This window comes from Bombina bombina, chromosome 6 (genome assembly GCF_027579735.1).
Source record: "Bombina bombina isolate aBomBom1 chromosome 6, aBomBom1.pri, whole genome shotgun sequence".
NCBI lineage: Eukaryota > Metazoa > Chordata > Amphibia > Anura > Bombinatoridae > Bombina > Bombina bombina.
Genome location: NC_069504.1, coordinates 885,336,622 through 885,480,800, shown reverse-complemented (window position 1 = coordinate 885,480,800; position 144,179 = coordinate 885,336,622). Strand labels below are relative to the sequence as shown.

General features: G+C 40.8%; 1 protein-coding gene across 2 annotated transcripts; it reads right to left on the bottom strand.

Moving 5' to 3' along the window:
- Positions 1 to 25,650: 25,650 nt before the first annotated feature.
- Positions 25,651 to 97,871, bottom strand: LOC128663859 (thialysine N-epsilon-acetyltransferase). 2 transcript variants are annotated; one of them, XM_053718405.1, is made up of 6 exons: positions 97,701 to 97,871; positions 65,901 to 65,952; positions 65,743 to 65,826; positions 65,565 to 65,669; positions 29,139 to 29,179; positions 25,651 to 26,177 (listed from the first exon to the last, which is right to left on the bottom strand). In XM_053718405.1, exons 1-6 carry the CDS (start codon positions 97,761 to 97,763, stop codon positions 26,013 to 26,015), a joined length of 510 nt encoding a protein of 169 aa, XP_053574380.1. In that variant the 5' UTR covers positions 97,764 to 97,871; the 3' UTR covers positions 25,651 to 26,012. The 2 variants fall into 2 exon arrangements, with proteins under 2 accessions (XP_053574380.1, XP_053574381.1); XM_053718406.1 differs by having other exon boundaries at positions 65,565 to 65,666.
- Positions 97,872 to 144,179: the final 46,308 nt, after the last annotated feature.

Sequence of the window (144,179 nt, the reverse complement as noted above, 5' to 3'; positions counted from 1 at the left end):
TGCCTGCCTTACCGCTTGTATTGTTGCGCTCCTCTTGTAATCTGAGTTCCAGGGTGAGTAGTAAAAAAAATGTATGTGCTCTAACGAATTAGTCACAATCAGTAAACGTCCAGCACACTTAAACACCAACTGCTCGCTGCCAGGGTTCCTGCAAACCCCCAAACAGATACAAACAAGGACGGCAGCAGCATGAATTTTCACCAATTTTATTATGGCACAAAAAGACCACAACGTTTCAGGGTGTTACCCCTTAATCATGTGGATACAGAGTAGCACTAAATCATGTCCTTATATACATACACAGGTGTAATTGAAAAACAATTAGCAAACAGCTGATATGTTTAACCTTTTCACTTACATTACACCCTCTAGTGGTGATTACCTATTATTGCATCATTATATTTGTATTTCCTAATTCTTCAACAAATGACACAAAAAGAACAAAGTGCCCAAAAACCTCTTAAAAATAGTATTAAAAAACATGGAAAACAGCCTATCACTATAATAACATCTATTTCATAAGAAAATAGACCAATCCAGGTCTCTATTCATACTTTTAGGTTGTAAGGTCCCTAACTTGAAGATCCAAAAAGCTTTTCTTCTTTTTAATAGAATCTCCCTATTTCCACCTCTCCTAGGTCTATGTACTTGTTCAATGATTTGAAACCTAAGTTGTGAGATGTGATGTTTAGCCTTAATAAAATGAGACGCTACAGGGGCATCTAAATTCCCTCTCCCTCTAACGAATTAGACCATTCTCATGTTTTTTTTTTTCACTACAATGTCCCTTTAAAGGGGCATTCTCAAATTCGCTAGAGCATGTTATTTTTGCATTGGTGTGTATTTTATCCCCTGAAAGGGTTAAATACATAGGTAAAGTCTTACTTGGAAGCTGTATTGCAGCTATTGAGAAGAGCACAGCTGGTCAGCCAGTCAGAAGTTTCAGTTGCACCTAGTTGGCAATCACAAGCTGTTTCCTGCAGTAATGTTTGTGGCACCAAAGTAGCACTTTACCTATGTGTTTTCCACATTTCTGGGGTAATGTATAAACAGTAAGCTAGGATCAATATTGTAAAAATTACATGTTGTAACAATATTTCTTTTTTTATTAGAATGCCCTTTTAAGTTAAAAGGATAGGAAAGTCAAAATTAAACTTGGATTATTCAGTTGTGATTTCTAGACACTTAAATTCACTTCTATTTTCATATTTACTTTGTCCTTTTGGTTTCCTTTGTTGAAAAGCATATGTACATATCCTTAGCAGCAATGCACTATTGAGCTAGCTGATGATTGATGATCACACACATTTGTCCCTTGTCATTGGTTCACCTGATGCGCTCATTTAGCTCCTAGTAGTGACTTTAACTGTGCGTTTAACCCCTTTGTAAGGGTTGAATGGTCTGATTCAGATAGAGCATGTAATTTTAAGACACTTTTAAACTCACTTCTATTTTCAGATGTTCTTCGTTCTCTTGGTATCCCTTGTTGAAAAAGAATACACACATATCCTACACTAGTGGGAGCTAGCTGCTAATTGGTGCCCGCACATATTTATCTCTTGTGATTGGCTAACTAGATGTGTTTATCTTGCTGCCAGTAGTGCAGTGCTGTTCCTTCAGCAAAGGATAACAAGAGAATAAAGCAAAGTTGATTATAGAAGTTAGTTGGAAAGTTGTATAAAATTGTATGTTCTATCCAAATCATGAAAGAAAAGTTTAGAGTTTCCTGTCCCTTTAAATACATAGGTATATGCAAGTCAATGCAATAGTAAAATGCTCAAATACATTTTCTTTTAACTCTTCTCCGTCCTTTTATCTTCAGTATAAAATACATTTTATGACAAGAATAGAGGCTTCATATTTTGCATCAAATCTTTACTGATTCCAAACAGCAGCAAAGAAAACACACAGAAAAAATAATAATATAGTAACAAGGCTGCACCAATCAGCACACAGCAGCCTAATAAACTGTAATGAACAAGTCCAGCACTTCCTCTTTTCTTTGCTGCTTCCAGACAGCAGGTCATGTATTATTTCTCTCCTTGTATTTCTCAAAATCTAGAACTTAAGGTTTCAACCATTTACTCCGTCCTACGTAATGTAGTAACTCATAAGAAATAAGACACGACAACAACCTTGGGAAAAGACCGGTCACGGTCACGTTTATTAAATAAACGATTAACTAGTGCCTAAATATTCTTTATGAATATACTTAGGCACTCAGACATCTTAACTTTAAACTTGAGAACAAGTTCGTCATAACCAATTGGTGGCAGCATCTAACCCTAACCTAACCCCTACTAGCAGCTGGCCAGGGCCCCTTTTGATGCTTGAAGCATGACACCCGGCTGTCACACCCACTGGCACAAAGAGAGAGCTGTGTTATTTAGAGATCTTCTGCCCGCATTCGCAAGGGAGAGGACCCCTAGGCCGGCGCCTAGCGGGCCTACCCCCTCCCCTTTTTTAGACCGTCACTCTTCTCTCTCCATGCCCGCTCCCCAGGGCCCTAACCACCCGCCACAAGAGCCAGGCATACTCTTGCCGCCACATAAAGCCGACAGGCACTAAATAACTTTAACACATAAACACTTTTTTATTTTTATCTTTTTTTTTTCTTTACTGTCCAATAGACTCCCCTAGCCACACAACCCGTGTGACCCTTAAACTACCTTTAACAATGCCCCTCTGATGTCCTTCAAGAACAAATCCAACCCAACGTCCGTTAGGTGGACGCCATCAGGGCGAAACAATTCCTTTTTGTTGGCCGTAATTGTCTCATGTCTGATTACGAAGCCCCCCAGGGCCGTGACTGTCTTCCCCATCTCCCTGTTGAATTTCTTCCTTACATTGTATGCTGCCTTCTGGGTCACTATATACCACCACTGCAGCCGAGCAACCACATTTGACCATCCAATCCGCACATCCCTGAGCCATGTGTGCACCCACTTCAAATCTGCAGCCATCCTCTTAATGAGGTCCAATGCGGGTACCGACCCCATGTCGTTCCCCCCCCAAATGCAGCACTACCACATTAGGCTGACTCCACCTCCTGCGAGCCTCTTGCAAAAGAGCCGGCAAATCCGCCCATACAAGGCCCCTGCGCCCCAACCACCGGCCCTGGACGTTGAGAAGCCAAGCTGCTGACCTTCCGTAGACCGCAATGCCCTGATGGATGCCCAATGGATGTAGGAGTGTCCTACTATCCATACACAGAACCGGTGGGGACAACATTCCACAAAATTGTGCATAGCGAGCGGCAGCCAAGCCCCTCTGCCTTCCTGGTCTGTCTTAGACCTGGGAACCAGCAGCAGCAAAACCCCATCCACCGGCCTGACGTGGTCTGCCTGTATACCTCCTGTCCCATTCGCCTTTGCCGAAGATACCAACTCTCCCAAGCGGAGAGCTCCCGCAAAAGCTAAAGCAAAAGCCTCCCCGAAAAGTAGCTTCTCATACTCCGCCGAGCACATCGAGATCAGTTTGGTTGCCAACTGCCTCAGACGAGGTGGCGTGATAGGTTCCCTTCAATCTTTTGGAGGAGAGTCTGTCCTACCCCACCCCCTCAACACTTGCCGTATCAGAAACGTTCTTGAATGGTCAACGTACCCCAGCGCTTTGTTAAAGAAGGCTATCGCAGACAATCTTCCTCCCGCACCCATTCTACTAATCCCTTCCTGTCTCAAAGCCACTAGCCATGCAAGCACCTGCACCTGTGATGCCCTCTGTACCTGTACACCTTTCTGCTGACAGATTTCCCATTTCCTCCACTGACCTGTTAGCCAGCCGCCCTCCCCAAATCTCCATGGCAACCACTATTGGAAAGAATACCAACAAGGTAAGGTTTCTAGTATAGCCAGCCACTATCCATCCATTGGGCCACGGAGCCGCACTCCATTCCCGATCCAGGTATGCTCCATACCCGGAACTGCCCGCCGCTTCGGTAAATAGATGCAGCACCTGATTTGAAACTGGAGGTTGCCTCCATAGACAAACCCCATTAAAATGCGCAAGGAACCTTGCCCATATATCCAGGTCGTCTTTCACCTCGACTGCAACCATGGCCCACCTACGCTGCCCCAATGGACCCTTCAGCAGAACCTGCTCTCCCTACCAGCAGAAAATCATCCAGGTAGTGTGCCACTGACCCACCCCTGGACGCCTTCTGCACCACTCAATGGAGGAAGGAGCTAAAGCAATCGAATAGGACACAGGACAGGGAGCACCCCATGGGTAAGCACCTGTCCACGTAATATGCTCCCTCAAACTTCATCCCCATCAGCCGAAAAGCTGATGGATGCAAAGGCAGTAGCCAGGGCATAATCAAAAGACTGATAATGTACAGAGCTCAGATCTGAGTCAATGGCATCATTGACCGACCCCCTTTTGGGAACGACAGGTGATGTATCAACCTGAACTTTCCGGTCTCCTTCTTAGGCACGACCCCCAATGGAGAGACCACGAGGTTATCCAAGGGCGGTGCTAAAAACGGGCCAGCCACTCTTCCCATGGCTACATCCTTAGCCAATTTCTCCTTGACTACCTGTGGGAATTCATATGCAGACTTTAAATTCCTGTGTACTGGAGACCCCACAACCTTACCTAGCACTGGGATCCTAACCCCCCCCAACCCTGACCGAAGCAAACAAGCGGCTTCCCGGTCCGGGTAGTTCGTCAGCCATGTCTCCATGGTTGCCAATTTAAGCGGGGTTGGGGCCCTTAACCCCAGTTCCTTGCTTGGGAGCTGGTTTGACCTGACCTTGCTCCTTTCTTTTCCCACATACGGATCCTGGGTGAGGCCCACTGCAGAACTTGCATATGTGACGAAAGGAACAAGCACTCCCTTTATCACATTGCCTATCCTGGAATTTCCAGCACTCTCTACCCCGTCTATTTTGATGGGAACTTGATTGTGCCACCCCCTGCCGCCCAGATCCCGGAGACAGGGGGCCCCCTTCAAGCCCCAACTTCGACCAGAGATGCATGTCCTGTATGCCGAAGTGTAGTAAAGAGTTGCCCTTTATCTTTCTATGAAAGGCCATGTCGTACTCGCGCCATGCCCCTTCCTTAAATCTTGCATGGATATCCTCTATGGTATCCTGGTATTTGAATAGGTTGTGCCGCTGCAGGGGCCACCGCTCCACGAAGCACGCGGCAAAGACCCTAAAGCACTTCAACCATTCCTCATAGGTCTCTGGCCTGCGCACCTTCTTAGGGCCAGTGCCATCCCCAGCCCTCTCCTTAGATCTAAATGCATCCAGAGAGAGCTCGAACACGTTCACGTATCGACCCTCTTGGATTTTTTTAAATGACTTTCATCTTGAGATGGCCATATAGTGAGTGAACCAAGCAGAGGTATGTATCCCCTTGCGCCGCCACCTTGCGTGGCACCTGCCCCACGGAGTGAGCAGTGCCCCCCAGTCCCGGTGCCACCGTTGGCCCCCCCAGTCAAACCTGGAACCCTTGCCTTCACCTTTGCCTGCTCCGCCGCCATTTTCTTGATCCACCTAAACATTCTGCGCTGTCCCTTACCCACTAGCCCCAAGTCCTCCCTACTCTCTGAACCAGACCCGCTAGTGGAAGACACTGTGTTAGCGTGTGCAATGTCATGTGGAAAGTACTCACTGTTCACTGCTTGATCCTCCTGGGCTGCCTGTGGCGCTGCTCCAATCTCTGCTGACTGTTCTCTGCTGTGGCCTGCCACCACCAACGCACTTGCTGCTCCACTCGCCATTGCCGCTGACTCCGTATCACGAACCTGTGTAGACAAAACAACTTGGGGAGTACTCCGGTCCACAAATGAGGCCTCAAGAGAGGAACTGGCACTTGTCCCCCCTCTACCTCCCCCAACCTCGACTCCCAATGCTGCTGCTACAGCCCTCCTAATAATCTCCTCCTGACCAGCACCCTCCAGGGCGTTTGCACTGAACCCAGGAGTGGCCTGGGGCCTAGCTGCCTCCCACAGCGCAGCCTCCACCGCCCTTCTAATTGTCCCTTCAGAGACTATGCCTGCCTGTTCCTGAATGACAGCACCCATGGTTACCTGTTGCCTAAACAACTGTGCCTCATGCATACCAGCACCCTGGTTACCCTGTTGCCCAAACATTTGTGCCTCATGCATACAAGCACCCTGGTTTCCCTGGTGTCTAAACATCTGTGCATCATGCATACCAGCACCCTGATGCGCACTCGCACTTTGGTTTCCCTGTTGCTCAAGCCTCTGCACATCATACATACTAGCACCCTGTATGCCCTGCATCATGCTCTCCCCAATGTTGCACTGTGCCCCAGGCGCACCCACATGCGTTATTCCCGCATACCCTGCCCTCATTAACACAGACTCATCCCTGGACTGGAACCCAAAATCAGCCCCCAACACCACAGAAGGCCCCCTGCTGCCGCACGCTGCATCCGTGACCTGCACATCCTCTCCTGCACCCATCAAGCTCCTACCGCGTACAACAAATTCCCGGCGGACATCCGCCCCCCCTGCTCCACTTGTACCACCTGACCTGCCAGCCGGTAAGTGCCTCTGCGCCCCCGATGCCTGTCCCCTACCGCTCAAGACCCCATCCGCGACCCGGAGCCTCCCCAAGTTACCTGGGCTGCTCCGGTCGCGTGGGCCATGCTGCGTGTCAAAGCTCCTCCTCCCAAGATGGCGGCCGCGATCCTCCTCGCTTGAAGATCTCGAGGAGGAAGTCTTGCGGGATCCGCCATCTTGGTTAACATGCTCCTGCTCTGTGGCTGCTCCTGCCTGCACCCTAGGCCGCGATGCCTCGACTACACCACTGACGGCCCCTGCGCCCCCTGGCCCTGAATGGGGCCTGCTGGGCCCATCACAGCCGCCAAAGACTGGGCCAGGGCCAGAACAGCCGCCATGGCTGCCAGTGGTAACGTAGTTAAAGGGTTGTTAATGCCCCCCCAGCCTGGTCCCCCTGCACTGCTAGCCCAAATGTATTCCCTAGTGGGCCTGCCTGAATAGCAGATGGAGGTGCCCCTGCTGAGTTGGTACTCTGGCCTGTGCTGCGACCCCCCCCCCCTTCTCCCTCACCCCTTGCCTGACTCCCAGGGCCTGCTTCCCCAACCACTGCATTTTTTCCTTTATTAAAACGCCTGCTGGGGGGAGTTTTTTGGGGTGTGGGGGGTACCGCCTCATCTGACACATGTCCTTCTTCTCCTCTATCAGGACCCTTCTTCCTGGACGTCAGCTCCACCACCTCCTGGTATCTCTTTGGTGGCATCGCCTTCCTTCTTGATCTATCCATAATCCACACTCTGCACCGGACAAAAGAAACTTTCTCCTTGAAGTCTGGATCAGGAAGAGGCTGGATACACTGCTGCAGGACCCTATAAAGGTAAGCACAAACACCCGCCTCCACACCTGCAACATTGCAACAACACATGCTACCCTCCTCCAGACTTCAATCTGGTGATCCCTTAATGTTGTTCCAGTCCCACTAGAGGGCCCTCCACTGTCATAGTCTTTAAAGGGACACTGAACCCAATTTTTTTCTTTTGTAATTCAGTAAGAGCATGCAATTTTAAGCAACTTTCTAATTTACTCCTATTATCAATTTTTCTTCGTTCTCTTGCTATCATTATTTGAAAAAGAAAGCTTTTTTTTGTTTCAGTACTCTGGACAGCACTTTTTTATTGGTGGATGAATTTATCCACCAATCAGCAAGGACAACCCAGGTTGTTCACCAAAAATGGGCCGGCATCTAAACTTACATTCTTGCATTTCAAATAAAGATACCAAGAGAATGAAGAAAATTTGATAATAGGAGTAAATTAGAAAGTTGCTTAAAATGTCATGCTCAATCTGAATCACGAAATAAATATTTTGGGTACAGTGTCCCTTTAATAATAATATTTTATTTTCTTTCTAGCTTGTAGTACTATGTACTTAGTTAAGCTCTTATTCTAGTGATCTGTAATATTTATTTTAACTTTATTTTGTATTATTATTTTTACTTTCTACATTGGTGTCAGTGGATGTTTTGTCCACATGACCGCATCTCAGCGTACACTTTACCACTTCACAGCCTTCTTCCAGTCCGGTGCCGTTCGGAGCAATCGCGGACACACGCCTGACCAGGGATTTACACTCCGGTCGGGTGTGTGAACTGCTGCTCGGAACGGTACCGGGTTGCAGTGTGGCAGTAGATTTTTTCCAGATGCATGCGGCCCTCTGTTAGGCCTTGAGTTGCATACTTTTTTTTTGGATTTTCAGTTAGGCCTTATTTGAATCCCTATTATACACGCAGTCATTGGGCTGCACTGTATTTCCCTCTCTGACAGTTTTTTTTAAAAGGATAACAATATGTAGGCATTTCAGTCATTTCTAAATAATATCAATTTATATGCAATTGTGATATTTTACTTTATTAATAATTTTTTGACAGGTGTCATTTTCCAGGTTTTATAATTGTTTATAGCCCTCATCTTTTTTACTATATTTTTTTTCTGCCAATGCCTTCCCTTAGCATAAGGTTATAGTTTTTATCATTAGACCATTTATATTTTTTCAGAACTATATAGCATAACTAAATTAGACATGTGCGATTCATTTCGGATCGATTCGGAAATTCGGCCAAATTCGTAAAATTCGGGATTCGGATCGATCTGAATTTCTGAATTAAAATAGTGCCGAATCTACCGAATAAATCCGAATTAGTTCGGATTTATTCGGTAGATTCGGATGGCCATGGATTACACTAGTATTGTACAGTATATTAGGTTATATCACTCTGTTATGGGTTACACCTAATATACAGTACATAATACTAGTCTAATCCCACCTAACACTTACCGAATTTCCGAACCGAATCGAACCGAATCCAGACAAATTTATTCGAATCCGAAACGAATCCGAACCGAATTGATTCAAATTTTTCAGAATTCGAATTGATCCGAACCGAAATTAGAAAAAATCAGAATCGAACCGAACCGAATTTTTTAGCCATGCACATATCTAAAGTAAATTGGATTAAAAGGATTTTTATTAGACACATAGTGGAATGTTATAAAAAGGCCTCATTTTAAATGAACCTACCGGTTCTGAATTTCCCTATCCTCTCCCTCCTCCTTTAGATATCCCTAAATCTAGGGAAGAATTATATGCTTTTATTAAAGGGATAGTATTCACCAAAATGTTATTGTTTAATAGATAATCCCTTTATTTATTTCCCATCGCCCAGTTTGAATAACCTTCTCTGTTATAGAAATATACTTTTTCCCTCTGTTATTACCTTCTATCTAGCTTCTGCTGTCTGCCTCCCTATCTCAGATTATTTGACAGACTTGCTTTTCAGGCAGTTAGTGCTGACTCTTAAATATATTCTCGTGCAGGTGCACAATGCTATCTATATAGCAAAACTCTGTCAAATGCATTCAACTATAGGTGGCCTTTAAAGGGACACTGAACCCAATTTTTTTCTTTTGTGATTCAGATAGCGCATGTAATTTTATGCAATTTTCTAATTTATTCCTATTATTACATTTTCTTTATTCTCTTGGTATCTTTATTTGAAATGCAAGAATGTAAGTTTAGATGCCGGCCCATTCTTGGTGAACAACCTGGGTTGTCCTTGCTAATTGGTGGATAAATTCATCCACCAATAAAAAAGTGCTGTCCAGAGTCCTGAACAAAAAGACTTAGATGCCTTCTTTTTCAAATAAAGATAACAAGAGAACGAAGAAAAACTAATAATAGGAGTAAATTAGAAAGTTGCTTAAAATTGCATGCTCTATATGAAACACACAAAAAATGTTTTGGGTTCAGTGTCCCTTTAAGGTCTTAGAATTAGCATATGAACCTTCCTAGGTTTAGCTTTCTTCTAGTATAACTAGAGAACAAAGCATATTTGATGATAAAGCAAAATTACATGCCTCATGAATGTATTTTGTCTATCTCATCAGGTGCTGTGCTGAGGGTCCACATGGACGCGTGCTTGACCAGTGACTAGCTACGGTCAGTCACGCACGCTGCTGCTCAGCATGACACTGATTCTCTATGTGGCGTTATTATTTAACTTTAGCAGTTTCCTTTTTTATGGATCTCAGTGTTCTATAAGGAATTAAGTCACGTAACCCCCTTCCTTTCTGTGCTATTTTTCACTCTGGATTTGCTTTTAGGCCTTCTGTTAGGCCCTCCTAGATTTTGACATCTCCAATTTTGTAGCTTTATTTATTTTTCTGTGATTTTATTTCCTTATACTTTCTTAGTTATGCTTTCTTTCTTAATGGATCAGAAAGATTCAGCTACTTTTGAAATTTTTACTTCCTATTGTTTACTCTCTATTAACACTTACAGGGCCTGTTTTCTTCAGATTGTTATTGTTTTATAGATAGATATTCCTTTTGTTTCCCTTGTCCAGTTTTGCATATCCAACTCTGTTATTATTTCACTTTTTCTCTGTGATTTTCTTCTCTCTCATTCTCTGCAGGCTACCCTCTTGCCTCAGTGCTTTTGACAGAAGGACAAAATTATAGCATGTGAATTTAAGTAGGTCTCCTTTACCCTAGGTCCTGAGTTTGTTCCAGGATTCGATTTGAATCTGTCAAAATGCATTGAGATAAGAGTCGGTTCAATGTCTTAGAAATTAGCATTTTAGCCTTCCTCTAAGATTTCCTAGAGTAGCTAATTGGATGATTCTTATAAATTAGGAAGTTGTTCAAATTGCATTCCTGTATGAATCTTGAGGGTTTAGTTTTGACTAGTTGTCCCCTTGACATGACATCTGAGGATGAATCCTAGTGTCTCTCTCACTTTTCTATCCTCTTCCTACTTCTAGAAGATATTTTGCCTTCTCTGAATCAGCCATGTATTAAATCAATCCTTAAGCCCCTCTTCAAAGGCATCCCTTAATACCAAAGAGACTCGCTCTAACTCTGCCACTCTTTTATCCTCGCAATTGGCTTGGGTAAGCCCTATCTCACCCAGTCCCTCATAGAGGTATAACTCCAGCCTGATGGCTGCTAGCCCCTCCCCCAGGCTTTTCACATGGGGTGATATAACCTCCTCCCCATAGGTAAAATGGGGTTAAAGAACCCTCCTCCCCCAGGGTTTTCAAGAGGGTCATCAGAGCTCCAACTATGACATATTTTGAACTTGATTATTTTTGTTTTTGAAGTTCTTCTGTAGGTAAGTTAAAAATGCAAAATATGAAGCCTCCTTTCTTCTCATAAAATTCGGATTATTATAGCCTATGGTGACTAAATAATCTTGATTTCATTAAAGACAGGTGGTGAATATCCCCCCCCCCCTTCTGTCCCTCCCATGATGTGTTAATAAAGATTTAGTTTTCTTCAAATTTCATCCAAATGATGTTATGGCTTTTGATTTTCTTTCTCTGGGATTAGTTGTTATTTTTCTTTTTCTCTTTCAGTGACTCTGTGGATTTTGTTTCCTTATTTATCTACGGACAATGTCATCTGATGTTTTCCTTCCTGGGAGTCGCTGTTCCATTTTGTTCTATGATGGATATTCATTGGAGTTCGATTTCTTCCTGATTGGTTCCTCTGTCTTATGGTCAAAGAAAAGAGGAAATGCTGGACTTGCTCATTACAGTTTATTAGGATGCCATGTGCTGATTGGTACAGTCTTGTTACTATCTGATAGATTACGAGTTTTGCATTATGAGCGGTGCGGTGCTAACTTGCAAGTTATTGTCAACGCTCAACGCCCTACAGAGTTGATATTACAGGTTTTCATAAACCCGGCGTTAGCAGGCAATATTGCAGCATAAAGCAAAATTGTGCTCCATACCACACTCCAATACCAGCGCTGCGGTGAGCTGGTTTTATGTGCTTGTGCACGATTTCCCCATAGACGTCAATGGGGAGAGCCGGCTGAAAAAAAGCCTAACACCTGCAATAAAGCAGCGTAAAGCTCCGTAACGCAGCCCCAATGATTCCTATAGGGAAACAAAAAGTTATGTTTACACCTAACACTCTAACATAAACCCTGAGTCTAAACACCCTTAATCTGCTGCCCCTGACATCGCCGCCACCTACATTATACTTATTAACCCCTAATCTGCCGCCCCCAACTCCGCCGCCACCTACATTATACTTATTAACTCCTAATCTGCCGCACTCCGACATCGCCGACACCTACATTACAGTTATTAACCCCTAATCTGCAGCCCCCAATGTTGCCGCCACCTACCTACACTTATTAACCCTTAATCTGCTTCCCCCAACATCACCGCCACCTACCTACATTTATTAACCCCTAATCTTCCACCCCCAACGTCGCCACCACTATACTAAAGTTATTAACCCCTAACCCTAACACCCCCTAACTTTAATGTAATTTATATAAATCTAAATAAAACCCACTATTAATACCTATTTTAAACTAAATACTTACCTATAAAATAAACCCTAAGCTAGCTACACTATAACTAATAGTTACATTGTTCTATCTTAGGTTTTAATTTTTATTTCACAGCTAAGTTTGTATTTATTTTAACTAGGTAGAATAGTTAGTAAATAGTTAGTAACTATTTACTAACTACCTAGCTAAAATAAATACAAATTTACCTGTAAAAAAAATTAACTAAATTACAAAAACAAACAAACACTAAATTACACAAAATAAAAAATAAATTATCAGATATTTAAACTAATTACACCTAATCTAATAGCCCTATAAAAATAAAAAAGCCCCCCCCCCCAAAATAAAAAAACCCTTGCCTAAACTAAACTACCAATAGCCCTTAAAAGGGCCTTTTGCGGGGAATTGCCCCAAAGAAATCAGCTCTTTTACCTGTAAGAAAAAAATACAAACAACCCCCCCAACAGTAAAACCTACCACCCACACAACCAACCCCTCAAATAAAATTCTAACTAAAAAAAACCTAAGCTCCCCATTGCCCTGAAAAGGGCATTTGTATGGGCATTTAGCTATTTTTCTGCCCAAACCCTAATCTAAAAATAAAATCCACCCAATAAACACTAACCACCGAAGATCCACTTACAGTTTTTGAAGACCCGAAATACATCCTCAACGAAGCCAACAGAAGTACTCAACGCAGTGGCAGAAGTCTTCATCCAAGCTGGCAAAAGTCTTCATCCAGACGGCATCTTCTATCTTCATCCATCTGGCGCGGAGCGGCTCCATCTTCAAAACATCCGGCGCAGAGTATCCTCTTCAATCAACGTCTTCTTTCGAATGAAGTTTCCCTTTAAATGACGTCATCCATAGATTTCTATCAGCCAATCAGAATTAAGCTTGAAAAAATCCTATTGGCTGTTGCAATCAGCCAATAGGATTGAGCTTTCATCCCATTGGCTGATCCAATCAGCCAATAGGATGAAAGCTCAATCCTATTAGCTGATTGCAACAGCCAATAGCATTTTTTTCAACCTTAATTCAGATTGGCTGATAGAAATCTATCAGCCAATCAGAATCTAAGGGACGCCATCTTGGATGACATCATTTAAAGGGAAACTTCATTCGGAAGAAGATGTCGATTGAAGAGGATGCTCTGCGCCGGATGTTTTGAAGATAAAGCCGCTCTGCACTGGATGGATGAAGATAGAAGATGCCGTCTGGATGAAGACTTTTGCCGGCTTGGATGAAGACTTCTCCCGACTTCTTGCCACTTGGATGAAGACTTCTCCAGGCTTTGTTGAGGATAGATGTCCGGTCTTCAAAACTGTAAGTGGATCTTCGGGGGTTAGTGTTTTTTATGGGTTTATTGGGTGGGTTTTCATATTAGATTAGGGGTTTGGGCTGAAAAAGAGCTAAATGCCCTTTTAAGGACAATGCCCATCCAAATTCCCATTCAGGGCAATGGGGATCTTAGTTTTTTTAGATTAGGATTTTATTTTGGGGGTTGGTTGTGTGGGTGGTGGGTTTTACTGTTGGGGGGTTGTTTGTATTTTTTTTTACAGGTAAAAGAGCTGATTTCTCTGGGGCAATGCCCTGCAAAGGGCATTTTTAAGGGATATTGGTAGTTTAGCTTAGGCTAGGGTTTATTTTTTATTTCGGGGGGGCTTTTTTATTTTGATAGGGCTATTAGATTAGGTGTAATTAGTTTAAATATCTGACAATTTATTTTTTATTTTGTGTAATTTAGTGTTTGTTTTTTTTGTAATTTAGTTTATTGTATTTAATTAATTTAATTTATTTAATTTTAGTGTAAGGTTAGGTGTTAGTGTAAGACAGGTTAGGTTTTATTTTACAGGTAAATTTGTGTTTATTTTAACTAGGTAGTTATTAAATAGTTTTTAGTTTTTTTTCTATCTAGTTAAAATAAATACAAACTTCCCTGTGAAATAAAAATAAAACCTAAGATAGCTACAATGTAACTATTAGTTATATTGTAGCTAGCTTAGGTTTTATTTTATAGGTATTTAGTTTTAAATAGGAATTATTTAGTTAATGATAGGAATTTTTAATTAGATTTATTTTAATTATATTAAAGTAGGGGGTGTTAGGGTTAGGTTTAGCGGTTAATAACTTTAGTATAGTGGCGGCGACGTTGGGGGTGGCAGATTAGGGGTTTCTAACAGTAATGTAGGTTGCAGCGATGTTAGGGACAGCAGATTAGGGGTTAATAATATTTAACTAGTGTTTGCGATGCGGGAGTGCGGCGGTTTAGGGGTTATTAGCTAGTTTATGGGTATTAGTGTACTTTTTAGCACTTTAGTTATGAGTTTTATGTTACAGCTTTGTAGCGTAAAACCCATAACTACTGACTTTCAGTTTACGGTATGGATCTTGACGGTATAGGCTGTACCGCTCACTTTTTGGCCTCCCAGGCAAACTCATAATACCGGCGCAAAGGAAGTCCCATTGAAAAAGGACTTTTTGAAAGCTGCGGTAGTTACGCTGCGTTACGGCCAAAAAGGTGTGCGGTGCAGAAATACCTGCAAGACTCGTAATATCAGTGGTAGTGAAAAAGCAGCGTTATGAGGCTTTTTCAGCCATAATGCAAAACTCGTAATCTAGCTGCATGTTATTTATTTTTTCTCTGTATGTTTTCTTTGCTGCTGTTTGGAATTAGTAAAACTTTGATGCAAAATATTCACCTCCTGTCTTTAAAGGGACAGGCTAGTCAAAATTAAACTTTTATGATTCAGATAGGGTATGCATTTTTAAACAACTTTCCAATTTGCTTTTATTATCAAATTTGCTTTGTTCCATTGGTGGTATTTTTAAAAAGGTAAACCTAGCTAGGCTCAAACTGATTTCTAAACCGTTGAAAACGACCTCTTAGCTCAGAGCATTTTGAAGGTTTTTCACAGTTAGACAGTGCTAGTTCATGTGTGTCATATAGATAACAATGTGCTCACTCCCGTGGAGTTATTTTGGAGTCTGAACTGATTGGCTAAACTGTGTGTCTGTCAAAAGCACTGAGATAAGGGGCAGTCTGCAGAGACTTAGATGTAAGGTAATCACAGAGGTAAAAAGTATATTAATATAACTGTGTTGGTTATGCAAAACTGGGGAATGGGTAATAAAGGGATTATCTATCTTTTTAAACAATAAAAATTCTGGTGTAGACTGTCCCTTTAATAAAATCAAGATTATTTAGTCACCATAGGCTATAATAATCCAAATTTTATTTCTATTTTATATTGATTGAATATATACTTAAAAATAGATCCTGCGGTCGCTGTATTCTTTACGACTTGATAATGACAACACAAAGGAATATTTTTAAAATCTGTTGGTTACCTTTATAACTGCTATACAATATGAATGACAATTTTAAAATGTCTTAGTCTAACATCTACAGCACAAGAGAAATGCATCAAAACTAAGTGCTATTAAACTTGTATTCACTGCCTATTTATTATCTTTACAGTTTGCAAATTGCAATATGAAAACGCTAAAATCAATCCAGGCATCTGAACAGCCACAAAATAAGCAGCCGATTCAAAAGGAATAATGACCACCAATTAATGTATTGCTGATGATAACTGCTTGTTTGCATGCTGGATTTTATACATAACTAACCCCACAATTTTATTTTGTGATACAGACGGAGCATAACATTTTTAAAAAGTTTCCAATTTACTTTTATTATTAAATTTGCTTCGTTCCCATGATATTCTGTGTTGAAGAGATACCTAGGTAGGCATCTAGAGCACTACATGGCAGGGGATAGTGCTGCCATTTAGTGCTCTTGCAAACTTCTGCCATAAAGTGCTCCAGAAATGGGCCAGTGTTCTGGTAGATCAGCCAATTCCTCAGCTTAGCTAATCACTTCCAGTGACGTGGAATCAGCTGTCTGACCACAAATTCACTCACTGTGCTTGTGCTCTACCACATTCCAATCGCCACTGAGACATATATACGATGCACTGTAATTCCCCCATCTTCGCTATCTTTTTTTGCCTCTGCCTGGGGGGTTTAAGTGGGGCAACTTGGGGTGGGTGCCAGAGGATCGGAGGGGCGCCCCCCTTGAACCCCCCAGGCGAAGGCAAAAAAAAGATGAATATGCTACAGTGCAGCATATATATGTCTGGTTAGCAAGCAGTTCCGTTGTCGAGATTTGCTACCTGCGGTGGAGCGCATGCGCAGTGATTGAATTTGTGGTCAGACTTGGCTGATCTGACAGATCTGCGGCGATTGGAATGCGGAGACACGCTCGGGAAAGCCGTGACGCGGTGCACCACATGCATAGTGAATGAATTAGCTAATCTGAGGAATTGACTGATCCATCAGAAAACCGTCTCCTAAGTATACGTCCTTGCTTTTCAACAAAAGATACCAAGAGAACAAAGAAAAATTGATACTAGAAGTAAATTAGAAAGTTGTTTAAAAGCAAATGCTCTATTTTGGGTCTCATATCCCTTTAAAGTGAAGGTAAACTTTGATGAATGAAAGCCCAGTTTTTAAAAATACTATTAAAAACAGGGGAACTTTCATTCATCAAAGTTTAGAAAGCAGCCGTTTTGTCCGGCTGTGAAAAGAAGAGAGGTAAGTTTTTTTTTTTAAACAAAACGGCTGCTTTCTAAACTTTGATGTATGAAAGTGCCCCTGTTTTTAATAGTATTTTTAAAAACCGGGATTTCATTCATCAAAGTTTTCCTTCACTTTAATCATTTTATACTGTACTCTTTTTAGTTACATAATAAGGCCACTAGGTGGCAGCATTGAACAAGAATCACCACTGTATTAAAAATAAGTGAAGGTTTATAAAGTAAAATAAATAGGGAATATATTAGTATCATCTCGAAAAAAGGTTCCAAAGAAGGCTGAAACATTAGAATATATTTTGTGTGAAATGATATAACCAATTCAGAAAGCATTATGCAGTGATGGATCATTATTGATTGACTACAACTGAGCATGCACCTCTAAGTGCAAGTATGTTTAGTGCAGCAATACTAAGGCATTCACTATTAAGTACTGATTTTTGGAAAAGCTTTTAACTCCTCAATGGCTGAATGATTTTGGCAGATATTTTGGCAGCTGATATTAGACTTTCAATCACTACATACAGTACAAATTTGAAAAAAGTCCAATTTGAATATATAGGGTTGTGAAATATCAACATCTGTACAGATAGAAGCACTGCAAAGTTCCCATCCCCCTGTGTTTTACAGGTAAATCCCCAATTGGTCTCTCTCCACCTTTTCTTTCCCCCTGATATTTATGTCCTGATTTCACACAGTGAAGCTTGGGAACATTTAAACTGACATAGAAGTCAAGATTAAACTTCCGAACATACAACTCTAAGCAAATATCATCACATTCTATTTGTATCCTTGGAGTGTGTATGTCGAGCAATATATGGCAGCAGTGTTTACAACAATATTTGTTAAAATGTTATACATTGTTACAAACACTAAAGCCCTCTAGTGCTGAAGACACGCTCATGCTTTTGACTTAAGTGTGCTTTCAATAAAGGAATCCAAGAGAACAAAGTACATTTGATAAAATGGGAAAGTTGATTTAAATTAAATGCTCTGTCAGAATCTTTAATGTCGCTTTAAACCTTATCCAGATAAATTTAAAGGGCCATAATATTAAAAAATGACGTTTTAATTTGTTAGATTTTGCAACTACTGCACTATTTTAAATTTAAATACACAGTAGAAGTACCAATCGGGATATACAGAAACCACTGCTGGTCCAATCAGCTGTGCTAGTTACATATATGAGTCATGTGGCTATCAGTCTATGTGTTTCAGCCTTTACCAAAGCCTTTCTCAAGACAAAAGCTGGCTCAATACTGTTTGGTTTAAATAGGTGCTGTAGCCAATCAGAGATGTGACTAGCAGTGCTTCTACTGTGTGTTTAACGCCTTTGTTGGGAGCTAGCTGCTTATTGGTGTCTGCACATATTTGTCTCTTGTGATCAGTGTTAATTTCGTCGACTAAAACTAGACTAAAATGACTATAAAACTAAAGAAATTCTGATGACTAAAATACGACTAAAACTAAAATGACATTTTAGTCAAAAGACTATGACTAAAACTAAATCAAAATGACATTTTAGTCAAAAGACTATGACTAAAACTAAATCAAAATGACATTTTAGTCAAAAGACTATGACTAAAACTAAATCAAAATTTGCTGACAAAAACATGTTATGCAAGGTGTTAATCAATCCCTATCCAATTACTGCTCTTTTGTAAAATTTACTAAACTTAATTTTATTAAATTTTAAGATAAATAAAGACATGTTATATACCACAACAGTTAAATCTGTTAAATCTGTATTGCATGTTCAAACCTTAATACCATAAATCAAATCAGGTTAATAAACCTTTACTCCAGGACTATATAATTTGTTTCAAAGTTCTAGAGCAGTGATAATTTTGTTGCCGAAAATGTTTCGAATCTGTGAACAATAAATTGATTCTTCCTATAGAAATAAGCATAACCCATGAGTATGGATTTAAGTTATGCTGTGCCTGTGCTAGCTGCAGAAACTTTTTGTTATGTTGAGTTACTTGATACTTGTTTTAATTATTAACAGAGAACTGTTAAAGATTTTATATTGGGTAATATGTGCAATACAGCCAATACAGTTTACAGTTTTGTTTTTTTTATATTTTAAAGTTGCACTTCTGTATCTCCAGTAGATTTTAGTCGACTAAATCTCCAGTAGATACTAGAGATTTAGTCGACTAAAATCTACTGGAGATTCAGTCGACTAAAACTAGACTAAAACTAAAACAATTCAGATGACTAAAATACGACTAAAACTAAAATGGCATTTTAGTCAAAAGACTAAAACTAAGACTAAATTGAAATTTGTCGTCAAAATTAACACTGCTTGTGATTGACTAACTAGATGTGTTCAGCTAGCTGCCAGTTGTGCAATGATGTTCCTTCAGCAAAGGTTAACAAGAGAATGAAGCAAATTTGATAATAGAAGTAAATTGGAAAGTTGTTTTACTATGTATGTCCTATCCAAATGATAAAATAATATTTTGGGGTTTTCTGTCCCTTTAAGATGATTTTGAATGTTAGAATGATGTCATACAGCTAATTTGATTTTGCTCCACCCAGTCTGATTTGACTTATGCCTTGTTTAGAGAACTGGTCAGACAGATGAACAGGCTAAATGTGTGATATAAATTTTTTTTGAAAATCAGACTAGCTTTATTATATGGTTTCTAAAAGGTTAATTATTTATGTTAAAGAGAGAATATTGTTTTTAATGTTAATAAAACTGCGTATTTTAAGAAACAAGATGGAGTTTAAAGATTCACATTAATGCTCAATATATTAATGCTCAATATCTTCACATTCCTTTTTGCTACCTTTTGTCTCTATAACAAACTACTTTATTCCATTACTCCTTACCCCTCACAACCGGCACTGTTCATTAGCCCATCTCTCTTAGGGGTCAATTTATTAATGAGCGAGCGGACATGATACGATGTAGGGTATCCCATCCACTGCACATCGATAAATGCTGACTGCATACGCTGTCTGCATTTATCATTGCACCAGCAGTTCTTGATAAATATGCCCCTTAACCTCACCTTACTTTTGTATTCATGAACTTCACACATTCCTAAAGACTCTCTCTCCCCCTTGCACTTCAGCCCATAAACAGTCTCATTACTGCAAATCTGCATCTCATTTCATGTCACTCTCCCTCTTGCTCATACTAGCTGCTGGTGACATCTCCCCTAATCCTGTTCCCCCACATCTTCCTAGCCTTGCACATCCATGTGTGCCTTTTAATAGACTTCAAAAACAAAACTTTGGTAACCTTATTCTTATTCCTCTTGCATCTAAAGCCACCACCCCTTCACTTGTGCACTCTGGGATTCTCGATATGTTTGCAACAAGCTCACTTCTATCCATGACCTCTTTATCTCCCACTCCATCAGAAATGAAATCAGCTCTCAAGTTTTGGTTGATTGTGAGCTTTTGAGGGGGTAGTATGTTGAGAGTCTCAACATACTACCCCCTCAAAAGCTCACAATCATCCAAAACCCAAATAGCCATATATAATTGCCCTTGTTACTGAGGAAGAAGCCCTTATACTGTCCTCCCACCTCACTACCTGTCCCCTCTACCCCATCCCCTCACAGCTACTCCCCTCCCTCTCTTCTACCCTTACCCCTATACTCACACACATTTTCAACCTCTTCCTCAGCACTGGTATATTTCCCTTATCTCTAAAACATGCACTGGCCACCCCTATCCTCAAAAAAACCCTCGATCCAACCTCCCCATCCAACTACCGCCCTATTTCCCTACTCCCTCTTGCTCCAAAGCTCCTTGAAAAACGAGTATATGCACGTCTATCCAATTTCCTTACACTAAACTCTCTTCTTGACCCACTGCAATCTGGATTTCGTCCCCATCACTCAACAGAGACAGCAATTGTCAAGGTTACCAATGACCTACTTAGAGCAAAATCCAGAGGCCACTTCTCTCTGCTTATCCTCCTTGATCTGTCTGCATCCTTTGACACTGTTGACCACCCTCTTTTGCTCCAAACCCTCCAATCCTTCGGCATCTGTGACACAGCTCTCTCGTGGTTCTCTTCCTATCTGTCTAATTGTACCTTTAGTGTAGCCTTCTCTGGAGCATCCTCTGCCCCGTTACCACTTTCTGTTGGGGTATCTCAAGGCTCTGTCCTCGGTCGCCTTCCCTTTTCAATCTACACATCATCATTAGGTTTCTTAATAAAGTTCCACAGGATTCAATACCATTGGTATGCCGATGACACCCAAATCTACCTCTCTGCACCAGACCTACCTCCTTCCTTACTAACCTGTGTCACTAACTGTCTTTCTCATATCTCATCTTGGATGTCCTCTCACTATCTTAAGCTAAATCTCTCCAAAAATGTAACTCCTTATTTTTCGATCTCCTCCTCTCCTCCTCTCTTATTACTTCCTCACATTCCCGTTTACAGAACTTCTCCAGACTGGCTCCCATCTTGTGGAACTCCCTGCCTCGCTCCACAAGACTCTCCCCTAGTTTTAATAGCTTCAAGCGCTCCCTAAAGACTCTACTATTCCGGGATGCATACAACCTACACTAACCTTTCCTAACTCCATTGCTTTCCCCTTGAACTCCTTAGAATATAAGCCTATGAGCACAACTGTTTGTAGATCAAGTTCATAAGAGTCGACTACAGCAGTTCAACTCTCGGCAGAGCCCTCTATCCATTTGATCACTATAAATGTTATTTTGTATACCACCTATGTTTATAGTGCTGCAGAATCTGTTGGCGCTCTACAAATACCTGATGATAATAATAATAATAATAAAAAAATAATAATAATTGGGAGATTAAAATCATTTTTGTGTATATATTATTCATAAATAAATCTATGGGGAAGATTACTTGCACAAAGACCTTATCAGTGAACACATTTCGCAAACCTTAAAAAAATATCAAATGATGTATCTTCAAAAATTGCCTTAGACTTTAATGGAGGTTTCCTGTAGAAATAAAATGTTTTGTAAAGGATTGTAATTGACCCATGAGGGCCGATTTACCAAATGTCTGTCCGACAGACATCGCCGAATGCCGACAGCATATGCTGTCAGCATTTAACATTGCACAAACAGTTCTGGTTAACTGCTTGTGCAATGCCCCCCCCCCCCCCCCTGCAGATTCACAGCCCATCGGCCGCTAGCAGGGAGTGTCAATCAGCCTGATCGTATTTGATCAGGCGGATTGATGTCTGCAGCCTCAGAGGCAGCGGACGAGTTAAGGTGCAGCTTCTTAATTGCTGTTAAAATGGGAATCAGGGGCCATTCGGCCCTTGATAGATCTTCCCCAAGTGTTTAATTTTCTATGTGATGACAATGTATTCCAATGTGTCACAATAACATGTTTATTTTTCTATTGGTGTCATGTCAGGTTTGATTGCTCTTGTCACTCATGTGAGCCTTATGTCTGATTTATTATAAGCAAGTTTTTAGCTTCATGTATGCACAGTAGTTTGAGGCTATTGCCTTTGAATTATTGAGTATGAAATTGTATCTATTAAGGGTGCAAAATGGAATTATAGGTACATAAAAGTACAAAAATAAAATTATCTAATCTGTTAGAGCAAAGGGGTTAATATCAGCTCCACAGTAGCAATGCACCCTGGAACCTCAAGTGAGCCAATGAAAAGAGGCATATTTGTGTAGCCAAAAATCACCAGCTAGCTCCCAGAAGTGCATTGTTGCTCCAGAGCCTAACAAGGTTAGCTTTTCAACAAAGAATACCAACAAAGTACATTTGATAATAAAAGTACACTGAAAATAATCTTAAGGACCCTAACCACTAAATAAATGTCATGCACCTCCCTCTAATCATGTGCACTGCGATAATGTAACCTAGGTTACACTGCAGGTATCTGAAGGAGAGTTACTGCACATGTGCAAACAAGGTCAGCACTGGAATGTAGTAAAAATTTAAACATGGTGGCTTCCATGACTAGAAGGAGCCAGGGAATAACCTCAATACTATTCTTATAAAATATATTTAGTGTTTACTATCCCTTTAAAACCGCATGCTCTGTATGAAACATGACACTTTAATTTTGACTTTCACGTCCCTTTAAATAATATTGCACATTCGCATACAACATTTTCCTTTGACTATACCCACATTGCATTCTGTTTCTCAGGTCAGATTGTAGCTTCTTGCTGTTGCCCTCCAGAACTGAGACAACACATTCTCATTTTATATGCACCACATGTCGTTCATTCTTTTACTAAATGATCCTATATATTCCCCTCAGTTCTGACCTAATGAGTCCTCCAATATCCTATAATCCATTAAAGACATTTGATGCTAACTAAAGCTGATTAGGACATGATTTCTTCATTCCAAATATCCAGGGAGCAAAAATATGAGCTAATTTGGGAATCAGAAGAATGTGGTACTGAAGTGAAACTGGGGGATACCTATCATTTCATTTCTTAAAAGATTAATGTGGACTAAAATAAACTGACAGACTGAGGTCATTTTATAAAATGTGTGGACCTTGGAGGTTCTTTTTACAACATCTGACATAATATACAAGTGACCTCAAGGTACCAGTAGTCTGACCTTGCTCCTATATCAGGGACTGATCACTTTTAAAATAGATACAGTAAAAATAGTTATGTAAAATTAAGAATGGGGTTAGGTATCTCGGGACCAGTGAAAGCACAAATACCAATGACTATCACCAGAAACAGTAGGTCACATTTACTTACAGTTGTAGTTACAATAATTACGGAATAGGACGGAGTAGGACGATCACATATTGCATTATAAAATTGTGCACAAATTTGTTATTCATTTGTAAAATAAAGGAATGAATAATGAATGAATACAAAAAATGTTCATTCAGTTTCCCTTTTTGAATTAAATGGAGAAACTATTAAAGGGCCACTGTAAGTAAATATTTTCTATGCCTGTTACTAACTAACTACCCTAAAAATACGCTTTTTATCAATAGCATTTCATTAACATATCTCTACCGTATATCAGAAATCTTGTCTGCAAATTTAATTGTTTTCCAAACCCACTCCGTGGGTATCCTTTGCTCTGTACCAATCCGTTTAAAATACCTAGGTTTCAAAATGGCGCTTTAAACACAAAGTTATTGGTTTAAGTATTTTGAACACACAGTGCTGAAAATAGTGGGCAGGATAACGTGACATCATCGGCGAATAAAAGATATAACTTTTAGAACGTTATGAAACTTCGTTTTGGAGAAAATATAGGTCAGTAGGTTTTAATTAATGTTTATTAACTTTAATATGTTAGTTGTTTAGCTTAAAAATTATAACAGAAAGTAATCCTTTAAACAAATTTTGTATTTGTGCATAATTCATTTAATTAATTAATGAATTTCAAGCAAAATCACTTGCTGATTGGTGCCTACATTTAGCTACCCAGGTGCTGAACAAAAAATGGGCCGGCTCCTACGTTTACATTCCTGCTTTTTCAAATAAAGATAGAAAGAGAATGAAGAAAAATTGATGATAGGAGTATATTAAAAAGTTGTATAAAATTGCATGTTCTATCTGAATCATGAAAGAAAAAATTTGGATTTTGTGTCCCTTTAAGATGAAAAAGATCTGAAACATCTAAGGGAAAACAGCGCACCTCCGATTGACATAGTGATTTATTCAAATGGATATCCCTGCTAAAACATATGCACTTACATAAAAACAATGCATTGTGAGCTCATCAAATCCAAATCAGGAGACCTCAATGTTTGTACCATGTGTGCCGACCATAGTAAACATCCCTCTGGTAAATCCAGGGATCAGGTTGCACACAAGTGTGATAAACAGTCTTGTCACCTTAAAACTCCTGTGTAGGGTAGATGGGCTGGCAATTACCTTTTGTGGGTTGGGGCACCACAGTCATTGCTCGGGGGCCCAGTGAGATCAAGTTATATACCTGTTTGTTAGGGTCATTGAAATGACCTAAAACCATTATTAAACATGTTGCTACAGACTTGAAATTGAGGTATTTTTTGAAGCATGACATTTTTTAAAGGTGTTGCTCTGGGAATGCAATTAGTCCACATTCTTTTTTTTTTTTCTTTTAGAGCATGTAGTTTATTAAAACAAAAAAAGCTGACACTAAGTCCCTTAGGGCCTGGGGCATATAATATATTAAAGTGGTTGCTGAGGACATGCATTTGATATGAGCTCTCATTTTTTGTGCATGTAATTTGTCAAAGGGGCTGCTGGGAAACTTCTTTCGATATAAAGTCTTTTTCAGGTGTCTCATTTTTCACAAATTTAAAAGGGCCAAAGTGAATATAACAATTGGCTGAATCAATCACTCCCACAGAGTACTTTGTGAAGAGCTAAACTGAAAGGCTCACTGGTAATTTTACAATCTAGGCCTATGTCACAGGAAAATCAGCACATTTTCAAAAGCTATATTTTCTCTATTATGCTTTTTAATACACGATAGGACATTTCATTTTTCCGCATTAAACATGTATTAATAGAAAACTCTAGTAATGAGCTCACATTTAGATGAACATATGGTAAAGAAAATTCATAAATATTCAACATGATGGATTTAGACAGCTATTTATAAGTTATGTTGTGGGCCCTATTGAGACGATGAGCCCAGGGGATATATCTACATTAGTGACTCTGGCACTATGTTAACAGCAATTTGAACGGAGGCGATAGCTCACTGCTGGGAATTTTTTCACAAGAAAAATACAAATTACTTCAGACTATAAATGTCATATATATGCTGAAAAAGATTGTTTATTTATGAAATTCTGTTTAAAATGCAATGAGATCACCCACAGAACTCTCACTTTTAGGTTCCATCAATTTTAAGTGACTTCTTGTTTGCACATATATGAAATGACACAGCATGTGGTGTAAATACTTGATCTATTATCAGTTGTACAGTCATGCAGAGAAAGATCATTTTTATCTGGAACTCGAACTGTTCACTTGTGCAAAGATCCATCCTCATATAATATTGAATGTGGATTTATTTTCTTCTCTATCTCAAACGTTCCTCTGCAATTTTATTAATGTCCGTTATTTGTAAAGCATCACAAAGTTCCGTAGCAATGGTAAAAAAAAAGTTATTGTTATTCTTAACAACTCATGGTTTTGAGAGCATCTTCTTTAAAACACATTACTTGATAACCTGGTTGTTCTGTGAGGTTCTGGGCACCCAGCGACTTGTACAAGGTAATTGCAGGGGTGTTCCACTTCAGCACTGAAAGGTGAATCTGGGAACAACCAGATTTTAGGGCAACCTTAAAAATACAGAAGGGCTATGTTAGCTGGTAGCTGACAAACAGTTCTTACTAGACAGATAATTGAAATGCCATATGGTAGATTATAGAGCAGTTTATTAAATGATTATTTAAAGGGACACTGAACCCAAATTTTTTTCGTTTGTGATTCAGATAGAGCATGAAATTTTAAGCAACTTTCTAATTTATTCCTTTTATCAAATTGTCTTCATTCTCTTGGTATCTTTATTTGAAATGCAAGAATGTAAGTTTAGATGCCGGCCCATTTTTGGTGAACAACCTGGGTTGTCCTTGCTGATTGGTGGATAAATTCATCCGCCAATAAAAAAAAGTGCTGTCCAGAGGTCTGAACCAAAAAAAATAAGCTTAGAAGCCTTCTTTTTCAAATAAAGATAGCAAGAGAACGAAGAAAAATTGATAATTAGAGTAAATTAGAAAGTTGCTTAAAATTTCATGCTCTATCTGAATCACGAAAAATATTTGGGTTCAGTGTCCCTTTAAGTACAGGGCCAGGTATACACTGTAAGCATCATTATTATGTATAGGTTAAAGACACATGGAAGTCAGGAATATGCTGAATCTGTACAGGAAGTCACTTTATAAAGCAAATTGCCTTATTTAGCTTTTTTAAATACATCTAAAAGGGACATGAAACACAAGAACTATCTTTCATGATTCAGATACAGTATTCAATTTTAAACGACTTTCCAATTTACTTCTAGTATCTAATATGCTTCGTTCTCTTGGCATCCTTTGCTGAAAAGGATACCTAGGTAGGCTCGGGTGCTGGGAGCTAGCTGCTGATTGGTGGTTGCACATATAAACCTCTTGTTATTGGTTTACTGATGTGTTCAACTAGTTCCCAGTAGTGCATTGCTGCACCTTCATTAAAGAAAATCAAGAGAATGAAGCAAAATTAAAAAATAGAAGTAAATTGGAAAGTTATTTAAAATGACATGCCCTTTCTGAATCAGGAAGGACAACCTTTAATCAATGCCACATACACATTCCCTGTACATACATAGGTCCTGACTGGTAGGTATACTTATTACAGAGTGCAGGGTAAGCATAGAGATCGTCAATGCTGTTGTACATGTTGGGACACTGTTTTTTTAGTAGCAGCTACATAGTAGTATGATAGAGCTGTACAACATACTATAGTCATTTTATTCTCATTTAAAGGGACATTCCAGCCAAAATTGTAATCCACATGGATGCATTTCAGTTTTGATTAGAAGCATTTTTGTAATATACATGCATTAGCAAAAATGCTTCTAATAAAAGCTATAGTTATTTTAAAAGTGTATTTAAGTATGCACCGTGCACCAGTGCTTGTACCATCTAGTAATTGCTGACAGTATTTAAAATGATGGTGCAGTGAGAATATCTAGCCATGCTTCACGTGCACGTGCAGAGAAAATGTTAAACCTAAAACAGTGATAACTTTTACTAGAAGCATTTTGCCAATACGTGTATATTGCAAATATGTTTCTATTCAAAGATGTAATAAATATATGTGCATTTCCATTTTGACCGGAATGTCCCTTTAAGTAAAATAAACTATCCCTGATTTTTCAAACCACTTATGTCAGGTGATTTCTGCTTAAAAGGACAGTTAAGTAAAAAAAAAAAAATGTTCATGATTTAAATAGGGAATGTAATTTTAAACAACTTTTCAATTTATTTTTATCACCAATTTTGCTTTGTTCTCTTGGTATTCTTAGTTGAAAGCTAATTCTAGGAGGTTCATATGCTAATTTCTTAGACCTTGAAGACTGCCTCTAATCTGAATGCATTTTGACAGTTTTTCACCACTAGAGGGCGTTAGTTCATGTGTTTCATATAAATAACATTGAGCTCATGCACATGAAGTTACCCTGGAGTGAGCACTGAATGGCTAAAAAGCAAGTCTGTTAAAATAACTGAAATAAGGGGGCAGTTTGCAGAGGTTTAAATACAAGGTAATTACAGAGGTAAAAGTGTATTAATATAACAGTGTTGGTTATGCAAAACTGGGGAATGGGTAATAAAGGAATTATCTATCTTTTTAAACAACAAAAATTCTGGTGTTGACTGTCCCTTTAAGAAGACTATGTACAGTATATTTCCCAGAACTAGTTTTTGATTGGGAGTTCTAGCCAGCCAGAATAAAGAATGCAACATTTTATCAATGGACTAAGCAGGAAGGCTTTCTACTTAAAGGGATACTAAACCCAAATTTTGATTCAATTTTGATAGAGCATGCAATTTTAAGCAACTTTCTAATTTACTCCTTTTATCAAAGTTTCTTCATTCTTTTGCTATCTTTATTTGAAACAGCAGGAATCTAAGCTGAGAAACCGGTCCATTTTTTGGTTCAGAACCCTGGATTGCGCTTGCTGATTGGTGGGTACATTTAGCCACCAATCAGCAAGCACAACCCAGGTGCTGAAACAAAAATGAGCCAGCTCCTTAGCTTAGATTCCTGCTTTTTCAAATAAAGATAGCAAGAGAAGGAAGACAGAAAAATCTAATAGGAGAAAATAAGAAAGTTGCTTACAATTGCATGCTCTATCTGGATCATTAAGGAAAAAAATTGTGTTTAGTATCCCTTTAAAGTTGTCTGTATTGCCAAATTAAAAGTAACCCTTCACAAGTCAATGTAAAAAAATAGAATACTGTGTTACCATAAACAAACCACTCTTTGAGCCTCAAATAATTATACTTACACTGTAGAATTTTTTTTACAACAGTGCTTTGTCTTCAGTACGTTCTGATTGACAACACTAAACAATTTTGAGAAAATATTGCAGTAATAAATGTTAACAATTTTTTTTCTTTTCACATAACAAGCTACTTTTTTTAAGAAACGGTATTGACGAGAAATTGCTCTATAAGAATGATTTGAAGAAACTAATCCTTTCTTTCTTCCAACTTTAAAGACCCAACAATTATCCAGGTGCCATATTGCTTCTGAGTTACCTGGGCCACACTTTTCATAAGCTCCTTCCCAAGACCTTTTCCTACGGCATAAAAAAAAGAAAAGAAAATTAGGATACACTTGCAACGACTCTTTCAGGAGCAACCTTTAAGATGAAAATGTGCTTCACGTCTGTTAGAAGATCTGCTCATTAAAAAAAGATATTTTGGTTGTATCTGGGTACCAGGAAAGGTGTTTGCCCCTAGTCCCCAAAAGTCACTAAGAAATCCCAAAAACCTTTCTAGTTTCTATGGTATTGTTTGGACCTGATTCACTACATTTTGATGTAGCTCTCCAAATCGTAGTGAATCACAGGGTTTTGTACAGTTTTCTTACTCCCTGAAGAGATCCTCAAATACTTAGTGAATTTAATTATTATCTTATTGTTTTGCTGAGTGGGACACCACCAGCTATTGTATAGGTACCAGTATTTGAAGGAACTCACCATCCCTGTCCAATGTAAAGCAGTGTGTAGGTAAAAGCACCACTCAGACACCTTATACCATTAGTTGTGAAAGTATTAAAAGCTACATTAAAGGGACATGAAACCCAATTTTTTTCTTTCATGATTCAGAAAGAGCATGCAATTTTAAACAACTTTCCAATTTACTTCTACTATTTCATTTGCTTCATTCTCGTTATCCTTTGCTGAAAGGTTTATCTAGGTAAGCTCAGGAGCAGCAAAGGTTCTAGCTGCTGATTGGTGGCTGCATATATGCCGATTTTCATTGGCTCACCCATGTGTTCAGCTAGAAACCAGTTGTGCAGTCCTATTGACTCATACTCAAGCACCAGAAACATAATGCCCAGTTTATAATGTATGCAGTTTTATCGTAGCTTGCTCTATTATAGAGAACTAGCTAGAACTTTTATAATATATATTAATGATTAATTGTTTTGTAATAATTTGCAGTGTATGTTAAACTCTTAATTACATTGGCTTTTCCTGCCAAATACTCCATTTATTGTTTTGTTTGTTTTTAACATTTTATTTTAAGTGTTCTCTGCAATTACACTTGATTATCTGGTAAGGCAAAGTACAAATTACTTAACCTACCTTATGGATATAGAAGTAACTTACTGCAGTGTTTATGGTGCTAACAGATTAAAAAGACATTTGCTTAGCTGTAAACAAATAAAATAAAATAAAAAATTCCATTATACCTTACTAGGCAATAAAAAGCGAGATCTGATATTCATGATGTCCTAGTATCAAGTAAGCTTGGACTTTTATCCTTTATCATAGCTTTACACTTACCTCCCAACATTTTACAATACTAGCTAGAGATGATTTGGGGTACAACTTACTGCAGAAGCATAAAAAGATGAAAGCTATGACCTTAAGCTCTTTTTCTCTTGTAAGGTGTATCCAGTCCACGGATCATCCATTACTTGTGGGATATTTTCATTCCCAACAGGAAGTTGTCAGAGGACACCCACAGCAGAGCTGTTATATAGCTCCTCCCCTAACTGCCATATCCAGTCATTCTCTTGCAACTCTCAACACGCATGGAGGTAGTAAGAGAGAGTGGTGAAAAATAGTTAGTTTATTTTCTTCAATCAAAAGTTTGTTATTTTTAAATGGTACCGGAGTTGTACTATTTTATCTCAGGCAGAAATAGAAGAAGAATCTGCCTGAGTTTTCTATGATCTTAGCAGGTTGTAACTAAGATCCATTGCTGTTCTCACATATGTCTGAGGAGAGAGGTAACTTCAGCGGGAGAATAAGAGATGAAAAGGTTAATCCAAGCACAAGGTGTGTTACTTTGGATCCTGAATGTGATTGGTTGACACTGCCTTTAAATTAAGAGACAGGTGCATTACTGTGTATGCATGATTAAGAGACTGCGGTCTCGAAACGTCGCATACCTGTCTTGTATGCTTTTAAACATTTAATAGAGAAGATTCCTTTTATCACATTGGTGCTGTGGACAGTTTTGTTTGTTTGACATTGTGGAGCTGGAGGTCGCCAGCTTGACCAATTTGCACCAAAGCCTAGGAAGGCATTGCCCTGTGCCGGTCTCATCTCACAGTGCTGTATCTATATGAGCGACTGGGGACACGAGCAGAAGGGTTAAAGATTAAGGACATTTGAATACGAATAAAACTCTTAAAGATGGAAAAGCAACAAAAGACAGATGGTAATAAAGTATTCATGTAGACTGAAATGGAAGCAGCACGTATAACCACTTTAACCAGAGGATCTAGAGACTTTTTGAAAACCATACCCATCCAAGACCATGAGAAAAAATTTGAAAATCTAAAAAGCAAGAATGTAGCTTGGGATCTACATATCACAACGTTATCTGAATATCACAGGGTTAAAAGGATTCCGAGAGGCCTACGGATGAACACCCGCCCCACATTATTACGTGAGAATGAAGAATACTGTGATAAATTTGAGGCTATTTTGAACAAATGCAGTTATGATTTAATAACCCTGACCATTGAATATCTACTTAAAGATGTGGAACGACAAGAAAAAGATATAGAAACCTGCAGAAATGAATTGGCAAAATCGCTAACAGCTGAAGCTTTGGATGAATTCCTGAAAAAAACAGATGAAAAAATATCTGACCTGAAAAAGCAGATTCAGGAACGGAAGCGGTTAAAGTTCGTCCGTGATGAAGACGACTATATGAAAGGCAGAGTTTACAAGTGGAGGTCGGGGTACTTCGAGTCACAGAGGGGATTCCCCACTACGTCACAGCGACGCCAAGGACGGTATACCAATCAGCAGCAGAGACGTAAGGAAGGGGGCGGAGCTACATCAGATACGTCATCCGGGTCATCATCACCTTTTTTATCCAGCAGCGAAGACGGAGCCACAGAGGTGGGAGGAAACACCAGCGGAGAGCAGTTGAAGCGGATGAAGACGAGGGGACCAGGCAATCGGAAGCCCCGCAAACAGTAATTAACATTTCCAAAACCAAATTGGAGAGCAGTGAGTACGAACTTTTAGAAAAAGGGTTATCCTTTTGCCCCTATAAAGACCTGGACTTCTTTGAGCTAAACAAAGATTTGTTTAGATTTTTCAGAAGTATAAAATTGAAATTGTTTTTTGGTAATAAACATATTGGCATAAATGACAACACGTTAAGTAAATCTGACAAATGCTGTGCTATCACCCCAAAAAGGTATAATCTATACAAAAAGAGTACATTTACACCTCAGGTACATAACAGCAGTCTAGACACATTCATGAAATTGGTTATGTCTGACATTAAAGAATTAGAAACAAAAGTAACCAAGGATAGAAAAAGGAAAAACTTGAATTTATCTAAGGTTGAACGAGAGGCCATTAAAACTATTAAACAAAAAGATAATGAAATCATAATCAAAAGAGCGGACAAGGGCGGAGCCACCATAGTCCTAGATAAAGAGTATTACATAAATGAGGTTCTGACACAGCTACAAGATACTGACACCTGTCAGAAATTAGACACCAACCCTATTTTTAAGATCCAGAAAGAAATTAAACGTATTATAACCAATGCCACTAGAGCAGGTATCATTGATAAAACAATGGGAGAATATTTATATAGAGAACATCCAAGAACCCCCATTTTTTATACTGTACCTAAAGTACATAAAAATATGCAAAGTCCTCCGGGGCGTCCCATAGTCTCCAATGTTGAATCTGTATTCTCTAATATTGCTGTTTTTTTGGATAAATTGCTGCAACCGTATGTAGAAAAAATGTCCTCATACATTAAGGATACAAGTGATTTTATCAGTAAATTATCCACATTAGAATTAGACTGCTCTAAATGCATAATTTACACACTAGATGTAAAGAGTTTATACACCTCAATAAAGCATGAGAGTGGCATCGGTACAATAAGACAAATGTTAATAACATCAGGGGAATATAATTTGCAACAAATTGATTTTTTTGAAGAATTACTGAGAGTGGTATTATTTTACAATTATTTTATTTTCAGGGACTCTTGGTATATACAAAAGAAGGGAACGGCCATGGGGTCTAATGCTGCCCCATCATATGCCAACCTCTACATGAATTTTTTTGAAGAAAAATTTGTCTATAGTAACCAGCTCTTTCAGAAGTATGGCACCACCTGGTGGAGATTCATAGATGACATCTGTGGCATATGGTGGGGCAGCAGGGACTCCCTGGTCTGCTTTGTTGATATGATCAATCATGAGGTAACAGGCCTAGAGTTCACTTTAAATTTAAGTGAAGAAAGGATGGTGTTTCTAGACACTGAGGTATACAAAAAGGGTACTGAATTGAAAGTTGATATACATTGCAAATAAACAGATTGCAATACCCTTTTAAGGTATGATAGTTTTCATAACAATAGGTTAAAGGACTCATTACCTAGGAGTCAACTTATTAGGGTGGACAGAATTGTCAGTGAGCAAGAAATCAAAAAAATTAGGTTTAAGGAAATGGGCAAAAAGTTTCTAGATAGAGGGTATCCTGCAGTGCTTATTAATCAAGAGATACAAAATGTACATAGAGTAAGGGATAGAGATAAAGCAAGACAAGCTAAAGATGATAAATTAATCTTCATATCCCAACACAATGAGCACAGTAATAAGATATCTAAGATTATAAGAAGGCACTGGCATATCATCCAGGATTGTAATAAAGAAATAAAAGCATTGCAGAACAAACCCATTATGGCCCACAAGCGAGTTAAAAATCTTGGAGACTTTCTAGTAAAATCTGACTTAGGATCTGAACGACCAAATAAAGAAAGGTACATCACTGAGAGGAATGTTGGTTGTTATCCATGTTTAGGGTGTGGCAATTGTAATTCTGTTATCAAGGGCAAGGAATTTGTACACCCTATGAATGGTTATAAATAATAATTATACATGCAAATCCACATATGTGGTATATATAATTAAATGCCCATGTGCCCGTATCTATGTAGGTGAAACGACCCAAAGCATGAGAAATAGACTCAATCAACATAAGTCAAATATTAGAAAGAAAGATGATAATGCTCCAGTAGCTTGCCACTTTGTGGAATTTGGCCATCAGATTAGCCAACTACGTTGGCAAATCATAGATCAAGTGGGAGTGCTCAGAGGAGGATGTGACAGAGAAATGTTTCTGAAACAAAGAGAGGCATTTTGGATCCACAGGTTGGATTCTATGTACCCTAAGGGGTTAAATAGAGAATGGGATCTGTCGGTCTTCCTCTGAGCAAACTCACTTTTAAATCCTCTTCTGACAATATGATGTTAAAAATCTTATTTTATGTCTGAGTTCCCCTCTACTTATACTCGTGATTGTTCTATCATGAGTTTATTCCTAAGGTTTAGGGTTATAAATCAATTAATAGTTTATGCAGGATCATTTTTATATCTCGTTTTCTGTAGTATTAAAATAAAGAGTTTATACATTGTAAAAAATAACAGTGTTTTGCTTAAAGGCTGTAAATTAAAAGAGTTGCAAAATCGAGATGTAATTATATTTCTGTAAGTGTACATCTGCTTTTTACCTGTGTTTTGTAATTTACCTGTTCTTTGTGTAAATATATTGTTTTTATTTGTGTCTCTATCTATGGATGGCAGAATCTACATACTTAAATCACAATTGTATCAATATGTATAAATAAGAGATGAAAAGGTTAATCCAAGCACTAGGTGTGTTACTTTGGATCCTGAATGTGATTGGTTGACACTGCCTTTAAATTAAGAGACAGGTGCATTACTGTGTATGCATGATTAAGAGACTGCGGTTTCGAAACGTTGCATACCTGTCTTGTATGCTTTTAAACATTTAATAAAGAAGATTCCTTTTATCACATTGGTGCTGTGGACAGTTTTGTTTGTTCAGCGGGAGAATGGTGTGCAGTTTACTCTGCTATGAGGTATGTGCAGTTACAATTTTTTTTTTTATTGGAAATTCTAGAAAATGCTGCTGATACCGGATTAATGTAAGTTAAGCCTGAATACAGTGATTTAATAACGACTGGTATCATGCTTACTCTCAGGGGTAATACCCTTATAAAAATGCAATATAAAACGTTTGCTGGCATGTTGAATCGTTTTTATATATGCTTTGGTGATAAAACTTTATTGGGGCCTAGTTTTTTCCACATGGCTGGCTTTATTTTTGCCTAGAAACAGTTTCCTGAGGCTTTCCACTGTTGTAGTATGAGTGGGAGGGGCCTATTTTAGCGCTTTTTTGCGCAGTTAAAATTACAGACTGAGACATCCAGTTTTCCTCAGAAGTTCCCTGAATGCTACAGGACATATCAAAAGGGCCTAAAGTCATTTATTGGGGAAGGTAGGGCCACAGCAGAGCTGTGGCAGTTGATTGTGACTGTTAAAAAATGTCTATGTCATTTTTTTTATCCGTTTTTTGAACTAAGGGGTTAATCATCCATTTGCAAGTGGGTGCAATGCTCTGTTAGCTTATTACATACACTGTAAAAAAAATTGTTTGATTTACTGCCTTTTTTCACTGTTTTTCAAATTTTGACAAAATTTGTTTCTCTTAAAGGCACAGTACCGTTTTTTATATTTGCTTGTTAACTTGATTTAAAGTGTTTTCCAAGCTTGCTAGTCTCATTGCTAGTCTGTACAAACATGTCTGACATAGAGGAAACTCCTTGTTCATTATGTTTAAAAGCCATGGTGGAACCCCCTCTTAGAATGTGTACCAAATGTACTGATTTCACTTTAAGCAATAAAGATCATATTCTGTCTTTAAAAAATTTATCACCAGAGGAATCTGACGAGGGGGAAGTTATGCCGACTAACTCTCCCCACGTGTTAGATACTTTGACTCCCGCTCAAGGGACTCACGCCAAGTACATCTAGGGCGCCCATAGCGATTACTTTACAAGACATGGCGGCAGTCATGGATAATACACTGTCAGCGGTATTAGCCAGACTACCTGAATTTAGAGGTAAGCGAGATAGCTCTGGGGTTAGACGAAATGCAGAGCATACTGACGCTTTAAGAACCATGTCTGATACTGCCTCACAATATACAGAAGCTGAGGAAGGAGAGCTTCAGTCTGTGGGTGATGTTTCTGACTCAGGAAAGATACCTGATTCTGATATTTCTACATTTAAATTTAAGCTTGAACACCTCCGCGTATTGCTCAGGGAGGTTTTAGCTGCTCTGAATGACTGTGACACAATTGCAGTGCCAGAGAAATTGTGTAGACTGGATAAATACTTTGCAGTGCCGGTGTGTACTGATGTTTTTCCAATACCTAAAAGGTTTACAGAAATTATTACTAAGGAATGGGATAGACCAGGTGTGCCGTTCTCTCCCCCTCCTATTTTTAGAAAAATGTTTCCTATAGACGCCACCACACGGAACTTATGGCAGACAGTCCCTAAGGTGGAGGGAGCAGTTTCTACTCTAGCAAAGCGTACTACTATCCCTGTCGAGGACAGTTGTGCTTTTTCAGATCCAATGGATAAAAAATTAGAAGGTTACCTTAAGAAAATGTTTATTCAACAAGGTTTTATTCTACAGCCCCTTGCATGCATTGCTCCTGTCACTGCTGCTGCGGCGTTCTGGTTTGAGTCTCTGGAAGAGGCTTTACAGGTAGCGACTCCATTGGATGACATACTTGGCAAACTTAGAGCACTTAATCTAGCCAATTCTTTTGTTTCTGATGCCATTGTTCATTTGACTAAACTAACGGCTAAGAATTCTGGTTTTGCTATACTGGCGCGCAGGGCGCTATGGCTTAAATCATGGTCAGCTGACGTGACTTCAAAATCTAAGCTGCTTAACATTCCCTTCAAGGAGAAGACCCTATTCGGGCCTGGTTTGAAGGAGATTATTGCTGATATCACTGAAGGAAAAGGTCATGCCCTTCCTCAGGACAGGTCCAAATCAAGGGCCAAACAGTCTAATTTTCGTGCCTTTCGAAACTTCAAGGCAGGTGCGGCATCAACTTCCTCTAATGCAAAACAAGAGGGAACTTTTGCTCAGTCCAAGACGGTCTGGAGGCCAAACCAGACCTGGAACAAAGGTAAGCAGGCCAAAAAGCTGGCTGCTGCCTCTAAGACAGCATGAAGGAATGGCCCCCTATCCGGTAACGGATCTAGTAGGGGGCAGACTTTCACTCTTCGCCAAGGTGTGGGCAAGAGATGTTCAGGATCCCTGGGCGTTGGAAATTATATCCCAGGGATATCTTCTGGACTTCAAAGCTCCCCCCCAAAAGGGAGATTTCACCTTTCACAATTATCTGCAAACCAGATAAAGAGAGAGGCATTCTTACACTGTGTACGAGACCTCCTAGTTATGGGAGTGATCCATCCAGTTCCAAAGGAGGAACAGGGACAGGGTTTTTACTCAAATCTGTTTGTGGTTCCCAAAAAAGAGGGAACCTTCAGACCAATTTTGGATCTAAAGATCTTAAACAAATTCCTCAGAGTTCCATCATTCAAGATGGAAACTATTCGTACCATCCTACCGAAGATCCAGGAGGGTCAATATATGACTACAGTGGATCTAAAGGATGCTTATCTTCACATTCCGATACACAAAGATCATCATCGGTTTCTCAGGTTTGCCTTCCTGGACAGGCATTAACAGTTTGTAGCTCTTCCCTTTGGATTAGCTACAGCCCCAAGAATCTTCACAAAGATTCTAGGGTCGCTTCTGTCGGTCCTAAGGCTGCGGGGCATATCAGTGGCCCCTTATTTAGACGACATCCTGATACAGGCGTCAAACTTCCAAATTGCCAAGTCTCATACGGACATAGTACTGGCATTTCTGAGGTCACATGGGTGGAAAGTGAACGAGGAAAAGAGTTCTCTATTCCCACTCACAAGAGTTTCCTTCCTAGGGACTCTGATAGATTCTGTAGAAATGAAAATTTACCTTACGGAGTCCAGGTTATCAAAGCTTCTAAATTCCTGCCGTGTTCTTCATTCCATTCCGCGCCCTTCGGTGGCTCAGTGCATGGAAGTAATCGGCTTAATGGTAGCGGCAATGGACATAGTGCCGTTTGCATGCTTACATCTCAGACCGCTGCAACTATGCATGCTCAGTCAGTGGAACGGGGATTGCACAGATTTGTCCCCTCTACTAAATCTGGATCAAGAGACCAGGGATTCTCTTCTCTGGTGGCTATCTCGGGTCCATCTGTCCAAAGGTATGACCTTTCGCAGGCCAGATTGGACAATTGTAACAACAGATGCCAGCCTTCTAGGTTGCGGTGCAGTCTGGAACTCCCTGAAGGCTCAGGGATCGTGGACTCAGGAGGAGACACTCCTTCCAATAAATATTCTGGAACTGAGAGCAATATTCAATGCTCTTCAGGCTTGGCCTCAGTTAGCAACTCTGAGGTACATCAGATTTCAGTCGGACAACATCACGACTGTGGCTTACATCAACCATCAAGGGGGAACCAGAAGTTCCCTAGCGATGTTAGAAGTCTCGAAAATAATTCGCTGGGCAGAGATTCACTCTTGCCACCTATCAGCTATCCATATCCCAGGTGTAGAGAACTGGGAGGCGGATTTTCTAAGTCGTCAGACTTTTCATCCGGGGGAGTGGGAACTCCATCCGGAGGTGTTTGCACAATTGATTCATCGTTGGGGCAAACCAGAACTGGATCTCATGGCGTCTCAACAGAACGCCAAGCTTCCTTGTTACGGATCCAGGTCCAGGGATCCCAAAGCGATGCTGATAGATGCTCTAGCAGCGCCCTGGTCTTTCAACTTGGCTTATGTGTTTCCACCGTTTCCTCTGCTCCCTCGACTGATTGCCAAGATCAAGCAGGAGAGAGCATCTGTGATTTTAATAGCACCTGCGTGGCCACGCAGGACCTGGTATGCAGATCTAGTGGACATGTCATCCTTTCCACCATGGACTCTGCCTCTGAGACAGGACCTTCTACTTCAGGGTCCTTTCCACCATCCAAATCTAATTTCTCTGAGACTGACTGCATGGAGATTGAACGCTTGATTTTATCAAAGCGTGGCTTCTCCGAGTCAGTCATTGATACCTTAATACAGGCACGAAAGCCTGTCACCAGGAAAATTTATCATAAGATATGGCGTAAATATCTTTATTGGTGTGAATCCAAGGGTTACTCATGGAGTAAAGTCAAGATTCCCAGGATATTATCTTTTCTCCAAGAAGGTTTGCAAAAAGGATTGTCAGCTAGTTCCTTAAAGGGACAGATTTCTGCTCTGTCTATTCTTTTGCACAAGCGTCTGACAGATGTTCCAGACGTTCAGGCAAGAATCAAGCCTGTGTTTAAACCTGTTGCTCCGCCATGGAGCTTAAATTTGGTTCTTAAGGTTCTTCAAGGAGTTCCATTTGAACCTCTTCATTCCATAGATATCAAACTTTTATCTTGAAAAGTTCTTTTTTTGGTAGCTATTTCCTCGGCTCGCAGAGTCTCCGAGTTATCTGCCTTACAATGTGATTCTCCTTATCTGATTTTCCATACGGATAAGGTAGTCCTGCGTACCAAACCTGGGTTTTTACCTAAGGTGGTATCTAACAAGAATATCAATCAAGAGATTGTTGTTCCATCCTTGTGTCCTAATCCTTCTTCAAAGAAGGAACGTCTATTACACAATCTGGATGTGGTTCATGCTTTAAAGTTTTACTAACAAGCTACTAAAGATTTTCGACAAACATCTGCTTTGTTTGTTGTCTACTCTGGACAGAGGAGAGGTCAAAAGGCTTCGGCAACCTCTCTTTCTTTTTGTCTAAGAAGCATAATCCGCTTAGCTTATGAGACTGCTGGCCAGCAGCCTCCTAAAAGGATTACAGCTCATTCTACTAGAGCTGTGGCTTCCAATGGGCCTTTAAAAATGAGGCTTCTGTTGAACAGATTTGCAAGGCGGCGACTTGGTCTTCGCTTCATACTTTTTAAAAATTCTACAAATTTGATACTTTTGCTTCTTCGGAGGCTATTTTTGGGAGAAAGGTTTTACAGGCAGTGGTACCTTCCGTTTAAGTACCTGCCATGTCCCTCCCTTCATCCGTGTACTTTAGCTTTGGTATTGGTATCCCACAAGTAATGGATGATCCGTGGACTGGATACACCTTACAAGAGAAAACACAATTTATGCTTACCTGATAAATTTATTTCTCTTGTGGTGTATCCAGTCCACGGCCCGCCCTGTCATTTTAAGGCAGGTAATTTTTTCATTTAAACTACAGTCACCACTGCACCCTATGGTTTCTCCTTTCTCTGGTCGAATGACTAGATATGGCGGTTAGGGGAGGAGCTATATAGCAGCTCTGCTTTGGGTGTCCTCTTGCAACTTCCTGTTGGGAATGAGAATATCCCACAAGTAATGGATGATCCGTGGACTGGATACATCACAAGAGAAATAAATTTATCAGGTAAGCATAAATTGTGTTTTTTCTGAGTCTAATAAAGTTTTTTTATTTATTTTGAATTTTAACAAACCAAAAAAACAATTACACTATAATGTGACATTGATACATATAATAACAGAGCAAAAATTATGTGAAAAAAAAGAATACAAAGAAAAATACAGATAAATATCAAATGCCTATTCAAATTCAACACAAATTTTGGGGTAAATTTAAAAAGATGCATTTGCAGATTTAGATTTTGAAGATTAAGCAGCCACCAATGTAAGAAGCAGAAACTGCTTCTTCTGCCTCTGTCACCTAAGAAGTGGCGAAATCAATCACCATGACACTCGCTCATTGTAAGTGATTAACATGCCCTGCTGTCACGCAATTGGTTGGGCAAAAGCAGGGGACGGCACTGCACAAGAAAGCTTGTGTGCAATGTTGAATTTTGCCAATGTGATGCAGCATCGCAAGTAGTGATTGCAGGCAAATAGGTTCTCTTTTTGAAAACCGGTCTGCCTGCAATCATGATACATTTTGTCCTTTATATAGCCAATAATAGCTTAATTAGAGTAGTAAACTGTATTTTCACAAACAGAGGACGAGATGTCAATAAATCAATATGATATAATATGATAATGAAATTCATAAGCTTTTAGGTCTAGTAAGCTTTTGTCAACTGCAAAATTAGTGGTACAAAAAAGTAGAGCCATTATAATCAACCTAGATTCATTAAAAACAAAAAATTATGCTTACCTGATAATTTCATTTCCATTGAGGGGAGGAGAGTCCACGGCTTTATTCATTACTGTTGGGAATTAAGAACCTGGCCACCAGGAGGAGGCAAAGACACCCTAGCCAAAGGCTTAAATACCTCCCCCACTTCCCTCATTTCCCAGTCATTCTGCCAAGGGAACAAGGAACAGTAGGAGAAATATCAGGGTATAAATGGTGCCAGGAGATGAAAAAATTTAGGTCCACCCATCAGAGATACAGGCGGGAGCCGTGGACTCTCCTCCCCTCGATGGAAATGAAATTATCAGGTAAGCATAATTTTTGTTTTCCATCTAAAGGGGAGGAGAGTCTATGGCTTCATTCATTACTGTTGGGAACAAATACCCAAGCTCTAGAGGACACTGAATGAAACCAGGAGGGTAAAAAATGCGGACACTAACCTGAGGGCACCACAGAGTGCAAAACCTTTCTCCCAAAAACAGCTTCTGCAGAGGCAAAAACTTTGAATTTGTAAAACTTTGTAAAAGTGTGTAAGGAGGACCAAGTAGCCGCCTTACAAATTTGCTCCATAGAAGCCTCATTCTTGAAGGCCCAAGAAAAAGCCACAGCTCTAGCTGAATGAGCCGAATGTCCCGCTGTCTCGTAAGCCAAGCGAATCAAACTCCTCAACCAAAAGGACAAAGAGGTAGCAGAGGCCCTATGCCCCTTGCGCTTCCCAGAATACACAACAAAAAGAGATGTAGACTGCCTGAAATCCTTTGTACCCTGAGGATAGAACTTCAAGGCACGAACCACATTGTCAGGCTTTTGGGTGTACTGTTTCCTTAATTAGAATTCAACCAATCATATCTTACTTACTCTCATAAAACACCTGTTCACTGAACACACCTTGCTTAGTATTTTGTTATTTTCCTCAGAGTAACACTGAGCCTCTGATACCTCTGGAAGGTTAATTTTGTATCTAAACTTTTCAGCAACTCAAGTTACCTCATTCAAGATCTACCTACTACGGATTTAATATTTATTTCCAGCCTGTTGCAACATCTTACTTTGGCAAGTACTTTTCATTTATTCAAGACTGTCTTTATTTTGGGAAGTTACGTTACCTGTTTCAAATTATCAGCTCATATTATTTATCAACCAAGTCTGTGGCTGCCATAAAGAATAACCGGTTATTGAAGCTCTTATCTGTTAATCTTATTTGTTCTGTTATATTATCCTTATGTTGATTTCTGCTGCACCGGAGAATCGTGACGTCACACGCTGACTGTTAGCTGGCTTCAGCGTGTCTCTGCTGCTGCTGCAGCCGCAGCCCACAGAACCCGGAAGTGTTTGTCCTTACTTACCGCATTCACAGTTTTCAAGGTACATTACTACGTTTGCAACTATAATCATATCTGCAGAAGTTCTCCATTATAACAATCTATCAATACTACATTGGATAAGACTTACTTGCTGTGTGTTCAATATCTCATGTTACGCAATATATTATAATTATTCCTTACTTATTCTTAAGAAAGTTTCACCTATTCCTATATCCTTTTGTATTATTACAAGCCTGCTTATTTCTAAGATTGCATTTGATTTTGATTCCTATAATACAGATAATACTTTAGTGTGTACTTTTTGTAGGGAAACATTAATCTATATTAACTGCACATATATCCATATGGGTTTACCAAGTAATAGTACTCTCAATTGATATTGTGCTACATACCTATACTAGTAATCAAACTAAGCAGGATTGATTATTACATAATACTAAGCCATAAAAGAAAATGGAACCTGCTGAAATTCCCCAAGTAGTCTATAACCTGAGTCAAAAGGTAGACAAAATGGGACAGGCTATCTTGGACTTACAACTAGAAAATCAGGTTCTCAGAGAGCTTATAAAGGAGGTAAAAGAACAACAAACCCCCAGTTCTGAACCACAGATAAGCTTGCCAGAATTATATAATGGTAATAGGAAAACCTATAGGCAGTTTAAAAATGCCTGCTACCTGCTCTTCAATTTAAAACCAAAAACTTACCCCACTGACAGGGTAAGGGTTTTGTCTACAATATCTTTTCTAAGATCTGAACCCAGAATTTGGGCAGATCATTTGTGTGAAACAAATGACCCTCTACTAGATTCACTAACAAATTTTTTCCAAGCCATGGATGAGCTATATAGAGATACTGATATTCAACTAACGGCTGAACAAAAGATGAGGAGTTTAAAACAAGGAAAAAAGACAGTGGAGGAATATACCACTGAATTTAAGCTGTACGCATCAGACTCAGCATGGAGTTTGGTTTCGCTCAGAAACCAATTTAGATTGGGACTGTCTGATCCTGTCAAGGATGAGCTAGCACGTATAGAGCTTCCAAGTACCCTGGATGCATTAATAAAAGTCTCAACCCAAATTGACCGGAGGCTCAGGGAACGCAAAGCTGAACGTGGTTATTCAGATCCAACATTTAAAGCCACTATGTCCACCTCTGCACACATAAAATCACCTCCAATGGAGCATGTCACCCCCATGGAAATAGGAGTTATTCGTGGACCATTAACCCCTGAAGAAAGGATAAGAAGAAGAACTAATCACCTCTGTATGTATTGTGCAAATCCCAGTCATACAGTTATGTCCAACATTACAAAAAAATAAAAAGAGTAAGTTTGTTCATATTAACAATACTCAAAGTCTAGATAAACAAATTTCTTATTGCAAACTAACTCTCCTTTTGCAGTGGGACCTTAATAGATTGGCTACTTCTGCCATCGTTGACTCTGGAGCCTTTGGAAACTTTATAGACAAATCTACTGTATTGAAAAATAAAATACCTATTGTATTAAAGAAAACACCAGTTTCAATCAAAGTTATTGATGGCTCTGTAATTGCAAATAGTCCTATAACTCACAACACAGTACCTATATTAGTTATTACTGAAGATGGCCACACTGAATATATAACATTCGATGTAATTCCATCACCTCATTTCCCTATTGTATTAGGGTTATACTGGCTTCAGACACATAACCCCTATATTGATTGGTCTACTTTAACTGTTGCCTTCCAATCAAAATTCTGTGAAAATACATGCTTCCCACATCATAAAATACTACACACAGAATTAGAACAGATTCAAATACCGGAACCATACCAGGACTTCATAGAGGTCTTTAGTAAAGTTGAGGCAGAAACTCTTCCACCTCATCGGGTTTATGATTGCCCAATTGAATTAATTCCAGGTGCAACATTACCGGTTGGTCATTTGTATCCATTGAGTCACCCTGAGTTATTACATCTTAAACAATACTTACAAGATAATCTTAGAAAGGGTTTCATCAGACCCTCTTCTTCACCCACAGCAGCTGGAATGTTCTTTGTAACCAACAAAGACACTTCCCTCAGGCCGATAATAGATTACCGAGAGCTTAATAAACGGACGGTAAAAAACCAATATCCGTTACCTCTCATACCAGAATTAATTGAAAGATTAAGTAATGCTACCATCTTTACTAAGTTGGACTTGCGTGGGGCATACAATCTCATACGTATAAGAGAAGGAGACGAATGGCTCACAGCATTCAGAACTCGCTATGGACTCTATGAGTACCTAGTGATGCCATTCGGTCTCTGTAATGCCCCCGCAACGTTCCAACACTTTATTAATGATATCTTCCGGGATTTATTAGACATATGTCTAGTAGTATACTTAGACGACATCCTAATTTACTCCAACAATTTGCCAGAACATATAAAACATGTACGTTGGGTATTAGCTCGGTTACAAACACATAAACTATATGCCAAATTAGAAAAGTGTTCATTCCACAATACCACTATCTCATTCTTAGGTTACACTATATCTCCTGCTGGTATCCAAATGCAAACCGAGAAGGTTGATTCAGTAAAAAATTGGCCAACTCCTAAAGATAAGAAGTCTCTCCAAAGGTTTTTGGGGTTTGCCAATTATTACAGAAAATTTATAAAGAATTTTTCATCAATAGTGAGACCACTCACACAACTTACTGGTTCAACCCAACAATTCCATTGGAATCAAAGTCATTCCAAAGTATTTGACTTCTTGAAACAAACTTTCACAGAAGCACCCATACTCAAATTTCCTAATGTTGATTTACAATACGTATTGGAAGTTGATTCCTCAGACTTTGCGATTGGGGCAGTACTTTCACAACAGAAAACACCTAAAGATCCTCTACATCCAATCTCCTACTTTTCAAAAAGTATGACATCAGCAGAGAGGAATTACGCAATAGGAGACAAAGAATTACTCGCCATCCGTAAATCTTTAGAATTTTGGAGACACCTACTAGAAGGTGCAAAAATGCCCTTCATAATTTACACTGACCACAAAAACCTCCAATACCTGCAAAATAACAAGACTCTATCAGCTAGACAGGTACGGTGGAGTCTCTACTTTGCAAGATTCGACTTTCAAATCCAATACCGCCCAGCAAACAAAAATGGAAAAGCGGATGCACTCTCTCGACAACTATCCGAACCTATTCCTAACGAAAATCCTACTGCTAGAATTCCTCCTGAACGCTTCATCGGATTAACTTCAGACTTTCTAACTGATATAAAGAACTCTTCAAAAAATTCACCTACTGACACTAAGGTTCCTTTGGAATTGAAGGACGGATTATACTACTACAAGAATATGATTTATATTCCTAAAGAATTGAGACAACAAATTTTACAACATCACCATGATTCACCCTTAGCGGGACATCCAGGGGAATCACGCACCATCGAACTTATAACAAGGACATATTGGTGGCCTCATTTGAAGGAAACTGTTTCAGATTATATTAAGACTTGTGTTACTTGTCAAGTATGCAAAACTGAGCGGAAATTACCTTATGGACTTTTAATATCAATTCCAACATCTGACAGACCTTGGAAACAAGTAGGAGTTGACTTCATTGTGGATTTGCCTCCATCAAAGAATTATACCACCATCATGGTAGTTGTTGATAGTTTCACCAAAATGTCGCATTTTATTCCATTTCATAAGCTTCCCACTTCAGCAGAAACAGCTAACTTATTTATACAACATGTGATTCGGCTTCATGGGGTACCAACAGTTTTGATATCTGACAGGGGTTCCCAGTTCACATCTAAATTCTGGAAAAGTCTCTGTCAATCTCTTAACATAACCCATCAATACACCACTGCATTTCATCCACAAGCAAACGGACAGGTTGAGAGAATCAATCAATGGTTAGATGAGTACCTACGATGTTTTTGTTCCTACCAGCAAGACAATTGGATAACATACTTACCCTTCGCTGAATTTTCCTACAATAATCTAACCAATTCATCCACAAAATTATCTCCATTCTTCGCAAATTATGGGTACCATCCAACCATCACTTCAGTTAGTACTTCTCCTTCCAATTCTCCTCTTGTAGATGAATGGAATAATGCACTTCTAGACAATTTTCGGGTTATCAAGGAAAACATTTCAAAAGCTCAGACTTCCCAAAAGCACTATTATGATTTGAGACACAGACAACCACCTTCATATCAAATTGGAGACCAGGTATGGTTGTCAACTAAAAACCTAAAGCTACATCTTCCTAGTAGGAAAATGACACAAAAATTCTGTGGACCATTCCCTATCACTAGGGTAATAAATCAGAATGCAGTCACTCTGGATTTACCTTCATCTATGAGAATACATCCGACTTTCCATGTTTCCCTCCTCAAACCATACGTTCCTACTAGAAATAACACACCCCAATTACTACCAACCACTTCCATCCAAGACTCAGAAATCTATGAAGTTAAAGAAGTACTTGACTCAAGGTTTTCCAAGGGTATTCTGGAATATTTAATTAGGTGGAAGGGGTACTCGGAGGAAGATGACTCTTGGGAACCCGCATCTAATCTTAATGCTCCTCGACTTGTTTCCCAATTCCACAGGAGATATCCAGATCGCCCCAGACTTCAAGCTGAGGATCAGCTTGTTTGAGGGGGGAGTCATGTCAGGCTTTTGGGTGTACTGTTTCCTTAATTAGAATTCAACCAATCATATCTTACTTACTCTCATAAAACACCTGTTCACTGAACACACCTTGCTTAGTATTTTGTTATTTTCCTCAGAGTAACACTGAGCCTCTGATACCTCTGGAAGGTTAATTTTGTATCTAAACTTTTCAGCAACTCAAGTTACCTCATTCAAGATCTACCTACTACGGATTTAATATTTATTTCCAGCCTGTTGCAACATCTTACTTTGGCAAGTACTTTTCATTTATTCAAGACTGTCTTTATTTTGGGAAGTTACGTTACCTGTTTCAAATTATCAGCTCATATTATTTATCAACCAAGTCTGTGGCTGCCATAAAGAATAACCGGTTATTGAAGCTCTTATCTGTTAATCTTATTTGTTCTGTTATATTATCCTTATGTTGATTTCTGCTGCACCGGAGAATCGTGACGTCACACGCTGACTGTTAGCTGGCTTCAGCGTGTCTCTGCTGCTGCTGCAGCCGCAGCCCACAGAACCCGGAAGTGTTTGTCCTTACTTACCGCATTCACAGTTTTCAAGGTACATTACTACGTTTGCAACTATAATCATATCTGCAGAAGTTCTCCATTATAACAATCTATCAATACTACATTGGATAAGACTTACTTGCTGTGTGTTCAATATCTCATGTTACGCAATATATTATAATTATTCCTTACTTATTCTTAAGAAAGTTTCACCTATTCCTATATCCTTTTGTATTATTACAAGCCTGCTTATTTCTAAGATTGCATTTGATTTTGATTCCTATAATACAGATAATACTTTAGTGTGTACTTTTTGTAGGGAAACATTAATCTATATTAACTGCACATATATCCATATGGGTTTACCAAGTAATAGTACTCTCAATTGATATTGTGCTACATACCTATACTAGTAATCAAACTAAGCAGGATTGATTATTACACACATCCAGGTTGTGAAGTAACCACTCTTTAGAAGAGTTAGGACACAAAGAAAAAACAACTATTTCCTGATTGATGTTATGATTAAACACCACCTTGGGAAGAAACCCCAACCCAGTGCGAAACACAGCCTTATCCACATGAAACACCAGATAAGGAGGCTCACTTTGCAAGGCAGCCAGTTCAGATACTTGCCGATGCAATAGCCAACAAGAAAAGAACCTTCCAGGACAGAATCTTAATGTCAATGGAATGCATAGGTTCAAACGGAACCCTCTGCAAATCCTTAACGAGCAAGTTTAAAGGGACAGTCTAGGTCAAAATAAACTTTCATGATTCAGATAGAGCATGTCATTTTAAACAATTTTCCAATTTACTTTTATCACCAATTTTGCTTTGTTCTCTTGGTATTCTTAGTTGAAAGCTTAACCTAGGAGGTTCATATGCTAATTTCTTAGACCTTGAAGCCCACCTCTTTCAGATTGCATTTTAACAGTTTTTCACCACTAGAGGGTGTTAGTTCACGTATTTCATATAGATAACACTGTGCTCGTGCACAAGAAGTTATCTGGGAGCAGGCACTGATTGGCTAGACTGCAAGTCTGTCAAAAGAACTGAAAAAGGGGCAGTTTGCAGAGGCTTAGATACAAGATAATCACAGAGGTTAAAAGTATATTATTATAACTGTGTTGGTTATGCAAAACTGGGGAATTGGTAATAAAGGGATTATCTATCTTTTAAAACAATAACAATTCTGGTGTAGACTGTCCCTTTAAGCTCCATTGGGGAGCAGACTGTCTAAAGACAGACCTGATTCTGGACAGAGCCTGAACAAAAGATTGAATGTCAGGGAGCTCAGCGAGTCTCCTATGCAACAAGACTGATAATGCAGAAATCTGTCCCTTTAAGGAACTAGCGTTAAGACCCTTCTCCAAACCGTCTTGGAGAAAGGACAGAGTCCTGGATACCTTCACCTTATGCCAAGGATATCCCTGCTTCTCACACCAGGACAAGTAAGTCCTCCACACCTTATGGTAGATGCGATGAGTGACTGGCTTCCTTGCCTGAATTAGAGTATCAATCACATTTTCAGAAAAGCCTCTCTTGGCCAAGACTAGGCTTTCAATCTCCACACAGTCAGCCTCAGAGAATCTAGATTTTGATGTTGAAAAGGACCCTGTTCCAGCAAGATCTCTGCGACAGGGTAACCTCCACGGCGGAGAGGATGACGTCCCCACCAGATCCGCAAACCACATCCTCCACGGCCACGAAGGAGCAATCAGAATGGTCAAAGCCCTCTCCTGTTTGATGCATGCCACTACACGAAGTAGAAGTGGTAACGGTGGAAAAATGTAAGCTAGGCTGAATCCCCAAGGAACCACTAAGGCGTCTATCAGCTCTGCCTGGGGATCCCAGGACCTCGACCCCTATCGGGGTAGCTTACAATTGAGTCTGGGCGCCATGAGCTCTATCTCCGGCGTTTCCCATCTGTGACAAATCTCCGCAAACACCTCGAGGTGAAGAGACCATTCCCCCGGATGGAAGGATTACCTGCTAAGAAAGTCCGCTTCCCAGTTGTCCACACCTGGAATGTGAATCAGAGAGAGCGAGCAGTTGTGGGACTCCGCCCACTCCAAGATCCGAGACACCTCCCTCATTGCGAGGAAGCTCCTCGTACCCCCCTGATGGTTGATGTACAACACCGAGGTAATGTTGTTGGTCTGGAATCTGATGAAGCTGACCGACCCCAGAGAAGGCAATGCTTCAGAGCATTGTAAATTGCTCGGTGTTCCAGGATATTTATCGGAAGGAGAGACTCCCCCCGGGACCATTTTCCTTGTGCCGGACTGGTGTCCATGGTCACAATCCCCCAGGACAGTCTCAAGAAGGATGTCCCCATGGACAGTTGCTCTGGATGGATCTACCAAGAGAGGGAGTTCCGAGTCCAAGCATCCATGGAAATCAGCTGTGATAGATCTGAATGATCTCCGTTCCACTGTCTCAACATGCACAATTGAATAGGTCTGAGATGGAAGCTGGCGAGTGGGATGACTTCTATGCTTGAAACCATGAAACCTATTACCTCCATATATTGAGCACCAAGGGGCTTGTGGAAGACTGAAGGGCAAGACAGGTAGATACAAGCTTCCTGTGTCGCTGATCTGTGAGAAATATTTTCTTGGACATAGAGTCTATTATAGTGCCCAGGAACTCCACCCTGTTGCTGGGAACCAGAAAACTCTTTCCTGAGTTAATCTTCCAACCGTGAGATTGGAGCAAAAGGAGATCCCTCGAATGAACTTCTGCGAGGCTGAGCGACGGCGCCTGAACTAGGATGTCATCCAGATAAGGCACCACCGCAATGCCCCTGGATCTGGTCACTGCAAGCAGCACCCCCAGAACCTTCATGAAGACTCTCTGGGCCGTCACCAGATAAAAAGGAAGGGCCACAAACTGAAAGTGTTGGTCCAGAAACGCAAATCTCAGGAACCTGAAGTGGTCCCTGTGAATTGGCACATGAAGGAAAGCGTCCTTCAAGTCTATAGTCGTCATGAACTGTCAATCTTGAACTAGAGGCAGGATAGATCTGATTGTTTCCATTTTGAGTGATAGAACACTCAGAAACTTGTTCAAACACTTTAGGAACATGCCCTCCTTCTTTGGAACCACAAAAAGATTGGAATAGTACCCTAGACCCCTCTCTGTTAGGGGTACTGGTACGATAACCCAGAGAGAGGCAAAATCTCTCACACACTCTAGAAAGGCCTCTCTCTTTTCTGGTCTTGAAGGTTTGACAGGAGAAATCTGCCCCCGGGCAGATGGGATCTGAACCCTATCCTGCAGCGCAAACTATTTGCATCACTAAGCCGCCTTTAAAATAAACTAACTAAACGGGAACAATAAAACCTCTATAAAACATACTAAAATGTGCTAAAATGAAAATTTTAATGTACAGTAAAAGAAACATAAATAAAAATAAAAATGACAAACCTCATCGGCTCTGAAACAAAAAACCATAACTTTGAGACACTTCACAAAAGTAATAGACTCTTTATAAGTTGTACCTGGCTAAGGTTTAGATGAAAAATCGCAGTCAGCCTCAGAACACCTGTATGTCTGCGAAGTTTCCAATATGCCTCTCGTTCTATCCAAAACACACGCAAATATTCTACACTTACAGACATTAACAATTTCATTAACAAGCATGCTTACATACTTAATGTGGTTGCAATTTATTTTACTGCTTAGCAACAGGTTTTCAATTCATGTGTGAGATTTAATGTTTTCGGCAATCAGCCAATCCCAGATTCATATAGATATACACTGTAAACATGCTTAGGGGCCTATCTATCAAGCTCCGAATGGAGCTTGACACCCCGTGTTTCTGGCGAGTCTTCAGACTCGCCAGAAACAGCAGTTATGATGCAGTTATGATGCAGCAGTCATAAAGACCGCTGCTCCATAACCCTGTCCGACTGCTCTGAGCAGGCGGACAGGAATCGCCGGAATTCAAACCAATTGAGTACGATCGGGTTTATTGACACCCCCTGCTGGCGGTCACAAGTCTGCAGGGGGCAGCGTTGCACTAGCAGCTCACAAGAGCTGCTGGTGCAATGCTGAATACGGAGAGCATATTGCTCTCCGCATTCAGCGATGTCTGTTGGACCTGATCCGCACTGTCGGATCAGGTCCGACAGACATTTCATAAATAGGCCTCTTAGTAGTAACTGGTGCCTAAAATGTGTGTGTATAAAAAGACTTACAGCTAGATTACGGGTTTTGAGCGCTATAGGGATTTATTAACCCCTAATCTGCCGCTCCCGATGTCGCTGCCACTATACTAAAGTTATTAACCCCTAAACCTCTGGCCTCCCACATCACAAGAGCTGCTGGTGCAATGCTGAATATGGAGAGCGTATTGCTCTCCGCATTCAGCGATGTCTGTCGGACCTGATCCGCACTGTCAGATCAAGTCCGACAGACATTTCATAAATAGGCCTCTTAGTAGTAACTGGTGCCTAAAATGTGTGTGTATAAAAAGACTTACAGCTAGATTACGGGTTTTGAGCGCTATAGGGATTTAGTAACCCCTAATCTGCCGCTCCCGATGTCGCTGCCACTATACTAAAGTTATTAACCCCTAAACCTCTGGCCTCCCACATCACAAGAGCTGCTGGTGCAATGCTGAATACGGAGAGCGTATTGCTCTCCGCATTCAGCGATGTCTGTCGGACCTGATCCGCACTGTCGGATCAAGTCCGACAGATATTTTATAAATAGGCCTCTTAGTAGTAACTGGTGCCTAAAAATTGTGTATAAAAAGACTTACAGCTAATTTACGGGTTTTGAGCGCTTTATGGATTTTAACGACCGCCACAAAAGTAGCGTTATTTCACCACCCTATAGCGCTGGTATTACAGGTTTAAAAAAAGCAGGCTTGTGTGGGCGATATGGTGGCGTTGAGCTCCATACAGCACCGAAAACAAGCGCTGCTTTGACGTGCTCATGCATGATTTTCCCATAGACATCAATGGGGATAGCTGGCCAAAAAAAAGCCTAACACCTGCGATCGCGGAAACAAAAGCTCCGTAAGCAGCCCTATTGATGTCTATGGGGAAAAAGAAAATAATGTTTAAACCTAGCACCCTAACATAAACCCCGAGTCTAAACACCCCTAATCTGCTGCCACCTACATACAGTTATTAACCCCTAATCTGCCGCCCCCAACATTGCCGCCAACTACATAATGTTATTAATCCCTAATCTGCCGCCCCCAACATCGCCGCCACCTACATAAAACTATTAACCCCTAATCTGCCGCTCCCGATGTCGCCGCCACTATACTAAAGTTATTAACCCCTAAACCTCTGGCCTCCCACATTACTAAATAAATCCATTAACCCCTAACCCTAACATAACACTAAGCCTAACACCCACTAACTTTAACATAATAAAAACAAAATTTATGCTTACCTGATAAATGTATTTCTCTTGTGGTGTATCTAGTCCACGGATTCATCCATTACTTGTGGGATATTCTCCTTCCCAACAGGAAGCTGCAAGAGGATCACCCACAGCAGAGCTGTCTATATAGCTCCTCCCCTAACTGCCACCCCCAGTCATTCGACCGAAGACAAGCAAGAGAAAGGAGAAACTATAGGGTGCAGTGGTGACTGTAGTTTAAAAAATAAATAACACCTGCCTTAAAATGACAGGGCGGGCCGTGGACTGGATACACCACATGAGAAATAAATTTATCAGGTAAGCATAAATTTGGTTTTCTCTTGTAAGGTGTATCCAGTCCACGGATTCATCCATTACTTGTGGGATACCAATACCAAAGCTATAGGACAAGGATGAAGGGAGGGACAAGGCAGGCGCTTAAACGGAGGGCACCACTGCCTGTAAAACCTTTCTCCCAAAAACAGCCTCTGAAGAAGCAAATTTGTAGAATTTAGAAAAGGTATGAAGCGAAGACCAAGTCGCCGCCTTACAAATCTGTTCAACAGAAGCCTCATTTTTAAAAGCCCATGTGGAAACTACTGCTCTAGTGGAATGAGCTGTAATTCTCTCAGGAGGCTGCTGGCCAGCAGTCTCGTAAGCAAAGCGGATTATGCTTCTTAACCAAAAAGAAAGAGAAGTTGCCGAAGCCTTTTGGCCTCTCCTCTGTCCAGAGTAAGCCACAAACAAAGCAGATGTTTGACGAAAATCTTTAGTGGCTTGTAAATATAATTTTAAAGCACGGACCACATCAAGATTGTGTAATAGATGTTCTTTCTTTGAAGAAGGATTAGGACATAGTGAAGGAACAACAATCTCCTGATTGATATTCTTATTAGATACCACCTTAGGAAGAAACCCAGGTTTGGTACGCAACACTACCTTATCAGCATGGAAAATGAGATAAGGAGAATCACATTGTAAAGCCGATAACTCCAAAACTCGTTGAGCCGAGGAGATAGCTACCAAAAACAGAACTTTCCAAGACAACAACTTGATATCTATGGAATGCAAAGGTTCAAACGGAACCCCTTGAAGAACTTTAAGAACTAAATTTAGACTCCATGGCGGAGCAACAGGTTTAAACACAGGCTTGATTCGAACTAAAGCCTGACAAAACGCCTGAATGTCTGGAGTATTAGCCAGACGCTTGTGCAAAATAATAGACAGAGCAGAAATCTGTTCCTTTAAGGAACTAGCCGACAATCCCTTCTCCAATCCTTCTTGGAGAAAAGATAATATTCTAGGAATCCTGACCTTACTCCATGAGTAACCCTTGGATTCACACCAAAGAAGATATTTACACCATATCTTATGATAGATTTTCTTGGTAACCGGCTTTCGAGCCTGAATTAAGGTATCAATGACCGATTCAGAGAAACCACGCTTTGATAAAATCAAGCGTTCAATCTCCAAGCAGTCAGACGCAGAGAAATTAGGTTTGGATGGTTGAAAGGACCCTGAAGTAGAAGGTCCTGCCTCAGCGGCAGGGTCCATGGTGGAAAGGATGACATGTCCACCAGGTCTGCATACCAAGTCCTGCGTGGCCACGCAGGTGCTATCAAAATCACAGAAGCTCTCTCCTGCCTGATCTTGGCAATTAGACGAGGGAGCAGAGGAAACGGTGGAAACACATAAGCCAGGTTGAAGGACCAAGGCGCTGCTAGAGCATCTATCAGCGTTGCCTTGGGGTCCCTGGACCTGGTCCCGTAACAAGGAAGCTTGGCGTTCTGGCGAGACGCCATGAGATCCAGTTCTGGTTTGCCCCAAAGTTGAATCAAATGAGCAAATATCTCCGGATGGAGTTCCCATTCTCCCGGATGAAAAATCCGCCTCCCAATTCTCGACACCTGGGATATGGATAGCTGATAGATGGCAAGAGTGAACCTCTGCCCATAGAATTATCTTTGAAACCTCCAACATTGCTAGGGAACTCCTTGTTCCCCCCTAATGGTTGATGTAGGCTACAGTCGTAATATTGTCTGACTGAAATCTGATGAACCTGACCCCAGCTAGCTGAGGCCACGCCTGAAGAGCATTGAAAATCGCTCTTAGTTCCAGAATGTTTATCGGAAGGAGTGCCTCCTCCTGAGTCCACGAGCCCTGAGCCTTCAGGGAGTTCCAGACTGCACCCCAGCCCAGAAGGCTGGCATCTGTTGTTACTATAGTCCAATCTGGCTTGCGGAAGCTCATCCCCTTGGACAGATGGACCTGACATAGCCACCAGAGAAGAGAATCCCTGGTTTCTTGATCCAGATTTAGTAGAGGGGACAAATCTGTGTAATCCCCATTCCACTGACTGAGCATGCAAAATTGCAGCAGTCTGAGATGTAGGCGGGCAAACGGTACTATGTCCATTGCCGCTACCATTAAACCAATTACTTCCATACACTGAGCCACTGAAGGACGAGAAGTGGAATAAAGAACATGGCAAGAGTCTAGAAGTTTTGACAATCTGGCCTTCGCTAGGTAAATCTTCATTTCTACCGAATCTATCAGAGTCCCTAGGAATGAAACTCTTGTTAGAGGTGATAGAGAACTCTTTTCTTCATTCACCTTCCACCCATGGGACCTCAGAAATGCCAGAACAATGTCCGTATGGGACCTTGCGATTTGAAAAGTCGACGCCTGTATCAGAATGTCGTCTAAGTAAGGGGCTACTGCTATACCCCGCGGCCTTAGGACCGCTAGAAGGGACCCTAGAACCTTCGTAAAGATTCTTGGTGCCGTGGCCAACCCGAAGGGAAGAGCCACAAACTGGTAGTGCCTGTCTAGAAAGGCAAACCTGAGAAAACAATGATGATCTTTGTGTATCGGGATGTGAAGATAAGCATCCTTTAAGTCTACGGTAGTCATATATTGACCCTCCTGGATCATAGGAAGGATGGTTCGAATAGTCTCCATCTTGAAAGATGGGACTCTGAGAAATTTGTTTAAGATCTTGAGATCTAAGATTGGTCTGAATGTTCCCTCTTTCTTGGGAACCACAAACAGATTTGAATAGAAGCCCTGCCCCTGTTCCTCCTGCGGAACTGGGTGGATCACTCCCATAACTAGGAGGTCTTGAACACAATGTAAGAATGTCTCTCTCTTTATCTGGTTTACAGATAAATGTGAGAGATGAAATCTCCCTTTTGGGGGAGAGGTTTTGAATTCCAGAAGATAACCCTTGGACACAATTTCCAATGCCCAGGGATCCTGGACATCCCTTGCCCAAGCCTGGGCGAAGAGAGAGAGTCTTCCCCCTACTAGATCCGTTTCCGGATCGGGGGCTGCTCCTTCATGCTGTCTTAGAGGCAGCAGCAGGCTTTTTGGCCTGTTTCCCCTTGTTCCAAGCCTGGTTAGGTCTCCAGACCGGCTTAGACTGGGCAAAAGTTCCCTCTTGTTTTGTGTTAGAGGAAGTTGAAGCTGCGCCACTCTTGAAGTTTCGAAAGGGCCGAAAACTAGACTGTTTGGTCCTTAATTTGTTGGACCTGTCTTGAGGAAGGGCGTGATCTTTTCCTCCAGTGATGTCAGAAATTATCTCCTTCAGTCCAGGCCCGAATAGGGTCTGTCCTTTGAAGGGAATGTTAAGAAGTTTAGACTTTGAAGTCACGTCAGCTGACCAGGATTTAAGCCATAGCGCCCTATGCGCCTGAATAGCAAAACCTGAATTTTTAGCCGTTAGCTTGGTTAAATGAACAACGGCGTCAGAAATAAATGAATTGGCTATCTTAAGGGCCTTAAGCTTGTCAATAATATCTTTTCCAACGGGGTTTCAACCTGTAGAGCCTCCTCTAGAGACTCAAACCAGAAAGCCGCAGCAGCAGTGACTGGGGCAATGCATGCAAGAGGCTGGAGAATAAAAGCTTGTTGAATAAAAATTTTCTTAAGGTAACCCTCTAATTTTTTGTCCATTGGATCTAGAAAAGCACAACTGTCCTCGACAAGGATAGTGGTACGTTTAGCTAGAGTAGAAACTGCTCCCTCCACCTTAGAGACCGTCTGCCACAAGTCCCGTGTAGCGGCGTCTATAGGAAACATCTTTTTAAAACAGGAGGGGGAGAGAGCAGTACACCTGGTCTATCCCATTCCTTAGTAATAATTTTAGAAAACCTCTTAGGGATTGGAAAAACATCAGTGTAAGTAGGTACTGCATAGTATTTATCCAATCTACATAATTTCTCTGGGACTACAATAGCGTCACAGTCGTCCAGAGTTGCTAAGACCTCCCTCAAGCTCAAGCTTAAATTTAAATGTAGACATATCAGAATCAGGTTGAAGTATCTTCCCTGAATCAGAAAAATCACCCACAGATTGAAGCTCCCCTGCTTCAGCTTCAGTACATTGTGATGGTGTATCAGACATAGCCACTAAAGCGTCAGAGAGCTCTGTATTTATTCTAGTCCCAGAGCTGTCTCGCTTTCCTTGCAATCCTGGCAGTTTAGATAATACCTCTGTAAGGGTATGATTCATAACTGCCGCCATGTCTTATAAGGTATACGCAATGGGCGCGCTAGATGTACTTGGCGTCCCCTGAGCGGGAGTTATAGGTTCTGACACGTGGGGAGAGTTAGACGGCATAACTTCCTCCTTGTCAATTTCATCTGGTGATAAATTTTTTAAAGCCAGAATATGGTCTTTATAATCTATAGTAAAATCAGTGCATTTGGTACACATTCTAAGAAGGGGTTCCACAATGGCTTCTAAACATAATGAACAATGAGTTTCCTCTATGTCAGACATGTTTAAACAGACTAGTAATGAGACCAGCAAGCTTGGAAAACACTTTAATAACTGTGAACAAGCAAAAAATAAAAACGGTACTGTGCCTTTAAGAGAAAAAAACAATCACAGAAACTGCAAAACAGTGAAAAAAGCAGTAAATTCTACGTAATTTTTACAGTGTGTATAATAGACTGAAATTGCATTTCACCCACTTGCAAATGGATGATTAACCCCTTTGTTTCAAAACCGGATCAAAAAAACGATATAACCGTTTTTAAACAGTCACAAACAACTGCCACAGCTCTACTGTGGCTCCTACCTGCCCATACAACGACTTTGGAAGGCACAAAAACCCTTTAGAGGGGTCCTATATCTCAGGGGACTCCTTCAGGGAAGCTGGATGTCTCAAGCTGCAAAAACTACTGCGCAATTAAGGCGCAAAAATAGGCCTCCCAACATGTACTCACAGTGAGAGGGCCTTAAAAAACTATCCCTAGGCAAAATTTAGTCAGCCATGTGGAAAAACTGGGCCCCAGAATAAAGTTTTATTACCATTTGTAATAAACGTTTATATACATCAAGCAAACGTTATATCTATTAAGTAATGAGAGTAAATAACAAAAATATTACCCTTTACAGCAAGCATGATACCAGTCATTATTAAATCACTGTAATCAGTCTTATATTAAATAAATCAGGTACTGTCAGCATTTTCTAGCTTATCATCTCTCTAGAAAAATTTAAAACTGCACATACCTCAGAGCAGGTAATCCTACACGCTATTCCTCGAGCTGAAGATACCCATCTCTTCAGTTATGTGTGAGAACAGCAGTGGATCTTAGTTACAAACCGCTAAGATCATCAAAAACCTCAGGCAGACTCTTCTTCAACTTTCTGCCTGAGGCTAAAATAGTACAACTCCGGTACCATTTGAAAATAATAAACTTTTAATTGAAGATAAACTACATTAATTTACCACATCTCTCTAGCTACTTCCCTTGTTGAGAGCTGCAAGAGAATGACTGAGGGTGGTTAGGGGAGGAGCTATATAGACAGCTCTGCTGTGGGTGATCCTCTTGCAGCTTCCTTTTGGGAAGGAGAATATCCCACAAGTAATTGATGAATCCGTGGACTGGATACACCTTACAAGAGAAAATATAGCTAATTTAAATTTACAATTATTAACTAAATAAACCTATTAACCCATAAACCGCCACCCCACCCACATCGCAACAAGATAAATTAAACTATATTAACACCTAAACCTAACCCTAATCCTAACCCCCCTAACTTTAACATAATTAAAATAGAGCTAAACTAAAGTTAAAATTATTAACTAAATAATACCTATTTAAAACTAAATACATTCTTACCTGTGAAATAAAACCTAAGCTAGATACAATATAACTAATAGTTATATTGTAGCTAGCTTAGGTTTTATTTCACAGGTAAATGTGTATTTATTTTAACTAGGTAGACTAGTTAGTAAATAGTTATTAACTATTTACTAACTTCCTAGTTAAAATAAATACAAACTTAACTGTGAAATAAAACCTAACCTGCCTTACACTAAAACCTAACATTATAAAAAAAATAAACACTAACATTACTAAAAATAAAAATAACTAAATTACATAAAAAAACAAACACTAAATTACAAATAATAAGAAACAAATTATCAAAAATAAAAAAGAATTACACCTAATCTAATAGCCCTATCAAAATAAAAAAAGCCCCCCCCCCAAATAAAAAAAACCCCTAGCCTACAATAAACTACCAATTGCCCTTAAAAGGGCCTTTTGCGGGGCATTGCCCAAAAGAATTCAGCTCTTTTACCTGTAAAAAAAAATACAAACACCCCCCAACAGTAAAACCCATCACCCCCACAACCAACCCCCCCAAATAAAATAACTATCTAAAAAAAACTAAACTCCCCATTGCCCTGATAAGGGCATTTGTATGGGAATTTCCCTTAAAAGGGCATTTAGCTCTTTCACATGCCCAGACCCTAATCTAAAAATAAAACCCACCCAAAAAAACCTTAAATAAACCTAACACTAACCCCCAACGATCTACTTACAGTTATTGAAGTCCCGCTTGAAGGATCCATCCAGCCGGCAAGAAGTCTTTATCAAGGTGGCCTCTTTGATCTTCATCCATCCGGCATGGAGCGGGTCATCCCAAAGACATCCGGCGAAGAGCATCCTCTTCATATGGTCGCCGCTGTAAACTGGAACTTCAATGCAAGTGACATCATCCAAGATGGAGTCCCTTACATTCCTATTGGCTGAAAGATTTCAATCAGCCAATAGGATTAGAGCTGGTAAAATCCTATTGGCTGTTCCAATCAGCCAATAGGATTTGAGCAGCTCTCATCCTATTGGCTGTTCCAATCAGCCAATAGGATTGAGCTCTCATCCTATTGGCTGATTGGAACAGCCAATAAAATGAGAGCTGCTCAAATCCTATAGGCTAATTGGAACAGCCATAAGGATTTTACCAGCTCTAATCCTATTGGCTGATTGAAATCTTTCAGCCAATAGGAATGTAAGGGACGCCATTTATTGTAGGCTAGGGTTTTTTTTATTTTGGGAGGGCTTTTTTTTTTTTAACAAACTTTTTTTATTGAGGTTTTTTACTTGAACAGTAAACAGCATACATCATATGTCTACAAATAATAAAAGTTACTGAAATTAGCCTTTGCTATCCAGTTATGATGAGTGGAATATATGTACTTTTTCTCTGATAACCAGTATCCCTGCAACTCTAGCAAAAGATATAGTGTAATTAAGATAATAAAGTCAGTTACGTAACTTTTAACTTTAACACTCATAAGAAAAAAAATAGCTAGAATACAGATATTTTCAGCCTTAGCTATATAACAAGACATAATAATAGAGAACCTCATTTTATATAGAATTGTGTAATCTCATACGTAAAACCTGGGCCTTTGTATACCCTAGAGTATAAGGGGAATAACATGGGATAAGTAAGGGTCTTAAGTAAGGGTCTTAATCAATATATATCATCACTCTTAGGCCACGTATAAGGATCATATGATAAATGTGAGTTAGAAAAATAAGAGAAAGAAAAAGGGGAACAGCGGACGAGAGCCGCTCATGTAAGAAAGATTAGTGACAGCCAGAATCTATGTGATATTCAAGTATTGATGGAAGAGTTTAGGGAGTATTGATACAAGAGAAGGTCTAGTTATGGAGATACATTGTCTGAAAAGGGTTGTGGTATAAAATAGAAGGGTAGTGTATGATGATTTAACGAGGAGAAGTATAGTGAGTTTATGCAATCTGGCCCCTATAAGTCTGCTGTGAATTCACCCATCTCCAACTAGGTACACTGCAGTTAAATGGGCACAGTTAAGGGTTCTAGTATCAGCAATTCTAATGACCTGTGCATTGCTATGAGTGAATTCTTGTGACTGGAGCATAAAAGATGGGCTATTAGGAAGCCTTAGGGCTGGTAAATATGTGAGGGTTTGTTGGTCCTATTTACATTATTATTCCAGCTACTGTACTTATAATTCTATCTTACCCCTAATGATAGTCTAACAGGACTGAGAGGAAGCTCTGTATGTGGGGAGCTACGCTAAATGAGTATAAGAGAAATTTTTTTAAATGCAGGTGCAGACAAATTAAGAAGGTTTACGTAGTAAACAAAGAGAGAGCGGGGGGGGGGAGTATTGCTAAAGTGATAGGTACAGTATAATTTGAAATCCATTAATTAGATTCAACTTATACAGCAGTGTTACAGGCTATTAATTGTATAACATCGTTTACCACCAATAGATGTCAGGTTATCAACAGCTCAAAAGCCACTTAGAGCATAAACTATAAATACAAACAGTTACTGGAGCTTAACTCCTTAAATGATAAGGGGAGAGTCCACTGGATTGCAGAGAGATCCACTCTAACCAACTCCTGCCTTACATTTCATCTGTATGCCACAGTACATGTCTAAGTCTCCAGATGTAATGGGACCAGCGCTCAGCAGCCATAGTTCTTGCGGGTCTCTCAAATTATCAAGAGGCAGCAGCCAAATGAACCAGGCTCTACTTTCCGATGCCCCGTGCTTCTTATGAGGAGCTTTAAAAGATCCCTGTACGCACCCATGAGAGCTGGTCGTATCTCCCCATGGCGCATCCAGAAGTGAGTGAGTAAGCATCAGTTCAACTCGAGGATCCTTGTTAAGTGAGGGAGGACGTCGTTGGAGTTTCCTTTCAGCTAACGGAGCGATACTTTTCTGCGGCACAGTGTCCTTAGTAAAGTTTAGCGGGCCCTCAATAATAAAGGGAGGTGCGGTGTCATCTTCTGTCTCGTTAGTTGTGGCATAAACAGTGACCTCTCCAGTCCTCTCAGCTTGCGACAATACAGGGGACGTGCAGGTCAGCCGTTGGCTCGAAAAGTTCAGTGCTGTGTACTGCGGGTAGGCTGGCGCCATCTTGTAAGCGTGCATATTCAAAGGTGGTTAGAGGGTCACTGAGCTTTCTTTCAGCTTTGTGGCTCAATTCCTCCAGTAAGGCGGCTACGCTTATGTAAAACTCCTCCATCCTGTAATTCCAGATTCATGACTGTCACCCGGCCCAAAAGCAAGCCGGGGGGGGGGGGAATGATGGTGGTAGAACGAACTAGGCCGTTAAAAGCAGCCTCGGTCGGTGTAAATCTTTTGAGGTTGACTGAACGGCTTTATTTGCAGAATCTTACACACAGTCTGTTCCTTAGCTGATGCTTGAGAATTTTCCTGCAAAATGTAATGAATTAGCTTAGATAATCGTTGGGTTGTGAAAATTATCAAGAGAGCTTCTGCAAGATGCGTCCGACCGTGGCTGCGGCTTAGACCCGCCCCTTGGGGGGGCTTTTTTATTTTGATAGGGATATTAGATTAGGTGTAATTCTTTTTATTTTTGATAATTTGTTTCTTATTTTTCATAATTTAGAGTGTTTTTTGTTGTAATTTAGTTTTTTTGTAATTAGATACTTTTTTTAATTTTTAGAGAAGTGTTAGGATTTTTTTAATGTGTAGTTTAGTTTAATTTAATTGGTAGTTAGTTTAATTGTATTTTAAAAATTATCTTAGTTTAATTGTTAGTTTAAAATTTATTTATTTAATTTGACAGGTAAGTTTTAATTTAATATAGGGAAATTGTAATTTTAATATAAAGTTAGGGGGTTGTTAGGTTTAGGGGTTAATAGTTTATTTTAGTATATTTCGTTGTGGGGGGCTTTCGGTTTAGGGGTTAATAGTTTAAGTATATTTCGTTGTGGAGTGCTTGTGGTTTAGGGGTTAATAGGTTTATTATAGCGGCGGTGTGGGCAGATGGCAGATTAGGGGTTAATAATATTTAAATTGTGTTTGCGATGCAGGAGGGCGGCGGTTTAGGGGTTAATAGGTTTAGTATAGTGGTGGCGATGTCGGGGAGCGGAAGAAAAGGGGTTAATACATTTTAATAGTGGCGGCTATGTCCGGAGCGGCAGATTAGGGGTTAATACATTTATTATAGTGTTTGCGATGCGGGAGGGCCTCGGTTTAGGGGTTAATAGGTAGTTTATGGGTGTTAGCGTACTTTTTAACACTTTAGTTGTGAGTTTTATGCTACAGATTTGTAACGTAAAACTCATAACTACTGACTTTAGATGGCGTTACGGATCTTGTCAGTATAGGGTGTACCCCTCACTTTTTGGCCTCCCAGGCAAACTCATAATACCGGCGCTATGGGAGTCCCATTGAAAAAGGACTTTTTTAAAAGTGCAGTACTGACGTTGCGACAGGCTAAAAGGTGTGTGGTACACCTATACCTACAAGACTTGTAATACCAGCGTTAGGGACAAAGCAGCGTTATGGCCCATAACGCCAAACTCGTAATCTAGCTGATAATTATATAATGGAAATAAATTGAAAAGTGTCTTAAAACGGCATGCTCTATCTGAATCATGAAAGTTTAATTTTGGATGTAGTGTCCCTTTAATGTTAGTGTCTATGGGGTTATAATCAGCCTTTAAAGGGACACTGTAGTCAAAAGCAAAAATTTACTTTTTTTTTTTTTTTTTTAAAGCATTAGGTTTAGGTGAACTTTGTAATATACATGTATTAACATTTTTACAGCTAAACACCAAATAAATGAGCATAACCTTGCTGTGTTTTCATTGCTTGACAAAATGATAGTAATTTTCAAACCCCTCACCCGCTTTTCTGTGAAATATGATCCTGGATTCTAGGAGTTTCACACAGCAGTGTGTGAGGTGTTTGATTTTTAGCTCTCTAGAGCAGTGATTTTCAACCTTTTTTTTGCTGTGGCACACTTTGTAGCCTAATACAGCATATATATATATATATATATATATATATATATATATATATATATATATATATATATATATATATATATATATATATATATATATATATATACACACACACACACACACACACACATACAAACACACACACTGTACTGTGCTGTGCTGTCATGCCATGCCTCCTACAAACTATACATGACATATTAACATTCATTCACAAACAATCATGATGATTGTCTGTGAATGAATGTCAATATGTCATGGTTGTAAATTATGCCTGATTAGCCTGTCACATATATACAATAGTAAATAAGGTTCACTATTTCCTATCTTATTCTATGCAGCTGATCACTAAAGAATGGAGTGATAACATACCTCCCAACATTTGTGACTGAGAATGAAGGACACAGGAGGTTGATAGGAGGCTGTCACCCATTTGTGGGTGGAGCCGTGTTGGGAGGGATCATGAGTGGTTAGTGGGAGGGATTAGGGAGGTGTTTCTGGATGTTCCGTGGGTGTGGCTAATGGAAATTCTGTAAAGAGGGACATATGGTTGTCTCAGTGAAACAGAGCTCAGAATCATGGACTGACCCTCTCAAATAGGGACAGTAATGAGTGTGTTTCATTAAATCAGCTTCACCATTTCCTATTCAATGCAGCTGATTCACTAAAGAATGGAGTGATGAGTAAGCTTTAGTAAATAAGCTTTAGTAAATAAATTAAGTAAATAAGGAGCGGCGGTGTAGGTGTTAATAACTTTATTAGAGTGGTGGTGGGCTCCGGGAGCAGTGGTTTAGGGGTTAATAACTTTATTTAGTTGCGGTGGGCTCCAGGAGTGGCGGTTTAGGTTGGTGAACAGGTTAGTATAGTGGCGGTGTTTAGTGACAGCATACCAATAAAGTTCCGAAAAAGCTGAAGAGCAGCGAGATTGATGACTGTTAGTTAACAACAGTCCGCTGCTCATCGCCCCATACTTGGTGAGCAGATTTTTGACAGCTTTTTTGGTAACTTTGGAGAGCGTATTCAGGTCCGCGGCAGCGATGTTAGGTGATCTTAGGCGAGCGTATTGGTGCCGTCGAATGCAAGTAAGTTGACGGCTTGATAAGTAGATGCCAGAGCATGCAATTTTAAAAGAATTTTCAATTTACATCTATTATCAAATGCATGTCCTTCTCTTAGTATCTTTTATTAAAAAGAACACCCAGGCAGGCTGAGGAGCAGCAATGTGCTATGCGGAGCTAGCTGCTGATTGGTGGCTACGCACATATGCCTCTTCTCATTGGCAAATCAGATGTGCTAAGCTAGCTTCCAGTATTGTATTGCTGCTCTGGAGCAGATGTTTACTAAGCCTCTTTGCAGGTATTAAGCACATAGTAATATACAAGAAACAGTGTAATAATAAAATGCTGTTCAGCTACTGACCTCTGTATTGTGGGGAAACATAAAGATCTTCCAAGTGCAATGTACGGCCAGTCCAGCTGTTATAGCTGTTGGCAAATAGAGCGTAACCAGCAAATGGTCCCCCTGCTAAGACAAAAGCCATGTTTATTACAGTATCACAGACTGACCAATGGGGAAGGAAGGGCTGGATCATATTTACCTGTGTCCCCTCTTTCTTTTTCTGGCAGCTCTGCAACTAAAGAGTGAAACCAAGGACTTTCCCCAAATCCATCCCGGAGTAAAGCTAAAAGAATAAACAAGATAGTTATTTGTCTTCTCGTACATCCTCTCTGCCACAGCTCTTCCTCTCTTTCATACCTTCCTCGGTCAGTTTGATGAAGTGGGTTATTTTTTCATATTCAGCCAGTTCCTGCAATTATATAGTGCAACCTGTTCATTATCTGCGCACAGTTACTTTAAATGATATATTCTTACATTCAGCATCATTATGCACAGTAGGCATTTGCATATATTTGGAATTAGTTTCACAAATGAATGACGAATATGGCAGCAGCATTTGGCTTTTTTTGGCGCAGGATATATTAGTGTTTAAGTGCAATACACAAATATTTGTGCAAATCCATATATTTGTGTGTTGGAATTTAACACTAATTTATATTCTGCGCCGAAAATAGCCGAATGCCGCTTCCGAATTCTGGAACAGTGTTTTCGCTATGCATAAAAACAGTACAGTTTTTTCCTTTATATATTTTGAATCATTATACTGTACATAACAGTAGTCGCTATTCATCCCAGTCCATCAGTATTCCCATGGGAAAAAAAAACATTATTGGGCACATTGGCGCTTTTTTATTATTTGAAGCCATTATAATCCATTGTTCAAATTAATTTTCATAAAATGAAAATGTAGTTAAACATACAAAACACATAATAAATAAGGGTATCACAGGCTTTTCAATCAGGTTTTTTTTTATGTAAGCTAAAGACATGCAGCCAATAAAAGATTTAAACATGACAGATAAATAAATCAGTATGATGATTGCTTAAAGGGAAAATTAAAGTCAAATTAAATATTCATTGGTCAGATAGAACATATGATTTTAACCGTTTGCCTACGTGTGCCGAGAACAGGTTGTCATGCAAACTGCTGCCTGTGAGTGCATGGCAACTTGTTCTTGTCATGAATGGAAATTGCTGATCACGGCATAGGATTGGCAGTTCCCCTGCACTGCAGACCCAATCGTTGGTAGAGATACATGGGAGTGACATCACAGAGGGGGGCTTAAATATGGCAGGCAGATAAGGGAGTCTGTTCTTTCAAAAGGTGATGGTCTTGGAAAGCAAAGCAGATGTTTTTTTTTTATAGTATAAATACAATGGGGTAGATTTATAATGGGTCGAGCGGACATGATTTGCTGTAGCGAATCATGTCTGCTTGACCTTACTAAATGCCAACAGCATACGCTGTCAGCATTTATCACTGCACAAGCATTTCTAGTAAAATGCTTGCGCAATGCTCACCGGTGGCCAATCGGCCACTAGCAGGGGGTGTCAATCATCCCGATCGGATCAGGATGATTTCAGTAAATAAAAAACATAACATCATCAGAAACAATATTTTAAAACAGAACAGAAAACAGAGAAGTACAATATGAAACCAGGGTATAGGCTATCTTATAACACAAGTGACCAATCAGAGTAGGAATAGTGTCCATAAACTGACCAATACGCAGCCAAACCTCCTCTTTCTTGTCTGATGCTCATGATGGAGGAATTGTTAAGAAAAACAGAAAGTCCAAAAAGTCCCATAACACATATCAAAAAACATAAGAAGAAAAAACTGAAGACTTGTCCAGAAAACATCTTGGAATAGAAAAATGTGCTTGCAGAATTGAAGTTGAAATGTGGGGACCTATTTATCATGCTCCGTATGGAGCTTGATGCCTCTTGAAACAGAAGTTATGAAGAAGCGGTCTAAAGACTGCTGCTCCATAACTTGTCCACCTGCTCTAAGGCGGCAGACAGAAATCAAACTGATCGTATTTGGCTAGAGGCCGATTGACTGCGAATCTGCAGGGGGCGGCATTGCACCAGCAGTTCACCAGCATATGCTGTTGGCATTTATCGATGTTTATCTAAGTGCGACGGACATGATATGTTACTTCGTATCATGTCCACACGCACATTGATAAATATGCCCTGTGGTCTAGATGAAGAAGGACGATCTGCTTGAAGAAAAGGTTGAAATCCAGCAAGTATGAAGGGATTATGTTCAGATGGAAACTGTAAAAAAATTACATTATTAAAACATGCATCAATTTTGGGGGGGAATTACTCGTCTCTGTGTCTTTAATAAAATCAGCACCATTCAAAATTTGTTGAAGAGCAGCAGATTTCAAAAAGGCCTTAAAATCCGCAGAACCTCTTACGGAATGAGCCGAAAAATAAATATCGATCCCAGCTTCTTTCATGACCCATTTAACCCACCTTGCAATAGAGGTAGAAGTAATAGAAGCATAAGGAGGAATAAAAGAAATTAACAGTTGGTTATCAGAAGGAAGTCTAAGCGACAGAGTTCTGGATTCATATACTTTCAAACATTAAACTACACATAAAGAAGGTTCAGAATGAAGATAGGGATAGAAAATGGAAGTAGATAGGGTCTTAGTTCTACAAGAGAGAAAAAAGGTAACTCCCTCCGGAGAAAAACGTTTAGCATCCCAGTGTAAAGCTTTTGACGTTGGAGACTCGACAGAAAGAAATTAAACAAAGAAGAGTAGCCAATTTGGCAGAAAGTTGTTTGAGAGAAAGAGAAGAATTATCAGGCTAAGACTTGAAAAGGGAAAAAATAAGATCCACATCCCAGAAAAATGTATGTTTTGGAACAGGAGGGCGTTTAAATCTAATGGCTTTGAGAAGTCTACAAACTAAAGGATGTTTACCTATAGAAAGATTATTAATTAAATTATGTCTGGCAGAAATGGCAGAACAATGAACATTAATAGATCTATAAGCTAAAGAGATGAGATAAATAATTAATAATATCAGTTAAATCTGTAGAAAAGGGATCCAGGTCTCTCCGCAGGCAACAGCTAGACCATTTTGACCAAGCGGCAAAGTAGCATCTACGAGTACCTGGGGCCCAAGACTCTCACATGAGTGATCTAGCTTCTTCTAAAAGGCCTTGGAGAGTCCAGGGTCCCCTAAGATCGTCCATGCCACCAGCCTGAGAGATCCTTGAAGAACAAGCTTGTGGAAGTTGCTGTCTGGATCTGTTAGAAGATGAGGGAGAAGGGGAAACAGGATTGGAAAATTGATAGACATCTCCAGCAGAGATGGGTACCAAGTCTGAGAAGAGGGGTCACTATCGTTATAGATAAAAAATCCCTGCGAAAAATAAAAAACATAACATCATCAGAAACAATATTTTAAAACAGAACAGAAAACAATAAGAAACCAGGGTATAGATTATCTTATAACACCAAGAAAAAGTGACCAATCAGAGTAGGAATAGTGTCCATAAACTGACCAATACGCAGCCAAACTTCCTCTTTCTTGTCTGATGCTCACGATGGAGGAATTGTTAAGAAAAACAGAAAGTCCAAAAAGTCCCATAACACATATCAAAAAACATAAGAAGAAAAAACTGAAGACTTGTCCAGAAAACATCTTGGAATAGAAAAACTTGCTTGCAGAATTGAAGTTGAGATGTGGGGACATATTTATCAAGCTCCGTATGGAGCTTGATGCCTCTTGAAACAGAAGTTATGAAGAAGCGGTCTAAAGACTGCTGCTCCATAACTTGTCCACCTGCTCTAAGGCGGCGGACAGAAATCAAACCGATCGTATTTGGCTAGAGGCCGATTGACTACGAATCTGCAGGGGGCGGCATTGCACCAGCAGTTCACCAGCATATGCTGTCGGCATTTATCGATGTTTATCGATGTGCGACGGACATGATACGCTACTTCATATCATGTCCACATGCACATTGATAAATATGCCCCGTGGTCTAGATGAGGAAGGACGATCTGCTTGAAGAAAAGGTTGAAATCCAGCAAGTATGAAGGGATTATGTTCAGATGGAAACTGTCAAAAAATTACATTATTAAAACATGCATCAATTAAAGGGGGGGGGGTGGGGAAATACTCGTCTCTGTGTCTTTAATAAAATCTAGATTATACCTTCACAATCTAGATTATACCTTCACAAGATAGGATAATCTGAATTTTATTACAAGATCAGAGACTCCTATTTTGCAAGTTTAAAGCATTAAGAAATTAAATTAAGTGAGGTATGTTGAATGGGTCTGAAATAAAACTGTTTAAAAATGGAGTCTGAGCACCAATCGGCAGCATTCAAAATTTGTTGAAGAGGAGCAGATTTCAAAAAGACCTTAGAATCCGCAGAACCTCTTACGGAATGAGCCGAAAAAGAAATATCGATCCCAGCTTCTTTCATGACCCATTTAACCCACCTTGCAATAGAGGTAGAAGTAATAGAAGCATAAGGAGTAGTGGTGTTTTGCGAACATAAAAATTTGGGTTCGCGAACGGCGAACGCGAACTTCCGCAAAAGTTTGCAAACTGGCGAACCGGGCGAACTGCCATAGACTTCAATGGGCAGGCGAATTTTAAAACCCACAGGGACTCTTTCTGGCCACAATAGTGATGGAAAAGTTGTTTCAAGGGGACTAACACCTGGACTGTGGCATGCCGGAGGGGGATCCATGGCAAAACTCCCATGGAAAATTACATAGTTGATGCAGAGTCTGGTTTTAATCCATAAAGGGCATAAATCACCTAACATTCCTAAATTGTTTGGAATAACGTGCTTTAAAACATCAGGTATGATGTTGTATCGATCAGGTAGTGTAAGGGTTACGCCTGCTTCACAGTGACAGACCAAACTCCCGCAGCAGGTACAACATCATCATCATCACACCGTACGTCCATGTGTGTAATGCTGCCTGACTGAGACATATCCCTGTTAACTACATCCTCTGGCAATAATGATTGCGCATCACTCATTTCTTCCAACTGATGTGTAAATAACTCCTCTGACAGATCAAGTGAAGCGGCTGTGGTGCTAGTGTTGGTGGTGGCGGCAGGCGGGCGAGTGGTAACTTGAGAGGTGCCCGAAGCTAAGCTGGAGGAGGATGGTGTGTCAAGGTTCAGAGCGGAAGCTGTAGAAGATTGGGTGTCCTGTGTTAGCCAGTCAAATATGTCCTCAGAACTTTTCAAGTTCAGGGTACGTGGCCTCTGAACACTGGGCATTATTCTAGGACCAAAGGGAATCACAGCACCACCACCACGATGGCCCCTGCGGGGTGGCATGCCTCTGCCTGTCATTTTTTTTTCGATTAGTGGTACTATGCGTGCAAGCTACTGTGACAACAGATATGAGTGGCACTGTGCACTGGCAGAAGTTGGCAGAGTAGACGCTGTAGGCCTGACACACACTCTTGCAGACAACTAACTGCTATGCAATCTATTACAGTCAAAATTGTATTTATTTTTTTTAATGTACACTACTGTTACACCAGATATGAGTTGCACTGGTGTGACACTGTGCCCTGGCAGGCCCTGAAAAATCTGTTACACATCTACAACCACCAAAAAACAACCATGCTAAATAGTTTCTAAATTTTGTCCTGAGTTTAGAAATACCCAATGTTAACATGTTCTTTTTTTGCAAGTTATAGGGAAATAAATACAAGAAGCACTTTGCTATTTCAAAACCACTTTTTTTTCAAAATGAGCGCTAGTTAGTGTTACATTGGAACCCTGATATCTGTCAGGAATACCTGAATATCCCTTGACATGTATATATATTTTTTTTAGAAGACATCCCAAAGTATTGATCTAGGCCCATTTTGGTATATTTCATGCCACCATTTCACCGCCAAATTCGATCAAATAAAAAAAAATTGTTCACTTTTTCACAAACTTTAGGTTTCTCACAGAAATTATTTACAATCAACTTATGCAATTATGGCATAAAAGCAGACATATATGACTTTGGCATTGCTTTCTGGTAATTAGAAGGCCGCTAAATGCTGGTGCGCATCACATGTGTATTATGGCTAACAGTGAAGGGGTTAATTAGGTAGTTTGTAGGGAGCTTGCAGGGTTAATTTTAGCTTTAGTGTAGAGATCAGCCTCCCACCTGACACATCAGACCCCCTGATCCCTCCCAAACAGCTCCCTTCCCTCCCCCACCCCACAATTGTCCCCGCCATCTTAAGTACTGGCAGAATGTCTGCCAGTACTAAAATAAAAGGTTTTTAAATATTTTTTAATTTTTTATAGCATATTTACATATGCTGTGGTGTAGCATCCCCCTTAGCCCCCAACCTCCCTGATCCCCCCCAAAACAGCTCTCTAACCCTCACCATCTGCCTTATTGGCGGCTATCTTGGGTACTGGCAGCTGTTTGCCAGTACCCAGTTTGCAAAAAAAAGTAGTTTTTTCTGGGGGTTTTTTTTTTCTTCTGTAGTGTAGCTTCCCCCCCCCCCCCACAGACCAACCCCCACCACCTGCCTGATCTTTTTTTTTTTAATTTTTATTGCTTTTTTTTTTAATTTTACACCAACTTTTTCTGTAGTGTAGCGGTTCCCACCCGCTCCCTACCTGTACACGCGCCCGCCCCCGCCCTCCTAGCTGTAATTTTCCTCTTACTCATTTACTGTACCCACACATATTATATATATATTATATACCGTTTTTCTCGCCACTAAATGGACTTTCTAAAGATACCATTATTTTCATCATATCTTATAATTTATTATTAAAAATATTATAAAATATGAGGAAAAAATGGAAAAAAACACACTTTTTCTAACTTTGACCCCCAAAATCTGTTACACATCTACAACCACCAAAAAACAACCATGCTAAATAGTTTCTACATTTTGTCCTGAGTTTAGAAATAACCAATGTTAACATGTTCTTTGCTTTTTTTGCAAGTTATAGGGAAATAAATACAAGAAAGTAGGAACCCTGTATGAGAGAATGGAATGAAGGGTTATGTGACCCCACTAGGAAGAAGACAGGGGGTTAAAGAAAGGACAGGGGGCTGGGCTGAAGAAGGGGTTTATAAACACAGGACAGGAAGTAGCAACACACAAATTTGATCAGGAGCAGCACGGTGGGGATTAATTTTTGCTCACCTGAATGGAGGCCTTGTTAGCTGAGCTGATGGAGGTGGCGAAGCAGAAAGGAGCTGGCTGGATCAGGGAGAGGCTGGAGACTGCAGGGAGAGCAGGCACAAGGGATGCAGGAGAGGTCACTGTCACCAGAGGGACAACTACTGTGAGGAGCGTGCGGCCTGTGCGGAGATCCAGGCCTCCGGAACGTCTGAGCCCAGATGGGGGCATGGGAGGAAGAAGGAGGGGGAGCAGCAGGCCCTCTGGCAGTCCGGAAGAGGTTCAGCAGCCGGGATCAGGAGGAGCGTCAACGGCTGGGCCCAGGTCGGGCTTGAGGCCTAGAGAAGAAGCGGCTGCTGACGTCACGGCCCGGCGGTCGCAGCCGGGGCCGCAAGGTAGCCGAAGGAGAGGCAGGTCTGCAGGGGCCATTCAGGAGGCGGAGCGGCAGCAAGCTGGACCGGAGGAGACGGCTATGGAGGGCCCGCAGAGGAGACCGGCGGCTCCGGATGACGTCACGACCCGGCGGTCGCAGCCGGGGCCTAGGCAGGGAAGAGGCGGACGGCGGAGCGGCCAGGCGGTGACGAGGAGGACAGGTAAGCGTAGCGGGCAGAGGGGGAGCTGCGGACAAGCTGGGAGACTGAGCGGAAGGTGGCTGACGCCGGGTGGAGAGCATGACAGTCTGCAGTTATGCTGAGGTGCGGGGGGGGGGGGGCGGCAGGGTTGTGATAGCTCAAACGGCAATGTCAGTCGCAGGGGAGGTTTGTTTGCAGCAAGGGGAAAAAAGGGGAGAGTACAAGTGGGCCCACCACTATAGAGCAGTGGCTACTGGGCAGATGGAGGGCTGCAGCAAGGGAGGGTATGGAGAATACGGGCCCCATGTCAGTCTCAGGGAAGGTTTGATTGCAGCACGGGGAAGAAAGGGGGGAGAGTCCAAGTGGGCCCACCACTATAGTGCAGTGGCTGCTGGGCAGATGGAGGGCTGCAGCAAAGGATGGTATGGAGTATAAGGGCCCCAGGTGTAGATAAACCTGGGGCACTTTGCAGGATCAGGCATGGAGTAAAGGGGAAAAAAGGGGGGGGGGGACAGCGTGCTGGGATCGTTTAAGGGGTTTGTTTAAATTTGCTTGTAACGGTCTAAAGGGGGGGTATCTGTCACAGGGAGAGGTAGTTAGGGGGGTTGTGGCCCTGAGAGAAGGGGTGGGTAAAGATTGGGTTTAAGGGAAGGGAATAGCAGGGGATGACATAAAAAAAAAAAAAAAAAAAAAAAAGTAAAGGGAAGAGATAGGTGAGTAGGAGGTAAATGGGGGAGGTAAGTTAGAGGTTGGGAGGGCAGCTAGGTAGAGACGGGCGAGGGTAAGTGGGTGGGCAGGGGGAGGGTGGGTGGGGGTGCGGGGTTTGTGGAATGGCTTTGCTGATGGTTGTTTGTTTTACAGGGGACTGTGCCTCTACGGCAAGGGAGGGTGAGGCGGAAGAAGCCAGCAGGGAAACAGAGGCTTTGGAGGAACTGGAGCTGTGGACGGAGCCACCACTGGAGTTGGAGGCCAGTGGTGACTTTGATGAGGAAGAGGACCCTCTGGAAGGAACATCGGCAGGAGCAGGAGCAGCTGGCCAGGTAGGGGGGATGTCTGCCCTGGCGCAGCTTTTGAGGATATTGTCCCCGCAACGGGGAGGGGAAGGGGGGGGCAGGGAGGGGAATGTGAGGGGGGAAAGGGGGGATGATGTGATTGGTGCCTCTTCCTCACAGGCGTCTAGATCAGGACGTGATACGGGGAGGGAACATACCCCCTTGAGGAGGCGGGAATCACCCAGGGAGCGCAGGAGATCGCGGTCACCTCGGAGCAGGGGACCTGGAGGTCCAGAGAAAGGAGCAGGCACGGCAGGGGGAGGTCCCCTGCCAGGAGAGGGACGGTGAGACGCCTTCTCGAAGTGGGCAGTGAGGAGGTGGCCGGGAGACCGAGAGAATCCAGCCGGAGTGGGGCTAGCAGGCCTGGCACAGGAGGGGGAGCGAACAGGCGGGGAGAAGGACCGGCTACAGCGGCGCGGTCGGCAGGTGAGTCGACTGTGCTGCTTCCAGGAGTGAATGATAGCTTGACTGGTGAGAGAGAGGTGTTGTTGGCGGGCTTGAAGGGCCTCATAGCGACCCTGGAGAAACCATCAGGGGCGGGGGCGCCAGCGGCTGCATGGGTGCAGCCAGGTGGGGGGGCCCAAACAGGGGGGTCGCAGGCAGGAGGAAGCATGCTGCCGGCGGTGAGCGGGGCCACAGGCGGGGGAGAAACTTTGAAGGTGCCGGAGGATGCATTGCGGAGGCCGTGTCTGTGTTCAGTGGGACCGTTGGGGATCCATCTGACCAGTGAGTTGCGGGAGAAGATTTGGAAGAGGGAATACATAGAGATTCTGTCGCTTCTTCCGTTGGACCAGGTATTGGAGGTGAAAGAAGACGACAAGGAGAAAGGGAAAAAGGAGGAGGAGGAGAGGAAGAAGCGGTGGAGGAAGCTGCCCAAGACCTTCGGGAATTGGTCCAGGGCATTCCGTATTCTAGCAAGTGTGATGGGGGAAAAGTTCCCAGAACAAGGTTCATCTCTATTCTGTTATTATGATGAGATCGCGAATGCGTGCAGTACATATGGCGGATTGGCATGGTGGCGGTACGACGAGCGTTTCCGGCAGCGGATGGCGGTGAGGCCCGAGATGCGGTGGGATGATAGGGATATGGGGATCTGGTTGGAGATGATGACGCCCCTGAGGGGGGGGCAGTCCTTTCGGTCCGCAGGGCAAGGAGTGGGAGCCGGAGGGGGTACGGGGAGCACATCGTCGGTTATCCGGAAGGGACTGTGCTTTCAGTTCAACGAGGGTCAATGCCGCTTCGGAGCGTCATGCAAATACAAGCATGAGTGTTCAGGCTGTGGGGGAATTCACTCTTTTGCCAAGTGCTTTAAGAAAGCGAGGCAGGGAGGAAAGCCTGGAGAGGTGGGTAATGCGGGCGCGGACCCCGGTGAAGGTAGGAAGGATGGTGCCATGGCTAAAGGGGTACGCCAATAGACGGGGATGTGTGGCGGATGCCGACTTGCTGCTAACAGGGTTCAGTTCGGGGTTCTTTATTCCACATAAAGAGCAGGCACCGGGGGTTTTTGGGGGTAACTTGAAATCGGCACGGGAATTCCCGGGGGTGGTGAGGGAGAAGTTGCGCAAAGAGGTAGCGTTGGGGCGGATGGCGGGACCTTTCAAGGAACTGCCCTTGAAGGGTCTCCGAATCTCTCCGCTGGGGGTGGTCCCGAAGAAAGGGGCAGGCCAGTTCCGGATGATACATCATCTGTCGCACCCAAAGGGGCTGTCAGTCAACGATGGGATTGACCCAGAGCTGGTGTCAGTGAATTATGCTTCCTTTGACAGGGCAGTGGCGTTGGTGAGAAAGGCTGGAAAGGGGGCATTGCTGGCCAAAGCGGATGTGGAATCAGCGTTCAGGCTGCTGCCAGTGCACCCTAAGTGCCATCACTTGCTGGGGTGTTCGTTTGAGGGCGCTTTTTTCGTGGACATGTGCCTGCCAATGGGCTGCTCAATCTCCTGTGCGTACTTTGAAAAATGTAGTTCCTTTGTCGAATGGGTGGTCAGGCAGAAGGCAAAAAAACCCTCGGTGGTCCATTACCTGGACGATTTCTTGTTCGTGGGTGCAGCGGGTTCAGGGGATTGCGAACTCCTGGTGAAGGTGTTCGGGGAGGTAACCAGGGATTTTGGTATCCCGGTCGCGGCTGAAAAATCGGAGGGGCCGGTGTCATCTTTGAGCTTTCTGGGGATACAATTGGACACGATTCGGATGGAATGCAGGCTCCCAGAGGATAAATTGACAGACTTGAAGGGCGTGCTGGGGGAAGCACTGGCCGCCAGGAAAATGACGTTGAGGCAGCTCCAGTCGCTGCTGGGGAAGTTAAACTTCGCATGCCGGATCATCCCCATTGGCAGGGCATTCTGCCGCCGGTTGTCGTTGGCGACGGCGGGAGTGTCAGATCCAAGGCACCACGTCAGAGTGACGAGGGAAATGAAGGAGGACTTGAGAGTGTGGGTCACATTTCTGGACGAATTCAATGGCAGATTGATTATCCAGGAGGTAGGTTGGTCGGATAACGACTTGGGTCTATTCACGGATGCGTCGGGGGCCCAGGGGTTCGGGGCTTACCTTCAAGAAAAATGGTGCGCTGACAGGTGGCCGGACAGCTGGAGGGAGAGTGGTTTGACCAAGAACCTCACGTTCCTGGAGTTTTTCCCGGTAGTAGTCGCGTTGCGGGTGTGGCCCCATATCTTGAGGGATAAAAGGGTCACCTTCCATTCGGATAACCTGGGGGTGGTGTTGGCCATTAACAGGTTGACGGCGAGTTCCCCCCCGGTGGTCAAGTTGCTGAGAGCGTTTGTGTTGGAGTGTTTGAGGAATAACATAGCTTTCAGAGCTGTGCATGTGCCGGGTAAGCTGAATGTGATTGCTGACGCTTTGTCCCGTTTGCAGTGGGAGCGGTTCCGGGCAGCAGCACCGGAGGCAGAAGAGGAAGGCGTGCCTTGCCCGAGGGATCTGTGGAGCTTGGGCATGGGGTAATTGACTTGATACGAGGGTCATTGGCAGGCGCCACATGGAAGGCATACGCCCGGGTGTGGAAGCAATGGGGTGAGTTGCAAGGGGGGAGGCATTTACTGGAGGATGAGGACAACCAATTGAGGGTGCTTTTGGCCTGGATAAAAAGGTGGGGGGAGGAGAGGCTGTCGCCTTCAGAAATAAAGAAAAGGGTGGCGGCCTTAGCTTTTTGGTTCCAACTGGTGGGGGATGGAGACCTCACAAAGGTGTTTATGGTACGGATGGCGGTGAGAGGTTTGTGCAGGGGGAGAAGGAGGTGTGACGGCAGGAGGCCGGTGACGTTCGCTGTGTTGGAAAAGGTAGTGGGTTGTTTAAGGGGTTTGTGTAATTCTGAATTTGAGGTAGCGTTGTTCAAAGCGGCTTTTATCCTAGCGTTTTTCGGGGCCTTCCGGGTGTCAGAATTGGTGGGGCGGAACAGGAGAGACAAAGGGGGTCTCCAAGGTGGGGAGGTGATCGTGAGTGAAGGGGTGGTAGAAGTGTGGTTGAGACGGTCAAAAACGGACCAGTTGGGGAAAGGATGCGTGGTGAGATTAAGGGAGATAGGGGGCGAATGTTGCCCTGTTACTGCAACCCGTGTTTTCCTCAGTCTCCGCCCCAAGGGGGAGGGGCCATTATTTGTCCATGCGGACGGGTCTGTATTGTCAAAATACCAGTTTATTGCGGTTTTCCGGAAGGCTTTGGGGAGGATGGGAATGGGGGCCATGGAATTTGGATCCCATTCATTTAGGATTGGGGCGGCGACTGAGGCGGCAGGGTTGGGTTTGGATGTGGCTGCGATTAAGAGGATTGGGAGGTGGAGATCGGATAGGTATCGGGGATATGTGAGGCAAGGGCTAAGGGCCTGAGGGCAGGGTGGGAGCTGATACGGCTTTCTTTGTTTTGACAGGTCCGGCGAAGTGCTGGGTGATCGGGCACTCCTACATTTATTGGGCCAGGAAGGCTGCCGCGGTGAAGGACGATGGATTACAGTTGGGACTTGCTAGGGAGCAGGTGGAGATAAAATGGTTCGGGATCCGGGGTATGAAGTGGGATCAGCTGGTGAGGAAGGTGGTGGAGTTTTCTAGATTGTTTTCTAACCCGCAGGTTTTGGTCATACATGTTGGGGGAAATGATTTGGGATTCATGTCCCAGAAAGAGCTGGTGGAGGACATGAAGAGGGGTATTGACCGGTTGCGACAGCTCATTCCCGGGGTCATCATTGTATGGTCTGAGATTGAGAGTCGATTGGTGTGGAGGGCAGCATGGGATCTGGGGAGATTGGAGGCTTCCAGACGGAAGATCAATAGGATGATGAGCGGGTATGTGAGGCGGGTTGGGGGGATAGGCTTGAGGCATGTGGAGTTTGAAGGGGAATCGGGGAAGTGCTTTTATTTGAAAGACGGGGTCCACCTTAATGAGGTGGGGCTTCACCTATTTAACTTTACTTTGAAAGAGGGGATCGAAAAGGCCTTGGCTCTGGGTGGCGGTTCTCACCCGGAGGGTGAGAGGTGGCGGGGTGCTTGCCCTGGTAGGTAGAGGCTTACGCCTGTTAAGAGATGGTTGGGACTTCCTGTTTCAGCAACAGGGGGTTGGTTAATGGTGGTAGCCCCTCCCCTGATTTGGGCGGGGCTTGTAAGATGAATAAGTGGGGGCAAGCACTGGGTTTGTTTATAAAAGTTGATGTTATTTATGTTTATTTATTGTTAATAAATGAGCTGCGGCCTTTCAATCCCAACGATAAGTGTGTGGTGTGTTTTATTGGGTAAGGTACAGAGTCAACTTGACTATGGGGGGTCAAGTAGGAACCCTGTATGAGAGAATGGAAGGAAGGGTTATGTGACCCCACTAGGAAGAAGACAGGGGGTTAAAGAAAGGACAGGGGGCTGGGCTGAAGAAGGGGTTTATAAACACAGGACAGGAAGTAGCAACACACAAATTTGATCAGGAGCAGCACGGTGGGGATTAATTTCCCGCCCTCCCTCCCTGGAATCTGGTGGAGTAGGTTGTCGCAGCATTGGCGGGGTGCTTGCCCTGGTAGGTAGAGGCTTACGCCTGTTAAGAGATGGTTGGGACTTCCTGTTTCAGCAACAGGGGGTTGGTTAATGGTGGTAGCCCCTCCCCTGATTTGGACGGGGCTTGTAAGATGAATAAGTGGGGGCAAGCACTGGGTTTGTTTATAAAAGTTGATGTTATTTATGTTTATTTATTGTTAATAAATGAGCTGCGGCCTTTCAATCCCAATGATAAGTGTGTGGTGTGTTTTATTGGGTAAGGTACAGAGTCAACTTGACTATGGGGGGTCAGCACTTTGCTATTTCAAAACCACTTTTTTTCAAAATGAGCGCTAGTTACATTGGAACCCTGATATCTGTCAGGAATACCTGAATATCCCTTGACATGTATATATTTTTTTTAGAAAACATCCCAAAGTATTGATCTAGGCCCATTTTGGTATATTTCATGCCACCATTTCACCGCCAAATGCGATCAAATAAAAAAAAATTGTTCACTTTTTCACAAACTTTAGGTTTCTCACAGAAATTATTTACAAACAACTTATGCAATTATGGCATAAATGGCTGTAAATGCTTCTCTGGGATCCCCTTTGTTCAGAAATAGCAGACTTATATGGCTTTGGCGTTGCTTTTTCATAATTAGAAGGCTGCTAAATGCCACTGCGCACCACACGTGTTTTATGTCCAGCAGTGAAGGGGTTAATTAGGGAGCATGTAGGGAGCTTGTAGAGTTAATTTTAGCTTAAGTGTAGTGTAGTAGATAGAGAGTATTGATCTAGGCCCATTTTGGTATATTTCATGCCACCATTTCACCGCCAAATGCGATCAAATTAAAAAAAAAAAAGTGAAAATTTTCACAATTTTAGGTTTCTCACTGAAATCATTTACAAACAGCTTGTGCAATTATGGCACAAATGGTTGTAAATGCTTCTCTGGGATCCCCTTTGTTCAGAAATAGCAGACATATATGACTTTGGCGTTGCTTTCTGGTAATTAGAAGGCCGCTAAATGCTGCTGCGCATCACACGTGTATTATGGTTAGCAGTGAAGGGGTTAATTAGGTAGTTTGTAGGGAGCTTGCAGGGTTAATTTTAGCTTTAGTGTAGAGATCAGCCTCCCAGCTGACACATCAGACCCCCTGATCCCTCCCAAACAGCTCCCTTTCCTCCCCCACGTCACAATTGTCCTCGCCATCTTAAGTACTGGCAGAAAGTCTGCCAGTACTAAAATAAAAGGTTTTTATTTTTTTTAGCATATTTACATATGCTGTGGTGTAGCATCCCCCCCTTAGCCCCCAACCTCGCTGATCCCCCCCAAAACAGCTCTCTAACCCTCCCCATCTGCCTTATTGGCGGCCATCTTGGGTACTGGCAGCTGTCTGCTATTATTTCACAGTCAAAAAAGTGTTGTTTTTTTTAAATGTAAACTACTGTTACACCAGATATGAGTGATGGCACTGGGCAAGTGGGCACAGTATACGCTGTGAGCCTGACACACACGCTGGCAGGCAGGCAACTGCAATTAGATTACACAGCACTACACTACAGCCTTCAGGACTGTAGTGGACACTGAATACACTAGCCTAGCTATCAATTTCCCTATTAAATCAGCAGCAGCTACACTGTCCCTCCTCTCACTAAGAATGCAGCTTCCAAATGAATCTAAAATGGATGCTGTCCAGGAGGTGGGAGGGTCTGGGAGGGAGTGTCTGCCGCTGATTGGCTGTAATGTGTCTGCTGACTGTGAGGTAAAGGGTCAAAGTTTATTCAATGATGACGAATAGGGGGCGGATCGAACATCGCATATGTTCACCCGCCGCGGCGAACGCGAACATGCTATGTTCGCCGCGAACTATTCGCGACATCATTAATAAGAAGGAATAAAAGAAATTAACAGTTGGTTATCAGAAGGAAGTCTAAGCGACAGAGTTCTGGATTCATATACTTTCAAACATTCAACTACACATAAAGAAGGTTCAGAATGAAGATAGGGATAGAAAATGGAAGCAGATAGGGTCTTAGTTCTACAAGAGAGAAAAAAGGTAACTCCCTCCGGAGAAAAACGTTTAGCATCCCAGTCTAAAGCTTTTGACGTCGGAGACTCGACAGAAAGAAATTAAACAAAGAAGAGTAGCCAATTTGGCAGAAAGTTGTTTGACAGAAAGAGAAGAATTATCAGGCTAAGATTTGAAAAGGGAAAAAATAAGATTCACATCCCAGAAAAATGTATGTTTTGGAACAGGAGGGCGTTTTAACCTAATGGCTTTGAGAAGTCTACAAACTAAAGGATGTTTACCTATAGAAAGATTATTAATTAAATTATGTCTGGCAGAAATGTCAGAACGATGAACATTAATAGATCTATAAGCTAAAGAGATGAGATAAATAATAATATCAGTTAAATCTGTAGAAAAGGGATCCAGGTCTCTCCGCAGGCAACAGCTAGACCATTTTGACCAAGCGGCAAAGTAGCATCTACGAGTACCTGGGGCCCAAGACTCTCACATGAGTGATCTAGCTTCTTCTGAAAGGCCTTGGAGAGTCCAGGGTCCCCTGAGACCGTCCATGCCACCAGCCTGAGAGATCCTTGAAGAACAAGCTTGTGGAAGTTGCTGTCTGGATCTGTTAGAAGATGAGGGAGAAGGGGAAACAGGATTGGAAAATTGATAGACATCTCCAGCAGAGATGGGTACCAAGTCTGAGAAGGGGGGTCACTATCGTTATAGATAAAAGATTCCTGCGAACAATAGAAATTGTCCTCGGAATCATGGAAAAGGGGGGAAATGGGTACACTCCTTGAAGTGGCCATGTATGAAGAGAAGCATCTATTGCTGCTGCATTCAGGTCTGGCCTTCAACTGAAATAAGGCCGAATCTGAATGTTGATTCTGGATGCAAACAGATCTAAAAGAAAAGAACCTCTGAGGAATTGAAGAGAAAGAAAAAAAATCCTGTCTAATTTCCAATCGCTGGAATCTAATAAATGACGGGATCACCAATCTGCTGCAAGGTTAACTTGTCCTGGGATGCATTCTGCTTTGACTGAGATATTCCTGTCTAGGCAGAGCAGAGATGAATAAACTCTTTGGTGATGTTGGAGAGGTCTCTGGATCTTGTGCCTCCTAAACGATTGAGACATTGAACTTGAAATATTGTCCATACACAGGAGAATGGAAACTGGAGTAGAATATTTGACAAAACTCTTGACTGCAAAAGAACCAGCCAATAATTCTAAACAATTGATATGAAAATGTTTCTCTTCCAGAATCCACTTGCCACCTGTGATGGAAGGACTGCAACAAGCTCCCCAGTCTGAAAGACTGGCGTCGGATTCTATGACTAAACCTGGATTCTTGACAAAAATTGCTCTCCGATTCCAAGCCTCCAAATGAGAAAGTCACCAAGAGAGTTCTTCTTTGGCTTCTAGAGATAATCAAATAGGATGTGAATAAGAGAAACCTTTCCTCAGAAGATGAATCTTCAATCTCTGGAGTTTGCAATAATGGAGATGGGCAGGAAATATAGCCTAAATAGAGTATGATAGTAAACCTACTATTCACACTATAGTTCTGATAGGAACAGAATCTTAAGGTTTTGGAAATTTCTTTCTTGATATTCTTCACTTTGTCTGAAGGAAGATTCAAGGTTGAATGAACAGTATCTATTTGGAGAAAGGACAAATTTGTCTTTGTTGACTATAAAACCTAGGGATTCTAATAAGGTTATGGTGGAAAGCAAATGATTCTGAAGGTAGAGAAAATTCTGGTCCATAATTAAAATGTCGTCCAAATATATTATTAGGCGAATACCCCAAAGTCTCAGCCAAGCCACTACAGGTTTGAGTAATTTAGTTAAAATCCAAGGGGCAGAGGACAGGCCAAAAGGGAGGTAAGTGAAATTCCAAAGTTGATCTTCCCAACGGAATGTTAAAAAGGTCCAATGGTCTTGGGCAATGGAAACAGTTAAATAAGCGTCTGAAAGGTCTAGGCGGACTAACCAATCGTTTTCTCTTAAACACTCTCTTAAAAGATGAATACCTTCCATTTTGAAATGGTTGTATGCAAAATAAGCATTTAGGTATTTTAGATGTATAACTGGCATGAATTGATTATTTTACTTTGTTACAAGAAATAAGTTGCTTAAATAAATATTGTGAGGCTGAAGCAGGAATCGCAGGCAGACAGGACTGGTATTCCCCACAAAACAGAGAAGTTTTTGTATCCACTCTTAGACAATATAGAGGTCTAAAAGAGCATTCTCTGCAACAGCCTGTTCAGACATTTCACACAATTTGGTGATGGGGCCCACTGAATCCAATTATCGATGTTTATCGATGTGCGACGGACATGATACGCTACTTCATATCATGTCCACATGCACATTGATAAATATGCCCCGTGGTCTAGATGAGGAAGGACGATCTGCTTGAAGAAAAGGTTGAAATCCAGCAAGTATGAAGGGATTATGTTCAGATGGAAACTGTCAAAAAATTACATTATTAAAACATGCATCAATTAAAGGGGGGGGGGGGGGAAATACTCGTCTCTGTGTCTTTAATAAAATCTAGATTATACCTTCACAATCTAGATTATACCTTCACAAGATAGGATAATCTGAATTTTATTACAAGATCAGAGACTCCTATTTTGCAAGTTTAAAGCATTAAGAAATTAAATTAAGTGAGGTATGTTGAATGGGTCTGAAATAAAACTGTTTAAAAATGGAGTCTGAGCACCAATCGGCAGCATTCAAAATTTGTTGAAGAGGAGCAGATTTCAAAAAGGCCTTAGAATCCGCAGAACCTCTTACGGAATGAGCCGAAAAAGAAATATCGATCCCAGCTTCTTTCATGACCCATTTAACCCACCTTGCAATAGAGGTAGAAGTAATAGAAGCATAAGGAGTAGTGGTGTTTTGCGAACATAAAAATTTGGGTTCGCGAACGGCGAACGCGAACTTCCGCAAAAGTTTGCAAACTGGCGAACCGGGCGAACTGCCATAGACTTCAATGGGCAGGCGAATTTTAAAACCCACAGGGACTCTTTCTGGCCACAATAGTGATGGAAAAGTTGTTTCAAGGGGACTAACACCTGGACTGTGGCATGCCGGAGGGGGATCCATGGCAAAACTCCCATGGAAAATTACATAGTTGATGCAGAGTCTGGTTTTAATCCATAAAGGGCATAAATCACCTAACATTCCTAAATTGTTTGGAATAACGTGCTTTAAAACATCAGGTATGATGTTGTATCGATCAGGTAGTGTAAGGGTTACGCCTGCTTCACAGTGACAGACCAAACTCCCGCAGCAGGTACAACATCATCATCATCACACCGTACGTCCATGTGTGTAATGCTGCCTGACTGAGACATATCCCTGTTAACTACATCCTCTGGCAATAATGATTGCGCATCACTCATTTCTTCCAACTGATGTGTAAATAACTCCTCTGACAGATCAAGTGAAGCGGCTGTGGTGCTAGTGTTGGTGGTGGCGGCAGGCGGGCGAGTGGTAACTTGAGAGGTGCCCGAAGCTAAGCTGGAGGAGGATGGTGTGTCAAGGTTCAGAGCGGAAGCTGTAGAAGATTGGGTGTCCTGTGTTAGCCAGTCAAATATGTCCTCAGAACTTTTCAAGTTCAGGGTACGTGGCCTCTGAACACTGGGCATTATTCTAGGGCCAAAGGGAATCACAGCACCACCACCACGATGGCCCCTGCGGGGTGGCATGCCTCTGCCTGTCATTTTTTTTTCGATTAGTGGTACTATGCGTGCAAGCTACTGTGACAACAGATATGAGTGGCACTGTGCACTGGCAGAAGTTGGCAGAGTAGACGCTGTAGGCCTGACACACACTCTTGCAGACAACTAACTGCTATGCAATCTATTACAGTCAAAATTGTATTTTTTTTTTTTAATGTACACTACTGTTACACCAGATATGAGTTGCACTGGTGTGACACTGTGCCCTGGCAGGCCCTGAAAAATCTGTTACACATCTACAACCACCAAAAAACAACCATGCTAAATAGTTTCTAAATTTTGTCCTGAGTTTAGAAATACCCAATGTTAACATGTTCTTTTTTTGCAAGTTATAGGGAAATAAATACAAGAAGCACTTTGCTATTTCAAAACCACTTTTTTTTCAAAATGAGCGCTAGTTAGTGTTACATTGGAACCCTGATATCTGTCAGGAATACCTGAATATCCCTTGACATGTATATATATTTTTTTTAGAAGACATCCCAAAGTATTGATCTAGGCCCATTTTGGTATATTTCATGCCACCATTTCACCGCCAAATTCGATCAAATAAAAAAAAATTGTTCACTTTTTCACAAACTTTAGGTTTCTCACAGAAATTATTTACAATCAACTTATGCAATTATGGCATAAAAGCAGACATATATGACTTTGGCATTGCTTTCTGGTAATTAGAAGGCCGCTAAATGCTGGTGCGCATCACATGTGTATTATGGCTAACAGTGAAGGGGTTAATTAGGTAGTTTGTAGGGAGCTTGCAGGGTTAATTTTAGCTTTAGTGTAGAGATCAGCCTCCCACCTGACACATCAGACCCCCTGATCCCTCCCAAACAGCTCCCTTCCCTCCCCCACCCCACAATTGTCCCCGCCATCTTAAGTACTGGCAGAATGTCTGCCAGTACTAAAATAAAAGGTTTTTAAATATTTTTTAATTTTTTATAGCATATTTACATATGCTGTGGTGTAGCATCCCCCCTTAGCCCCCAACCTCCCTGATCCCCCCCAAAACAGCTCTCTAACCCTCACCATCTGCCTTATTGGCGGCTATCTTGGGTACTGGCAGCTGTTTGCCAGTACCCAGTTTGCAAAAAAAAGTAGTTTTTTCTGGGGTTTTTTTTTTTTCTTCTGTAGTGTAGCTTTCCCCCCCCCCCCCCACAGACCAACCCCCACCACCTGCCTGATCTTTTTTTTTTTAATTTTTATTCCTTTTTTTTTTAATTTTACACTAACTTTTTCTGTAGTGTAGCGGTTCCCACCCGCTCCCTACCTGTACACGCGACCGCCCCCGCCCTCCTAGCTGTAATTTTCCTCTTACTCATTTACTGTACCCACACATATTATATATATATTATATACCGTTTTTCTCGCCACTAAATGGACTTTCTAAAGATACCATTATTTTCATCATATCTTATAATTTATTATTAAAAATATTATAAAATATGAGGAAAAAATGGAAAAAAACACACTTTTTCTAACTTTGACCCCCAAAATCTGTTACACATCTACAACCACCAAAAAACAACCATGCTAAATAGTTTCTACATTTTGTCCTGAGTTTAGAAATAACCAATGTTAACATGTTCTTTGCTTTTTTTGCAAGTTATAGGGAAATAAATACAAGAAGCACTTTGCTATTTCAAAACCACTTTTTTTCAAAATGAGCGCTAGTTACATTGGAACCCTGATATCTGTCAGGAATACCTGAATATCCCTTGACATGTATATATTTTTTTTAGAAAACATCCCAAAGTATTGATCTAGGCCCATTTTGGTATATTTCATGCCACCATTTCACCGCCAAATGCGATCAAATAAAAAAAAAATTGTTCACTTTTTCACAAACTTTAGGTTTCTCACAGAAATTATTTACAAACAACTTATGCAATTATGACATAAATGGCTGTAAATGCTTCTCTGGGATCCCCTTTGTTCAGAAATAGCAGACTTATATGGCTTTGGCGTTGCTTTTTCATAATTAGAAGGCTGCTAAATGCCACTGCGCACCACACGTGTTTTATGTCCAGCAGTGAAGGGGTTAATTAGGGAGCATGTAGGGAGCTTGTAGAGTTAATTTTAGCTTAAGTGTAGTGTAGTAGATAGAGAGTATTGATCTAGGCCCATTTTGGTATATTTCATGCCACCATTTCACCGCAAAATGCGATCAAATTAAAAAAAAAAAAGTGAAAATTTTCACAATTTTAGGTTTCTCACTGAAATCATTTACAAACAGCTTGTGCAATTATGGCACAAATGGTTGTAAATGCTTCTCTGGGATCCCCTTTGTTCAGAAATAGCAGACATATATGACTTTGGCGTTGCTTTCTGGTATCACACGTGTATTATGGTTAGCAGTGAAGGGGTTAATTAGGTAGTTTGTAGGGAGTTTGTAGGGAGCTTGCAGGGTTAATTTTAGCTTTAGTGTAGAGATCAGCCTCCCACCTGACACATCAGACCCCCTGATCCCTCCCAAACAGCTCCCTTTCCTCCCCCACGTCACAATTGTCCTCGCCATCTTAAGTACTGGCAGAAAGTCTGCCAGTACTAAAATAAAAGGTTTTTATTTTTTTTTAGCATATTTACATATGCTGTGGTGTAGCATCCCCCCTTAGCCCCCAACCTCGCTGATCCCCCCCCAAAACAGCTCTCTAACCCTCCCCATCTGCCTTATTGGCGGCCATCTTGGGTACTGGCAGCTGTCTGCTATTATTTCACAGTCAAAAAAGTGTTGTTTTTTTTAAATGTAAACTACTGTTACACCAAATATGAGTGATGGCACTGGGCAAGTGGGCACAGTATACGCTGTGAGCCTGACACACACACTGGCAGGCAGGCAACTGCAATTAGATTACACAGGAAAAGAAAAAAAAAAGCAGACTGATGTTCTAGCCCTAAAAAGGGCTTTTTGGGGTGTTGTCCTTACAGCAGAGATCAGATGAGTCCTTCAGGACTGTAGTGGACACTGAATACACTAGCCTAGCTATCAATTTCCCTATTAAATCAGCAGCAGCTACACTGTCCCTCCTCTCACTAAGAATGCAGCTTCCAAATGAATCTAAAATGGATGCTGTCCAGGAGGTGGGAGGGTCTGGGAGGGAGTGTCTGCCGCTGATTGGCTGTAATGTGTCTGCTGACTGTGAGGTAAAGGGTCAAAGTTTATTCAATGATGACGAATAGGGGGCGGATCGAACATCGCATATGTTCACCCGCCGCGGCGAACGCGAACATGCTATGTTCGCCGCGAACTATTCGCGACATCATTAATAAGAAGGAATAAAAGAAATTAACAGTTGGTTATCAGAAGGAAGTCTAAGCGACAGAGTTCTGGATTCATATACTTTCAAACATTCAACTACACATAAAGAAGGTTCAGAATGAAGATAGGGATAGAAAATGGAAGCAGATAGGGTCTTAGTTCTACAAGAGAGAAAAAAGGTAACTCCCTCCGGAGAAAAACGTTTAGCATCCCAGTCTAAAGCTTTTGACGTCGGAGACTCGACAGAAAGAAATTAAACAAAGAAGAGTAGCCAATTTGGCAGAAAGTTGTTTGAGAGAAAGAGAAGAATTATCAGGCTAAGATTTGAAAAGGGAAAAAATAAGATTCACATCCCAGAAAAATGTATGTTTTGGAACAGGAGGGCGTTTTAACCTAATGGCTTAGAGAAGTCTACAAACTAAAGGATGTTTACCTATAGAAAGATTATTAATTAAATTATGTCTGGCAGAAATGTCAGAACGATGAACATTAATAGATCTATAAGCTAAAGAGATGAGATAAATAATAATATCAGTTAAATCTGTAGAAAAGGGATCCAGGTCTCTCCGCAGGCAACAGCTAGACCATTTTGACCAAGCGGCAAAGTAGCATCTACGAGTACCTGGGGCCCAAGACTCTCACATGAGTGATCTAGCTTCTTCTGAAAGGCCATGGAGAGTCCAGGGTCCCCTGAGACCGTCCATGCCACCAGCCTGAGAGATCCTTGAAGAACAAGCTTGTGGAAGTTGCTGTCTGGATCTGTTAGAAGATGAGGGAGAAGGGGAAACAGGATTGGAAAATTGATAGACATCTCCAGCAGAGATGGGTACCAAGTCTGAGAAGGGGGGTCACTATCGTTATAGATAAAAGATCCCTGCGAACAATAGAAATTGTCCTCGGAATCATGGAAAAGGGGGGAAATGGGTACACTCCTTGAAGTGGCCATGTATGAAGAGAAGCATCTATTGCTGCTGCATTCAGGTCTGGCCTTCAACTGAAATAAGGCCGAATCTGAATGTTGATTCTGGATGCAAACAGATCTAAAAGAAAAGAACCTCTGAGGAATTGAAGAGAAAGAAAAAAAATCCTGTCTAATTTCCAATCGCTGGAATCTAATAAATGACGGGATCACCAATCTGCTGCAAGGTTAACTTGTCCTGGGATGCATTCTGCTTTGACTGAGATATTCCTGTCTAGGCAGAGCAGAGATGAATAAACTCTTTGGTGATGTTGGAGAGGTCTCTGGATCTTGTGCCTCCTAAACGATTGAGACATTGAACTTGAAATATTGTCCATACACAGGAGAATGGAAACTGGAGTAGAATATTTGACAAAACTCTTGACTGCAAAAGAACCAGCCAATAATTCTAAACAATTGATATGAAAATGTTTCTCTTCCAGAATCCACTTGCCACCTGTGATGGAAGGACTGCAACAAGCTCCCCAGTCTGAAAGACTGGCGTCGGATTCTATGACTAAACCTGGATTCTTGACAAAAATTGCTCTCCGATTCCAAGCCTCCAAATGAGAAAGTCACCAAGAGAGTTCTTCTTTGGCTTCTAGAGATAATCAAATAGGATGTGAATAAGAGAAACCTTTCCTCAGAAGATGAATCTTCAATCTCTGGAGTTTGCAATAATGGAGATGGGCAGGAAATATAGCCTAAATAGAGTATGATAGTAAACCTACTATTCACACTATAGTTCTGATAGGAACAGAATCTTAAGGTTTTGGAAATTTCTTTCTTGATATTCTTCACTTTGTCTGAAGGAAGATTCAAGGTTGAATGAACAGTATCTATTTGGAGAAAGGACAAATTTGTCTTTGTTGACTATAAAACCTAGGGATTCTAATAAGGTTATGGTGGAAAGCAAATGATTCTGAAGGTAGAGAAAATTCTGGTCCATAATTAAAATGTCGTCCAAATATATTATTAGGCGAATACCCCAAAGTCTCAGCCAAGCCACTACAGGTTTGAGTAATTTAGTTAAAATCCAAGGGGCAGAGGACAGGCCAAAAGGGAGGTAAGTGAAATTCCAAAGTTGATCTTCCCAACGGAATGTTAAAAAGGTCCAATGGTCTTGGGCAATGGAAACAGTTAAATAAGCGTCTGAAAGGTCTAGGCGGACTAACCAATCGTTTTCTCTTAAACACTCTCTTAAAAGATGAATACCTTCCATTTTGAAATGGTTGTATGCAAAATAAGCATTTAGGTATTTTAGATGTATAACTGGCATGAATTGATTATTTTACTTTTTTACAAGAAATAAGTTGCTTAAATAAATATTGTGAGGCTGAAGCAGGAATCGCAGGCAGACAGGACTGGTATTCCCCACAAAACAGAGAAGTTTTTGTATCCACTCTTAGACAATATAGAGGTCTAAAAGAGCATTCTCTGCAACAGCCTGTTCAGACATTTCACACAATTTGGTGATGGGGCCCACTGAATCCAGTAATTTATCTTGACAGGTTTTCCATGATCTGTCTAGGCCTTTTTTAATTTTATAGCCTGGTGCGCCAATTAATTTTAAAATCTTGGGGTCTTCCTGAGGAATAATAGAAGCATTTTTGGGACTAATGAACGGGGACACTCAGCTCTCATTTATTTGCGAGTTTGCTTTTTAAGTGGTTTTCTAAGCTGAAAGTCAATAAACTTAGCAATATCAATAGTAGGACACCATTCTGCAAAATGTGGGTGATGTAACTCGTCAGGATTGAACCTGGGGTTACCTAAGCAATCAGTAAACTCAACTTCTTCCTCATTTTTATCTTTAGATTTTTAAACATTTTCTTATGCTTCTTAGCAGCTGGAGAATAATCATCAGAATCATTATTAAAAAATTAAGTCATCAGAATCATTATTAAAAAATCTGAGTTAAAGGGACATTAAACCCAAAATATTTCTTTCATTATTCAGATAGAGAATACAATTTAAAACAAGTTTCCAATTAACTTCTATTATCATATTTGCTTCCGTCTCATATTCTTTGTTGAAGAAATACCTAAAAGCACTACATGACATAAAATAGTGCTGCCATCTAGTGCTCCTATAAAATGTATAACATTGTTGCAAAACTGCTGCTATATAGTTCTGCAGACATGTGCACACTTCTGAGATAACATCCTCACTTTTCAACAAAGGATAACAAGAAAACTAAGAACATTTGATAACATAAGTAAATTGGAAAGTTGTTTAAAACTGTGTGCTCTATCTGTATCATGAAAGAAAAAAATTGGGTTTTATGTCCCTTTAATGTCAGTATAATCATTTTCATCAGAGCTGGTAGATTCTGAGGAAGTTTGTTGCACAAAAGGTTTAAAAATAATTTGAAATTTTGTTTTAGACATAACTTTAGAATCTCCCATTTGGGTACACTTGGGATGCAGGGTTCTTTTTACAACGGTTTTAGTTCCTTTGCTGTGAGGAATAGATGTGTCAGAAAGCAACTGACGAGACTTTGACACCAGCTTTTTACTTGCTTTAACAGCAATAGAAGGATTTTTCCTTTTTAAAGATTTTTTAGACTCTTTAAAAGCTATTAATGATGATAAATTATTCATTGATGAATCAATCATGGATTGAACAGTTTGGGCAGTCAAAGGGGTAGAACATTCTTCAGGTTCAGACATTTTTGTAAAATAAATATAAAATTAAATGTAAAAATATTTTTTTTCCCCCACACAAAAATAACACAGTTAAAATAAATAATATAAAAAAATCTAAATTTCTCTGACAGGAACATAATAAATTTAAATAAACTGAACTGTATTTCCTATATAAAGCCACAAGATGGCAACGACGTGTTAATTATAACGTATCCAACAAGAAGAATATTTTTTTACAAGAGATGATCCTTACTGAAAAGAAACAGTAACAAAATTATTTCAGGAGAGACAGGAGTGATGCGATGTGTGTCGCAGTTCAATATGGGCGTCGGCAAAGAAGTGAACAGGAAAGAGGTGAAGGGACGGCCCACAAAATGGCGGGAAACAGCACACGCTAAGCTGTGAGATGGAGAGAGGCTCCAAGTTAGAAGAAAATGGAAAATAAGTAAAACGAGGAAACGATATTGAAAATAAAAGTAAGAATCAAAAGGGGTAAGGGAAAAAAGGCAAAACCGCATAAAAAGCGGATAGAACAAGGAAAAAAGAAGTAAGATTTTTTTAAAAAAATGTATGCTTACCGGATAAATTTGTTTCTTTTTAGACACGATGAGTCCACGGATCATCTTCATTACTTATGGGATATTCACCTCCTGGTCAGCAGGAGGAGGCAAAGAGCACCACAGCAGAGCTGTTAAATAGCTCCTCCCTTCCCTCCCACTCCAGTCATTCAACCGAAATTAGGAAGAGAAAGGAAAAGCCAAGGTGCAGAGGTGTCTAAAGTCTACAAAAATTAACAACCTCTCTTAAAAGAACAGGGCAGGCCGTGGACTCATTGTGTCTAAAAAGAAACAAATTTATCAGGTAAGCATAAATTTTCTTTTCTTTTTAAAGACACAATGAGTCCACGGATCATCTTCATTACTTATGGTATACAATACCCAAGCTAGAGTACACAGATGATAAGGGACGGACAAGACAGGGAACCTAAATGGAAGGCACCACTGCTTGAAGAACCTTTCTCCAAAAACCAGCCTCAGCCGAGGCAAAAGTATCAAATTTATAAAATTTAGAAAAAGTGTGAAGAGAAGACCAAGTTGCAGCCTTGCAAATCTGTTCTATAGAAGCTTCATTTTTGAATGCCCATGAAGAAGCAACAGTCCTAGTGGAAAGAGCCGTAACCCTCTCAGGAGGCTGCTGTCCAGCAGTCTCATATGCAAAACGGATGATACTCTTCAGCCAAAAAGAAAGAGAGGTAGCCGTAGCTTTCTGACCCTTACGTTTTCCAGAGAAACTTACAAACACAGAAGAAGACTGATGAAAGTTCTTAGTCGCTGGTAAGTAAAATTTTAAAGCACGGACTACGTCCAAATTGTGCAGAAGACATTCTTTCTGAGAAGAAGGATTAGGACACAAGGAAGGAACAACAATCTCCTGATATTCCTGTCTGAAACAACCTTGGGAAGAAAACCTAGTTTAGTACGTAAAACTACCTTATCTGAATGGAAAATAAGATAAGGTGAAGTGTATTGCAACGCCGAGAGCTCAGACACTCTATGAGCTGAAGAAATAGCAACAAGAAACAAAACTTTCCAAGATAATAACTTAATATCTAAGGAATGCATAGGCTCAAACAAAGCCCCTTGAAGAACTTTGAGAACTAAATTCAGACTCCATGGAGGAGTAACTGGTTTGAACACAGGCCTGATCCTAACCAGGGCCTGACAAAAAGATTGCACATCTGGGACATCTGCCAGACATTTGTGTAACAAAATAGATAAAGCAGAGATTTGACCCTTTAAGGAACTGGTCGATAAACCCTTCTCCAAACCTTCTTGAAGAAAAGACAAAATTCTGGGAATCCTAACTCTACTCCATGAGTAGCCCTTGGATTCACACCAATAGAGAAATTTACACCATATCTTATGTTAAATCCTTCTAGTGACAGGCTTGCAAGCCTGAATCATGGTCTCTATGACCGAATCAAAAAAAACCCGCTTGGATAAGATTAAGCGTTCAATCTCCAAGCAGTCAGCTTCAGAGAATCTAGATTTGGGTGAAGGAAGGGTCCTTGAATTAGAAGGTCCCGGATCGGGGGCATGCCCTTCATGCTGTTTTGGATTCAACAGCAGGATTCTTGGATTGTTTACCCTTGTTCCAAGACTGGTTGGGTCTCCAAGTAGGTTTAGATTGTTCCAGTTTAGAGAAGGAAGAGAAAGAATTTCCCTTGAAATTTCAAATGGAACGAAAATTATTCTGTCACCCTTTCTGCTTGTTTCTCTTATCCTGAGGAAGGAGATGACCCTTACCTCCCGTGATATCAGAGATAATTTCTGTCAGGCCAGGTCCAAGCAAGGTCATCCCCTGTAAGGAATCGCTAGAAGCTTAGATTTAGATGACACGTCCGCAGACCAAGGTTTAAACCATAAGGCTCTGCGGGTTAGGATAGAGAACCCCGAACTCTTAGCTGCTAACTCAGTAATTTGCAGAGAAGCGTCCGTAATAAAGGCATTAGCTAACTTCAGAGCTTTAATCCTATCTTGGATCTCCTCTAAGGAGACTCGGACAGAGCATCAAACCAATAAGCTGCTGCACTAGTGACAGTAGCAATGCATGCAGCCGGCTGCAATAGCAGACCCTGGTGAATATAAAAAAAATTTAAGTAGACCCTCCAACTTCTTGTCCATGGGATCTTTAAAAGCACAACTATCCTCAATGGTAATAGTAGTTCGCTTGGCTAAGGTGGAAATAGCCCCTTCCACCTTAAGAACCGTTTGCCAAGCTTCCCTGACAGCGTCAGCTATAGGAAACATCTTCTTGAAAATAGGAGATGGGGAGAAGGGAATACCTGGTCTCTCCCATTCCTTAGAAACAATCTCCGAAGCTCGCTTAGGAACTGGAAAAACATCTGAGTAAGAAGGAACTTCGAAATATATATCCAATTTACTCGACTTCGCAGGAGCGACTACTACTGTGGAATCACAGTTGTCTAAGGTAACCAAAACCTCCCTGAGTAACAGTAGTTTAAATCTGAAAGAGACAATCTCTGAATGAGTCAAAGGCAATGAACTCTCTGAATCTGAAATATCGCCTTCTGATAGAACCTCTATACCCTCCATCTCCGTTCCCTGGGAGGCTACATCCGAGATTGCCACCATTGCATCAGAAACTTCACTGACAACATGGTTGTCTTTTCTCTTACGTTTTCCTTGTAGCATAGGAAAAGCAGACAACGCATCTGAAATTGTGGAGGACATAAGCGCAGCTATGTCTTTTAAGCCAAAGTACAGGGCACTGCTTGTGTGGGCATTAAAGTTTGGGACGCTTGGGGAGAAAGCAGTGGCATACTTTGAATCTCGTCATTAGACTCCTGAGAAGCATCCGCTTTAGAAAAATCTTGGTCATGAAAAATCTTTCCTCTATAACTTAAAGCTCTCTCAATACACGAAGGACAAAAAGGAATTGGTGGTTCCACATTGGCATCCAAACACATGGAGCAAGTAACATGTTGCACGGCTCCTATGTCCATACTGAATTACAATAAAATGACAATGTAATAAAAAATGGATTTTCACACAAAAAAATTATTACAAAAAAACGTTACTGTCCCTTTAAAATTTAAAAGGAAACTTTTTTACTTGCAGGAAGAAAAAAACGACTCCCCAAAATCAAACTTCTAAGTAACTCAAAAATCTTTATAAAATAAACGTTACTGTGGCTTTAAATTTTAAAACGTCAACTATTTTACTGTATTCTCAGATAAATAAGGTAAATTCAGACCCCCTTACACCTCAGCAGCTCTGCTGAGGCGCCTACCTGCCAACCGGACTCCCTGCTATGTCTGTAGCGATCCGGATACTAAAGTCTGTATAGTGCACCAACTGCTTGCTTAATTTATGCAAAAGCCGTTCATCACACACAAAACAAGGCTGAATACTGCACAGTTTAGATACATGCACAAAAAACAGTAGCCCCGCCCATCGTGGGCGTCACTAAAACAAACATAACACAACCAGCTTCATAGAAAAACAAGCCGTTAGTAAAGTTAACCACCGTAATAAAATTTCAGCTTATCTCCCAGCCCCAGTGCTCCTGTACATGAGCTGTCCAAAATAAAACTCTCAAAAGATTAAATGTCCCAACATAAAGCGCCCCATGTTTCTGAGCCTTATGTGTATGTCTCATTTAAAGTGCCCACTTTTCTCTGAGCTTTTTATTTTCCCAGAATAAAGAAAAAGTCAACACTTACCTTAATGCTGTCCGAAAGCAAGACAGTCCAGCAGGTTTAAGAGGTCCTCTCCCTCCCATAGCCCTGTGGAAAATGATAAAGCCTGAGTTAAGATTGCTTAGGCTATCAGGATTAGGGCAACATAAATATATGGTTGGCGCAGTGAGAATTATGTCCCACAAGTTTCATTGCTCTAAAGCCACCAAAAGCTCTACTGAAGAGACTGATATGGACTACGGCTACACCCTAGAACAAAGCAGCACAATCTTGTACTACTTTAAAAATAAAAAACTCTTGATTGAAGAATCTATACTAACACCTCACTTTACCTTTTCCTATCATTAACGTAGGCAAAGAGAATGACTGGAGTGGGAGGGAAGGGAGGAGCTATTTAACAGCCCTGCTGTGGTGCTCTTTGCCTCCTCCTGCTGACCAGGAGATGAATATCCCATAAGTAATGAAGATGATCCGTGGACTCATCGTGTCTTTAAAAAGAAAAGAAAATAATGACATACATAAAGAAAAAACGGATAGCATAAAAACGGATAGTAAATATATAATGCTGTAATAAAACACTAATATTAGAAACGGAAAAATAATAAACAGAAACTAAATATAAATAACACAATTGAAAACAATTTCTTTTGAGAATTTTTTTTACAACTTATCTCAGAGATGAGCAGCAAAAGAAAGAGGAGGTTTCTGTTCTTTTTTAATATATTGTTTCTGATGATGTTATGTTTTTTTCTTTAAAATGCTGCAAAAGAGAGAATGCAAAATAGGAGTCTCTGGTCTTGTAATAAAATCAGTATTTAAAGGGCCATAATACCCAAATGTTTAAACACTTGAAAGTGATGCAGCATAGCTGTAAAAAGCTGACTAGAAAATATCTCCTGAACATCTCTATGTAAAAAAGAAAGATATTTTACCTCAAAAGTTCCTCAGTAGCCACCTCCCATTGTAAAGGATTTCTAAGCAGCATTTTAGTGTCTGTCCTAGGACAGCTTAGGGGATGAGCCTCGTGAACTCTCATATTATTTCACCAATCAGGTAAAGGAAGCTTACTATGAAATCTCATGAGAGTTAAGTCAAATCTCATGAGATCACAGTAATAGTTCATGACCTCAGCACTGCTGATGCTGATTGGCTGCTGTTCATTTCTTCATTTTTTATTTTTTTTTACCTGCAGCTGGGAGCAGGTGAAGTATAACTTTTTACACAGAACTTACTCTGCTGAGCTGAGGAGATTGTGAGGTAAAATATCTTCCTTTTTTATATAGAGATGCTCAGGTGATATTTTCCTGTCAGCTTTTTACAGTTATACTGCATCAGTTTCAAGTGATTTAGCATATGAGTATTATGTCCCTTTAAGTAACCAGCAACAACAGAGTGACCACTTTATACTCATTACTGTTAAAACAAAAGTGCAACAATGGCTTACCATAAAAGCAATATAATTATGTCATGAAAGATACATTTCATCTTTATAATATAAAGCACATTTGTTGTCAGAATACAGAAACTGATAATTATGTAATGTTCAGTGAGCATACCCGGATCATTGTCATTATATGAGGACAGTCTCTGGACTCAGCTGGGCGGATGTGAAATTCCATATTGTTACAGATGGTGACCCTGTGATAAAAGAACAGAGAAATCAGTGACAATGTGAGCACCTCAGAGAAAGTGGTAACAGGAGCTGCAGCAAACAGGAAGGAGTAGAAAGTGAGACTAACAACTTACGTGCCAGAGAGGGAAGCATTAATATGCGAAGACTTCCAGCCCTCATTGGCAGGCAGTGAGCCAATAGTGTAGCACTGCTATTGGCTGCTCTCCAAATCTGCTCCCAAGCCTCCTCTGCCTTTCACAAATCTACTATTCTTTAGACTTTGTTACAGGCTGCCTTGTGTTTCACACAACCTAACAAGATAATGATTCCTTTTAATATTACATTTCACTCTTTCCAGTTCTGATGACTATATGTACATAAAAAGACTGAAGCCACTCCTTCTTAACAGCCTGTATTTTACTTAAATCATCAATTGTAAAACTATGGCAAAGGTAACTTTTACAATGTGATTGTATATCCTCCAGGGTTAAACACAGCATTGCAGGGTTACAAATGCTAAAATTAAATACTCTAATGAATTATAGCATGTCATTTTTGCACTATATTTGACCTATAAACTGTTATTATTAGAATGTCCCTTTTATTAGATTAGTAGGTGTTATATTATTTTACTAAGGTATATAGCCCTTGTTTTGAGACTGCACTAAAAGTCCTAATAAAAAGTGTGTGTTAAAATTAGTCCACTCTGGTGAGATATTTTTTTATTATATTATATATATATATCATGTTGATGTAGGATTAAAGGGACATAATACTCATATGCTAAATCACTTGAAACTGATGCAGTATAACTATAAAAAGCTGACAGGAAAATATCCCCTTAGCATCTCTATGTAAAAAAGGAAGATATTTTACCTCACAATTTCCTCAGCTCAGCAGAGTAAGTTCTGTGTAAAAAGTTATACTCAGCTGCTCCCAGCTGCAGGTAAGAAAATTAAAAAAATGAAGAAATGAACAGCAGCCAATCAGCATCAGCAGTGCTGAGGTCATGAACTCTTACTGTGATCTCATGAGATTTGACTTAACTCTCATGAGATTTGACTTAACTCTCATGAGATTTCATAGTAAGCTTCCTTTACCTGATTGGTGAAATAATATGAGAGTGCACAAAGCTCATCCTTTCAGTTTTCCCGGGACAGACATACTGATATGCTGCTTAGAAATCCTTGACAATGTGAGGAACTTTTGAGGTAAAATATCTTTCTTTTTTACATAGAGATGTTCAGGTGATATTTTCTAATCAGCTTTTTACAGCTATGCTGCATCACTTTCAAGTGTTTAAACATTTGGGTATTATGGCCCTTTAAACTAAAAAAAAAAATGAGAAGACAAAAAACTGTTTTTTTTGTAATTTATTTTTTGCACTGTTAATTTAATAAAACATGTATAAAGAAAGAGAGAGAGAGAGAGAAATAAAGAGAGGGAGAGATAAAGAGAAAGCGAGAGCAAGAAAGAAAAAGAGATATAAAGAGAAAGAGAGAGGGCGAAAGAGAGATAGAGAAAAAAAGATAGAGAGAGAGAGAAAGAAAGAGAGAAAATATAAACAGAGAGAGCAAAAAAGAGGGAGAGAGAAAAAGACACAGAGAGTGTGAAAGAGAGAGGGAAAGATAAAGAGAGAGAGAAAAAGAGGGAGAGAGGGAACGAGTAAGAGAAAGAAAGAGAGGGAAATAGAGAGAATGAGAGCGATAGAGAGTGAAAGAGAAAGAAAGAGAGAAATATAGAGAGAGGAAGAGAGGGAGAAAGGGAGATAGAAAAAGACAGAGTAAAAGAGATAGAGAGGAAGAGGAAGAAAGAGAGTGAGAAAGAGAGAGGGAGAAAAAGATATATAGAGAGAAAAAAGATATATAGAGCGAAAAAAGATATATATAGAGAAAAAAAGATATATAGAGCGTAAAAAGATATATAGAGAGAAAAGAGATATATATAGAGAGAGATAAAGAGACTGAAAGAGAGAGAGAAAGAAAGAGAGAGAGACAGAGAAAGACAGAGACACAGAGGGATGGGGACAGAGAGAGACACGGGGGAGGAGAGACAAACACAAAGGAAGGGAGAGAGAGACACATAGAGGAAGGGAGATAGGCACACGGGAGAGAGACACACAGATGAAGGGAGAGAGACACACAGATGAAGGGAGAGAGACACACAGATGAAGGGAGAGAGACACACAGATGAAGGGAGAGAGACACACAGAGGAAGGGAAAGAGACACACAGAGGAAGGGAGAGAGACACACAGAGGGAGGGAGAGAGACACACAGAGGGAGGGAGAGAGACACACAGATGGGAGAGAGGCACATGGGGGGAGAGACACACAGAGGGGGAGGGAGAGAGATGCACAGATGAAGAGAGAGAGACACGCAGAGGGAGGGAGAGAGAGACACACAGAGGGGAGAAAGAGAGACACACAGAGAGGGGAGAGAGAGACACACAGAGGAGGAGAGAGAGAGACACATAGAGGAAGGGAGAGAGACACAGAGGAAGGGAGAGAGACACACAGATGAAGGGAGAGAGACACACAGAGGAAGGGAAAGAGACACAGAGAGGAAGGGAGAGACACACAGAGGAAGGGAAAGAGACACACAGAGGAAGGGAGAGAGACACACAGAGGGAGGGAGAGAGACACACAGAGGGAGGGAGAGAGACACACAGAGGGAGGGAGAGAGACACACATATGGGAGAGAGGCACATGGGGGGAGAGACACACAGAGGGGGAGGGAGAGAGACGCACAGATGAAGAGAGAGAGACACACAGAGGGGAGAAAGAGAGACACACACAGAGGGGAGAGAGAGACACACAGAGCAGGAGAGAGAGAGACACAGAGCGGAAGGGAGAGACACACAGAGGAAGGGAAAGAGACACACAGAGGAAGGGAGAGAGACACACAGAGGGAGAGAGACACACAGAGGGAGGGAGAGAGACACACAGAGGGAGGGAGGGAGAGAGACACACAGATGGGAGAGAGACACATGGGGGAGAGACACACAGAGGGGGAGGGAGAGAGACGCACAGATGAAGAGAGAGAGACACACAGAGGGAGGGAGAGAGAGAGACACACAGAGGGGAGAAAGAGAGACACACACAGAGGGGAGAGAGACACACACAGAGGAGGAGAGAGAGAGACACAGATGAAGGGAGAGAGACACACAGAGGGGGAAGAGAGACACAAAGGGGAGAGAGAGAGAGGCACAGAGGGGGGAGAGAGACAAAGGGGAGTGAGAGAGACACAGAGAGGGAAGAGAGACACAAAGGGGAGAGGGTACAGTAAGGTCTGTCTTGAAATTTAAAAAAAAGTGTGGAAATTAATTTAAAAAATATATTATTAGGTACATGCTACAAGCCACCCAGCATTAGTGACATGGAAGAAACTCAACTACTATTGCAAAAAGGAAAGGCTTCTATTAATACCAGTGTTGTAATTATGGGAGACTTTAAAGAATGAGTAATAGAAAGAAAGAGAGGGAAAGAGAGAGAATGAGAGAGATAGAGAGTGAAAGAGAAAGAAAGAAAGAAAGAAAGAAAGAAAGAAAGAAAGAAAGAAAGAAAGAAAGAAAGAAAGAAAGAAAGAAAGAAAGAAAGAAAGAAAGAAAGAAAGAGAGAAATATAGAGAGAGGAAGAGAGAGGGAGAAAGGGAGATAGAAAAAGACAGAGTAAAAGAGATAGAGAGGAAGAGGAAGAAAGAGAGAAAGAGAGAGGGAGAAAAAGATATATAGAGCGAAAAAAGATATATATAGAGAAAAAAAGATATATAGAGCGTAAAAAGATATGTAGAGAGAAAAGAGATATATAGAGAGAGAGATAAAGAGACTGAAAGAGAGAGAGAGAGAGAGAGAGAGAGAGAGAGAGAGAGAGAGAGAGAGAGAGAAAGAAAGAGAGAGAGACAGGGAAAGACAGAGACACAGAGGGAGGGGGAGAGAGAGAGACGGGGGAGGAGAGACAAACACAAAGGAAGGGAGAGAGAGACACATAGAGGAAGGGAGATAGGCACACGGGGGAGAGACACACAGATGAAGGGAGAGAGACACACAGATGAAGGGAGAGAGACACACAGATGAAGGGAGAGAGACACACAGATGAAGGGAGAGAGACACAGATGAAGGGAAAGAGACACACAGAGGAAGGGAAAGAGACACACAGAGGGAGGGAGAGAGACACACAGAGGGAGAGAGACACACAGAGGGAGGGAGAGAGACACACAGATGGGAGAGAGGCACATGGGGGGAGAGACACACAGAGGGGGAGGGAGAGAGACGCACAGGTGAAGAGAGAGAGACACGCAGAGGGAGGGAGAGAGAGACACACAGAGGGGAGAAAGAGAGACACACACAGAGGGGAGAGAGAGACACACAGAGGAGGAGAGAGAGAGACACATAGAGGAAGGGAGAGAGACACAGAGGAAGGGAGAGAGACACACAGATGAAGGGAGAGAGACACACAGAGGAAGGGAAAGAGGCACACAGAGGAAGGGAGAGACAGACAGAGGAAGGGAAAGAGACACACAGAGGAAGGGAGAGAGACACACAGAGGGAGGGAGAGAGACACACAGATGGGAGAGAGGCACATGGGGGGAGAGACACACAGAGGGGGAGGGAGAGAGACGCACAGATGAAGAGAGAGAGACACACAGAGGGAGGGAGAGAGAGACACACAGAGGGGAGAAAGAGAGACACACACAGAGGGGAGAGAGAGACACACAGAGGAGGAGAGAGAGAGACACATAGAGGAAGGGAGACAGACACAGAGGAAGGGAGAGAGACACACAGATGAAGGGAGAGAGACACAAAGGGGGGAGAGAGAGAGGCACAGAGGGGGGAGAGAGACAAAGGGGAGCGAGAGAGACACAGAGGGGGAAGAGAGACACAAAGGGGAGAGGGTACGGTAAGGTCTGTCTTGTAATTTAAAAAAAAGTGTGGAAATTAATTTAAAAAATATATTATTAGGTACATGCTACAAGCCACCCAGCATTAGTGACATGGAAGAAACTCAACTACTATTGCAAAAAGGAAAGGCTTCTATTAATACCAGTGTTGTAATTATGGGAGACTTTAAAGAACATTATAGTCATTTTTTAATCTAAAACCTTTTAAAACATGTTTATAATGTACAGTTTCACAATAGGCATCTATTATTTATTTTATTGCATTTTTTAATTATTTAAGATTAAAAGCCTGCAGCTTTCCACTGCCTTCAGAAAACACGCTTTAAAACTTCAATGACAGTAGCAGTCGTATGATAGGAGCCCTACTCATGCGCAGCCGCAGACTGTCTTAGCTACCGTCAACTTGTACTGCAGCGCATTGCAGGTCCCCAGGAAAGCTTGCTCGTACTGTTTCTTTCCTGCTTTTGTACTTAGTGCCTGTGCTACATGATCTAGTTATAGTGGAGCACCAGAAGAAACAATCCTGTCTATCTTCTCCCTTCCCCCGAGACAGCCGAGACCTGTAGTTGCAGTGGGGGAAGGGAGATGATGGGAGAGTTCCTTCTGCTGCTCAGCTATAAGTAGATCAGGGAGCACTTTTACACAGACACTAACAGCTAGATTTAGAGTTTGGCGGCCAAGGGGGTGCGTTAGCTACGCATGCTTTTTTTCCCCCTCACCTTTTAAATACCGCTGGTATTTAGAGTTCACAGAATGGCTGGGTTTTCAGTGCGTTAGGCTCCAAAAAGGGAGCGTAGAGCATAATTTAACGCCACTGCAACTCTAGATACCAGCTGTGCTTACTGACGCGGCCAGCTTCAAAAACGTGCTCGTGCACGATATCCCCATAGAAAACAATGGGGCAGTTTGAGCTGAAAAAAAACCTAACACCTGCAAAAAAGCAGCGTTCAGCTCCTAACGCAGCCCCATTGTTTTCTATGGGGAAACACTTCCTACGTCTGCACCTAACACTCTAACATGTACCCCGAGTCTAAACACCCCTAACCTTACACTTATTAACCCCTATTATGCCGCCCCCGCTATCGCTGACACCTGCATATTTTTTTTAACCCCTAATCTGCCGCTCTGTACACCGCCGCTACCTACATTATACCTATGTACCCCTAATCTGCTGCCCCTAACACTGCCGACCCCTATATTATATGTATTAACCCCTAATCTGCCACCCCTACTATTGCTGACCCCTGCATATTATTATTAACCCCTAATCTGCCGCTCCGTACACCGCCGCAACCTACATTATACCTATGTACCCCTAATCTGCTGCCCCTAACACCGCCGACCCCTATATTATATTTATTAACCCCTAATCTGCCCCCCACAACGTCGCCTCCACCTACCTACAATAATTAACCCCTAATCTGCCGACCGGATCTCGCCGCTACTCTAATAAATGAATTAAACCCTAAAGCTAAGTCTAACCCTTACACTAACACCCCCCTAAGTTAAATATAATTTAAATCTAACTAAATAAATTAACTCTTATTATATAAATTAATCCTATTTAAAGCTAAATACTTACCTGTAAAATAAATCCTAATATAGCTACAATATAAATTATAATTATATTGTAGCTATTTTAGGATTAATATTTATTTTACAGGCAACTTTGTAATTATTTTAACCAGGTACAATAGCTAAAATAGTTAAAATAATTACAAAATTACCTGTAAAATAAATCCTAACCTAAGTTACAATTAAACCTAACACTACACTATCAATAAATTAATTAAATAAAATACCTACAATTATCTACAATTAAACCTAACACTACACTATCAATAAATTAATTAAATACAATACCTACAAATAACTACAATTAAATAAACTAACTAAAGTACAAAAAATAAAAAAGAACTAAGTTACAAAAAATAAAAAAATATTTACAAACATTAGAAAAATATTACAACAATTTTAAACTAATTACACCTACTCTAAGCCCCCTAATAAAATAACAAAGACCCCCAAAATAAAAAAATGCCCTACCCTATTCTAAATTTAAAAAGTTCAAAGCTCTTTTACCTTACCAGCCCTGAAAAGGGCCATTTGCAGGGCATGCCCCATATAATTCAGCTCTTTTGCCTGTAAAAAAAAACATACAATACCCCCCCAACATTACAACCCACCACCCACATACCCCTAATCTAACCCAAACCCCCCTTAAATAAACCTAACACTAAGCCCATGAAGATCTTCCTACCTTATCTTCACCATGCCAGGTTCACCGATCGCTCCAGGCTCCGAAATCTTCATCCAAGCCCAAGCGGGGGCTGGCGATCCATAATCCGGCTGAAATCTTCTATCAAGCGGCGGCTGAAGAGGTCCAGAAGAGGCTCCAAAGTCTTCATCCTATCTGGGAAGAAGAGGAGATCCGGACCGGCAACCATCTTGATCCAAGCGGCATCTTCTATCTTCATCCAGTGAGGAACGGCTCCATCTTGAAGACCTCCAGCACGGATCAATCTTCTTCTTCCGACGTCCAACTGAAGAATGAAGGTTCCTTTAAGGGATGTCATCCAAAATGGCGTCCCTCGAATTCCGATTGGCTGATAGGATTCTATCAGCCAATCAGAATTAAGGTAGGAAAATTCTGATTGGCTGATGGAATCAGCCAATCAGAATCAAGTTCAATCCGATTGGCTGATCCAATCAGCCAATCAGATTGAGCTCGCATTCTATTGGCTGATCGGATCAGCCAATCAGATTGAACTTGATTCTGATTGGCTAATTCCATCAGCCAATCAGAATTTTCCTACCTTAATTCCGATTGGCTGATAGAATCCTATCAGCCAATCGGAATTCGAAGGGACGCCATCTTGGATGACGTCCCTTAAAGGAACCTTCATTCTTCAGTTGGACGTCGGAAGAAGAAGATTGATCCGCGCTGGAGGTCTTCAAGATGGAGCCGTTCCTCATCGGATGAAGATAGAAGATGCCGCTTGGATCAAGATGGTTGCCGGTCCGGATCTCCTCTTCTTCCCGGATAGGATGAATACTTTGGAGCCTCTTCTGGACCTCTTCAGACGCCGCTTGATAGAAGATTTCAGCCGGATTATGGATCGCCAGCCCCCGCTTGGGCTTGGATGAAGATTTCGGAGCTTGGAGCGATCGGTGAACCTGGCATGGTGAAGATAAGGAAGGAAGATCTTCATGGTCTTAGTGTTAGGTTTATTTAAGGGGGGTTTGGGTTAGATTAGGGGTATGTGGGTGGTGGGTTGTAATGTTGGGGGGGGTATTGTATGGTTTTTTTTACAGGCAAAAGAGCTGAATTATTTGGGGCATGCCCCGCAAATGGCCCTTTTCAGGGCTGGTAAGGTAAAAGAGCTTTGAACTTTTTTAATTTAGAATAGGGTAGGGCATTTTATTATTTTGGGGGTCTTTGTTATTTTATTAGGGGGCTTAGAGTAGGTGTAATTAGTTTAAAATTGTAATATTTTTCTAATGTTTGTAAATATTTTTTTATTTTTTGTAACTTAGTTCTTTTTTATTTTTTGTACTTTAGTTAGTTTATTTAATTGTAGTTATATGTAGGTATTGTATTTAATTAATTTATTGATAGTGTAGTGTTAGGTTTAATTGTAGATAGTTGTAGGTATTTTATTTAATTAATTTATTGATAGTGTAGTGTTAGGTTTAATTGTAACTTAGGTTAGGATTTATTTTACAGGTAATTTTGTAATTATTTTAACTAGGTAACTATTAAATAGTTATTAACTATTTAATAGCTATTGTACCTGGTTAAAATAATTACAAAATTGCCTGTAAAATAAATATTAATCCTAAAATAGCTACAATATGATTATAATTTATATTGTAGCTATATTAGGGTTTATTTTACAGGTAAGTATTTAGTTTTAAATAGGATTAATTTATTTAATAAGAGTTAATTTATTTTGTTAGATAAAAATTATATTTAACTTAGGGGGGTGTTAGTGTTAGGTTAGACTTAGCTTTAGGGGTTAAAAAATTTATTAGAATAGCGGTGAGCTCCAGTCGGCAGATTAGGGGTTAATGTTTGAAGTTAGGTGTCGGCGATGTTAGGGAGGGCAGATTAGGGGTTAATACTATTTATTATAGGGTTATTGAGGCGGGAGTGAGGCGGATTAGGGGTAAATACATTTATTATAGTAGCGGTGCGGTGCGGTCGGCATATTAGGGGTTAATAAGTGTAGGTAGGTGGCGGCGACGTTGGGGGCGGCAGATTAGGGGTTAATAAATATTATGTAGGTGTCGGCGGTATTAGGGGCAGCAGATTAGGGGTACATAGGGATAATGTAGGTGGCGGCGGTGTACGGAGCGGCAGATTAGGGGCTAAAAAATTTTAATAGAGTGGCGGCGGTGTGGGGGGCCTCGGTTTAGGGGTACATAGGTAGTTTATGGGTGTTAGTGTACTTTAGAGCACAGTAGTTAAGAGCTTTATAAACCGGCGTTAGCCTAGAAAGCTCTTAACTACTGACTTTTTTCTGTGGCTGGAGTTTTGTCGTTAGATTTCTAATGCTCACTTCAGCCAAGACTCTAAATACTGGCGTTAGAAAGATCCCATTAAAAAGATAGGATACGCAAATGGCGTAGGGGGATCTGCGGTATGGAAAAGTCGCGGCTGTAAAGTGAGCGTTAGACCCTTTCCTGACTGACTCCAAATACCAGAGGGCGGTAAAAAACAGCATTAGGAGCCTTTAACGCTGGTTTTGACGGCTACTGCCCAACTCTAAATCTAGCCGATAGTTATTTAATTACTTTTGTTTTTGTTGTAATTCAAGTCACAAAGAAAGTTTATGAATATTTAGTAAAATTCCAAAATTATTCTAGGGACTAGAAGGGTTTTTAGTATCAAATTTAGGTTAAAGCTTCTGTCTAATGCCTCAAGATTTTTAAATGATTAAATATCTAATAATGGCCAACAGGAGATGCACTGGACCAGAAAACAACTTATTTCCAATGGTTAATAATATCAAACTCAGAATTGAATCCCTGAGGAACCTGAGTATTCAGTTTCATGATCCAGTACACCTCCTGTCTAGCTAGGATCTCTTCCTTATCACCACCTCTAGGGGGTAATTTTATGGTCTCAATACCTCGCCATCTAAATGCTCCAGTATCTTTGCCGTGCACCTCAATAAAGTGCCGTGATAATGCTGAGCATGGCTTCTCATATTTGATATATCCTAAGTGTTCTCTGATTCGGGTGCGAACTTCCCTGCTAGTCATTCCAACGTATTGTTTGGAGTGTGCCTGGCACTCAATGAGGTACACTACATAGGTACTGGAGCATTTTATGCACCCTCTGGAGGCAAATTTTTGTGTGGTGGCACAAGAATAAAACTCTTTGCCCTCAGTGATGAAATCACATGCTTTGCACCTGTGATCCCCACACTTGTAAGTGCCATTAACTTGCATCCAAGAGCCTCTGTTCTTTTGTTTGCAAGGTAAGAGGCTTGGAGACAGCATATTACCTAGGGTTAGGTTTTTTGAATAGACACACCTAAATCCCACTGTAGACTTTAGTTGAAATAATTTTTATTGTCATGGATCACATCAAATACAACATAATAAAAAAGTGTGCTGGGTTACAATGTCCTAGTATTCTTAAAACAATTAAAGTTTTCAGCACCCTGTTTATATCATTTTCATCAATTTTTCTCCCCCCTTCCCTAACTCCCTCTCCACCCCCTCCCCCCTCTTATCCCATTTCCCTAAACCTAAACTTCATAACTGTATACAAAGAAAAACCTTTAACTTTTCCTGTCGAGCAGTGACAATGTTGTAGATTTCTTTAGAACGCTATATCTATATTTAAGAAAGTTCCTATTCTCTCCAATTTAATTGCCCTAAAAAAGCCTTATTGGTTACTTAGTGTTGATCTGTATGTACCTACATATTTCTGTTTATTTAAAATCCAGTGTATCCACATGTTTTGGAATCTCTCAGATGTCCCTTGTATCCATGCAGCTGATTCTAGCATATTATAAACATCTTCAATTTTGATCATTACCTCACCCCATTCTGGAGCCCCCACTTTCCATTTTCTAGCTATACATATTCTGGTTGCTGTACATATAATATTAACCCATCTATTAGTAATTGAGTTCATTGACTCCTGGGGGATATGTAGTAAGGCCTGTGAGGCTGATAATGTAAAGGAGTCGTCTAGAATCACCTTAAATAGTTGAGAAAGCTTGTCCCATGTAGGTTGTCCACTGTAGACTTTAGATGTACATCACCCAAAAGTATGGGAAAATATTTCTGGATGATGTCACACACTTTTGAGAAATCTGAGAAGTATTGTGTAATAAATGTGAGTGGTCTTTCATCCCTATTTCCCCGTTTGGGCGTTAAAGAGTTATTCTTTTCTTCCAGGGCCGTTTTCTTTGCTATGTTGTTAAGCAGCTTTGGTGGATATCCCCTGTTTTTGAATCTTTGCTTGAGTAGTTTGGATTCCTCTAGGAAATCGCTATCGGTACTGCAAACCCTCCTAGCTCTCAGGAATTGACCCTTTACTATTCCCTTAAATACATGAGAGGGATGTCCACTCTTCTGATGTAAGATCGTGTTCCCTGAGATGGGTTTCCTGTATAGTTTTGAAACAATCTTATATATATATATATATATATATATATGCATCATCAAAAGTTTTTAACTTTAATATAAGGTACACAAAATCCAATGCATATTAGATTCTTAAGTGTAAACATTAATACATCATAGTTACAGGTCTTATCTAGGCAGTATGTTGAACTATGTCAATTTATTTGGATTGTTTATAAATTTGCACTTTATAAATTTTATGTTTATATTAGGATGGTTGCTAACAATATGGTATATTTTCTTAGATTCTAATTTCTCTTGATCAGGTCAATGCTTTGTTAAATGATTTATCATGTGTGTACATTTGTCTTTACATGGTTAATAGGGGTGTGTTTCACACCAACCAATAACCATTAAGTTTGTATCCTTTTTAAACAGACACTTACCTGTGTCTAATTAGGTTTATGAGTATGGCACTGGGCCGAAACGCGTAAAACCTATTACCTCTGTGTGACCCATGTTGATTTTTTAAATTGGAATAATAAAGCTGTTTTCTTTTATATATACCTGGATATCGGGACCGCTTATTTCCTCTTTTTACATGTGCTAACAGGATTACAAGGAATCCTCTACATGGTACCCCTCATCCGCAATTACGTACAGGCAACCCCCGGCGGACCCATTGATTCATCCGTTACAGAGCTCCAGCTAAGCAGCAAGTATGAGCATTGCACTGGATTGGTCAATCGCTTACCACGTGACCCCCGCATCTGGATCACTATTGGTAGATTGGATCTGATTGTCAGAAACCCCAGAGGAAAATCGAAACCGGCTTGGAAGAAAGCTGCCTGATTGGAGTCACTGCAGGAGCAGTACGGTGTCGGCGGCGGCCGTAAGTTTCCGTTCCTGCTGAGTATCGAAATTCGAGTAGTTGGAGCATCTGATAGCTTCATTTCCGCATAGTGTGGATACTCGTGAAAATCTACCACGGATAAGAGCGGGTGAGTCTTTACGCTTGACAGCGCTTTTTACACAAGAAAAAAGTTTAAAGTTTTGCATGGACATAAAACCATTTGTGCTTACAATATTGCTCTGATACACATAGTGCTTATGCTCACGACTACAGAATACTAGGGGCTGTGGACTGCCTTTCTTTATATACTATACGGCCATTCACGGGTTAACCACAGAAAAACTTTTGTTATTTCTTATTAAATAGTTTATTACTATTTAATAACTATTCTAACTAGCTAAAATAAATACAAAGTTACCTGTAAATAAATATAAATCCTAAAATAGCTACAATGTAATTATTAATTACATTGTAGCTATCTTAGGGTTTATTTTACAGGTAAGTATTTAGTTTTAAATAGGAATAATTTATTTAAGTATAGTGTAGTGTTAGGTGTAATTGTAACTTAGGTTAGTTTTAATTTTACAGGTTAATTTCTCTTTATTTTAACTAGGTAGCTATTAAATAGTTAATAACTATTTAATAGCTATTGTACCTAGTTAAAATAAATTAAAATTTGCCTGTAAAATAAAAATAAATCCTAAGATAGCTACAATAAAATTATTATTTATATTGTAGCTATATTAGGGTTTATTTTAAAGGTAAGTATTTAGTTTTAAATAGGAATAATTCATTTAATAAGAGTTATTTAAAATAAGAGTAAGAATAAGAGTTTATTTTAAATAAGAATTTATTTAGATGTATTTAATTAATATTTAAGTTAGGGGGTGTTAGGGTTAGACTTAGGTTTAGGGGTTAATATTTTTATTATAGTTGCGGCGGTGTAGGGGGGCAGGATAGGGGTTAATAAATGTATTATAGGTGGCAACGGTGTAGGGGGACAGATTAGGGGTTTATACATTTAATATAGGTGGCGGCGGGGTCCGGGAGCGGCGGTTTAGGGGTTAAACAATTTATTTAGTTGCGGCGGGGTCTGGGAGCGGCAGGATAGGGGTTAATAAATTTATCATAGGTGGCGGCGGTATAGGGGGGGCAGGATAGGGGTTACTAGGTATAATGTAGGTGGCGGTGGGCTCCGGGAGCGGCGGTTTAGGGGTTAATACATTTATTATAGTTGCGGCGGTGTCCGGGAGCGGCGGTTTAGGGGTTACTAACTTTATTTAGTTGTGGGGGGCTCCGTGGGCGCCGGTATAGGGGGTAGAACAGTGTAGTTAGTGTGGGTGCTTAGTGACAGCTTGTCAATAAAGCTGTCAAAAAGCCGAAGAGCAGCGAGATCGGATGAGTGATAACTATCACAGTCCGCTGCTCATCACCCCGTACTTGGTGCGCAGCTTTTTGACAGATTTATTGATAACTTTGGCGAGATTTTTCAGGTCCGCAGCGGCGATGGTAGGCGAGCTTAGGCGGGCTTATTGGGCCGGCGAAGGCAGGTAAGTAGACACGTTGATAACTAGAGGCCTATGACTCCCTGATCCATTGGCTGAATAAGTGATGTGGGGTTGGGGGGCAGAAATACCCCCTTTACATTGGGGTGCATGTAATCTAAAGTGCTTGGATGTCCTGGGACATTGTCAAGGAGAATTTTAAAAGAAATGTTTTTGCCTAAGTAATACTGTTCAACAGCAGGGATAAAATGGTTCAAAAACCATTCTTCAAAGAGTGCCAATGTAACCCAAGCCTTTGAATTTTCCCTCCAAATAACAGGAAGAAATGCCTTAGTGACATATAGTGCCCTTGGATTTAGAGAACGATACACTAGCAAAGGCTTGAGCTTTAAATCCCCCGATGCATTACCCCCAAGTAATAAAGTCAGCCTGTCCTTTGATGCCTTATGTCCTGGTGCACTTTTTTCCTCTTTTGAAATGTATGTCCTCTTAGGCATTTTTTTCCCAAAACAAGTCAGTTTTGTCTACATTAAAGATTTGTTCTGGCAAATTCTCTCCATCGTCAATAATATCTTCCAATATCTTGGTAAAATTGCTTGCAGCACTTGCATCGGCACTCGCTGCTTCGCCTTGAACTTTGATATTATGCAAATTTGATCTTTTTTAAAGCGATTAAACCAACCCCTACTTGCAGCAAATTCTTCTTTACAAACACCATCAATTTGCAAGCTTTTTCTTGCACTAAAAAAAGACAGATAGGTATATTATGCTAGTTATGGTCTTCTATCCAAGTTGTCAACAGCCTTTTTCATCTGGATATCTATACCACTGTGTTGCTTGGTAATAATCGTAACATTCATTGGGATGTAGCCTTTCACATGCTCCATTATTCTACCTTTATCTTTTAAAATTGTTGGGATTGTTGACCTACTGTAACCAAATGCTCTGCCAATGGATGATGGATTTTCACCTCTCTCTGATCTCTTTATTATTTGTACTTTATTTTCTATGTTTATGGTTTTTCTTTTCTTTGCTGTATCACCAGCACTTTGTGTTTGGGAGGCAGATTTGTTTTTGGGAGGCATTGTTGCAGGGTACAAAAACACTGTAGTGTATGTACAGTACTGTCCTGTACAGGTTTATGACAGTACCTGTACTGTAACTTCCTGTGTACATACAGTATTTTTGTTCCTTAAGCTCAACTGTTAATAGTGGTTCTATAATACAGTACTTAACAGTACAGTACTGTACTGGGCACCTCTAAGTAAATCGCTTGTTTGTTAAATTAAGCCGTCAGCTGATTGGACTTATCTGCAGCTCCATCCCGTATTGAAGTAACCAACCTCCGCTACAGAGCAACTTGCCTACCACGAAGTTAGTTGCCTATTTGCTAATTTAAGCCGTCAGCTGATCAGACTTATCTGCAGCTCCATCCGGTACTTTATTGAAGTATGTAACCAACCTCCACTACAGAGCAACTTGCCTACCTGCTAATTCAGCTGATGTTTAACTCTCCTTCCATCTAATGTATGGAATACAACTTGCTCTCACCGGCTGCAGCGGCAAACTTATGTCAGTGACTCTTCACTTTTTGCGATCCATTCGGAAACATCGGGAGTGATTTGTTACATAAGTCAGTCCTGATGTTTCCAAATCAAACTATGACTACGGCTCTACTACATACACGCGTCCACTATGCGCTTTGTTGTATCAAGCTTTTAATCTTGTGGAAATAAAGATAGTACAGCCAATCAGCCGCTAGCAGGGGGTGTCAATCATCCTGATCGTATATGATCGGGATGATTGCTGTCCACCACCTCAGAGGTGGTGGATGAGTTAAGGAGAAGCAGTAGACCGCTTCTTCTTAACTTACATTTCCGGCAAGCCAGAAGGCTCACGCGGAATAAGCAGCATCCGCTGCTTCATAAATATAACCCATAGTTTGATGAGTTTGGTAATGAGTAACTCAAGTTGCCTGCACAGAACTCTGACCTTAACCACATTGAACACCTTTGGAATAAACTGGAATGCTGATTGTGAGCCAGACTTTCCTGTCCAACATCAGTCCCTACCTCACAAATGGTCTTTTAGCTGTATGGTCTCAAATTTTTACAGACTTGTTACATAAGTCAGTCCTGATGTTTCCGAATCAAGCTATGACTATGTGTCAGCCGCTCTGGAATCAATCCGGGATGTAACCCAACTGCTAGCGTGAATTGAAAGCACACGCTAGCACACTGAGAAATATCCAGGACGTGACCCACTCAGGAAGCAGATTAGAAGATAACAAAACTGAATATTGTTCCAGAATGCAGGAAAGCCACAAAGGATAAAACGTCCCTTTAAGTAGTACAAAGAACAAAAAGGAAATGCTCTTACTTGAAGCTTCTGAAAAAGGTCCTCTTTAGCAGGCTTGTAAAACAAAGGATTAGTTCTCTTTTGCAGTTTGTAAAAGTATAATGTCCCTTTAAGCAGGTTTATAACAAACAGAAAGGCAAAGTTCTCTTTTGCAGCTTGTAAAAGTAAATGTCCCTTTTAAGCAGGTGTATAACAAACAGAAAGGCAAGGTTCTCTTTTGCAGCTTGTAAAAGTAAAATGTCCCTTTAAGCAGGTCTTGTTTATCAAAGAATAGTTTTAAAGGTAAAGGCAAAAGCAAGGTCAGGCAGGCAGAAGTCGGCATCAAAATATCAGCAAAAGGTATAGGCAAAAGACAAGGTCAGGCAAGCAGAAGTCGGCATCCAAGAATCAGCAAAAGGGTAAAAGCTACAGGCAAGGTCAGGCAGGCAGAAGTCAATGTCCAAATATCAGCAAGTAGGGATTAGGCAAGAGGCTTGGTCAGGCAGGCAGAAGTCGGTACACAGAAGAACAAAACTGATATGGTACTCACAATCCAGGGAAACAAACAAACGGGCCCAGATTCAGATCTCCCGCCGAGATTTAAAGGGCAGGAGCGTAACCGTCATCAGAGGGGTGTGAGAGAAAGCGTCATGTTGCTAAGCAACATGACGTCAGAGACACAGAGAAGTTCCGGGAGCCGCGGCGACACGGCGATGAACGGAAGCGATCATGACAGCACCCCCTCCTCAAGGACCCCTCCGGGGGACAGGACCAGGTCTATCAGGATGAGTCTTGTGGAAGGTCTTGACCAATATAGGAGCATTTACTTGATGAGCAGGTTCCCAAGAACGTTCCGTGACTGGATAACCCTTCCAATGAATGAGATAATACAATTTCTTGCCCCGCAATTTGGAATCTAGAATATGACTGATCTCAAACTCAGGATGTCCATGCACCAATAACGGTGGAGGTTTAGAAAAAGGCTTAGAATACCTGTTAGTCATCACAGGTTTTAAAAGAGAAACATGGAATACCGGATGGACTTTGAGAGACTTGGGTAAAGCTACCCGATAAGCAGTGGAACATACCTGACCCAGTATTCGGAAAGGACCCACATATCGTGGTCCCAATTTGTTAGAAGGTTGTTTCAGGCGAAGAAATCGAGAGGAAATCCAAACTTTATCACCAGGGCGATATTTGGGAGCCTTCTTCCGTCGAAGATCCGAAAAGAACTTGTAACGTCTAGAAGTGACAGAAAGAATACGATGTATCTTCTGCCAATGTCGAGTTAATCTTCGGGCTGTAAGATCAGAAGCAGGATTCACTGTGGAGGAAGTATGCAAAGGGAATGTCCTAGGCTGATATCCGTAAGCTGCATGAAAAGGAGAAGTCTGAAGGGAGGAATTGTACCGGGCATTATGGGCCAATTCAGCCAAAGGAAGGTAAGAAGTCCAGTTAGAATGATAATGATCCACATAATGTCTAAGATATGTTTCAAGACACTGGTTTACTCTTTCAGTCTGACCATTCGATTGTGGGTGGTGAGAAGTAGAGAGAGATATAGTAGTACCAAAATGTTTACAAAGTGACCTCCAAAATCGAGAAACGAATTGTACCCCTCTATCTGAAACAATATCTAGAGGAAATCCATGGATTCTTACAATATGAAGAATAAAAAGTTCAGAGAGTCTTTTGGCAGATGGTAATCCTGGCAAGGGTACAAAATGAGCCGTCTTAGTGAACCTGTCGACCACCACCCAGATAGTATTGTTCCCAGTGGACAAAGGAAGATCGGTAATAAAGTCCATGGATACATGAGTCCAAGGCTGGTGAGGTTTCGAGTGGTAATACTGATGCCAGGATGTCCAGAAAGGGGACTATCATGAGCCCAAAATAAAATCTTGGAACGAAGGCGTTCAGGAACAAAGAGTAAACCATCGGGAGGTTTACAGGACAAAGGAAGATGCTCTTGAGCGGACTGTAATTCTTGTAACCAAGAAGTTGTTAACTGGGCAATGACTTCATGAGGTTGGAGAATGGTACCAGACTCAGGAACTGGGGTATCTTGAAATTGTCTGGAAAGTGCGTCTGCTTTAATATTTTTTGAACCAGGTATGTAAGACAAATTATAGTGAAACCGAGAGAAGAATAAAGACCAGCGTGCTTGTCTGGAATTTAGTCGTTTGGCTGTTTGGAGATACAGAAGGTTCTTATGATCAGTAAGTATAGTAAATGGCAAAGAAGTACCCTCCAGCCAATGTCTCCATTCATCCAATGCCATCTTGATGGCAAGCAACTCTTTATTCCCTACGTCATAGTTAAATTCGGAAGGAGTGAATTTTTTAGAGAAAAAAGCAACAGGATGAATCCTTCCAGTCTCTGGTATTCGTTGAGACAGAACAGCTCCAGCAGCAACAGAGGAAGCATCCACCTCCAGAATAAATTGAAACTCAGGATTTGGATGACGAAGGATAGGAGCTGAGGAAAAAGCTTCTTTGAGAGATTCAAAAGCTTCTATAGCCTCAGACGGCCATACTTTACAGTTTTGTCCTTTTCTTGTGAGAGAAGTAAGAGGAGAAGTAATAGTAGCAAAATTCTTGATGAACTTTCTGTAATAATTGGCGAAGCCTAGGAAACGTTGTAAAGCCTTCAAAGAATCAGGTCTAGGCCAATCCAAAATGGCAGAAAGTTTAGTAGGGTCCATTTCGAATCCAGCTGCCGATATTACATAACCCAGAAAGGGTATGGATTTTTGATGGAAAGAACATTTCTCCAGTTTAGCAAACAGATGGAATTCTCTTAGACGTTGAAGTACTTTCTTGACGTGGTGCACATGATCTTGGTGGTTCTGAGAAAAAATTAAGATGTCGTCCAGGTATATGATAACAAAAATATTCAAAAAATCACGAAAGATCTCATTTACAAAATGCTGGAAAACCGCCGGAGCATTGCATAGCCCAAAGGGCATGACCAAATATTCATAATGCCCAAATCGAGTGTTAAAGGCAGTCTTCCACTCATCTCCTTTGCGTATACGGATCAAGTTGTATGCACCACGTAGGTCGAGTTTGGTGAAAATGGTGGCTCCCTGAAGATAAGTAAAAAGTTCAGGAATAAGGGGCAGAGGATAACTGTTCTTGATGGTAATCTGATTCAATCCACGATAATCAATACAGGGTCTTAATCCGCCATCCTTTTTTCCCACAAAAAAGAAACCAGCCCCTACAGGGGAAGAGGAGGGTCGAATAAATCCTCTAGCCAGATTGTCTTTTATATATTCTTCCAGAGCCATGTTTTCTGGTTTAGAAAGTGGATATGTCTTGCCTCGAGGATAGGCAGCCCCAGGAAGGAGGTCAATGGGACAATCAAAAGGGCGATGAGGAGGAAGACGTTCAGCTTCTTTTTTGGAGAAGACATCCACAAAGTCATGGTAATGCATAGGTAAGGATTCTGGAGTTTCAACTGTGAGAGCAATAGTGAGTGGTAACTTAGTAATCTTTTGAAGACATTTAGTCTGGCATGTAGATCCCCAGGAAGTGAGTTCACCGAAAGTCCAAGAAAAAATGGGATTGTGAATCTGGAGCCAGGGTAATCCCAAGATAATGGGAAATTGCGGAGTGGGAATGACATCGAAACAAATTGTCTCAGAATGAAGTATTCCTACGGTGAGGATTAAGGGTTGAGTAGAAAACTGAATGTATCCAGAACCCAAAGGATCTCCACTGACCGTAGAGACTGAAATGGAATACTCCTTCTTTAGTAAGGGTATAGAATGAGTAGAAACAAATGTAGAGTCAATGAACACACCTCCAGCACCAGAATCAATTAGAGCTTGGGTATAGATCTTCTTATGTCCAATTAGAAGAGTTACTGGAACAAAGAGTTTCTTGTATAGGGAATGACCACTATTTTGGCTTAACTCAGTTCCCTGGACTAGAGTTAAGCCCTGGCTTTTACTGGCCTAGTAGGACAATCCCTTAATAAATGTCCTTTAAGGCCACAGTACAGACATAAGCCAAGAGTCCGTCTTCTCAAGCGTTCAGTCTCAGTTAATTTTATACTTCCTACTTCCATGGGTTCAGCCTGATCAGTAGTAGGAGAGGCTGGAGTGACTGGATTAGAAAAACGAGGTGCTAAACGAAAAGGAGTTCGAGTGGAAGTCCTCTGTGTTCTATCCTTTTCTTGTTGGCGTTCACGAAACCTGGCGTCGAGACTGATACAGAGATTTATTAAGGCTTCTAAGGACTCTGGAAGTTCACGATACACCAATTCATCCTTGAGACGCTCAGAAAGTCCTTTACGGAAAGCGGCTCTGAGTGCTCCCTGATTCCAAGTGGTTTCAGAGGCAAGGGTGCGGAACTCAATTGCATATTGAGAGACTGGTTGATTTCCTTGACGTAAATCCAGGAGAGTAGCTTCAGCAGCGGATGACCTTCCAGGTTTATCGAATACGTTTGAGAATGTAGATAGAAATGTATCAACATCCAACAGTATAGGATCATTCTTTTCTAGCAAAGGTGACACCCAAGCCAAGGCTTTTCCTTTCATTAAGGAAATAAGAAACGTGATTCTAGAAGAGGCAGTAGCAAAGAGAGTAGGGCTATTTCGGAAATGAAGACGGCATTGATTCAAAAAGCCTCTACATTCTTCAGGATTCCCATCATATTTATCCGGAAGAGGAATCCTGGGACTTAGTTGTACCTGAGACTGATTGTTAGGAATCGGAGGAGGTAATGCCTCAATCGGATTTGGATTGGGATTAGGATTGGGAGGTGCGGTAGCAACCAAATTTTGTAATAGAGCAGTAATTTGATCAAGTTTAGTGTCCAGAGACTGCAAGTGAGTGGCATGAGAACCCAAGAGCTGTCCCTGGTGAGCCACGGCCATAGATAATTCAGTGGGGTCCATTTTTATGGCCCGTTTGTAATGTCAGCCGCTCTGGAATCAATCCGGGATGTAACCCAACTGCTAGCGTGAATTGAAAGCACACGCTAGCACACTGAGAAATATCCAGGACGTGACCCACTCAGGAAGCAGATTAGAAGATAACAAAACTGAATATTGTTCCAGAATGCAGGAAAGCCACAAAGGATAAAACGTCCCTTTAAGTAGTACAAAGAACAAAAAGGAAATGCTCTTACTTGAAGCTTCTGAAAAAGGTCCTCTTTAGCAGGCTTGTAAAACAAAGGATTAGTTCTCTTTTGCAGTTTGTAAAAGTATAATGTCCCTTTAAGCAGGTTTATAACAAACAGAAAGGCAAAGTTCTCTTTTGCAGCTTGTAAAAGTAAATGTCCCTTTTAAGCAGGTGTATAACAAACAGAAAGGCAAGGTTCTCTTTTGCAGCTTGTAAAAGTAAAATGTCCCTTTAAGCAGGTCTTGTTTATCAAAGAATAGTTTTAAAGGTAAAGGCAAAAGCAAGGTCAGGCAGGCAGAAGTCGGCATCAAAATATCAGCAAAAGGTATAGGCAAAAGACAAGGTCAGGCAAGCAGAAGTCGGCATCCAAGAATCAGCAAAAGGGTAAAAGCTACAGGCAAGGTCAGGCAGGCAGAAGTCAATGTCCAAATATCAGCAAGTAGGGATTAGGCAAGAGGCTTGGTCAGGCAGGCAGAAGTCGGTACACAGAAGAACAAAACTGATATGGTACTCACAATCCAGGGAAACAAACAAACGGGCCCAGATTCAGATCTCCCGCCGAGATTTAAAGGGCAGGAGCGTAACCGTCATCAGAGGGGTGTGAGAGAAAGCGTCATGTTGCTAAGCAACATGACGTCAGAGACACAGAGAAGTTCCGGGAGCCGCGGCGACACGGCGATGAACGGAAGCGATCATGACACTATGGCTCTATGACATACACTCTTCCATTATGCGCTTTGTTGTATCAAGCTTTTAATCTTGTGGAAATAAAGATAATACAGCTCTGGACTCTCTCTTCTTCTTTGTTCAAGTTTGGCCTGTTTTTCTTTTAAGTCACGGAGCTCATCCAGAGAGCCGCATCCACAGACTAATGAGGAGTCCAGGACAAGAGGGGTGTGTACAGGTCATGTGACCGGCGAGTGAACAGACATCAGTTCTTACGGAGGCGTTGAGACAACTCTAGGTGAGGATCCCTCGGTGACACAGAGGAGTGTTGAGGTACACTTTGTTTCCCCCTGGACCGAGCGGCGCTGAGATACGCCACGGACACACGGAGATGCGGAACTGACTTGAGGAGGGGATCTCTCTGTGATGTAGAGGACTGTTAAGGTATACTTTGTTTCCCCCAGGACCAAGCAGCACTGATCACCTCAGTAGCTGTAAGTATTTATAGCCAAGGACCGGCTAGTATATTCACTTTGCTTGTTGGCTATTTAGCTTTAGAGCTCTTAATCTGAGAGCGCCACACAGAATTCTGGATTACAGTGTTACAGTGACACTCGTTAAGATCACACTGACCAGCTCTATACACATACCACTTATATAAGACTTTTAGATCGGAATATTTTTGTGGTTATTAACCTATTCCATATGTGATTAGATCCACCTCTTGTGATTTGAAAGGTTATACTTTAACGGCACTGCTCTAAGTGTGCACATAGATTTATTTTTTTTGGCTAAATTTAGCAAACAGGAGATTCAGAACAGGAAATGGCTCAGTTCGTAAGTGTGAGTTTTACTTAAGTCGGATGTCCATAACCCGGGAACTGCCTGTAAATGTTGGGCGTTTTGAGTGACGTCAAAATTGACTATTTCTGCTTAAAAAGGCAAGTAAATATGCTGTTTCTTACATGTTTGTTCAAAAATGTATTGTACTTTTCAAAACAGTGGGGAATAAAGAATATTTAACCAACAGAACCAGGTTTTTTTTATTAGGGCCCTTTAACTACCCTGAAATAAATTTGGCTTATGAAACTACAGGGGGATAGATTTTTAAATATGCTAAAAGATAACTTCATGTCACAATTTATAAAGGAGCTAACTAGAAATAAAGCTATACTGGATTTAGTGCTATCAAATATACAGAACTAATATCAAGCATAGTTATGGAATATTTAGGTAACAGTTATCATAACATGGTCAAATTTGATAATAACCTTCCATAAGCAGTATTACAAGGGTTCAACCAAAACTTTTACGAAAGCAAAATTCAGTGATTTAAGGAAATCGTTAAAGGGACACTCAAGTCAAAATAAACTTTCATGATTCTAAAAGATCATGTGGTTTTAAGACACTTTCCAATTTACTTTGATTATCAAATTTTGCTCAATCTTTTTTATATGCACACTGTCTAGGGAACAAGCTCCTATTGCACATGCGCACAAGCTCACAGGGTATACGTATACTAGTCTGTGATTGGCTGATATCTTTCACATGATATAGTGGGCCGGAAAATGGGATAAAAAAATAAATTAGCCAGAAAAAAAATAAACTGCTTATTGGAAGTAAAGAGTAGGTGTTACAATTCTTCTGCACTTAGTAGTCCTGTAAATAGTTTAAATTGGGACAAATAATACTCAAATAAAAACACAGAGGATAAATGGAGAACATTATGTTAAGAGAAATTAGGAAAAACGTACAGCATTTAAATTGTTCAAAGAAAATAGTACAGACTCACCATTCCAAATATATATATAATGAAAGAGTTATTGCAAATGATTCTTAAACAAACCCAAAAAAGTATTAATCCTATATAATAAACGGCCAAGTATGTTTGTTAGATGCAGTCATGTGCAGTAGTGACTGCATGAGGACAAACATACCTGGCTGTTTGGATCCTGACAGCAGAGAGAACAGAGCAAGGCTAAAGCGGCGTGTCAGGGGGCGTGACCGATGGGAGCGTTGCGACGGGGCATGGCCAGGCGTGGTGAGGGGTGTGGCCTGGTGGGGTGCCATGATGGGGATGTGGCCAGACGGGTCATGAGAGAGAGAGAGAGAGAGCAAAGGGTTTGAAAGAGAGAGCCAGAGAGAGGAAGAGAGATCAAGAGAGGGGGGCAAGAACAAAAAAGAGGGGGGCAAGAACAAAAGAAAGGGGAGAGAGAGAGCAAAAGAAAGGGGGGTTTGAGGTCAAAAGAGAGGGAGGAGAGAGAGCAAAAGAGAGGGGGAGAGAGCCAAAGAGGGGGGAGAGAGCAAAAGAAAGGGGGGAGAGAGAGCAAAAGAAAGGGGGAGCGAGGTCAAAAGAGAGGGGGAGGAGAGAGCAAAAGAAAGGGGGGAGAGATAGCAAAAGAAAGGGGAGAGAGAGAGCAAAAGAGAGGGGGAGAGAGAGCAAAAGAGAGGGGGAGAGAGAGCAAAAGAGAGGGGGAGAAAGAGCAAAAGAGAGGGGAGAGAGAGCAAAAAAGAGGGGAGAGAGAGCAAAAAAAGGGGGGAGAGAGAGAGCAAAAAAGAGGGGGAGAGAGAGAGCAAAAAAGAGGGGAGAGAGAGAAAAATAGAGGGGGGAGAGAGAGAGAGAGCAAAAGAGGGGGAAAGAGCAAAAGAGAGGGGGAGAGAGCAAAAGAGAGGGGGAGAGAAAGCAAAAGAGAGGGGGAGAGAGAGCAAAAGAGAGGGGAGAGAGAGGAAAAAAGAGGGGGGAGAGAGAGAGCAAAAAAGAGGGGGGAGAGAGATAGCAAAAGAGAGGGGCAAAGAGAGAGCAAAAGAGAGGGGAGAGAGAGAAAAATAGAGGGGGGAGAGAGAGAGCAAAAGAGGGGGGAGAGAGCAAAAGAGAGGTGGAGAGAGAGCAAAAGAAAAGGGAGAGAGAGAGCAAAAGGGGAGAGAGCAAAAGAGAGGGGGGAGAGAGCAAAAGAGAAGGGGAGAGAGAGCAAAAAAGAGCGGGAGAGAGAGATAGAGAGCAAAAGAGAGGGGGGAGAGCAAAAGAGAGGGATAGGAGAGAAAAATAGAGGGGGGAGAGAGCAAAAGAGGGGGGAGCAAAAGGGAGGGGACAGAGAGAGCAAAAGAGAGGTGGAGAGAGTGCAAAAGAGAAGGGCGAGAGAGAGCAAAAGGGGAGAGAGAATAAAAGAGAGGGGGAGAGAGAGCAAAAGAGAGGGGGAGAAAGAGCAAAAGAGAGGGGAGAGAGAGAAAAAAGAGGGGGAGAATGAGAGAGCAAAAAAGAGGGGGGAGAGAGAGAGCAAACAAGAGGGGGGAGAGAGAGAGCAAAAGAGAGGGGAGAGAGAGAAAAATAGAGGGGGAGAGAGAGAGAGAGAGAGAGAGAGAGAGAGAGAGAGAGAGAGAGAGAGAGAGAGAGAGAGAGAGAGAGAGAGAGAGAGAGAGACAGAGCAAAAGAGGGGAGAGAGCAAAATAGAGGGGACAGAGAGAGCAAAAGAGAGGGGGGAGAGAGCAAAAGAGATGTGGAGAGAGAGCAAAAGAGAAGGGAGAGAGAGAGCAAAAGAGAGGGGGAGAGAGAGCAAAAGAGAGGGGAGAGAGCAAAAAAGAGGGGGAAGAGAGCAAAAAAGAGGGGGAGAGAGAGAGAGCAAAAAAGAGGGGTGGAGAGATAGTAAAAGAGAGGGGGGAGAGAGAGCAAAAGAGAGGGGAGAGAGAGAAAAATAGAGGGGGGAGAGAGAGTGCAAAAGAGGGGGGAAAGAGCAAAAGAGAAGGGAGAGAGAGATCAAAAGGGGAGAGAGCAAAAGAGAGGCGGGAGAGAGCAAAAGAGAAGGGGAGAGAGAGAAAAAGAGAGGGGGAGTAAGAGCAAAAAAGAGGGGAGAGAGAGCAAAAAAGAGGGGGAGAGAGAGAGAGAGCAAAAGAGAGGGGGAGAGCAAAAGAGAGGGGTAGGAGAGAAAAATAGAGGGGGGAGAGAGAGAGCAAAAGAGGGGGAGAGAGCAAAAGGGAGGGGACAGAGAGAGCAAAAGAGAGGTGCAGAGAGTGCAAAAGAGAAGGGCGAGAGAGCAAAAGGGGAGAGAGAGCAAAAGAGAGGGTGAGAGAGAGCACAAGAGAGGGGGAGAGAGAGCAAAAGAGAGGGGGGAGAAAGAGCAAAAGAGAGAGGAGAGAGAGATCAAAAGAGAGGAGAGAGAGAGAGAGCAAAAAAGAGGGGGGAGAAAGAGAGCAAAAAAGAGGGGGGAGAGAGAGAGCAAGAGAGAGGGGGAGAGAGAGCAAAAGAGAGGGGAGTGAGAGAGCAAAAGAGGGGGGGAGAGAGAGAACAAAAGAGAGGGGGGAGAGAGAGCAAAATAAAGGGGGGAGAGAGAGAGAGCAAGGGGTGGGACCGCTGTACTGCAAAAATGGCCTGTGTACACAGGCTTTAGTACTAGTAAGTATATAAATGGCAACAAATCTAACAAGGAAATATAGGTAAATTACAATCAGCTAGATTACAAGTTTGTTGCGTTATTTAACCCTCTATAGCGCTGCCATTACAAGTTTTCAAACAGCCGGCTTGTGCATGCGATATGGTGGTTTTAAGCTCCATACCGCACACAATTCAAGCGCTGTTTTGATGTGCTCGTGCACGCTTTCCCCATAGACATCAATGGGGAGGTGTCAGAAAAATACCTAACACCTGAAGCGCAGAATGAAAAGCTCTGTAACGCAGCCCCATTGATGTCTATGGGGAAAAAAAAGTTATGTTCAAACACCCTAACATCGCCGCCACATACATAATGTTATTAACCCCTAATCTGCTGCTCCCGATATTGCCGCCACCTAAATAAATCTATTAACCCCTAATCTGCCGCTCCCAATATCCATGCCACTATACTAAAGTCATTAACCCCTATTCTTCTGCAAACCAACATCGCCCACACTATAATAAATATATTAACCCCTATTCCGCCGCTCCCCGACATCGCCGTCACTAAATAAAGTTATTAACCCCTAAACCTCTGGCCTCCCACATCACTACCACTAAATAAACCTAATAACCCTTAAACCGCCAGCCCCCCACATTGCAATAACCTAAATTAAACTATTAACCCCTAAACCTAACCGTAACCCTAACCCTATACCTAACCCTAAACCTAACACCCCATAACTTTAACGTAATTAAAATAGAGCTAAATTAAAGTTACAGTTATTAACTAAATTAACTAATAATAGTTTTAAATACCTATTTAAAACTAAATACATACTTACCTGTGAAATAAAACCTAAGCAAGCTACAATATAACTAATAGTTATATTGTAGCTAGCTTAGGTTTCATTTTTATTTCACAGGTAAGTTTGTACTTATTTTAACTAGGTAGACTAGTTAGTAAATAGTTATTAACTATTTACAAACTACCTAGTTAAAATAAATACAAACGTACCTGTGAAATAAAAACCTAAGCTGCCTTACACTAACACCTACCATTACAAAAATAAAAATAAAATAAAAAAACAACCATTACAAATAATAAATAATAAAAAATGATTCCTATTCTAATACCCTTTTTAAAAAAAAAAAAAAAACACAAAATAAAAAAGCCTAATCAAGAATAAACTACCAAGGGCCCTTAAAAGGGCCTTTTCTTTTGTAGGGCATTGCCCCAAAGTTAACAGCTCTTTTGCTACAAAACAAAACAAACACCCCCTAACAGTATTCAACCCCTCACCCCCCAAACCCACAAAATAAAAATAAAGTAAAACCTAATCTACCCATTGCTCTGAAAAGGGCATTTGTATGGGCATTGCCATTAAAAGGGCATTTAGCTTGTTTACGAAATGCCCAAGCCCTAATCTAAAAATAAAAACCCAAAACAAAAAAAATACATTACACAAAATAACAAACAAATTATCAAAAATAATAAAAATTATTCCTATTCTAATACCCATTAAAAAAAAAAATGAACCCCAAAATAAATAAAAACTAATCTAGAATAAACTACCAATAGCCCTTAAAAGGGCCTTTTGTAGGGTGTTGCCCTAAGTTAAACAGCTCTTTTACCTGAAAAAAAAATACAAAGACCCCCCAACAGTTAAACCCACCACCCAACCAACCCCACAAAATAAAAAATAACTCTAACAAAAACCTAAGCTACCCATTGCCCTGAAAAAGGGCATTTAGCTTGTTTAGGAATAGCCCAAACCCTAAACTAAAAAAAACCCACCCAAAAACCCTTAAAAAAACCTATCACTAACCCCCGCAGATCCACTTATAGTTTTTGAAGTCCCGCTTGAACGATCTTCATATAGGCGGTGAAGTCCTCATCCAGGCGGCGAGATGTCTTCATTCAAACGGCCTCTTCTATCCTCATCCAGGCGGCGAGAAGTCTTCATCCAGGCGGCCTTTTCTATCTTCATCCAGGCAGCATCTTCTATCTTCATCCCGGCGGCGTGGAGTGGGTCCATCCTGAAGACATCCGGCGCGGAGCATCCTCTTCATACGGTCGCCGCCGTATACTGAATCTTCAATGCAAGGTATGTGATTCAAAACGGCGTCCCATGCATTCCTATTGGCTGATTTGATTTTGGAAATTCAAATCAGCCAATAGGATGAGAGCTACTGAAATCCTATTGGCTGTTCAAATCAGCCAATAGGATGAGAGATACTGAAATTCTATTGGCTGATTTGATTTAAGGGCTATTGGTAGTCTATTGTAGGCTAGGGTTTTTTTGTTTTTTTTTTATTATTATTTTGATAGGGCTATTAGATTAGGTGAAATTCTTTTTATTTTTGATAATTTTGTTTGTTATTTTTCGTAATTTAGTGTTTGTTATTTTTTGTAATTTAGTCTTTTTTATTTTTTGTAATGAGATAGTTTGTAATTTTTAGAGTAGTGTTAGGATTTTTTTTTAATGTGTAATATAGTTTATTTAATTGGTAGTTAGTTTAATTTTAGTTTAATAGTTATATTAGTTAAATTGTTAGTTAAACTTTTTTTTTTTAATTTGATAGGTAAGTTTTAATTTAATTTAATTTAAGATAGGGTAACACTTTAGTAATGAGTTTTATGTAACAGTTTTGTAGCTTAAACTCATAACTACTGCTTTTAGATTGCGGAACAGAACGCAAGCTTTTTAGTCTCACTGCAAAACTCGTAATAGCTGTGCAATGGAAGTCCCATGAAAAAACATAATTTTTACGAGTGCAGGACTGACGTCGCGATACAGGCTAAAATACAGCAATACTGACAAGACTTGTAATGGCTGTGGTGCTGTTTTAACGCTGAAATTACAATTTTTTCAGCGTTAAAACATGAACGCAAAACTTGTAATCTAGGTGTATGTGACACGGGTGGCATGATTAACAGTGACCAGGGAAAGCAGCTAAACTAGTTCTTTTCTTCAGTATACACAAGAGAGGAACCAATGGGAGAGACACTGAAAAAAGCATGAACATTCAAGCCCATACCAATAAATTAGTTATCTCTAGATGATATAAGGGAAAAATGGATAATATCAAGGTAAATAAAGCTCTAGTTCCGGGGCGGAGCCAGCTATCGATCTGAGCAGACGCAGGTTTGAGGAGCTCCTGCTTTAACAATCTTAAAAAACTACTAATTCACCCTAAAATACTACTCAAACAAAGGAGATACCCATCCTTTTTATAGACATTACAATTCACACTTTGGAGACTGACCCGATCTCATATTAACCCAGGATGATGGATTCTAAGATCATTGAGGCCTTGGCCATGCTGGGTTGCCGCATGGATACTCAGTTTAGCATTCTATCCCAATGCATAACGCTAAAGTTGGAGACAATCCCGGATATAACAGAGGGAGATAATAACTTCCCTCACCCTTGGACTGGGCTTATTTATCAGCAGGACTCGATGGCTGATGCGACTAACCCAGACCTTATTGTCCTCCCCCGACAGTCTATAGTCTCAGGTGATCCCTCTGCTACTTGCCTGACTCCCGCCTTGGAGCGGCCGGCCGGGGTGGAGGTTGAGGTAAGCTTAGCTCCGTCTACCTTCAAAGAGTATGATCCTTCTGACGCCTGGGGCTCAACAGCTACACACCCGCCTCTTCTTAAAGAGGTGGCTGATATTGAGGGGAGAGAACGGCATCTGGATCAAGCAGCAGGCTTCCGTTATTGGCTTCAGACGCGGCCTAGCGATGTGAGCAATGAGCCTGTGTACTTACCGCACCGCAAGCCGTCTTGACACAGGGACAGATCAAATCAGTGCTTGCGCGACCTCACTGCCTCTCAGAGCCTTTACTTACCTACGGTCCGCTATATGATCTATCTACACCGGGTCCGGAATTCTGTTCTTCAGGCACCCTCCAGAGACGGACATCTTCTTCAGGCTCAGATCTCTGTTACGCGAAGTATACAGGTGTCGGCACGGATTGGGATCGGCTAAAAACACTCATATATGCAGAAAGGCCCCATCTTGCCTGGCACTGAACTTATACCCCAGTTCTGCATATCAGTAATATACACTAGTGCTTTCTGTTTATATTCCGTTAGTTAAAACAAAAACAAAAAACAAAAAAAAAAGTTGTATGATCTGTGGCTTTATGATAATGGTGTAACTGCTTACAATATTTGTGTTTCTCATACTGTAGGGGTGCCCTCATTAAACCTCATTCAACTTTGGAAAGCCTCATCCTGTACTAGCTGCATTATTGTCTTAGATTTTGTTAAATAACCCTTGCAGGTGCTAGATAATTCAGCCACAATAGTCTGTTTTGGGTCTTGTATAAAACTGTCAAACAGCACTAGTTTATTCTTACTTGTTTGAGGTATTCCTTCTTTCTACATGGATCCTCAGGAAACACAGTGGAGCAACACTATATAGGCAAACTTACACCAGAAATGCAGTCCAGGGCCACATTCCCATATCTACCAACTATATCAATCAGTTAAATCCCAGGGCATATGATACTTTCTCATGAAATCAATAACGTAAGGATTGCTAAAGTTTCCCCTTTACTCCCTTCCTATCATGAAACTATGCTAATATTTATATGTTCCCAAGTGTGACTTTTATATCTATCTCCCACAGGGCTAGCACTGGAATCGGCTAGACATAAGTTGTTGTTTGTGTTCACTCATTAATCTACATAGCTGTGTGGACTTATTGTTTGTCTGTTTTGAAAATACACCTTGAGGTTTGTGGGGAGCTTAATTTTGCTTTCCATTACACTTGTTTCAAACGATGTTAAACCATAGGTTTCTTTTTCTCCCCTCCCCCCTTGTAGAACTTAACCTCTTATATGTATGCCAATCATCTAGATATATCTCCTTTTGTGTATCGAGCATTCCCTAGCATGAGACACATGTAAGGTCAGAAATATATAAAGCACTTACAGCTCTGAGTAAATCTATTACAGGGCTCTACACTATTATGGAATGTATGTTAATGATAAAGGGGATTAAACCCCCCTCTACATGCTACATTGTTAGGCTGTGTGCCTATAATAACCCATACCATCCTAATCTAGACACAGACTCATAAATTATCTTAAGTTATAACTAATGTTTTTCTCCATGTATATGTACATTCAAGTTTAACAGTTTTGTACTGACCAAGCTTTGTTTAACCTTTGAAAACTTTTCTTTTTTTCTTCAAGGTTTGTTAATTGGGTTAAGCATTTATGATAATTCTGCAGCTTATGTGTCCTACAGACTAGACATGTTTTATTTTTTCATTTCTTCTGTTATGAATGCCCCTGCAGTGACTAAACCTACAGACCTAGGCAAATTACTAGGTCCCTTATTTAGCCCCTCTTAGAGAGGGATCCACCCCTTCCATGGGTTACTAAGTTTGTGTATAGTTGCATCCCTCTCCCTCTTGTGTTCTAAATACTTACGCAGTAATGTTCTATTTTATCACTAACCATAGATATTATTTGCTGATTTCTGCTTTAGCTGAGAGTTGTTATAATACATTAAAGGTTACTTAGCCTGACTGATACAGTTTGGTCCTCAAATGGTGGAATACATTCCTTCATCAATTATATACTCCTTTGTGAAGACTTAACTATAAGCCCCATATGGAGATATATGATGTATTATGAGCAAGCTTTTTTACTCACTTGTTTGCGCATAAATATGTTCACCTATATTCTGGATACCCCTAATGGGTTAGACATTTCCGTGCTTATAGGGGTTGTATTTGACTTTTATAGAGCCTATAGACTGATAGCTGCGTAATTTGCTAATCTCCTAATATGCCCATCGCACTACAGTGTATATAATCTCACTCTACACAAGCAGGGAGAAGCTTAGCCGACTTTTCCGAAATAGGAACCTTATAATCCTAGTATTATCTTTAGTATCTATTTAACAGAAGAGGAAACCAACCCATACTTAATTATATTATAAGCTCCACCGCATTGATTAGAAGGCTCCGCCCCTCCATTTCCCCCTCTTCTATCTGAGCGGCTTTTTGCCCGCTGATATCCCCTTCCCCCCTATATATGTCGGCCCAAGAGTAGCCAACACATATGCTAACTCTCCACAGACTGAAGCTCTGACTCAGATATGCTATGAAGCATTTTCTATTGTGTTGTGGAGATCACTTGCCAATAATATAATACAAAATGAAGTTCTATTTCATTTCACCTGCACTTTTGTCTAGCACCATGTTAAAATATGAATATACGTAACTCTCTTATTATATGTCAATACTGTTTTGTCACCAACTTTAGATTATAGACAATGTAAGACTCTCTTTGATGTAATATTGTCCTAAAGGTGAATCTTGTTTGTTAATACTTATTTCAACTTCAATAAAAAATTTATTTACAAAAAAAAAAAAAAATAAAGCTCTAGTTCCAGATGAAATACACCCAAGGGTTCTAAGGGAACTTAGCACTGTCATAGCCAAACCTCTTATCTTTATTTTAAAGACTTGTTATCCTTATGCATAGAACCCCAGGACTGTTGTAAAGCTAATGTGGTGCCACTTTTTAAAAAGGGAAGCAGGACTGATCCAGGAAGTTGTAGACCAGTAAGCCTGACATCAGTAGTAGGGAAGATACTGGAAGGGATTATATTCAAGAGTATATTCAGGAAAACAATTATGAGTTCAAATCAGCATGGTTGTGTAATATATAAAGTCAAACAAATCTAATTAGATAGGTAAGCACAAATTTAGATTAAGGCAAATCAGTTAAAATTGTGGAACATCTTGCCTAAGGAAGTAGTGACTGACAATACATTAGCTAAATTTAAAAATGACAGATATATTTCTGGCTTAAAAACAGAATTCAGGGATATGATTGCATAAAGAGATCTTATGCTGTCCTCACTAACAGATAGCTAGACATCTAGTTAAAGGGACAATATACTTTGTACAATTGTTTTTCCATTAATGTGTTTCCAATTACTTTTTTAACAGCTGCATAAGTATAAAAGGTATGAGAATATGCTTTAATTTGTTATTATTTGTGTATATGAAATAGCTGATTTTGTGTTTTGAAGCCACAACCTACTTTTTCATTACTTTATCACATTGGGTACATATACATGCTTCTTTATCTTATATCTGTCTGTAAATCAAAGACCAATACTTGGAGAGAACAATGGAAAATTAACATTTTATTAACTTATCTCTTCTATACCCCACTGGGAGTGTAACTTTAGGGATATCACAGGCTAAATCAACTATTTCAAAAGCCAATATAACGGTGAGGGAAATACTTGTAAACAATTTAATACACTCCAGCAGGTAAAGTGGATCCTTGGGAACAAATTAAAGGGGATAACATTTTTGAGTAAACTGTCCCATTTAACAAAAAAGACAGAAATAGCCTTGTGTTTTATTACAAACTGAATTTACTTCTGTGGATAGTTTTGTAAAACTGCAATACAATCAGATCAATTGAAATTGCAATATGCATTTACACGTGGCACTTGCAAATACATATAATAATACACATTTCTACTACAGAAAGCTTATATTTAAATCTTACAGCAAACATAGCAGTGCAATTCAAATGTACAATGAATGAATTCTGTTAAACAATAAAATAACTTACAGGCAAAATTTAACAGCTTCATTTGCATGCTTCCTAAAACTAAGATGGCTTATGCAATCTGAAAGTAAAACTGTATTTTTTTAATTAATAAATTATGAACTTTATTAACAAACGCCTAGATTACGAGTTGTGCGTTAACAGGGGTGCGTTGCTAACTTGCAGTTTATTCTCACCGCTCACTTTCCTGCAACGCTGGTATTACGGGTTTTTATAAACCCGGCGTTAACAGGCAAGAAGTGAACGTAGAGAAAAATTGCGCTCCACATTGCACTCCAATACCAGCGCTGCTTAAGTGAGCGGTGAGCTGGTTATACGTGCTCGTGCATGATTTCCCCATAGACATCAATGGGGAGAGCCGGCTGAGAAAAAGTCTAACACCTGCCAAAAAGCAGCGTAAAACTCAGTAACGCAGCCCCATTGATTCCTATGGGAAAACACATTTTATGTTTACACCTAACACCTTAACATGAGCCCTGAGTCTAAACACCCCTAATCTTACACTTATTAACCCCTAATCTGCCGCCCCCAACATCGCCGACACCTACATTATACTGATTAACACCTAATCTGCAGCCGCCACTATAATAAACATATTAACCCCTAAACCGCCATACTCCCGCATTGCAAACACTATTTAAATATTATTAACCCCTAATCTTCTGCCCCTAACATCGCCACCACCTACCTACATTTATTAACCCCTAATTTGCCGCCCCCAATGTCGCCGCCACTATAATAAACATATTAACCCCTAAACCGCCATACTCCCGCATTGCAAACACTATTTAAATATTATTAACCCCTAATCTGCCGCCCCTAACATCGCCACCACCTACCTACATTTATTAACCCCTAATCTGCCGCCCCCAACGTCGCCGCCACTATATTATATTTATTAACCCCAAAATCTAAGTCTAACCCTAACACCCCCTAACTTAAATATAATTTAAATAAATCTAAAGAAAAATAGTTTTTCCATTAATGTTTTTCCTATTACTTTTTTAACAGCTGCATAAGTATAAAATGTATGAGAATATGCTTTAATTTGTTATTATTTGTGTATATGAAATAGCTGATTTTGGCCTAGATTTGGAGTTTGGCGTTAGCCGTGAAAACCAGCGTTAGAGGCTCCTAACGCTGGTTTTAGGCTACCGCCGGTATTTGGAGTCAGTGATTAAAGGGTCTAACGCTCACTTTTCAGCCGCGACTTTTCCATACCGCAGATCCCCTTACGTCAATTGCGTATCCTATCTTTTCAATGGGATTTTTCTAACTCCGGTATTTAGAGTCGTTTCTGAAGTGAGCGTTAGAGCTCTAACGACAAAACTCCAGCCGCCGAAAAAAAGCAGGAGTTAAGAGCTTTCTGGGCTAACGCCGGTTCATAAAGCTCTTAACTACTGTACCCTAAAGTACACTAACACCCATAAACTACCTATGTACCCCTAAACCGAGGTCCCCCCACATCGCCGCAACTCGATTAAAATTTTTTAACCCCTAATCTGCCGACCGCCACCTACGTTATACTTATGTACCCCTAATCTGCTGCTCCTAACACCGCCGACCCCTGTATTATATTTATTAACCCCTAACCTGCCCCCCTCAACGTCGCCGCCAGCTACCTACAATAATTAACCCCTAATCTGCTGACCGCAAAGCGCCGCCACCTACGTTATCCTTATGTACCCCTAATCTGCTGCCCCTAACACCGCCGACCCCTATATTATATTTATTAACCCCTAACCTGCCCCCCACAACGTCGCCGACACCTGCCTACACTTATTAACCCCTAATCTGCCGACCGGACCTGAGCGCTATTATAATAAAGTTATTAACCCCTAATCCGCCTCACTAACCCTATCATAAATAGTATTAACCCCTAATCTGCCCTCCCTAACATCGCCGACACCTAACTTCAATTATTAACCCCTAATCTGACGACCGGAGCTCACTGCTATTCTAATAAATGTATTAACCCTTAAAGCTAAGTCTAACCCTAACACTAACACCCCCCTAAATTAAATATAATTTTAATCTAACGAAATTAATTAACTCTTATTAAATAAATTATTCCTATTTAAAGCTAAATACTTACCTGTAAAATAAATCCTAATATAGCTACAATATAAATTATAATTACATTGTAGCTATTTTAGGATTAATATTTATTTTACAGGCAACTTGGTAATTATTTTAACCAGGTACAATAGCTATTAAATAGTTAAGAACTATTTAATAGTTACCTAGTTAAAATAATAACAAAATTACCTGTAAAATAAGTCCTAACCTAAGTTATAATTAAACCTAACACTACCCTATCAATAAATTAATTAAATAAAATACCTACAATTACCTACAATAAAACCTAACACTACACTATCAATAAATAAATTAAATACAATTTCTACAAATAACTACAATTACATAAACTAACTAAAGTACAAAAAATAAAAAAGAACTAAGTTACAAAAAATAAAAAAATATTTACAAACATAAGAAAAATATTACAACAATTTTAAACTAATTACACCTACTCTAAGCCCCCTAATAAAATAACAAAGACCCCCAAAATAAAAAAATGCCCTACCCTATTCTAAATTAATAAATTTAAAAGCTCTTTTACCTTACCAGCCCTGAACAGGGCCCTTTGCGGGGCATGCCCCAAGAAAATCAGCTCTTTTGCCTGTAAAAAAAAACATACAATACCCCCCCCAACATTACAACCCACCACCCACATACCCCTAATCTAACCCAAACCCCCCTTAAATAAACCTAACACTAAGCCCCTGAAGATCTTCCTACCTTGTCTTCACCTCACCGGGTATCACCGATCGGTCCTGGCTCCGATATCTTCATCCAACCCAAGCGGGGGCTAGACATCCACTGAAGAAGTCCAGAAGAGGGTCCAAAGTCTTCCTCCTATCCGGCAAGAAGAGGACATCCGGACCGGCAAACATCTTCATCCAAGCGGCATCTTTGATCTTCTTCCATCTGGTGCGGAGCGGGTCCATGTTGAAGCAGCCGACGCGGATCCATCCTCTTCTTCCGGCGTCTCCCGACGAATGACGGTTCCTTTAAGGGACGTCATCCAAGATGGCGTCCCTCGAATTCCGATTGGCTGATAGTATTCTATCAGCCAATCGGAATTAAGGTAGGAATATTCTGATTGGCTGATGGAATCAGCCAATCAGAATCAAGTTCAATCCGATTGGCTGATCCAATCAGCCAATCAGATTGAGCTCGCATTCTATTGGCTGATCGGAACAGCCAATAGAATGCGAGCTCAATCTGATTGGCTGATTGGATCAGCCAATCGGATTGAACTTGATTCTGATTGGCTGATTCCATCAGCCAATCAGAATATTCCTACCTTAATTCCGATTGGCTGATAGAATCCTATCAGCCAATCGGAATTCGAGGGACGCCATCTTGGATGACGTCCCTTAAAGGAACCGTCATTCGTCGGGAGACGCCGGAAGAAGAGGATGGATCCGCGTCGGCTGCTTCAACATGGACCCGCTCCGCACCAGATGGAAGAAGATCGAAGATGCCGCTTGGATGAAGATGTTTGCCGGTCCGGATGTCTTCTTCTTGCCGGATAGGAGGAAGACTTTGGACCCTCTTCTGGACTTCTTCAGTGGATGTCTAGCCCCCGCTTGGGTTGGATGAAGATATCGGAGCCAGGACCGATCGGTGATACCCGGTGAGGTGAAGACAAGGTAGGAAGATCTTCAGGGGCTTAGTGTTAGGTTTATTTAAGGGGGGTTTGGGTTAGATTAGGGGTATGTGGGTGGTGGGTTGTAATGTTGGGGGGGGGTTATTGTATGTTTTTTTTTACAGGCAAAAGAGCTGATTTTCTTGGGGCATGCCCCGCAAAGGGCCCTGTTCAGGGCTGGTAAGGTAAAAGAGCTTTTAAATTTATTAATTTAGAATAGGGTAGGGCATTTTTTTATTTTGGGGGTCTTTGTTATTTTATTAGGGGGCTTAGAGTAGGTGTAATTAGTTTAAAATTGTTGTAATATTTTTCATATGTTTGTAAATATTTTTTTATTTTTTGTAACTTAGTTCTTTTTTATTTTTTGTACTTTAGTTAGTTTATGTAATTGTAGTTATTTGTAGGAATTGTATTTAATTTATTTATTGATAGTGTAGTGTTAGGTTTTATTGTAGGTAATTGTAGGTATTTTATTTAATTAATTTATTGATAGGGTAGTGTTAGGTTTAATTATAACTTAGGTTAGGACTTATTTTACAGGTAATTTTGTTATTATTTTAACTAGGTAACTATTAAATAGTTCTTAACTATTTAATAGCTATTGTACCTAGTTAAAATAATTACCAAGTTGCCTGTAAAATAAATATTAATCCTAAAATAGCTACAATGTAATTATAATTTATATTGTAGCTATATTAGGATTTATTTTACAGGTAAGTATTTAGCTTTAAATAGGAATAATTTATTTAATAAGAGTTAATTAATTTCGTTAGATGTAAATTATATTTAAGTTAGGAGGGTGTTAGTGTTAGGGTTAGACTTAGCTTTAGGGGTTAATCCATTTATTATAGTAGCGGTGAGCTCCGGTCGTCAGATTAGGGGTTAATAATTGAAGTTAGGTGTCGGCGATGTTAGGGAGGGCAGATTAGGGGTTAATACTATTTATGATAGGGTTAGTGAGGCGGATTAGGGGTTAATAACTTTATTATAGTAGCACTCAGGTCCGCTCGGCAGATTAGGGGTTAATAAGTGTAGGCAGGTGTCGGCGACGTTGAGGGGGGCAGATTAGGGGTTAATAAATATAATATAGGGGTCGGCGGTGTTAGGGGCAGCAGATTAGGGGTACATAAGGATAACGTAGGTGGCGGCGCTTTGCGGTCGGCAGATTAGGGGTTAATTATTGTAAGTAGCTGGCGGCGACGTTGTGGGGGGCAGGTTAGGGGTTAATAAATATAATATAGGGGTCGGCAGTGTTAGGGGCAGCAGATTAGGGGTACATAGGTATAATGTAGGTAGCGGCGGTTTACGGAGCGGAAGATTAGGGGTTAATAATATAATGCAGGGGTCAGCGATAGTGGGGGCGGCAGATTAAGGGTTAATAAGTGTAAGGCTAGGGGTGTTTAGACTCGGGGTACATGTTAGAGTGTTAGGTGCAGACGTAGGAAGTGTTTCCCCATAGGAAACAATGGGGCTGCGTTAGGAGCTGAACGCTGCTTTTTTGCAGGTGTTAGGTTTTTTTTCAGCTCAAACAGCCCCATTGTTTCCTATGGGAGAATCGTGCACGAGCACGTTTTTGAGGCTGGCCGCGTCCGTAAGCACCGCTGGTATCGAGAGTTGCATTTGCGGTAAAAATGCTCTACGCTCCTTTTTTGGAGCCTAACGCAGCATTTTTTTGAACTCTCGATACCAGAGTTAATTTTATGGTGCGGCCAGAAAAAAGCCCTCGTAGCGTTAACAGCCCATCTACCGCCAAACTCCAAATCTAGGCCTATGTGTTTTGAAGCCACAACCTAATAAAATGGGTTGAGCTTGTAGGTATAATCAGATTTCATTATTTTATCACATTGGGTACATATACATGCTTCTTTATCTTATATCTGTCTGTAAATCAAAGACCAATACTTGGAGAGAACAATGGAAAATTAACATTTTATTACCTTATCTCTTCTATACCCCACTGGTGTGTGTGTGTGTTAGACATGTGCATTTCGTTTCGGATGAATTTAGTTTTCGGAAATATTTTGGCCAATTTGGAGATTCGAATGCATCCGAATTTCCGAATCGGCACCATAACTAAAATCCCGAAAAATTCTGAAAATGAATAAATCAGTTTCCGAATTTTTGGATCCATTATTCATATTCGGAAGTTTTCATTGATCTAATCTAAAGATTAGACACCAACTAAATCACTAAATAAAGCTATTAACCCCTAAACCGCCGTTCCCCGACATAGCTGACAGCAACTAAATCACTAAATAAAGCTATTAACCCCTAACCCCCCATTCCCCGACATCGCAAACACTAACTAAACCTATTAACCCCTAAACCACAGTTCCCCGACATCATCAACACTAGCTAAACCTATTAACCCCTAAACCTCCGTTCCCAAAAATTGCCACCGCTAACTAAACCGATTAACCCCTAAACCGCCATTCCCAAACTTCGCCAACACTAACCAAACCTATTAACCCCTAAACTGCCGCCCTCACATCGTAACAACCTAAATTTAACTATTAACCCCTAAACCTAACACCCCTAACTTTAACATAATTAAAATAGACCTAAATTAAAGTTACAATTATTAAATAACTACCTATTTAAAAATGAATACAAACTTACCTGTGAAATAAAAATAAAACCTAAGCTAGCTACAATATAACTATTTACTAGCTACCTAGTTAAAAGGACACTAAACCCAAACTTTTTCTTTCATGATTCTGATAGAGCATGCAATTTTAAGCAACTTTCGAATTTACTCCTATAATCAATTTTTCTTCGTTCTCTTGCTATCTTTATTTAAAAAGCAGAAATGTGATGCATAGGAGCCAGCCCATTTTTAATTGAGAACCTGGTTATGCTTGCTTATTGGTGGGTAAATGTAAGCCTCCAATAAGAAAGTGCTATCCATGGTGCTGAACCTAAAATGGGCTGGCTGCTAAGATTTATATTCCTGCTTTTAAAATAAAGATAGCAAGAGAATGAAGAAAATTTGATAATAGGAGTAAATTAGAAAGTTGATTAAAATTTCATGCTCTATCTGAATCATGAAAGAAAAAATTTGGGTTCAGTGTCCCTTTAAAATAAATACAAACTTACCTGTGAAATAAAAATAAAACCTAAGCTTACACTAATAAAACCTAAGATTACTAAAAATAAAAAAAACTAAGATTACTAAAAAAAATTAAAACTACAATTACAAAAAATAACAAACACCAAAATTAAAAAAAAATTAAAAAAAAATACCATTACAAAAAATAACAAACAGTGGCCCAGATTACGAGTTTTGCATTAGAGGCTATGCGGTGCTAACGAGCAGTTTTCCCTCACCGCTCACTTACCTGCAGCGCTGGTATTACGAGTTTTCAGAAACCTGTCATTAAAAGACAAGAAGTGAGCGTTGAGAAAAATTTTGCTCATTACCGCACTCCAATACCAGCGCTGCTTAAGTCAGCGGTGAGCTGGTTGTACGTGCTCGTGCACGATTTCCCCATAGGAATCAACGGGGAGAGCCGGCTGAGAAAAAGCCTAACACCTGCAGAAAAGCAGCGTAAAGCTCCTTAACGCAGCCCCATGATTAAGGCCAGCCAAGGCCGAAACATGTCAGACTGAGTCTACCCTTGTCTGTGCTTATTTGTTTTTAGTGCCTGATGTTGAAATTTTATGGAGAATAAAGAAACAGCTTTTTACCATATCCGGTATTCGTTTTTGGTTTGGGCGCAGCCCCATTGATTCATATGGGGAAACACATTATATGTTTACACCTAACACCCTAACATGAACCCTGAGTCTAAACACCCCTAATCTTACACTTATTAACCCCTAATCTGCCACCCCCAACATCGCCGCCACCTACATTATAATTATTAACCCCTAATCTGCCGCTCCAGACACCGTCGCCACCTACATTATATGTATTAACCCCTAATCTGCTGCCCCCAACATTGACGACACCTACATACTATTTATTAAACCCTAATCTGCCACCCCCAACGTCGCCGCCACTATATTAAAGTTATTAACCCCTAAACCTAAGTCTTACCCTAACACCCCCTAACTTAAATATAATTTAAATAAATCTAAATAAATATTACTATCATTAACTAAATTATTCCTATTTAAAACTAAATACTTACCTGTAAAATAAACCCTAAGATAGCTACAATATAACTAATAGTTACATTTTAGCTATCTTAGGGTTTATTTTTATTTTACAGGCAAGTTTGTATTTATTTTAACTAGGTAGAATAGTTATTAAATAGTTATTAACTATTTAATAACTACCTAGCTAAAATAAATACAAATTTACCTGTAAAATAAAACCTAACCTAAGTTACACAAACACCTAACACTACACTATAATTAAATAAATTAACTAAATTAAATACAATTACCTAAATTAAATTAGCTAAAGTACAAAAAAAAGCAAACACTAAATTACAGAAAATAATAAACAAATTACAGATATTTAAACTAATTACACCTAATCTAATAGCCCTATTAAAATAAAAAGCCCCCCCAAAATAAAAAAAAACCCTAGCCTAAACTAAACTACCAATAGCCCTTAAAAGGGCCTTTTACGGGGCATTGCCCCAAAGTAATCAGCTCTTTTACCTGTAAAAAAAAATACAAACAACCCCCCCAACAGTAAAACCCACCACCCACACAACCAACCCCCCAAATAAAATACTATCTAAAAAAAACTAAGCTCCCCATTGCCCTGAAAATGGCATTGCCCTTAAAAGGGCAGTTAGCTCTATTGCAGCCCAAAGTCCCTAACCTAAAAATAAAACCCACCCAATACACCCTTAAAAAAACCTAACACTAACCCCCTGAAGATCGACTTACCGGGAGAAGTCTTCATCCAAGCCGGGCCGAAGTCCTCAATGAAGCCAAGAGAAGTCTTCATCCAAGCCGGGCGAAGTGGTCCTCCAGACGGGCAGAATTCTTCATCCAGACGGCATCTTCTATCTTCATCCATCCGGCACGGAGCGGGTCCATCTTCAAGACATCCGAAGCGGAGCATCCTCTTCTTCCGATGGCTAAAGCTGAATGAAGGTACCTTTAAGTGACGTCATCCAAGATGGCATCCCTTAGATTCCGATTGGCTGATAGAATTCTATCAGCCAATCGGAATTAAGGTAGAAAAAATCCTATTGGCTGATGCAATCAGCCAATAGGATTGAAGTTCAATCCTATTGGCTGATCCAATCAGCCAATAGGCTTGAGCTCGCATTCTATTGGCTGTTCCAATCAGCCAATAGAATGCAAGCGCAATCCTAGTCGATCTTCAGGGGGTTAGTGTTAGGTTTTTTTAAGGGTGTATTGGGTGGGTTTTATTTTTAGGTTAGGGCTTTGGGCCGCAAAAGAGCTAACTGCCCTTTTAAGGGCAATGCCCATCCAAATGCCCTTTTCAGGGCAATGGGGAGCATAGTTTTTTTTAGATAGTATTTTATTTGGGGGGTTGGTTGTGTGGGTGGTGGGTTTTACTGTTGGGGGGTGTTTGTATTTTTTTTACAGGTAAAAGAGCTGATTACTTTGGTCAATTTATTTAATTATAGTGTAGTGTTAGGTGTTCGTGTAACTTAGGTTAGGTTTTATTTTACAGGTACTTTTGTATTTATTTTAGCTAGGTAGTTATTAAATAGTTAATAACTATTTAATAACTATTCTACCTAGTTAAAATAAATACAAACTTACCTGTAAAATAAAAATAAACCCTAAGCTAGATACAATGTAACTATTAGTTATATTGTAGCTATCTTAGGGTTTATTTTACAGGTAAGTATTTAGTTTTAAATAGGAATAATTTAGTTAATGATAGTAATATTTATTTAGATTTATTGTAATTATATTTAAGTTAGGGGGTGTTAGGGTTAGGGTTAGACTTAGGTTTAGGGGTTAATAACTTTAATATAGTGGCGGCGACGTTGGGGGCGGCAGATTAGGGGTTAATAAATAGTATGTAGGTGTCGGCGATGATGGGGACAGCAGATTAGGGGTTCATAAATATAATGTAGGTGGCGGCGGTGTCCAGAGCGGCAGATTAGGGGTTAATAATTATAATGTAGGTGTCGGCGATGTCGGGGGCAGCAGATTAGGGGTTCATAAATATAATGTAGGTGGCGGCGGTGTCCAGAGCGGCAGATTAGGGGTTAAAATTTTATTATAGTGTTTGCGATGCGGGAGGGCCTCGGTTTAGGGGTTAACAGGTAGTTTACGGGTGTTAGTGTACTTTTTAGCACTTTAGTTATGAGTTTTATGCTACGGTGTTGTAGTGTAAAACTCATAACTACTGACTTTAGAATGCGTTAGGACTCTTGACAGGGTAGGGTGTACCGCTCACTTTTTGGCCTCCCAGGACAGACTCGTAATATCAGCACTATGGAAGTCCCATATAAAAAAGACTTTACAAAGTTTACGTAAGTTGTTTTGCGGTAAGGCCAAAGAAGTGTGCGGTCACCCTAAACCTTCAAGACTCGTAAAATACCAGCGGGCGTAAAAAAGCAGCGTTAGGACCTCTTAACATTGCTTTTCTACCCTAACGCACAACTCGTAATTTAGCCGGAAATTATCGGGGGAAAAAATAAAAAAAATATTCCTATTCTAATACCCCATTTGAAAAAAAAAAACACCCCAAAATAAAAAAAAAACAAATCTATGATAAACTACCAATATCCCTTAAAAAGGCCTTTTGTAGGGCATTGCCCTGAAGTTAACAGCTCTTTTGCAAAAATTAAAACAAACACCCAGTAACATTACAAACCCCCACCCCCCAAATCCACAAAATAAAAAAAAAATAACTAAAAAAAAATGAAAAGGGCATTTGTATGGGCATTGCCCTTAAAGGGCATTCAGCTCTTTTTCGGCCTATTAAAATAAAAAAAGCCCTAATCTAAAAAAAAAAACACCCCAAAAAACAAAAAAAAAACAAAAAAATCTAACACTAACCCCAAAATCAGTACTCACAGTTGCTGAAGTCCGGTGAACGATCTTCATCCCAGCGGCGAAGCATCTTCATCCAGGCGGCTCCATGTTCATCCATCGCGGGACTAGCATCTTCTTCATCCCTGTAGAGGCGGAGTGGTCAATGCGCGAAGGCGGAGGTCCATCAAGGCGGAGGTCCATCGGTCCGACGTGGAGGTCCTCTTTATGTGATCGTCCGCTGCACACTGAAGAATCAATGCAAGGATCCCCTTTTTATATTGGGGTACCGTTGCATTCCTATTCGCTGAAAAATGTAAATCAGCCAAAAGGAATGAGAGCTGCTTAAATCCTATTGGATTTTAATTTTAATTTTTCAACCAGTAGGAATGCATTGGTACCCCAATATAAAAGAGGTACCTTGCATTGAATCCTCAGTCAGTGTGCGGCGGACGATCGCATGAAGAGGACCTCCAAGTCGGACCGATGGACCTCCGCCTGGACCTCCGGCTCTGTGCATTGACCGCTCCGCCTCCGCAGGGATGAAGAAAATGCCAGTCCCGCAATGGATGAACATGGAGCCACCTGGACGAAGATGATTCGCCGCTGGGATGAAGATCATTTGCCGGACTTCAGCAACTGTGAATACCGATTATGGGGTTAGTGTTAATGTTAGGGGGTGTTCGTTTTAATTTTTTGCAAAAGAGCTGTTAACTTTAGGGCAATGCCCTACAAAATTCCCTTTTAAGGGCCATTGGTAGTTTATTATAGATTAGGGTTTTTTATTTTGGGGTGGGGTTTTTTTAAACGGGGTATTAGGATAGGAATAATTTTAATTATTTTGGATAATTTCGTTATTTTGTGTAATGGGATTTATTTTTAATTTTTGGGGTGTTTTTATTTTTTAATGGGTCGAAAAAGATCTGAATGCCCTATTAAGGACAATGACCATACAAATGCCCCTTTCAGGACAATGGGTAAATTAGGTTTATTTTTATTTTGTGGGTTTGGGGGGTGGGGGTTTACTATGTTAGGGGATGTTTGTTTTTATTTTTTTTGCAAAAGAGCTGTTAATTTTAGGGAAATGCCCTACAAAAAAGCCCTTTTAAGGGCCCTTGGTAGTTTATTATAGATTAGGATTTTTATTTTTGGGGTGGGGTTTTTTGTTTTTTAAAACGGGGTATTAGAATAGGAATAATTTTTATTTTTTGGATAATTTCATTTGTTATTTTTTGTAATGTTAGTTTTTTTATTTTTAGTAATCTTAGGTTTTATTAGTGTAAACTTTATTTTTATTTCACAGGTAAGTTTGTATTTATTTTAACTAGGTAGTTAGTATATAGTTATATTATAGCTAGCTTAGATTTTATTTTTATTTCACAGGTAAGTTTGTATTTATTTTTAAATAGGTAGTTAGTTAATAATTGTAACTTTAATTTAGGTCTATTTTAATTATGTTAAGGTTAGGGGGTGTTAGGTTTAGAGGTTAATATAGTTTATTTAGGGGGCGGTTTAGGGGTTAATAGGTTTAGTTAGTGTTGGCGACGTTTGGAACGGCGGTTTAGGGGTTAATAGGTTTAGTTGTCAACTTTGTGGGGGGACGGCGGTTTAGGGGTTAATAGCTTTATTTAGTGTCAGCAATGTGGGTGGCGGCGGCGGTTTTAGATGATTTTGTTTTGCAATCGCCAGCATATTAGTTATGTTTAGTTAAATCGTTTTTTTGGATCCTTTCGGTTTTTTGGATCCATTCCTTATTCATATGCATTATTCTATTCTAAACTTCAGAATAGAATAATGCATATGAATAAAGAGTGGATCCGAAAAAAA

Excerpts from the sequence above, each read along its gene's own strand:
- LOC128663859 (XM_053718405.1), bottom strand. The coding sequence starts at position 97,763 with ATGGAATTTCACATCCGCCCAGCTGAGTCCAGAGACTGTCCTCATATA. Across the intron at positions 65,827-65,900 it reads CATCAAACTGACCGAGGAAG|CTTTACTCCGGGATGGATTT; the intron begins GTATGAAAGAGA and ends TTATTCTTTTAG. Across the intron at positions 65,670-65,742 it reads AAAAGAAAGAGGGGACACAG|CAGGGGGACCATTTGCTGGT; the intron begins GTAAATATGATC and ends CTTTTGTCTTAG.